At 38.3% G+C, this 118,830-nt stretch overlaps 4 protein-coding genes across 5 annotated transcripts; all 4 read right to left on the reverse strand.

Moving 5' to 3' along the window:
• Window positions 1-2,078: 2,078 nt before the first annotated feature.
• On the reverse strand, window positions 2,079-4,470 carry LOC129565459 (facilitated trehalose transporter Tret1-like). Its single transcript, XM_055440405.1, has 8 exons — window positions 4,144-4,470; window positions 3,851-4,002; window positions 3,693-3,773; window positions 3,299-3,622; window positions 3,079-3,238; window positions 2,765-2,979; window positions 2,394-2,594; window positions 2,079-2,329 (listed from the first exon to the last, which is right to left on the reverse strand). The coding sequence occupies exons 1-8, from the start codon at window positions 4,190-4,192 to the stop codon at window positions 2,111-2,113; spliced, it is 1,401 nt and encodes a 466-aa protein (XP_055296380.1). The 5' UTR covers window positions 4,193-4,470; the 3' UTR covers window positions 2,079-2,110.
• Window positions 4,471-5,378: 908 nt separating this feature from the next.
• Window positions 5,379-8,353, reverse strand: LOC129565460 (facilitated trehalose transporter Tret1-like). 2 transcript variants are annotated; one of them, XM_055440407.1, is made up of 8 exons: window positions 7,903-8,353; window positions 7,521-7,753; window positions 7,321-7,451; window positions 7,059-7,251; window positions 6,613-6,993; window positions 5,826-6,017; window positions 5,580-5,673; window positions 5,379-5,504 (listed from the first exon to the last, which is right to left on the reverse strand). In XM_055440407.1, exons 1-8 carry the CDS (start codon window positions 7,949-7,951, stop codon window positions 5,455-5,457), a joined length of 1,323 nt encoding a protein of 440 aa, XP_055296382.1. In that variant the 5' UTR covers window positions 7,952-8,353; the 3' UTR covers window positions 5,379-5,454. The 2 variants fall into 2 exon arrangements, with proteins under 2 accessions (XP_055296382.1, XP_055296381.1); XM_055440406.1 differs by having other exon boundaries at window positions 5,379-5,673; window positions 7,903-8,352.
• A 1,451-nt stretch (window positions 8,354-9,804) lies between these two features.
• LOC129565461 (facilitated trehalose transporter Tret1-like) lies at window positions 9,805-12,714 on the reverse strand. Its single transcript, XM_055440408.1, has 9 exons — window positions 12,486-12,714; window positions 12,267-12,406; window positions 12,118-12,210; window positions 11,898-12,028; window positions 11,639-11,831; window positions 11,352-11,511; window positions 11,043-11,257; window positions 10,572-10,763; window positions 9,805-10,513 (listed from the first exon to the last, which is right to left on the reverse strand). Exons 1-9 carry the CDS (start codon window positions 12,532-12,534, stop codon window positions 10,298-10,300), a joined length of 1,389 nt encoding a protein of 462 aa, XP_055296383.1. The 5' UTR covers window positions 12,535-12,714; the 3' UTR covers window positions 9,805-10,297.
• Window positions 12,715-13,607: 893 nt separating this feature from the next.
• On the reverse strand, window positions 13,608-105,787 carry LOC129565458 (protein dachsous). Its single transcript, XM_055440403.1, has 14 exons — window positions 103,782-105,787; window positions 91,879-93,950; window positions 28,040-28,220; window positions 26,408-26,884; window positions 25,541-26,196; window positions 24,861-25,362; window positions 24,167-24,669; window positions 22,777-23,887; window positions 21,831-22,220; window positions 21,278-21,650; window positions 20,036-21,165; window positions 19,649-19,957; window positions 19,244-19,544; window positions 13,608-19,060 (listed from the first exon to the last, which is right to left on the reverse strand). Exons 2-14 carry the CDS (start codon window positions 93,700-93,702, stop codon window positions 16,474-16,476), a joined length of 10,344 nt encoding a protein of 3,447 aa, XP_055296378.1. The 5' UTR covers window positions 93,703-93,950; window positions 103,782-105,787; the 3' UTR covers window positions 13,608-16,473.
• Between the last annotated feature and the right edge of the window lie 13,043 nt (window positions 105,788-118,830).

The following is a 118,830-nucleotide window of genomic DNA, read 5'->3' on the forward strand; positions in this document are numbered from 1 at the left end:
GCCGAAAAAGAGCGAACGCATAGCGTGAGCGATACGTACACCGCAGATACGAAGGGTATTTTTTCCTAGGGGAATATCACGCTTAAATTATTTCAAATATTTCTAATGTTGAGTCCAAGTGCTCATACTATAAATTTATATGACAGATAACATTTTGAAACGTTTTTATTCTGCATTTGGCTGGGGTGTTTGGTCAGATTCTTTAAATTTATGCCAAATTGATGCAAATAGAACAAAATGTACCCATGATTTCTTCATTTTTTCAGTTTGATAACAGTTTCAATTTTAAAGTAGACTATAAATTTATTGGGTATAATATAAAATTTTTTTTTGCTCTTTTCTGTGTTTTTTCGAAAAATTTCAGTCCTATGGAATGAGTTAGGACAAATAATGACGATTTGCATCAAAAACCTCATTGATTTCATCAATTTTTTTGATTTTTTTGAGTTTTTTCGGTGAAAATTGATTTTTCTGAAATTGTTTTTTTTTCGACTTTCCTTTATTTTTTTTGCAAAATTTCAATCGAAAGGAACATATTAGGGCCTAAAAAGAAGTTTTACATCAAATTTTTTCAATTTTTTCGACTTTTTGTAATTTTTTTGCAAAAATTTCGGGGTCCTATAATTTCGCAACTACTCGAAACAGAGCAATATTGCCTGAAGCAACTTATTAGTACTCCTCAAGTGCTTTGCATGTCAACTACTGAAAGTGCTAAAAGAGTTCTAAAAATGTACTAAAAAGTACTAAAATTTTCAAACCCTTTATATGGCTGTGGTAGACTCTGGGCGATGGATTACTGCACGAAATCATGTTAAACGTACAGTATTGGATCGTGATATACCCTACTGAGCGTTACCTAGCTATTATATTAATATTTGAATAGAAAACTTGTCCCTTATCTTCTATGAATTTCACAGTCCGACGAATGTTTTTTTTTCATTTGGTTCCAAGGCTGGACAAGTACCAAGCAAACTAAAATATATTTATCTCGGTATTTTAGAGCCAACCAGTATAACCAGAACTGACTTTTATCTTCAAGACTTTGAAAAATTTGATAAAATTCAAATGCCCGTCCGTCCGTCCTAAATTTTCAAACGGACGGACAAAAAATTGTGTCCGTCCTAAATTTGTAAAAAGACGGACGGACGGACAAACGAGTGTCCGTTTGACACCTTTATGCAAAGAACTGTTTGAATATCGGCGATAATTTGCACATTTTTTCGAAAATATTTCGCCACTCCAATATTCCTTCAATTCTGCTATCACAGCGAAACTTTAGATTTCACGATACCCTTATTTCAACTTGATTCGCTCGACTTTCCGATCCTAATAATCGTACATGCGCTTAATTTGAGCGCTTTTTGTTGATGATTTTGGTTAAGATGATCAAGTTAACATAGAGTTTAAATGATTTATGAGAAGATAAGATATGAAACGTACTTTGTATTCTTATTTCAATATTCATCTCGGATTCATCTACATACTTTTGCCATTTATACCAGACAAATGATATAAATTTACTAATATATTCAGTAATATTTGTCGAGACGGCAATTAGCATGTGATTTCATGTGAAATGAGCATTCACTACAATTAGACATAATGAGACTACACTTGGGATGAAATATGGTAATATCAAGTAACACTTTAATTTTCATCGTATTTGCCTATCTTCGCCATAATTTATAAGTTATAGTTTTTTTTAAATTTAAATAGACTCGGATAAGATCCTGGTTAGAGACACTTTAACATGATTCATATTTAAGTTATTGTATTCAGTAATTTTGACTTCCTAGTTACAATTTGTTCTTTGTCACCTTTGTTATGATTTATTGTGTTTATTTTTGTTTGTAAGCTTGATCATCAATTGGTTTACCTAGCTTATAATTAAAAGCTAAGTACAATTCGGTTTATTATAATTGGCCAAACCGAATTGTATTTAGCTATAGTCTTTTATAAATAGTATTTAGTAACTAACGGTAGACCTTTATTAGTTTTGACTTCATCAAGAAACCATTCGTGCCAGGTTCACCAATTTGTATTTAAATGAAAAGTTGACTCTTTGTATTTGTTTCGAGTGTAAAAAGGCAACTTTATTAATAATTTCACTTTATTTGCTCATAATTTTCATAATTTCTGCATAAGATTTTCCGCGAGTCTCCGGAAGGAAAACTATGCTAAAAACCAGGTGAATTATACATATAACACCAAACGTACTCAAACATAAGAATGGACCAAATTTTTCGAGAAAAATTGGAAATATTGATCCAAGCACGAAAAGAATGATCCAATACAGTGAAATGGCCAGTGCAAGGGATGTCTGCCGTATCTAAAAATCCGAAATCTTTTGTATGAATACACTGAACGAACGAAATTCCACACATTTCACATACCTTTTTCGGAAATATTTCAGTCATGACGATAAAGGGTATAGGAATCTGACCTATCCAGCTAAAGTAAGTGATACATGCAAAGCACATCGTTGGAACCCAAGAAATCCCTTGATATTCGGGTTGATTCATCCAAAGCAAACAATAGGTTGCATACAGGAATAAACTGATTATGGTTAATAATGATGAGCAAATCAGCAGCGTCTGTGATGAATACGAAATATATGCACTGAATATAATGATCACTGTTGGTGTTGGTAGAAGGTCAAATTCATTTTTAAGGTTTCGAGAGATAATATTGTTAGACTTTGAAACTTTGTCAAATGTTAAGTAAGTCAAGTTGAAATTAGAAGATATTTATTTAAGCTACATACTCTCCGATTGATTCTGTCGACCAAATTCAAGAAAGATAAATTTGCGGCTATTTGAGTCACGGAAATTAAAATTGAAGAGTCTTTTGGCGAGAGTGAGGAGCCAGTTTTGGAAAATATATCTGTCACATAGCTGAGAATCAAAATAGTGCCACTACAATAGCATAACGCTAGTCCAGTGAATGCAACGAAGAATGCTCTCTTTGCTTGCGTTGTTTCTATATTGAAGAAGAAGAATAATGATTTTTCAATCATTACATACAAAATACACTGATTGGATTGAAAAAAGTCATCCATAAAATTGCTGAAATAATTACGAAAATCTCGAAGGCACAATTTCGGTTCGGATTCAGTTTCATTGTTGGTCTTTTCCACATTTCCCTTTTCAATTTTTTCCTCTTTCTGTTTCTGTAGGAATTCACCGTGTTCTAGCGCTGCGATACTTCCTTTGTAAAACTTATGTGCTTCCATCGCTCGCTGAAAAAATAGAATAACATTTCAAAAGGATCGAAATGTTAAAAATTCTTTCAATTTTACCTTGTCTTTATTTCGAATAGTCCAATATTCGGGTGATTCCGGTAGGAAAAAGAGTATAATTATGGCAATAACCGGTGTTATCATTTGCACCTTCGCTTGGTCCATCCAACTTAAACAGTTGCCAAGGAAAAATGATACGATTATTCCGGTATTGCACAATGGATCTGTGAGTGAATTCAAAGCACCTCGCACCTTGTCATGCGAGATATCGCTGACCAAACTGGGTACACTAACTGATAAGACACCACCACCAAAGCCGCATAAAATTCGTGCAATATAGAGATAGTACACATTTTGTGCCCAAATTATAAGTAAAGCGCCAAGCTGGAATGAAAATTCACAATTATTCTTAGCTCGGTCCCATTTTTTCTCTCTCTGAATTCAGGTTTCTTACAATAAATGGCACGCCAAATATGTGGATTGATCTCTTAGCGCCAATTTTGTGAATTATCGGCAATGCTGCAAAATTACCGGCCTATTAAAACAAATTTATAATTTTTATATTAAAAAAAAACCATCCAATAAATGTATTATTAATAATTCATTTATTACCACCCCTCCCAGATTTACTGATGCCACCACCATGCTTGCCTCTTGCAACGTCAACGGACCCGATGGAAAGGTGCTGTTCTCACTTTGAAGCTCGATAAAGTTTATCGTGGCCCATCCGGATGCATTTCCAAATGAGAATGCCAATAAATTACCTTTTTCAAATGAATGCATGTTTTTTCGACGACCATTTTATTCCGTTTGGAATATTTTACCATCGAAACATGATATTTTAATAAAATTACTATTTTCTGAGGGTCGCAATATGATTGTTCAAAATTTTCATTTACACTTACAACTAACTATGGTGAGGAATTGTTTGAATATAGGGGATATTTTGCACATTTTTTTCCAAAATATTTCCCCAAAATTTTCCTTCAATTTTACTTTCACGGCGTAGCTATAGATCAACGATTTTCGCAACCTTTGATGCGGCCAAACTTCAAATGATAACAACAGTAGGCAGTGCGTATCTCGCACGCCTAATAAAGATTTTTTTTGTCAATGATTTTGCTTAGGATCTTAGAATTGCATAAAGTTTCCATGATTTTGCCAAAAAGATAAGATACGCTTCATACGTATCTGAACGGAATTTATTTTTATTATCCAAAATAAATGATGTTATTTAACGACATCATCTCTCTCGTCGAGATGACAATTGGAATTTAATTCAACAGGCATCTTTTTATCACACTTGTTTGCAATGATCTTACACCTGAAAAGTTGATCTAGAAACATCTGATTTTGTGCAAATCGAGAGTTAATTATGGTATCGTTGTGTTGATTGGTGGTATTTGAATTACAAAATCCATGGTAATTGTGGAATATTATTATTCAGCTTATTTCCTCGACTAATTTTAACATTTATTTTTGGATTTTCTATGACGTATTATCCTTATCAAGGATTTAATGCTTTGATCATATGACAGTTTATTTACAAAGAGCAATATGTTTGTTTCATGACCATCAAAAATGAATATTGCGTATTATACTTCAAATAATGGAGTGTATGCCTTTATGATTGTTAAGCTTATGCCATATGAACGGATTCACCAAGAGATGACGCGCCAATAGTTCCATCTGCATCGGACAACCAATCACACAATGTCAAAAACACAAAACGAGCGAATTCGTCGCCGCAGTGCTGAGACAGCAAATCATATCACCTCACACCATTTACTTACAGTCAACCCGCTCTCCGAACAACACACAAATCGTCCACCCGCTCTTCGAGCAACACACAAATCGTTTCCACTGTTACGCAGTGAGCGATACATTTTTTTTACATCGAATATTCATCGACCACACAACACACATTTATCGTCGGCTCCACTGTCCCGCAGTGAACGACATTCATCGATTCAGCAGAATTCAATCGCAGCAATTCATTTTCGATCGAATCATTTTTGTACTCAATTTTTTAATCATTCACTCAATATTCCAAATCAGTTCGTTAAGTACATTCAGAAACAATTGCACACAATTTTTTACGCATCCATTTTATTATATTTATTTTCATTTTCAATTTGAGAGAAATTCATTAAATTAAGTGTTAAAGAAAAGAAACAATCGGGTCTTGTTTTATGAACTCCAAATCTATAGTTGACCTACAACACCATAAGTTTCATAATTTCATCATAAGATTTCCCTCGAGTTTCTGGAATGAAGAATATGCCAAACAGAAGATTTACTACACATAAAGTGCCCAATGTTAGCATACAGTTGAACAGACCATATGTTTCTAAAAAGATCGGGAATATCATTCCAAGTATGAAAAATACAATCCAGAACAATGAAATGGCAAGTGCTAGACATGTATGCCGAATCTGGAAAAAAATAAATAAAATAATCCACATGAAAACAAGAAAATAATCATGAAACGATGCATGGTAGTAATAAGCGTGCTTTTCTCAGCTGTTTGTGACTGAAGAAAATAAATTATGTTTATATTTGATTTAGCTGACTCTGAGCACATTACCTTTTTCGGGAATATTTCAATGGTAATAATGAATGGAATGGGAATCAATCCCAACCAACTGAAAAGTACGATGCACGTAAATAAGGTTGTTGGCATCCAATCATAATTCGGTTGATTAATCCAAAACGAGCAATAGATTGCAAACAAGAAGAAACTGATGGTCGTCAGTATGGATGAACTAATCTGAAGGGTCTGCAAATAAAAATGTTATATAAATGTGAATGAGCGAGCTTATTTTGGTTTGAAGAGAAATCGAGGATTTTCAATTTCTTTTTGCTCAAACATTTGAGCCTTTTCATTCCCAAGAAAAAATTCACACTGAATTAACGTTGCGTTAACGCATATCTGACACTGTTCTCACACGGTTTTGAACGTCAAACCGTGTGGCTATAGTATAATAGAGTGTGAAGCCGTTTGACATCATTTTTGATTTTAAATAACCGTGTGGATGCAGTGTATGTTTGTTCGGATATCAAGAGTCGACACCAAAAATGGTTTCAAAATTCGCCATGATAACGCAACGGTCATACACTTCGGCGACATGGTTTCAAATGTAAAACAGTGTGGCGGACTTCCACACTGTCCAATACAAAAACATAAACTGCATCCACACGGTTAATGGACATCAAGAATGGTGTCAAACGACTTCACACTCTACTATACTATAGCCACACGGTTTGATGTTCAAAACCGTGTGAGAACAGTGTCAGATATGTATTAACGCAACGTCGATTCAGTGTGAATTTTTGCTTGGGATTGAATGCTACGTGGTAGCACTGCTACATACCCTTCGATTAACACGCTCTACGATGTAAAGGAATATACAGTTTGCAATAATTTGAACAACGGACACAAGAAGTGAAGAGTTTTTCGGTGATAACGAAGATCCGGTTTTAGTGAAAATATCGGTTACATAGCCAAGAATCAACATCGAACCGGTCAAGAAACTCAATATGAGTCCCACGAATGAGATAAAGTATGCTCTTTTTGCATGCGGTGTACAAAAATCTCGTAGACTTATTTTAGTATTTAATTCCATTTCCGTTTGATTTTCATCGTTGTCTGACATTCCTTTTTCAACTTTTTCATCCTTCAGTTTCTGGAGAAATTCAGCATGCTCTAGCGCTGCAGCACTTCCTTTGTAGAATTTATGCGCTTTAATCGCTCGCTGACATTTAGGTTTTACAAAAATACGATATAATGACATTGCGATTTCCATTTGTTTCTACCTACCTTATCTTTGTTCCGATTGGTTAAATATTCGGGTGACTCGGGAATGAGGAACATAATAATCATAAAAATTATGGGTGCTATTAATTGTGCCGTTACTTGATCTAACCAATTCAAATTGTTTCCAAGGAAAAACGAAATGATGATTCCTAAATTGTTCATCGGGTCATACAGTGAGTTCAAAGCACCTCGCATGCTAAAAACAAATGCATGCACCTGTTTATTTCACGTAGTTCAATGTCTTTCATTCTTATCTGATATTTACCTGTCGTGTGATATGTCCTGTATCAGTGTGGCGATGCCAACTGATACCCCACCGCCGACTAGCCCGCTCAACACTCGAGAGACATACACATAGTAAACATTTTGCGCCCAAATGATAAGCAATGCACTCAACTAGAAAGCAATTGTCACTGATATGAAAGTGCAACGTACAATATTCAACATTGTAAAAGAAAATCTTACGATTAATGGCACTCCGAATAAGTGAATCGTTCGTTTAATACCAAATATATTGTTCATGAGTAATGTTATCCAGTTGCCGAAGAATCCGCCGATATTGAGTAATGAGACGACTAGCGATGCTTCTTCTAGGCTCAACGGTCCCGTGGGAAATGTGCAATTCTCACTTTGAAGTTCATTGAAGTTGATTGTGGCCCATCCAGTGGCCATACCAAACGAAAATGTTAACAAATTGCCTAGTGAAATGCAATTTTGGTTCCGAGAGATTTTATTTCATTTTTGAAAAAAAAAAATTCTGTTATCATTACAAAGTGATGTGAAATTCAATAAATTTTTTTTTTAATCCGATTTGTTTTGTTATAATCAGTTTTTTTTTAAGACTTACAACAAAAAATTGTTAAGAACTGTTTGGAAACCGGTGAGATTTTGCACATTTTTTCGAACTACTTTACCATACGATTTGTCACTTTTGAATTAGATTTCACAATGTTCGCAATTCAACTCGATTAATTGTTATTCGTCGAATTACAAATGCTAACAACCGTACGCACGCCGGTTGTAGACGGTTTTTGTCGATGGATTTGGTTAAAGTAATAAAATTTGCATTGAGTTTCCAAAGATAAGATACGATTTAGGGTGTTTCACAATAAACGATCCAAAGACAATCTAAGCATCCATCATTTGCAATAAACCACTGTCATAAATCATCTAATAACACCAGTAAGTGCCCTTTTATTTACACTTCTAATGCGCCGTTGTTAAAATTTAATATAAAATTGGAAACAAATGTACTCATGGAACATGATACCAACTCAAAAATTGAAATTCAATTAAAAACTTTGTGCTTCTGTCACAGAAGTACTGTGGTACAAGTAATTGATGCGTTTAAAATTGTATATCAATACATTCTCTTTCATTTCGATGATAACAAATATATTTGTGTCGCTGAGAATAAAAATGGCAATACTGTGTTTGAACTGAAGCACAACACGAAACATGTGAATTTTGAATGAATTTTTATGTTTTTCGCAAAAATGATTTGAGACATAACGAAACGTTATCTTCAACAAAGTTATAGAATTGGTGGCCACTTTTTCATTAAACATACAGCGAATGCCATTCAAAAATCTATTATTTCCAAGTATCATTGGGATGTGTGGCATTCTCTATTTTCTGTGAGATTCTTCAAGTCGGGCGTCAATGTGCATAGTTTATAACGAAGTTCAGATTTCAAATCTGTTGACTATGGGACAATACAATGCGCCATGTGAAATTCGAAAATATTAAAAGTATTCCGATTTTTATTATCAACAACACATTTGTGTGGCTGGAAATAAAAGTGGAATTACAGGTACTTATTCCTAAAATATTACCGATAATCAAGGTCTCACTGTTGTATATTTGCTTTGAGATGGCGTAGGTGAGATTGAAAGCGATAATTTATTGTCTACTTCAACCAAGAGACTTTCATTGCGTTCATATCAAGGTTTAAATTAAAGTTTGAAGCAATAACAAGCTGCGACAGAACGGCAGAAAAGATGAGTTATTTTCATTCGCAAGCATACAATTGTTATTAAACAAGTTGAGTGAGTATTGTGACGAGCAGAACGAATCTCGACTTTGTATACGCCTAAGGGAGTACAAAACACGTCTTTTTTTAATAATAATATACGCTTTTTTCCTATTTCCTTTTATTTATATTTAATTTTGACAATTTTAAAATAAAACGTATGCTGATCAATTCAACAGTGTTGATTGAAATCGTCAATTACTGTGTTTCAAAAGAGACGCTCTCGAACGCTTATTTAAGTGCCATTCCATTGCAAAATCCATCAGAAAATTGTATAAGTCCGAGCACACGTGCGACTTTGACATTTTTTTGCCGCAAACCACAGACAGAAAAGGCCCTGTGTAATCAGTTTTATTTGTCGAGACAACGATTATCTTCAATTCTATTTATTACATTTCAATTCTTTCTATTTGTTTCCACGTGCAAGAGATTTGTTGCATTTCTACGTAGACCATTGCAGCAGTTACACTCTGTGACTGATTTTACAACAACCAAATACCCACGTTTCGTTCTATTTCGGAATACTGTAAATGGGAAATGAATGAGAAATCAAGGTGGAGCCATCAGTAGCGAATCTGTTGCTACACTTCTCCGTTTCTACGTAATGCAATTAAAAAGTTGAAGAAAAAACAAATTTCACGAAAAAAAAGAAAAAAATATAGAATACCATGAACGCAATAATGCGAATTGCTCACTCATAAAATAATCAAATTTCAATTTCAATATTTTTCATAAATTTGTATTCTTTATTACTATGACTAATCATATTTTCTAATGGCTTATTCTTGATTTGTTATTATTCTGTACATTTATATTTAACATAATAACCAACACATAATTGATGACAAATTTGATCAATTTAATAGCTATATTATTGTAGCTCTAGTATAAAAGTCATTCTTCCTATGTGAAATCGGTTAATTTTGGCTGAATCATGATTGTAAAATTCCTTATCATATCCAAAAATACTGCTGATTTGTTTTGTTTTCATTTTTTGTTTTTTGTCGTTCATTTTATGGACTTGAAAATTATTTTCGGATTGAATTGATCGCTCTTATCTGTCTACAATTGTCTTGATAAATCACTTGTAAAAATTATTTCTGCGAAGCTTATGATGAATTTGTACCGTGATAAGATCCGTCGACATTGCGTGCTTTTGATTTAACACAAGTAATAACATTTTATATCATGAGACACTGTAGACCTTTTTCTAACTCAACAGTTCCATAATTTCTTCGTACGATTTTCCGCGTGTTTCTGGAATGAAAAACATTCCAAACACTGCGTTTAGTGAGCACATCACAGCCAAAGCGATCATGCAACTGAATAGACCGAATTTTTCTAAAAGTATAGGAAATATCCAGGCGAGAACAAATAAAATGAGCCACATCGTCGAAGCAGCTAATGCAAGACATGTCTGGCGGATCTGGAATAAGAATTCCTTATTCAGTGAAGATTTGATGACAATTGTGTATTTTTCGTACCTTTTTTGGGAATATTTCAATGGTTATGATGTATGGTATGGGCAATAGACCCATGCAACTGATGAAAACGATACATGCAATACAAAACGGTGGCATCCATTCGTATTCCGGTTTTTTTATCCATAGGCAGCAATAAGCGGCCAATAAGAGAAAGCTGACAGTGGCCAGAATCGATGACCAAATATAAAGTGTCTACCAAGGATAGAAAATGAATGCATGTTATATTTTGAATCGAAGCACATTTGATCCGATGGAAATAAATTAAATATGTGTTGGCAAAAGCGGAAATTGAAAGCGTTGTACACCAAGAAAATCATTTGAAATTTTAGTTGTGTCACCATTTTGGCTTTGACTACAACAAAAATGTGATTCTCTTTTATATATGCATCAGATTCCAGCTCCACTTTTGTAAACACTAACGATAAAGTTTGTGATTTATTTCCAGCGATTGATTCTCTTGACTTAACAAACCCTTCGATTAACTCTTTCCACGAAATTTAATAGAACCAAGTTCGCACTTATTTGTATGATGGCAATGAAAAGCGACGAATTCTTCGCAGAAAATGATGAGCCAGTCTTAACGAATATATCTGTAACATAGCTGACGATCGTCATTGTGCCAGATAGAAATGACAGAGTAAATGCTGTGAATGCAATGAAGAATGCCTTTTTCGCTTGTGGAGTTACTGTGAAGGCAAAATAAAATAAGGATATGAAAAAGTGAAAAAAAAAATTCACATAAAGAGTATCGCAATGTCGACATAAGAACATAAAAATTACAAAAGTCTTGAAGCGTTAGTTTGGAATTTGTTTTGGACTCGTCGGTAACGTCATTTAATTTCCCATTTTCGAGTTCATCATCATTAGGTACTTGAATGAAATCGACTTTTTCCAATGCTGCAATACTTCCTTTGTAGAATTTACGCGATTTCATTGCACGCTGAATTGAAGAAAAATAGACGGTTTCTTAGCACAGAATCAGTTCAAACAGAATCAGTTGAATTTTCAAGTATTCAGCTGAGATAAATGAAACTGAGCCAGCGTTAACATATATGTAATTAGCCTACCTTTTCGTTGTTCCGATTCGACCAATATTCGGGTGATTCTGGCAGTAAAAACATAGCTAGCATAAAAATAAGTGGAATAATCAATTGAACTTTTGCCTGATCCAAGCAGCTCAAATAATTTCCGAGTGCAAATGAAATAATGATTCCTAGATTAAACGATGGGTCATACAATGAGTTGAGTGCACCACGGACCCTAAATCAAAATCAATCACGTTTTATTACGTTTAATTATTGTTGTCAATAAAAAGTGTTTAATTACCCATCGTATGAGATATCATTCACAAGCGTTGGAATGCCAACGATAATGGCTCCACTAACAAAGCCAGCGGCAAATCTCGACACATATAAATAGTACACGGATTTTGCATACAGGATAAGAAGTGTACTAACCTAAAAAAAAGAAGGCATTTGTGGAAATTTCGAGTAAATTTTCGATCGAACAATTAATTCAATTCTTCTTCAATGTGTCAGATTCTTACGATTAAGAGAGGGCCAAGCAAATGAAGTGTTCTTTTCACGCCAATTAATTGACTGATTGGTACAATGGCGAAATTGCCGAGAAAACCACCCACCTAGAAAACGATGTGAATTATATTGTATAATATATACATATTAAAGAGAAACTCACATTCAAGATTGATATAACCAATGAAGCCTCCTCCAAATTCAAAGGTCCCGTTGCAAATGTGCTGTTTTCACTTTGGAGCTCATTGTAGTTTATTGTGGCCCAGCCAGAGATGAGTCCAAACGAAAGTGTTAACAAATTGCCTATTTCAAAACAAATGTCACATGTTGATGACACAAAATCTGGTTGGTTTGCTGCATTTTATATTTGAATGGAACTTACAGCACAGAATCGCAATAAATTGCTTCAAAACCGGTGAAAATTTACACATTGTAGTTCTATTTATTGTATACGTGTTTTTTTTCTTCTCACAAAACCTCTTAAACTAATTCCACAACAAAACGGTGCTTTTTTATTTCACGTTGCTCAAAATGTGCCGTCATTCGGGCTTTGTTTGAGACGAACTTCAAACGTTCATTGATAAACGGTTCATGTGTATGTGGTTCAGTAAGCGAAATATTCGTTGATAAGTCCGCTGCGGCTGGGTTTTTCTCGATTTTTTTTTTAGATAAGATATGATAAGCAGAATACGTGAGAATCAAAGCATCTTTTATATATGTGATATACAATGTATTATAAAAGGATTTGCGTTCTCAAAATTAATGTTTGTAAATAACCCCGTCTTTTGTGCCGTGCAATATGTGATTATTCGATTTTGAACAAATTAATTCAGTGAAAAGTGCTCTGAATGAACTAAACTGATTTACTACTTGCATCGACTGTTTTGAAGCAACTACATAACTATTGAGCGCCAACCAGTGCAGTCTTGAAATATCTGGCAAATAGAGCACAGTGCAATGATCCGATTAAAAATTTATAGTCAAATTCAAGTAAACATGTGACAGTCCGATACCGATGATCTTCATTTCTAGTCAATTGACGCCGTACAGCGATAATTTGTGACTACGAAATTGGTTAAATTTTCAATTCTATGGGCGCTGCCATATTGAAAATTTACGTGCGATATGGTGCACGCACTCAATAGTTCCACTTATTTTAATAAGGAATCTCTATAGGTGGCGCTGCCACATCGTCATTGACATCGAGTCAAATATTGTCAAATATAACAACATTGTTTATTTTGGCTTTTATCGCAGAACTATTGACGCGATAGGCAATTAAAGTTGATTACAATAATCTTCTTCAAGTTATTAAAACAGACAGTATGCCCAGTGATTCTCTATGTAGATTGGAGTACTCAAACCTCCTCGACTCTTGAATACTCTTTATCTTTTGAATGGTTTTGGTTGATAAGAATTGCACAAGCTAGTTTACTGGAGCGTAATATTCCAGTTCGAATGAATAGGCCCACAAAAACAGCAAAATTTCAAAGAGTGTGCTACAGATGAAAGTTGAATGTCTTAGGAATGTTTTACTGACACTTGAGAATTCAAGAGAAAAAAAACAGACAACAGTTTTTTGGAACAGAACTATTTTTTATCTTTGAAAGAAAAAATCTCCAAATGATGACTAAAAAATCGCCGAGACAAATTGGCAGCGCACAGCGAGATAATGTACTTTTTTCATTGCATTTGATGAAATTATTTACTCTCTGAATGGGTCTGAGTGATATGTATTTGCATACCGAATTTATCTGGTTGAATTTTAGATTTACTGCAAGCATTAAATCATTGAAATCGGATAATTAAATGGAGTTTACTTTATCATTAAACGAAGTTGAATTGATACACACACACGACTATCATCACTTGTGTTGACGGCCAAAACCGGATTTTCAGAAACGCTAATCAGTTTTCAAAAGTTGAACTCAAAAAAAATAAGTTTGGCATCAAAAATTCGAAAAATGTAGAAAGAAAAAACACTTTCCTTACCCTCTCATGCATACAACCGCCTCTAGACGGGCAACATTTGAACGCCTGTAGAACGAAAACCGTACATCGGATCACATTGCTTTGAAGGGAATTTTTATTTGTCAATATTTTCTCTTTATTTTTGTCTTTGGCAATATATTTGTCTATGTAGTGTGATTCTAAAGTTATAAACAAAAATGTATGCAAAAACAAAAAAATTGACAAAATAAATTATTCGAACTCCAAATTAGACAAATTTTTGACACTTTTAAACAATGGATTTGATTGTTCTCTGATTTATGTCAATCGCATTTTCTGACTAAACCATGAGGATTCCATCGGATTATGAATATTTTATTAATTATATATGGCCAAAGATCAACCAAGTACCAGTACTCCGGAGCCCTGGGAAAAATTAATGCATTAGAGGTTTAAAATGCATACAGTTTTTGAGTAAGGCGATTTTGTTTGACTCGATCTGTCAAAATATGCATCAAATGAAATCAATTATTTTAATAAAATTTCAAATAAATGAGTTTTTTTAGTTTTTCTTTCTTTATAGCTATAAATATACTATAGTATTAAAATATAAATCAAAACCAATCATTTGACTATAATTTAAAGCCATAATTTGTAGCAGAACATTGCGAATTTTCGCAAAGATTCTTTTGAAAAAGTCTCTTTAGAAAAACTCTTTCGATTGAATCGATGGAGACTCTATCGAGCGGATGGGAAAATTCAAACCCTGTTTTGAACTATTCGTCGCTGAGAAGAAATCGAACAAAATATCATGGAGAAATTGCCATGCATTTCTTGCAAAATGTTGAGGTATTTGGAGAAGATCACACTAAATTTCATAGTTACTGGATGTACATTTTGTTTCTACTGTTTGATTGTGTTTATAGTTCTCCGTGGAAAAAGGTCTTGTACATCACTGGGACGGAAAAATGATGATCGATATGTCAACTGCGGGGCTGTTGAACGATTGTCAATAGTTTCAACTCAATCTGACATGGAGCGCGTTTTGCGTGTTCCAAAGCTGCCGAACAAAATGGGAGTCGCCGCCGGAAACGCTGAATACGAAACGCGGCTCACAGTAGAGCGGAAAAAACTGATATTTTTAGAATAAGGTAAGATGGTGGACTTAAGTTAGGAGTTTATGCCGAACTCTTGACCACACTGCACGGATTCGTAGCTGTGCTTGGGAAATAAAAGAAAAGTCTTCCGCAGTCAGCGATGATGTGGATATGGTTCCAGCACCGCCATCTAATCCCATTCCATCCGGTGTTATACAAAACGATGTTGTATCTTCATCATCTTCTTTACTTTCGAAAGTTCATGGCGATTCTGCCGATTAACCTCATGGATGTCAACAAAATTGTCTGCAAAATCCTGAGAAAGCCACTGAAAGAAAAAGTTTCCGAAATAAAACCACGTGCCTTTTTTATTTATTAAAAAGTTGCAAAATCTACTTTTATTAAAAATAGATGGCAACGGACTTGTTTTACTTTATTTGTACACATTTACACTTTTTTATACAATTTTCTCTTCGTTCTTTCTCCTTTTAAAAAATAAATGTAAAAAAATCGCTTAATTCTAATTGCATAAATTAATTTGTCATTAGATTTGCAGCTTCGATGAAGGAAATCTTTAATTTTATTAGAAGAAAAAAAATTGTCGCCTCAATGAAAATCAAGAAGAAACTGAAATTGTTTCAAGCGGAAATTTTCACTGATTGTTGTCGTCGCATATTGTTCCAATTGTTCTTAAACCTAATGGCAAATCTATGTTGTCTAGTTGTTTTGTTTTTCACTTTAATTATTGTAAAATGAAAAAATGCATGGATGAAGGTAAATGTTTCATTTGTTTTTCTTTTCTTTTCTATATTGTCATACTAATATTTACCAGTCTTATAGCGATAAATGTGATGGGTCTACGAATAAAATCTATTACGAGCTAAATTTTAATTTGTATATAAACTCGATTCTACTTCAATAATTCATTTTTCTACTGACTAAACATTGATTGTCTATTTACAATGACGGCACATTTGATTAAGTTGTATATTTCTTCATTTAAATAAATCACTATCGATTTTTTTGCCTATAAATTTTGCTCTCTCAATGCAAAGAGACGTAATTGGCCTCAATTCACCATTTGCTTTTAAATTGAATTCAGAAACTTGTCTATACAATAGATTTTGTTGTGTCACAGATTGCATTTTAAATTACTAATTACGGTAAACTTGTTATTTTTGTCACTCGCATTTCTTCTAAATTCCATCTTCCGTCGTTTTCGTTTAAAATTCATTTGTTTCATTTTGTTTGAATTTCTTTTATTTTCTATTGTTGGAAAATGTACAAGGCTCATGTATTTCATATGTACAAAACGAATGATCACTAGCATATTTTGCGATGCGATGTGGGTAGGTTGCTGACATGCGGTGAAATTGATGGTGACTGTGTTGCCAATGGTGACAGTGATGGTGAGAATGAGGGTGACATGGCGGATGATGTGCTAAAGCCAGCGATTGAATCATGGCTGATTGGTGATCTTGGTAAAAGGTACTGATTTACAGAGCCTGTGTGGCTGCTGTTGCCTCGTGTGGTAAGCACTGATCGTGGTGCGATGTGTGTGAGCAACGGCGGTGGAATGTGTTTCGGATGTTGTGTTGCTTTACTTTTACCGCTCGCTCCACTGTTCCCGCTGTGCAGTGACAACGTATCGTCTTTCAGTCTTGCAATCTCCGAGAAAACATGTGCTAATGGTTGATACTGAGGGCCCCAATCGAGTAAATAATCCCAATTGTAGCTGCCCGTGAGCTCTTCTTCACTGTGAACGATTGAGCTTAGCGAACCGTTCATTGATGGGCCTGGATTTCCAGCTACCACCGGATATCCGCTCATCATGTGATCAACGGCCGCATCAATGCTGCCTGCAGTCGTTGCGGCCTCATCCACACAACTCGCTCTATCACTGCCCACCGTAACATCGTTCAATTTCGCATAAATCAAATTCGTGATGTCATTGTGATGCGAATCTTCGTCGAACATGTGCAACGAATCGATTGGCAGTGTGTGATGTAAAATTGCATCTTTTGTGCTGCCTACACGTGACGATGTCGATGCTCCGGCAGTTAAATTATTATCTACAATACCTAATCGAGCCAAATACTCTTGTGTATTTTGTACTGAAACGTCTGATTGACGACCATTCTCCATGTGCATTCCATTATCTCGTTGCAATGGTCCTTCGTTGATCATTCGTATTTCCTCATCTTCACCATCATCTTCGGCTGAACCTCTTCCACTTGAACCGGATTGCTGTGATCCCGAAAGCTCGGATGTTGTCGCATTATTCGAACGCGAACTGTGCGAACACGGTGGAATCTCATCGTATTTCGGTGGCGCAAATGGTCCAGAGTTGTTGACACTGGCATTTGCTCGGATTGGAATTGTATCAAATGCCGATGGATCGACGTAGCTGTTCGTATTTCCAACCGTTTCAGAGCTCAAATTTGGCTTGATCACTTGTTTGTGTCGTCGATTTTTGAAGTGTAAGAACAAAAATACGGCACCAAATGAAATGCACACCAAAATCAATGAAATCAACAGCCCAAGTGCCCAATCAGCGATACCGCTGTCATTTGCACCGCCCGAATTAATCGTGCTTGCTTGATTCGTACTCAAATTGGATAGGGCATCCAATGCGATTTCAACAACAGTCATGTTTGTCAATGAACCTTGACGACCCGATGAAGCCGTTACAACCAAACTCATATCACGACCCGCTTCCAATGTAGCGGCCGCATTGTTCAGCTTGCGCTTGATCATAATGGCGCCGGTCGTTCGGTTGATCTTAAAGTATGGGTGTTGTGTTGTCAGTTGGTAAACAACCCGACCATCTGGCCCTTTGTCACGATCCGTTGCAAGAACACAACAAAATACGATATACCCAACTGGCAGTGTATCCAACTCTGGTGTAGCCAAACCAAATCGATATGTTCGTTCGGTGAACTGTGGACTGTATTCGTCTCGACTATCGATCATGATGTGAACTTTTACGTAGGCCGATTTACCACCAACATCGGTTGCCTTGATGGCAAATGTGTAACGATTCTTTTGTTCATAATCAAAGACCGCATTGGTGATGACGATTCCAGTGATTGGATCGATTTTGAACAGTTTCCATGCTTCATCAACATCCGATTGACCAATTGCCGATGCGGACTCAATCGAATAGTTTAGCTTGCCATATTTCCCTTTGTCCAAATCAACGGCACGAGCAGTGAACACACTCACGGCAATCGGTTCATTTTCAGCAACAAATTCCACATATTCTGAAACGGCAAAGTGTGGCTCATTGTCATTTTCATCGGTTAGCGTGATGTTGAATTGGCAAATGTTGCACAGAGCAACCACTCCGCTGTCACAGGCTCGAATTACCACACTGTAATTCGTATGGCCTTGATCGTAGTCCAATTTTTTGTTCACCAAAAGCACGCCACTAATCAAATCGATGCTGAACAATCCATCGTCATTGCCAGACGTGATGTCGTAGACAATCTCCGAATTTGGTGTATTTTCCAAGTCACCATCGGTTGCAATGATCTTTGCGATCGAATACTTTAGTGGAACCGCTTCGCTGACCACAACTTCGTAGTTCTCCGTTTGGAACACTGGTGCATTGTCGTTTGCATCCTCAATCGATACAAACACATTTATGATTGTTGTATTATCGTCCATTTGATTTGGAATTTCAGCGTCATTCAGCGCCAAACGTAAATTGTACGATTGAGTTGTCTCGCGATCCAGCTGCTTCACCAACACCAAAGCATTATTCGGCTGGATTATGTCGAAGGTATCATTGTCATTTCCAGATATGATTTGGTATACGGTATTTTGATTTGAGTCTAATTCGATTTGATCAGCACCTGTCAGCTTAAGCAAAACCGTTCCCAATTCGGCACTCTCCATGATTGTTGATCTGCGGAAAAAGATGAAATTGGTTAAAATTGAGCAAGAAAATGAAAAAATGAATTCCAATGAAGAAAGAACTATCCAAAAAAAAATCGATTCAATGAAAGAATAGTATTTGCACCCAAAGCTACGAAAATCCAAAGAAATTTGATAAAACCAACTATCAAAGAAAGAGATTAGAAATACTAACCGATATTGATTTTGAATGAAATGCGGTTTCACCAAATTGTTCGGAATGACCTTAATTCGAACGGCAGCCGTTGACTTGAGCATTGGAATGCCGGAATCAGTGGCCATTACAGAGAATTGTACATCGTTTGTTGATAGTTTATTAACTTGGCTTGCATTCGCCGAAATGATGCCAGTTGTTTCGCCAATGTAGAAGCCAGGCACTGGTTTCACCAAAGAGTATCGTTGACCGGCATTTTTCTCGCTATCCAAATCAGTTGCGTTCACTTTCATCACTTCAATTATTCCACTCGACGATTTTGCTGTAAAAATACGAAGGAAATTAGTGATGTTTTTTTTCCCGAGTCAAAAAATTGAATGTTTCTTCCACCAGATGGATTGTCATCTAAAAAAAGAAAATCCATACCTGAAATCGTTGTTTGATACATCAGTTGTGTGAATTCGGGTGCGTTATCATTTTCATCGGCAATGTGAATGGTAAGTGTTGATTGTGCCGTGTACTTTGTATCGGATGCGAGGATTTTCAATTGGTATTCCTGTCGCATTTCATAGTCTAATGGTCGTTTCAGCAAAACCTTACCACTAAAGCGATCGATGGCAAACAGAGCGAGTGCATCTTCGTCGGTGTGAACCTCATCGAATGAATAAGCCAATGATGGATAAGTATCAACATCGTTAGCCGATGCGATCGTTAGTACGGTACCAAGTTCAGTGCCTAAAAACAGAATGTACCCATTTCCCTAATTTATTAACCAATTCATTGGATTTCATTGTGTTTTCGTGCGACACTTACCTTCGCCAATATTGATGACGTTGTGCGGTGGAAATGTTGGTTGATTGTCGTTCACATCGATGATATGCACATGAATCGTTGCAGTGCCCGTCATTTGTGGTACTCCTTCATCGGTGGCAATCACTTTCAATCGATACATATCACGGATTTCTCTGTCAAGCACGATATTCGTTTTAACGGTGCCACTGAACGCGGGCTCAATGACAAAAGCATTATCATGATTCCCATCGACAATGTGATATAGTACACGTGAATTGGCTCCCTCATCGATGTCAAACGCTTTGACTTGCATCACAAATGTACCTTTGTTATTGCCTTCCCACACGCTCGCCTCGTACTGTCGCTGTGTAAATCGTGGCGCATTATCATTTTCATCTTGTAAATGAACCACAACCGTACAGTAGCCATAGAGAATGGGCGCTGTGTCGGTGTGTGCAACAACAACCAAATGAATACCGCGTTTATTACGATCTTCGTAATCGAGGCTCGCTGAATTTTCTACTTTGATTTCGCCGGTTTTTGCATCAATCTCGAATGCACCATTATCATTGCCACTTTCAATGCTATAAATTATCTTTTGACGTCGACCATCGCTTCGTACCGCATTCAATTGTACAACGGTATGACCGTGCGGTACATTTTCCATGAGCGACACTGGGTACAATTCATTTTGAAAGTGTAAACTTGGGTAATCCGATGCAACATCACCGACACGTAGCTCAATAAAACCGAATGTGCTTTGTGGTGGATTCCCTTTGTCTCGTGCAACAATTTTCAAATGAATCAAACGTCCATTGTCCTCGGAAAGGCTTTTTGTAGCCGTTAAAATGCCAGTGCTGGGATTCAGTCGAAATTTGTCATTCATTGAATCGCTAGCCAAACTGTATACAACTTCACCGTTTGCACCTTCGTCAATATCCGTTGCTGAAACCTGGATCAATTTTTGGCCGGGCTGCACAAATGTGGAAATCTGATTTTTGAATGGATACTTCTCAAATATTGGAGCATTATCATTGACGTCCTCAATCACAATTTGAACGGGAACACTTTGCTCGCGTGCATCATACAAACCACCGTCAGTGGCTACAACCATGAAATTAAATACACGCGTCTTTTCCCGATCCAAAGCACTATTCAAAACAATTTGGGAAGAGAACATTTTAATTTTCCATTCATTTGAAACGTTCAGTGAAGAATTTTCACTCTTTAAAGGTTAATTCAAATCAAAACAAAAAAACTTACCCTGTCGTTGTAATAACACCGCTGCGATTGTCCACACTAAACAGCCAATCCGTTTCGTTAGCCAATGAGTAGACGATTTGTGCATTCGATCCAATGTCGGCATCGGTAGCTTTGACTGTCAGTATTGGTGTACCGATGGCAACGTCTTCAGCCACCGTGACCGTGTACTTGGACAGTTCAAAGTGTGGATTGGAATCGTTTTGATCTTCAACAGCGATTGAAATATTGCATGTGCCTTGATATGTGATTGGTGAGCCACGATCTTGTGCGGTGATTTGCAGCAGATAACGTGCTTTCTGTTCTCGGTCCAACGGACCGGCTGTCAATTCACCCGTGTGCATGTCGATGCTGAATCTATTTCCGAAATTTCCACCTGAAAAACCAAAAGCGTCCAGTGTTTTTATTCATATATGGCAAAAGTATCAATTTCAATGCGATCCCAAACCGCAAATAAATGTGAATTGTAATTGATATTCGATTTATATTTATAGAGTTTTTTAATTGATATTCTTCTCGTGAACAAAAAAAAAGAAGTGTGGATTGATTGTATTACCTGTGATGGTATAAATGATGTCACCATTCAAGCCATCGTCTAAATCGGTTGCGACGACTGTGTGAATAATGGTGGCCTCATGATTTTCTGGCACAGCCAATGGATAGCAGGTACCCGTTCGGAATTCAGGAGCATGATCATTAACATCGTTGATTTTGATTACAAGTGTTGCCACATCAAACAGTGTCATTGCATTTCGATTTGTTTTCGAATAGCTAAAACTATTGCCAAATTCAGTGGCTGCCGCTTCGGTCACATAAATCGGGATCATGTAGACATCTTTTGATTCACGATCGATTGATCCACGAGTCGTAACAATGCCACGGCTCGAATCGACGGTAAACACATCGTCTCCCACACCAGCCGGTATCTCAAACAACAGACTTCGACCTAAATTGATTTTTTGTTGTTGTTCATTTCATTAAGAAAAATATAAAAAAAAAAACAATTTTATTAATTCATTTATTAATTTTATAACGAACGTTATCATCATGAAGCACTTTAAGTGCAATAAATCTACATTTGTATTTCCTTTCAATTACTATTATTCCAAATGACAATATACATAATATTTTATTTCGAATCACACACACACATGTTGATGTTGTTGCTGTTATTTTTCATTTCTTCTCAATTTAAACATGATTTTATGTTTATTATTGACTTGTTTTGCCAGTGAACGGAATACAGAAAACACATTACATGTCACCACGAAAAAGTATTGAATTACAATTTATTTGCAATCAAGTTTTTTTCTCGTCCGTGTTGATTTTTTTTGGTTTTCGTTCTGCAACGTTTCGTTCGTGTGTGTGTGTGTGTGTCTTTTTTGCGTTCGTTTAAAATAAAAAGCGAATGTTATGTTCACACCTTGGTGAATAATAATATTATAGAGATTGTTGAATAAAGTCTATAAATATATTGCCAATTGTAATGTGGTGAAACGTACCTGAATCAGTGTGATAAGATTTGGCGCTGACACGAGCAACGAATGTGCCGAATGGGATATTTTCCGAGATGTTGGCATAGTAAATGGGTTCACTGAATTTTGGTGGATTTGTTGTTAGGCCTTGTACAAAGATCTGAGCATTGATTTGGGTGCTGAGTGGAATGGGTGATCCATTGTCAGCGGCACTAATAACGAGATTATGTTTGCGACTGATTCCACTGCCCGTTGAAATGACTTCGTTTGATGCATTGGCCAGGAATGGTTTAAGAAGTTTTATGGTTCCCGTCATTGAATTCATTTCGAATTGACCTTCTTCGTTTCCGCTAATAATGCTATACGAAATGCGGCTGTTGTTATTCGAATCCTTGTCGATAGCAATAACTCGTGTGACCACATCACCGATGCTCAACGATTCACTGACATAAATCATTGCATTATCCGCATTGGGATACACAAAAACTGGACCATTGTCATTAGCATCAACAACCGAAATGCGTGCCGTAACCAATGAACTCAATCTTTCGCTCAAATTCGTCGATTGATCGGTTGCTTTAACTACCAGCAAATATTCGTTCAAGTCTTCGTAATCGATGGGCAACAGCTGTGTCAAGGTGCCAGTCAAAGGATCAACGCTGAATGTTTTTCGATTCCATGGCATTTGTTGGACGAGTTCATATTGAATATTACCATTTGGGCCGAGATCAAGGTCAGTTGCTGTAAAATTATACAGTGCCATGCCGATCGGTGAATTTTCCACCATTTTTATTTCAATGGGATCTTGTGGCCATTGCGGATAGTTGTCATTTTGATCGATGATTTCAATTTTTATATTGACTGCTGAACTTTGTGGATTATTTGTGGCGGTTGTGTCAAGAGCGCGCACTTCAAGCCGATATTCACTTTGTTGTTCGCGATCCAATTGGCGGGCAACAACCAGTGAACCAGTACTACGATCGATATCAAATGCATTCTCAATGACATCCGTCGAAATGGAATTGAGTGTGTACGTCACTTGAAGCACACGATTCGCAGCGATCATATTATCGGAGTCCGATCGATCGGTGCTGCCAATAAAACCAACAATGTAACCGATTGGCGCATCTTCACGAACCTGTTTCATTTTCAAAGCACCGAGAAAGAAATAGATAAAAAGAGGTTGGTATTTGTTAGTGTTTATTTTTTATTGTGTAATTTCTTCTTCTTATCCATTTCAATAATAACTATGTGTTTTTTTCCACTTATTCTGCCATCAAATGTGAATTGACGACTAAATGGAAAAGCCTCTTAAGTCGGATAGGAAAAAAGAAATAACGCGAGTCTTTATCTTTTAATCAGAATTGAGTATATTATGACTTTGAGTGTGTTTATTGAAGTAAACTGTTTAAATTACCTTGTAAATCAAACTGGAGCTGGTGAATGTTGGACGGTTGTCATTCAAATTGAGCACTTCGACGCGAAGTAAGCGCACCGTTTGTTTCGATGGTTTGCCGCCATCATTTGCCGCAATTGCCAATCGATAAATACTACGCTCTTCATGATCTAAGGCGACACGAGTTCGTATGATGCCCGTTGATGAATCGATCGAAAATAATCCGTAGCCGTCCGAATCACGTCCTTTTAATATTGAATACGTGATACTGGCATTATAGCCATTGTCGCGATCAATTGCACGAATGCGAACGACGTACGTGCCAGGTGGTTGCTCTTCCCGTACACTCACCACATCTTCTTGTGGATCAACTATTTCTGGGGCATTGTCATTTATATCATTGATATGGATGCGCACTTGAGCTCTCGAACTTCGAGACGGTGTTCCCTGATCACGAGCCTCCACGACGAAATCATACGACGCATGCTGTTCACGATCCAATGTTTCACGTGTAATTATTTCACCTGTTTTTTTTTTTCAAATTGAGAGGAATTGGGTTTAAATTTTCATTTATATGGATTTTCATATGATTTCTTTCTCGTGCGGTTGATCACAATAAAAAGAAAGGTTCAATTGGAAACAAAATTATTTGATTGTAACAAGTTCAGAAGAAAGGTCTTCGATTAAAGAATTACAGCCTAAGAATGGAACTCACCTGTATTTGGATTTACGTGAAAGCTTGAATTGTCCGGAATCAAATTGTACTTGAGTTCAGCATTTATTCCCAAATCAATATCGCTGGCCGAAACAACACCAACAACCGTATTGCGACGTGCATTTTCATCAACCGTAAATTCGTATGAGTCTTGCATAAACACCGGATCATTATCATTCGCATCCAGTACGTTCACAATTACGTGAGTTGTGGCCGATGCCGAAGGTGTGCCATTATCATTCACCACAACGGTTAAATCATAGTAATCGCATTTCTCGCGATCTAATTCACTGCGCAAATAAAGCCAACCATTGTTTGGGAACATGCCAAAAATGTCGGTAATATTTGCAGCCGCTTGCATATTTCCTTTCGACGTGTTGCTGCTCTTGGAACGTTGTTTAACGTCATGTCTTGGTTGGAACATTTGCGAACCGCTCACAATTCGATAGGTTAACCGTGCATTGTTACCGGTGTCTAAATCGGTTGCGGTTACTTGTAAAACCTTTGGGTATTTTCGGAAATGAAAATTGAAGAAAAAAAGAAACCAGTTTAACAATTTTGTTGAAAGAAAAACCACGAAAACTTAAGATAAAAAAAAATGCGCTTAGGTTATTTATGTATCATTTAAATTGAAATAAGCTAAAAAGATGTAAAAAAAAAGATAAGAAAAAGTGACCAACCTGTGCATTAATTTGTGTCGACTCAATAACACTGATTGAGTATTCGTTGCGCTCAAAAGCTGGACTGTTATCGTTTACATCTTGTACTTCAACTAAAATTGTCAAATTGGCCGTTAACGATGGCTCACCCAAATCGGATGCAGTGACGATCAAAGCGTGTCGTTGAGCCGTTTCATAATCTAAATGATGCAGCAACGTTAAATGACCGGTTTCTGCATCGATGCTAAATAGGTTTGGATTGCTTTTGCGATCGCCCGTTGACAGTGATGATGATAAGGAAATTGTATTTGTGGTGTGCATGTCATCAACATTTGTCAAACGATATCGAACCGTGCCACTCTTGCCCGAATCTTTATCATGAGCATTGGCTGCATAGAGTGGTGTGCCCAGTTCAACATTCTCCGGAATTGATATGCGAACCGTGCTCGATTCAAATTCGGGTGCATTATCATTGACGTCTTCAATGTAGATTGTCACTTGGGTGTGTGCATAATCGGGCCGATCACCACTTATCGCTTGGATATTTAGTAAAACCTGTGATTTCGTTTCATGATCCAATTTATTTGCAATTCGAATATTGCCAGACAATGAATCAATGCTAAAATATCCGTCCGGATCACCGCCATAGATTGAGTATTTTGTTATACTGCGACTTCCTATATTTCGGAATAGATTTTGATTTTAGACAGATTTTTGAAAGAAAAATTCATTTTTTTTTTCAAGCTTTAAACATTTTCTATCATTTTTTCAATAAAAAGATTGTTCAAAATGATATATTAGACAGACTTTAAATAGGTATTCAGAAAATGTGCTACTTCTGATTGATAAATGGATGAAAAAAAAACACAATTGTTTCAGAAAACCCACCTGAATCACTGCTGGTTGCTAAAATCGAGCCGACAACTGTGCCACGAGCCACATCTTCTTTCACCGAGTAAGTGTATCGTGTTTTCTCGAATATCGGAGGCCGATGCATCGAATCAATGACATTAATATAAACGACCGCATTTTGTGATGATCTCAAACCGCCTCCATCGCTGGCCGAAATGTTTAATTTATGATGGGGTTGTGTGCGGCTTGACAGCAAACTTGGTTTGCTAACAAAAATCTCTCCCGTCACACGATCAATGCGAAAAATGCTCGCCTCATTTCCACTAACGATGCGATATGTTACAGCGCCAAAGTGATCAGAATCTAAATCGGACGCCACCACTTGAACGATGGCCGATGAGCCGGTCGATGCTTCACGTAGCGATACATTGTATTCAGTTGGATAGAATATCGGTGCATTGTCATTAAAATCGGTTACTTGAATCTTAACAATGGCCGTCGTACTCAAACCACCTGCACGTTTCAGAGCAAAAAAGAGGAAAATATTAAGTAGAGAAATGCATATAAAAGAATTAGCTTATATTTGTAATCGCAGTGAGTGAGCGAGAGAGAGTGGGACAGAGATTGAGAAGTTAATCATTCGTTATTTATGTAGCTAAAGAAAATCAATTTATCTCTGTGATTACTGTAGCAAATAATGATAGGTTTACTGTTCGCTGTTGGTATGCCAACAACATCTACAATTCGAAGCCGTTTCAATGAAGCAAATTCATTATATTTCATCGGATGTGAAATGAGAAGCAAAACGAAAAAAAAGACGACATCACCACGAAACGAACTGAAAAATGCTATCAAACTATCGGGCTATGATCATCGGCAAGAAAACGATTTTCGTGCTCCTAATGTCAACCATCTCTCTCTCTGAGTCTCTCTCTCTCTCTCTGAGTCTCTCTCTCTCTCCCGAGTTAATAGATTTTCGCTGCTTTTTTGTGTACTTGGTTTATCAAATGCTGCACAATTGTTTAAAAGAAAGCAAACATCTTATTAAACGTCGTATCCGTATATATTTTGAATACGAAACGAATTGAATTGCCACGATTCCAATTGTCCGTTACAAAGTAAATCTTTTAACACGGATTGACCAGACATGGCATGGGATCGTAATTGTGGCGCGACAGAGAAATTTTTGACATGACTTCAAACCGGAGATAAGATTGAAAAAGTCAAGAATATGCTTTCGAATTTGGACGGTGATTTTGTTGCACGAAACAAAGTCGTTGTCAACGTTCATCATTTGGGAGCGGTTTTGCTGTCACCATCATCATTTTTTTAAACGGTCTTTTTGTAGGATTCATTTTATAGTGTTGACGCAGCTTGAGCCAACAACCTACTACTACGCACATTCCCCGCTAACATGCATAAAAGAATTATTCGTTGTTGTTTTCTTTTATGTCATTTTACCATAAATTTGTGTCCCAGGTCTAGGAACTAATAAAACAGTGTTATTGCCAACCGATTTGATTGGTCATATCTTGTACGCCACACGAAACAGGCCGCAGATGAACGGTTATGAATATTAGCATGGCCGAAACTCCATATATATATATATATATGTGTGTGTTCCACAGAAACTACACAGACAAATTGTTAAACAACGTTAAAAATTACCTTGATCGGTGGCTATTATCGGGAATTCATATGAGCTCCGCATTTCAAAGTCCAGCATACCACTAATACATATATCGCCGGTGGTGTGCTTCACTTCAAATTCCATCATCTTTTTGAAGCCATCACCAATCGTATAATTTACCATAGCATTCACACCGCAATCCGGATCGCTTGCCGATACCTGCGAAAAGAAAAAATGGGGAGAAAAAAGACGTTAAAATTGGACAACACATAAAACTAGATAAAATTTACAGTGATGATGGTTTTGACATTGCGCATTGAGCTGTGTGCTCAGCGCGCAACAAGTCAAACAGATCGAATTACAATAGGCACAAATTGATATGTACGTGTGCATGTGCGGACGAGTCACGGGGAGCTCCATTTTTTATGACACCAATTTGAATTGTGCGGTGAGTCACATGGATATTAAGCGATGATAAGAAAATGTTTTCTAAATTATGTAATAAAATGTCGATTTTCATTGAAAGCGGTTCAAGAGTCTTGTTGGTTTTTGGTTGATCAAAAACTTTGTTGCCGTAAGAAAAGAGTTTGCGGTTTGAACACACTGACTTTGGTAAGATATTTGCCTTTTTGAATATAATCTTCTTGTAATTTTTCATTCTGGTTACAGCTTTGATGTGATCCAAATGATCCAAACATATGTTTCTCAAGCCAAAAACCAAAAAAAAAAATTAGTGGTTGTAAAAGCAGCGAGAAAGGAGCGAATTACGGATTCTCATGGCCGATAACGAGTTCATTTAGTTGTGTTGCATTTGTTCGGATCTGTTCTGTTCTCTTTTTTTTCATCTCTCGCTCATCCAAAGTTGAGAGAGCGAGTGGCATTTATATGATGTATTTGCTGATTTATCGCGATTAATCCAGGACGTGTTCTACATTCAATTAAATGAATTTCCAGTGAATAGAGATATAATCCGGCTCATAGAGAATGAGCTAAAGCTTCTATCATTATCTTAAATTGGTTCTGGTGTATCTCTTGTGTGCAGCACTCAATCTCTCTCCTCGAAATAATTTCGTTCTGTGAATCGCCCCATTATACGACTATTTGCTTCTGAGCCGAGCAACTCTCTTTCAATGCACATCAGCCAACCATATTCTGCCAGCGAGCCACACAGTGCATGCAAAGAAGTTATAATGATGGTAAAATATCCGCCATTTTACAACATTAATTATAAGCTCAATTATTTCGCTGCCGACCAATCCAAAACGATTGCAGCGAGTTGTGCAGTGCATTCTGCATTTTTTTTTCGTTCGTTTTTTCCTCTTTTGCTTTGATATTAAATGTGATGTGTGTGCACTTGGCACAAAATGCCCTCGCAATGCAAGTGTATTTATTATAATTTTGCTAAATGCAGGTATTTCGCGGTAATACACATGTACAACACATGTACGGTTGGTGTGGCACGGTGCGCGAGCGGCATGTCTTGGTGCTGCTTCTGCTGTTGCGAAGAACGCTGGAAAATTGCCAAGTGCAACAATGATGACGTCTCGAATTCGCAAACATGCGATCCAACGAGACTTGATATCATTCCATCACTTTGATGGACTCGCTGGCATTCTGGTTGTTGGAATTAACCTTTTGTCTATTTTGATGATATTTTGTAGATAAAATAGTTTCTTTTTTTCTCTTTTAGATACATTTTATTTTATCGCAGGAGTCTCCGGATGGTGTAAGAAGAACGAACGAAAAAAAAATTGTCATATCAACAGCAAGAACAAAGACATACATCATATGAATCACACTCACACACAATTTTCACGTGAAATGAAATATAATGTGCGTGCACCATGATAAAGATACACAATAAAGTGACTAATAATTACTGCATGAAATGGATTACGATGTTGCAATGCGCAGTGCGCACACAGCCCGTGATACATACAAACACAATGCGAGGTAGAGAGTAGCAAGAAGAAAACGAACGAAATACCAAAGTAAAACGAGAGGAAAAAAGCGACAACGATGATGATGACGACGACGACAGAAGAAACACAAGAAATGAGCGAAAAGAGGCAAATCGACGAAGTGGAATAAAGCGAAGCGCTCAGCGATTTTATTTATCAACCAACCGAGAAAGGGAAGGTTGTGCCTGTCTTGATGGCAAGCACCAACCAACGTCAAGAATATTATCATATTATTATTATTTTTTCGGTGCTCTCTCTCTGTGTGTGTGTGCGTTTGCGCAGTTTTTTTTCTCTCTTCACATTCTGTGCGTTTTTTTTCGTGGATTGAATGCACTTTCTGACTTATGCATTGTGTATGCTGCGCTGGGCCTATACATGAAATGATCACATATATTGTTGTTGCTCTCACTGCACATCGCTTGATTTTGGGTGTGTGCGTGCATGTATGTGTGTGTGTATGTTTGTCGGCATTGGAGCCATCTGCACGGCTTTTTAATATCAAATGCATCATACACACTCGCACCAAATACACATAGAAATATTATATAATATCATGAGCAGTTGTTAGTTATATGCTCGTCATTAGTTTTATTATTATTATAAATCCCTTGATTAGACTCACTGATTAGGGCCATGCAGCGCATTTAAAAGGATCTCTCGGCGTGTTTGCTCTCAATGCGCCCATTAATAAATAGTTGATTTAAGGCTTTTTTTTCTTCTTTTTTTTCCTCAAGTTTCGTTTCATAAAACCAAAATTACGACTAATTCTCTCTCTTTTTGAATCAGCCTGAACATAAAATAAATTACTCGAGTTGGAAAATGATGGTTTTGCTCAGATCATTTCTCAGATTCAAATGTGTAGCCAGTGCTCGGGTTTTTTTTTTGTTCAGGTGAAACCGATATATTTTACATGTTGTGCGTTGTTTCGACCATATTTTTTTTTGCTCTCTCTAGAAAACAAAACGAAGTAAAATGGATGATCGAACAGAGATTGCATTACATATTCTAAACACCACGTTGAATTGTGCGCTATAAAAATTACGTGCACGTTTTTGATTGAGTATGCAAAATATTGTTAATAAGTTTAATTGAAAGTGCTGCCACTGTACTGTCGGCTTTGGGTATATGGGATCCGAAACGAGAGAGAGAGAGAGAGAAAAAAAAACGAGAAGCAAAAGATGAGAGGGGCCAAGCAACGAACAAACGTTCAATTGAGTATAGTCGATGACAGTCGATTTGCATTGCATGTTTTTAAACTATCGATGCTTTTGAGATAGCCACCACAGGATATATACAATATTCGTGAAATGTGATACTCCGTATACCTCATTGGGCCACAAAAACTACAACAACGACAACACATAGCACATAGAATCTATTTACGAATTCACAAGGTGTTTTTCTTCTTCAATATTCACAGCGCACGCGCATCAGCGATTCGAAGCCGAAGCTTGCGCATTCTGGCTGCTGCTGCTGGCAGCAAAGACAAGGTTTTGGTTCTCGGGCGTCACACAAATTCACATAATGTTTACTGACGACAACAGCAACAGCAACGACAACAACGACGACGATAAACTGTTAAACGATGTCACAATTTACCGAGAGAGAGGATAAAGCTCATTCTCTATTTCTTATGTTTTTTTTTCTTCTCCATCGTTGTCGTCTTCTTTTTCTTTTCATCCCGCAAATGATACACGAAACGCTGTGTGCGCTGAACGCAGTTTTGCCATTGTATGGTAATTTTGATACTTTTTCCTTTTTTTTCTGTTTGGCATTTTCCGTGTGTGTAACTTTCGAACAAAGATGCATTTTTCAATTTCAAACACACCAAAAAAAACACACAAACGAAGAGAAGCAGAAAAAAAAACCCGATCGTTGGATGATCGTCTTTAAAATCTCTTTTCGTCCATGTACCATGTACCATGATGCTGCTACCTTAAGTATTTTGTGTGCGCAAGGATACGTGAGATTACGAGAGGAAAAGGGAAGCCGGAGAAAAAAAAGAATGCATTTGGATGTTAATACGCATCGACTTCGGCTGTACATAAAATATTCGCCCGAACGATGGCTGTTGTTGCCAACAACAACAGCACTGTGGAAGAGAGGCAGCACACGAGAAGAAATTTTGTAACCTTCAATAAACAGCTCCTAAATAGCAATAGAAGTCAATTGCATTTACAGCAGCATAATAAGCTACCATTTACATATTTTGTGCACGCACATCGCAGATGTGGTCTCGTTGAATTTTGAACACATTTGTGTATGTGTGTTGCCTTCGATTGCGCTGGGGCCGACATCATGCGCCGAAGAAGTGTGCGAAGAGCTGAGTGAGGAAGAGCGGAGAGCCGGAGATCAAAGGCGAAATTTCATCTTTATTAGTGCACACACAAAAATCGTAATGCGCCTTATGCTGGTAATTACTAAGGGGGCTCAAATGCAAACAATTATGATGAGCTCTTGATTAATGCAATAAGATACTGTTTTCAATCTGTATATGTATGCCAAAAATCTGAATCGTTTCGTTTTATTGAACGGAAATGGATCATCTCGTGCATAGAATGCATTTTACTGTGTATCGCAACGGTTGCTTTTTATTTCGTTATCTCTATCGTTCTGGAAAAATGCTAATAAAAATGCTCATTGTTTTGAAAAAAGAGATTGCGCGCGCGAATCATCATTAACGTTTATATTATGTGGATGAGAATAGAAAAAAAACGTTCGAAATTGTTTTCGTTTCTCTGATCAACTTCTATTCTTCGCCTCTATTCAATACGGATCCGAATGTCTTTTCTTCTTCATTTATTTTTTCCATTTTATTTTTGTGTGTGAGGGAAATTCTTTGTTTCTATGCCTAGGCAATTTTTTTTTCTGTGCCGCGCAAGCGATTCTCGTTCTCTCCCCTTAACAATAAAATCGATGAAATAGCTTGATGGTTTAATTAACTTTGCGTTGTTATATTCTATTCCCTGGATTCGATCCACGGGAAAGTGACGAGCACCCAAGCTCTCGCTCAGCTCAGCCTGGCAAAAGCGGTAGACAGAGAAAGACACACATACACAATCCACACAATCGATCCCAATCCACGTACAACATATTCACGTATTCGCGGAATGTGTATGGAATCATTTAATGCGCGCATATCGTGGCCATGGTTATGGCGAGGCTTAGGAAGAGAGAATCATATGAGAAAATACTTAAAATTTTTAACGGCCATCGTAATTACGTACAATGCAAGTAATCAAGCGAGAACCATGCCACCATTCGAATAGAGAGAGAGAGAGAGAGAGAGAGAGAGAGAGAGAGAGATAGAGCGAAAAATATATAAAACGAAACATTTTCGAACTTTATAATGAATTTCTTTCATGTGCGCCTGGGTGAGTGTGTGTGTGTTATTTTATCAGACTCTCGTTGAATTCATTTCGAATCAGGCGCGTTCTCTTTGACTTTATGAGAGTTGAAATGGCCGCTCTCATAGTATACCCAAACGAAATCCAAACTATTTAGCTATTCGCGCGCGATTATCATCGGGGCCGTTTTTGGATGGAAAGATTTGTGAATGCCGGCATTGTATCATCTAAATCGCAGCCAAACGAGCGAAAACTATTCAAAGGCTCCGACAAAATGAAATGGAAATAAAAACTAAATTGAATTGTGTGGCGAAGAAGATGTGGAAAGAAAGACCCGGCTGGAAATAAGTGAAAATTAAATTTCAAACCGTTCAACAAATGGATTCGCATTCGGAAGTGCAACTCACAACAATGCCAGCTCAGATTCAGTCGATTTGTAGTTGTTTTCTTTTCTCTGACTTCTTCTTCTTCTTCTCCTTGATAAAAAGCAATTCATTACCATCATTTAAAATTTAAAATAGTCATTTAAAACAAAAAGAGCGTTTGATATATTCGGTTTTGCGAACGACATATGCAGCGCTGGCGAGAGAATATGCATTTCGAATGAAGTGATTGTCGTGAGCTTATTTGCTTTTTCTGCCATGTCTTCTATTTCGTTTTCTCTCTCTCTCTCTCTCTCTCGTGTGTCGACGATATTTTCCTTTGATCTGTGTGTGATCTTTATTCATTTGTATTCTTTTTTTCGGATTTTTTTCCCTTCCTGTTGTTGTTGTCGCATTGACGATGTCGTTGCAACGTTTATTTGTTCATCAAAACGGTTTATCTCGTTTTGGTGCATTCGGATTTGCCGTGTTGTCTCTCATCGCAATACCAACTGCAACTCACCGCAGATGCGATAAATCGATCTTCAAGAACTTGAAAGGTCATCGCAACAGACTTCCATTTGCTGCACTCAACGTTTCTTCTTTTTTTTTCGTTAGGTTTTTTTTAATTGAGAAAATAGAAACAAATAATTTTAATTAAGCTGAAGACATATTTGAAACGAAGAGAAAAAGAAAAAAAACAGCAAGCAGCAAGCAAACGGCTGCGATTTATTGAAGAAAGGAAAGCAGATAACTACATTTGGTTTAATGAAATCAACAAGACAACAATCAATGTGGATTGAGCTTGAGGAGCAAAGCCAAATACGAAACAAATAAAAAGAAACATCCATTTCCGAACCTTGGATTTCTCTTCTTGGTGATGGAGAGCGAGTGAGTGAAAGAGACGGAAATCAACGGGTTGGCACGAAGAAAAACAAGCGTTTTGTTACAAGTTCTTCGGATTAGCAGCAGCAACCGTAACAATACATTTTCAGCACCATAATCTTTCATTCGATTGAAACAAGCGAATGGATTTAATGAAATCGTTTTCGCTAACATTAATGTTCACACTGACGACTTTTGCAATTTATGCGATTTTCACGGTCCATTATCGACACACTCATGCATTCACTTTGGCGTTCCACACTGCCACCGTCTCTCTCTCTCTCTCTCCCGTCATTTTGGCTCCTGCTCCAACCTCTCTCGATCTAACTTCATTCACTTCACATTTAATTATTTTCGTTGGAAAATTTTTAGATTACAGATAATGAACGTACAGCGAATCGATGTTATGGCTGCGATTTCGTTGCGACTCATTAAAATCAAGCGGGGATCAAGAGGTGAAAGCAAAGTTCAGTGCAAATGTTATCCTTCTTCCCAAAAGACGATACATGTACGACGTGGCGCACGCCCAAAAGAATGAACTACTTTCCTCGAAAATATTTAAATAGCCAAGCGAATCAAGCGCATAGAATGAGAACGAAGCTTCAAATAGAGTGAACGAATGGAGCCTACAACACACACACACACGAAAATTTCGCTTGAAGAAAGATGAAAGCCATTTCAACCAGCGGTGCCCAAATAAAGCCAATTTATCTTCGGAAACCTAGAAATCCATCGTTTCCGAATGCCTACAAATCGTTTGCCGCCGTAGACGTCGATCCATTGATGGAATCGATGGTAAAATTTATGGTGCAAAAATCATTGGGTATATTCATAATGGCGATCGAAATATAGTGATAGCCACGTACATAAATCAATCGCTTCAAGTTGTTAACCCAATTCAGACAGAAAAAAAATATGCACTGCAGCCTTGATGCAAGAGAGAGCGGGAGAGAGGGAGCAAATGTAAGTCAAAGAAATGGCTTTTAAGCATGTCACCGGCATCAAACTATGCAAAATAGAGTGTTCATCTCATTCGCATCCATTGAAAATGCGATGGAAAATAAATATATTCTACGCATCAAATGATGCGAACAAAACAAAAACTGCCAATGTGCCGAAGAAAAATCGACCAAATCAATTTGAATGCTGCAGTTTTTCCGAGTAAAATGCAAATGTGATGGACCAAAATGTAACGCATACATTCAATCATTGTGTGCTGGTCGGCTGTGATTTTGTAGTAGAATGAACAGCAAATTCAGTGGAAAACACATTCACAACTTCGCGTCGGAAATGGGTAACACACAATGTGTGTGCCGTATTTTTTTTTTTTCATTTTGTTGCAGTCGCTCCCTTCGGTTCAAATCATTTAAAAACTTCTTAATGCGATAGCGCTTGATTTGGTCTCGCTCATTTTCTGATACAAATAATAAATTATATGCCATTTACGTTGATATTTAAACAAGATAAATGGATGACAATCATGGATTTTTTTTCGCTGCATTTTTATTCGGTTTCTGCGCTGGTGCTGCTTGCATTTGCTCATTTTGAAAACGATTTCAATTCAACTATTCAGCTACTGCGTGTGCTTGGGCCACATTTCTTTTTCGCTTCGGATGCTTTACATATATAGTTTTTTTTTCTCTCTCCGTCTCTCGTCGTTGCTTGTCGTTTCCAGCTTCATTCTTTCATTGTTTGAGATCACAGAGTTTTAGTTTTTTTCCCTTCATTTTTGTTTTGCTTGGCCGTTGTCGTTTTTCTCGGGCTGCCATTCGATTGTATTCACCAACGATCTACTTGTCACTTAAACTCAGAACTTGGCTGTGACTTGTTTTCCATTCCATGCAAACCGACCAAACCGAACGAACGGGAGCGAAACAGAGAGCGGTTGAGTTAATCGGTTGTTTATTTGTTCAAAATAAAGGAAAGAATAATCGAAAAACAGAGAAAAAAAGAGCGGAGCGTTTTGTTTGCAAGGTCCGGGGTTGCATTGTTGTGTCATCATTATTTTTGTTTTGGAAATAATGTCTAAATGTCCAATTCAATTATTTGATTCTCAGGCTTTTCATGTTGCGAAAGAGCCGCGCTCGCTCTCTTCTCGCGTTGGTTATATTCAAGTGCGACGACGACTGAAAGGAAAACCGAGACCAGCCCAGATGAGGTATTGGTGATGGCGATTTTCTGAATCGGCCATAAACAAACACATCTCATCATGGCCCTTTTTTTGCATCGCTCTCTTTTGCTCCATCTCCCACCAGTCAGCCAGTTTGCAAAATGCGTTTAATTTTTATTATTCGAATTGAATAAACAAACTGAGACATTCAAATAAATATTCATCGCGCAGTCATTCTTATCGTACGACTCTGAGTCGCGTGATGTACGCAAATGAACATACACAAAAAAAACACACAAAAAACACACAAGAATACCGAAATATGTACATTTTCTCTCGGTCTGTGTGTGTGTGTGTGTGTGATAAATAAAGGAGCATTTTCAATGCATTGTGTGATTGGGATGTTGAGCTAATTTGAATAATTCGTTACATTTGCACAGCCAAAACAAACTACAAAACAAAGCCATCGAAAGTGTTCGTTTCGCAGAATATTGCACTTTGGAACTTTTGACATCGTCTTAGGAATCAACGCACTGCATATTCATCGTGCGCAATGGAGTTGAAAAGTCGCATACTGATCGGTAAGCGTTTCTTGGGAAACACAGAGAAAGAATGAAAACTATAGGGAATGAGGAGAAAATAGGAAGAGAATGAAAGAAAAGGAAAAGAACATCCAAAAAAGACCGAAAATCTAAAAAAGAAGAAGCGAAGTTCATGTACGAAGACGAGAGGTAATTTTCTTCTCTGCATTTTGGGTGTCCTGAGCCCTGAAAATCCGCATTAAATCGAGTGCACCGTCGATTTCGCGAGTCATTCATTGAACTCACAATGGCTGTTTTTTTTCTTTTCTTCTCGGTTGCATGAGAAGTGAGAACAACATTTCAGCTCTAATCAAAAGTGACTCTTGATGTAATCTTTCGTCTTGCTGTGAAGCGTTCAAAGTTTAACCAACTAATGAACCGTGCGATGATCAACGGATGCGAACGAGAGCGCGCTCACTCAATCATTTGGTCGCTTTGCATCTCTCTCTCAATCGCTCTCTCTCTCTCTCGGAGCTGTGGAGAGAATGCGCGTGCAATTTGATATTACGCACACACCCGACAATGTATCGTCCGGGATGATTTAAATATGTATAAATTCATTTGTATTTGAGAATTGTCGACATTAATAGTTGTCGATGGGTAATTGCAAAACCAAAAACCTAAAAATAACAGACAGACACACCGAGAACCAAACACAACAATTGTATCGAATTGTTGAATGTGAACAAGCATCGGGAATGCAATATGTTTGTGAATCAGTTGCTAATAAATAAGCGACATAACAGCAACAACAAGCAGCATCATCAGCAGCAACATTGGCAGCAAAAAAGAACAAAATAATAGTAATAATTCGATCGATGAAAGAATGTGTGTGCTGTGGCAAGGCAAAAGGACGACAACGAGCGAAAACTATATATACAAGAAAACACTTGGTATGTTTATAATACAAGAAGAAAAACAGGAGATTACGATAAGCCACAACATGCTAAATAGTCTTAATGACACCGTCGCGCACACGGTCGAGTGAAGAGAGCAAAAAAAAGTGCTGCAGCAGCAGCAACAGCAGAATGGAGTTGGATGTATCTGTTATCTATGCTTGGTATCGAATGCAAAGATCCATTGCTTTAGACCCACAAATCGAAATCCCATTTTGAATATAGCTACAATATGCGCGCAAAAGCAGCCAGCAAAATGATGATGATGATGATCTGCACGTAGTCGTTTACATTTAAAACAAATACGTTTTCGCGGTGGTTGTTGAATTGCAATTGTTACCATTTGTTTCGAAATGCATTTAATGGCGTAAATCGTCCTCGCCCTGCAAGCAGTAACACACAGAGAGAGAACGAGATACATGATAGACTCACAACTATCCTGCACCGTCGACGATTTTGCTCACTTGTTGTGCGCACAATGTGTGTGTGCTTCATGTTGTTTTGCCGTGTGTGTTTTTTTTTCTCTTCATTGCGTCTACAATTCGCTGCGGTCGAACGCAGATCGGCCACATTTATACATATTTTATTCGATATTCAAAAACCACAAATAAATCATAATACTTCATTTTGATTTCAACAAGTATCGATTCGAATTATGCAAAGGATTAAATATATTTACAACTGGAAATGGACTGGAATGTCTACATAGCAACAGGGCAACAGGGCAACAGCAACAATCATGTTGTTTATTTATTGTTGGTTGATGCTTTCAATGTTTGCGGTTTTGCACATTCTAGACAAGTGCGCGCGAGAAAGAGTCAATTGATGGAAACACGTCTACGCGGAAAAGTTCATGTTGCGGTGTAAATTTTTATTATTTACCTTTTTATCGATTGTTGTCAATCATTTTTTTTTTCGTTTCATCTTCTTCTTCGTCAAGTTGTACAAACAAATTTCAATTGGATAATGCAAATGGTATGGTGCATAAATTAGGATTACCACAGCTCGAAATGGCAACAAACAATCAAATGAATATTTTCAGCAAACACACATGATTATACCGATTGGGGGCCAAGTAGAAAGTTCAATGTTGTTTGTGGCGGGAATAATTGTACGCGCGTTGTACGGTGTTCGTTTGGAATTTTGATGGATTGTCGATTTCTTAAATGGTTTTTTGAGTGAAAAGCATTAAGCAAACATCAATTAAGGAAATTGCATGTGCTAGTGTTGTCCAGTTAACAATGACAGCGATGGGCACATCGAATCGAGACGAGCAAATCTAGAGACAGACGGAGAATGATTCAAAGTCGGTTGGTGATGCTGCGGCTACGGCCGCTTGTGCTGTTGCTGCTGTCCACATCATTTATTCCGTCCATTCGTTTGGCAAATCATCGAAATGAGTAATGTTTTTTTTCTGCTGCTCTATTCACTTTATGCTTCACATTTGATGGGCCGTGTGATGACTAAATCAAATTCGCGCTCACGCACAAGTAGCTATGCCACGGAAGAACCAACCGAATCATTTTACGTGCGCTCCAGAAGGAATTCCCATGGATTTGAGTTACTTTTAAAGAGAATTGCCGAGTTGCTGTGCGTAACAAATTGAGAAAATGCATTGCTGAGTCGAGGCAAATAAGAGCAGGCAAATGGACGGAGTGAGCCGATCGGATGGGGGCAAACGTGTGAGTTAGCCGAGCGAGAGAAGGAGACAGACACCGGTGAGATGACTGCTGCCATTGTTTGGCAATGATTCACGGTGACCACTGATGTATGCCTACTGTGTGCACGTAAGAGCTCAACTCAACAAGCGCAAATTTATGAATATCACCATGCATATTAATTGGCGAAATCTCCCGCTAAGATCAAAAGCGCGCACCAAAACGGCAAAACGCATTTTTACCGCTTGCCTCGCTTCTTAATACTCGTTGATTTCCATTGCAATATTTTTGCTGCGCCGTCGTGTGTCTCTTTCGTCTTTAATTGTAATCGATGTTGAATTATTGAGACGTCAAGAATGCTTAAAGCTGCAATGAACGAATTACAATTATAATAGGATTAAAATGCAGTGCAAGTGTTTTAAAGAGCTTTCTGCCGCACACAACTATGCGCAATATTCTTTCACTCTCTCTCTCTCTGGGTGTTTGTGTGTTTGTTTGTTTCTCTCTAGCAGTCGGATGGTTTACCGGGGCGATTTATTGTAAATTTTGACGTTGAATTCCCCTTTCTCTTTGGGCCTACTTCCGATTGTTGTCCGAGATTTTCGATAATTCAAAGTACGTGAAGAAATTTTCATGCTGATCGCTCATAATTATCTCAGCTCACACACACTTAACCATTCACGGCAATCACTCAAAAAATCATTAATAACCACGAGAGAGTGAGAGAGTGAAACGAACAGCAAAAAAAAAGCATTATCCATTGCTGTAATGATATGTAATTTGCTGGATGCTTTATTCAACAACATCGACAACAAAAAATTAAGATGAAATGATTCACAGAATCGTTTTGGTGTTCTCAATCTCGGCCCCAAGCCAAGCACATCCATCCATTTCCGTTCCGCGTATGCGCGTCGCAAACGGCAACAAAAAACAGTGCTTCTATCGAATGCAAAATATGCAATTAGAAATTCCAGATGTTCAAGATCACATCGACCATTGCGAATGTGATATGAATGTCGACGAACGATCGGCGATTTGTTGATTTTTTTTGAAAAGTTTTATGAATCGGCCTCCATTCCTTTTTTTCGGTTGATTTTTGATCGATTGGTACTTTGCATTGAGCATCATCATATCAGGCGTATGCTAGGCCGCACATCCCAAGCTAACAATTACCTAAAGAGCTGCATGAAAAAAAACCACACAAACAAATGATAGCATATGAATCGAACATTTTCATGAAGGATGCCGTTTTACTGAATCATTTAATTCCTTTTGGATTTTTATTTCATCTTCTGGCTCATGTGTTTATACTTTTTTTTTGTCTGTGTTCATTTTTTTTTCTCCTCAGCTCTCCCGCAAAAATGGCTTTTTTTCTGTTGTATTCTGCTTCATTGTGATTACACTGTGTTGAAGAAAGATTACGTTTTTTTACGGTAGCTATATAAGCAGAAGGCAGCTCCCATATGCAAAGCAGTAATATCAACCTTTTCCTTAGTGATTCGTTCAATTGTATTTCTGCCATCGCTTAATGCATCGCGTTCGATGGGCCCAAAATGAAGGCAACCGAAGCAACAAAAAAAGAGCGAAAGGCAGAGAGAGAGAGAGTACGAGTGAAAAAAATCGAATTATAAGTTGTTTAAGACAGAACAAAAGATGGAATAGAAGAAAATGGGAAAAACGGCAGGCAAGCAGGATGGGCAAATAAGTAAAGCCGTCAAGTGAGAAAAAATTGCAATGGTCGTACATAAATAAATTTCAAATCGATAAGACAAACCATTCGTTCGGCTTCCACCAAATGCACAATGCTCGATTTGTAGAACATTTTTCTGCTCGCATTTTATTCTCTCTCTGTCTCTCCCTCGTTTTTTTTTCTCTTGCCGTTTAGCATATAATTTTTCCACGGGTACATACATACATTTGTGTGAGTGTGAGAGAGGAAAATAAATATATGCTTTTTTTATCGCATTTTGTAATCTATATCTTGAGTTTTGTAGCGTTAAACATGTGTGTAAATAATATGATATGAGCCAGCCAAACCGAAAAAAAGGCGCGGAGCGCATGCATTGCCGGCCGGATCATCATCTGTATGGTAATAATCAGAGGGGGAAAATTCACACATTCAAGTGCAATATAAAAAAGAGGGCATCCACCATTATATTGAGGTGGTGAAATAATAATGTTAAAGAATTGGCATTTAATGAAAAGCCATGCAATTCGTTTGAATTGTGCATTGGGCATAGAAGAATAAGAAGAAGATCAGTCGAGAGTTAATCGCCTTCAATAAATAAATAAACGTTTCTCTTTGATGATACGCGCCCGATGCAGAATAAAAACACACACTGAACATCGTTCGGAGAGAGTTGTTTTTTCTCTGTTGCTGCTGTCTTCTTGTTGTGCGAGCTCTTCCTTGTAAATCGAAGAAACATCAATGGAAAAAAAACAAGCAGGAGAGAATGAGCGAAAAAAATGACGGCGACGACGACGATGGCAACGAGCTGAGTATAAAATGGCTGAGCTGTTGCTGCCTAATACCAATCGATATTTATCGGTATGAAGGTTATAATTGATCTTTGAGTGAGTGAACGAACGTGTTTGTGTGTATTTATTATTGGTGATGTAGCTGATTCTAGATTATATTTGTTTCTCTCTCTCCCTCTCTCCGTCGCTCTTTTTCAATCTGTGCGCTGTCTCTGTTTTGGTTTTGGCCGATTGTAATTTTGTTTCCATTTCATCTCATACGCAATATACACGGGTCGTGAGTTTTTCTTGCATTCACGCTCTACACACATTTTCAGTGCAACTTGTTGCTGCCTCTGCCGTTGCTGCTGCCATCAATTCTGTTTTTCGCTCATGTTATAGTTATTGACGAATAAATGAAAACGGAGCAAAAAGGTTTGTGCTCACACTGTCTCTCGCTCTTGTTCGCAAAACAAAAACAAAATGCTCTCTCATTCGCTTCGATCGATCTCTCGCGCAAAGGCAACGGAAAACAAAATATGAAAATGATGAATGTTCGATGATAAAATGTGCTATTTAAAGAGATTGTTAAAATTAATTTAAACAAAGAGTTTTTTAAATGAAGAGACGAGAGAAGTGACTCCAAAGCACCGAGCCGTTTGTATGTGTGTGCATTGCGCGTTCGACAAGCATCCGGCAAAACACGGAATGGAAAACCCGTTGAATGTGAAATTATTATTAAGCAGAAGAAAAGAAAAACACAACAGCATCGAAGCCAACGAGAAACGATGAAATTGCGATCGGATTTTAATCGGCCAAAACACTTTGGTAAATATGTGGTTTGAATGTACAACGTTGATATGAAAACGATTTGCTCAAGATGCCAATAATTCTATATACCCGCACGCGTATCTTGTGTCTCCTTTTGGCCAACGTGCACGAGGGAGAGAGAGAGAGAGAGAGAGAGACCGTGAAGAGAGATGATTTTTAGTTTTGCAGTTTGTGTTAAAGGAAATTAAAAAATATAATTGTAGCATTAGCTTCGAAATGATCGCAGCATACGTGCGCCGATTTTTTCTCTTGCCATGTCATGCGAGAGAGATCTTTTACTCTTCGAGGCTGAGGCTTTCTTCGGCACTCATGGACGCTCGCGCGCGTTTCAAATAGCGATCATTTATCCTGCTTTCTTTCACGGTTCGGCCATTGTTATGTGCGATGCCATGGATTCGATCTATTGACTTTGGCTCATCTATTTTCATTGAACTCAACATCGACGGCGAAAAAAAAACGGTGCACGCGGAATGCATTAGCCAAGAAGACATGCGATTGATTGCAATGAGAATGAGTTCAACTAATAAAACCGTTAGCTTGTAACAAATGAAACGAACACACACACACACAAAAATATATACCAAAAACACACCGATCGGCACACTTTGCGGCTTTGAAAATAAAATCCCGTGGTGAATGTTTCTCAACGTAAATTACATCACACAAAAACATCGATGCGAACCACTTTTATACCATTCTCTCTACGTTTTGTTGAGCTCGTAGTCGGTTCCCCCTCATTTCGGCGCGTTTTTTCTTTATAAAAACGAAATCAAATCGAGAAAAAACAATCAAAAACCCACGACAAATCCATCGTGGAAATGGAATATCAAATGCGGCAAACACAAGGTCATAAAGCATGTCTTGTAATTCCATGTGAATCAATCGATATACAGGTTGAGCGGAGTTAAACCGAACTAAGCTGAACTGAATCGAGTTGATCTAAGCCGATCTTCTCAAGACTTGAACTTCGGCCAAACAACGAATGATGACGATCACTCACTGATCATTGAAAAGCGATAAATGTTTTAATACATGTCTTTTAAAACGAAAATCAATCCGTTCCGTCCAATTAATTATACGATAGTTTCATTTTCATTTGTGCATGTTTGCCTGTCATTGCCGGCCCCGATTTCGAATCGAAGAATTCACGCAAAATCAGTTTGAAAGAGTTCACGACTTTATTGTATGTATGTTTGTTTATATTTGAATTTCCATGCATCGATTTCGCAATTCTCCTGCTGAAATGCGATGATGTATCATACTTCCAGCTGGTTCGTTGTACAAATTTCATGACAGTCCAATCGCAAAACATTCAAAGATCATTTGCACGGTGATAAAAGAAAGACATTTTCGAAGTTGTTGAATCTCATGCGCACACTCATATTCGATACCAAACAGAATTCTCTCTCATGCACAACAAATAGACCTTGTTCCGTACCATTTTTTTTCTTCTGTTCATCGCTTTGCTTCGATCTAAGTAAATGAACGAAATGAAGAAAAAAAAACGAGAGAGAGACGAATAGGGAAAAGCGCCTATGCATTTAGTGGGCTTGCAAATATATATAGCGACGAACTCATAATGTGTACATTAACGACATACACACAAAGTAATCAATAAAATATCATAATTTATGATCATATAAAATTGCAAATAACAATCTTAACGCAATTTAAAATGCACTTGTATATTTGAAGCGAACGCGTATTTCGACCACGTTCAAATAGATTTTATCGGTGTTTTTTTTCGGTTGCTGCTGAGGTCTCAGTGCACCACTGCCTCTGTCTCTCTAATTCACTCGCGATTCTTCCTCTGTTTCTCTAACTCACTTGATTCCTACGTCTCTCTCTCGATTCGACTGTGCTTGCATGCTGCGGTGTGAGTGCGTGCGCGCAAACAAAAAGCATATATGGAAATTTTGTGTGTGCGCGCGAATATGAATTCGAAATAGCGGGCAAATTATGTTTAATTTTCAAGAATATAATGGATCGAATGTACGTGCGTTATTAAAACGTAGTACACACACACCGGTGTGTGAGCGCGAGCGCGAGCGATCGCTCCAAACGACGATCACACAGTCGACGATGTGAAACATGTGCAACAAGAGCGCGCAATTCTTAATGTTACTTGATCCCAACGCGAAAATCATTTTAATTTAAATAGAAAAGAAGAAAAAAAAATTAAACGATCAGCAACAGCAGCAGCAGCAGCAAAACGGCTTACTCTCTCATCGCCCCGTTTTGTAAATAGCGCAACAACATGTTAGCGGTAAAATGAAATGGCATTTTATTTTAAATTGCGAATGCAATTGCATACACAAACAGACACAGCCGAGACAAACAAAACAGGAATCGAAACGAATCGATAATTGATTCGGAAGGTATTTTGACTATAACTTTATGGATTTTTAATGAAATAATATAAACGTAATGAAACCTTATTTTTTTTATATGGTAAATATTACGAGTGAGTTGCTGTTGTTTACTCTCTCATTGCGATCTATCAACTGTGATGATCGAATCGATTGGGTAATACGCATTGGATAATGGTAAAGCTAACATTGTGCACACAAAGTGATTGGATTTCGATACACCGAAGAAATATCACGTTTCTCAAAGAAATATCGACGACGTTTCGTTTTTTTTCCGCTTCTTCTACAGATAAAATAACTATCGTAGGCTCAAATCGAATCGGCATGAATGGAACGACATCGATGACGACGGTGCAATTGCATCATAAAAACCGAAACGCTTTATCGAAACCAATCAATGGCTATTGATATTTGCAATAATTCATCAATTCACAATTCGGCCCAATCTCGGCAAAACAAACGACAAAACCAGATCATGTGCGCACACGGTGCGCGCTCAAACTCTCTGTGCTAAGATACATTTGGTCGATAACCTGTTTTCTAAAGTTTTTCCATTAGCCATATTTTAGTGAAATCAAATTAAACACGAAAAATGCACTCAACCCGTCAAAAAAGCATACACAAACGACGACGACGACGTTGTCGACGAGGTGCACTTTAAAGTTTCGATTCGTGGGGCCGACTAACCGACCGACCGATACACACCGAGCGACAGTGATTAAGCAATAAAGCGGTGATTAGTGATGAATGTAAAGCATCAATGAATATATGTTTGATTGGAAGTCACTGCTGCTACCAATGCTGATCGATCGGTTTTTCTCTTTCATTTGTCAACGATTAAAACGTCAATAAAAATACCAAACTTGCTCGATCGATCGCGGAAAAAAAATGATGTAATAAATCGGGCTTAAAAATTAGGCGATTGAAATCTAAAACAAGTCCAAGTCAGACGACCGCACATGGAAATCGTCGCATAAATGGTTGTTGAACACACCAAATAAGTCACTCATGCGGCACAAAATAATGCAATTGACCAAATACGCAGCGTGTGTGTGTATAGCTATCGGCAATGCCACCGCGTTGCACTCGATAAGCATTGGCAGAAGCATGCAACCAGAAGATAATACATAACTGGATTCACAAATTAATTAATTAATTGCTGAAAATTTTTTCTCTTTTGCTTTTCCACCCTTTTTCCATTCATATACACACAGTCGAACGAACGGATTGGAATTCGCACAGACCACAGAGCGCATAGATTCAAAATGGATTTTTCTAAATCAAACTGAATGTCAGATGCTCAATGACCTAAAATCGGATCACCACGGAAAAAAGAGAGAGAGAGAGAAATACAACTAATCGAAAATGGTAGAAAATTATGAGAAACAACCAAGAGAGTCTAGTGGAATGCATGTCTGTATGTTGTTGTTGTTTTTTTTATAAAGTGTACCGTTTTGCGTTGGGCGTCATATTCTGTGTCCATTTTCCACTTTTGAACGCGAACGCGCATAATAACAACAACTGCAACAGCAACAACAACGGCAGCAGCACCAGCGTCGTGTACCAACAAATAAACCTGTATCGGCAAAATCAGTAATTAATTTTGGCATGCTATCGAATATTCTATCGATTAATTAAGAACTGAAGGTATGCACGGATTCAAACGGAGCACACCGATCTCCACGCACATTACAAATACATCCAAATCACTGTCAGTCTTATTCAAATACACAGCATAGAACCCGGCGTGTTGGATGCTGCTCTTGCTGCTGCTGCTGCTGTGGCTTTTTTTGAAATAACGATAAATAACGTGGTTGTTAAACTGTAATTCGCACAGATCTCATCGCTCAAAATGTTGACGGTTCGATCGGTCGGTGTTCAGCTGTTGTGTGGCTGTCTGGCGAAAAATACACTTTTATTAGGTGCTTTTTTCTCTATCTACCACATTCAATCTGAATTCTCTCTTGCTGCGCACTCTGCCGCACTTTGGCCACGGAAAGTACACATTCCATTTATAAATTATCAAAATAATTATTTTAAGTAAATGAAAAGTCCTCTTTCTTTTTTTTCTCTCGCCATTTTCCGTCTCATTTTAGCCCTTCTCTCTCTCTCTCTCTCTCTCTCTCTCTCTCTCTCTCTCTCTCCAAAGCTCTCCTATCCCTCTTTCAGAAAAAGTCAGAGAAGAAGAAAATTCCATACCGTGCTCGACCAACGACCAGCTTGCTGCTGGTAAGCAGAAAGAAAAAAACCCAATTTGTTGCGGCGATCGATTATATTATTTTAATTTAATCTGCAATAAATAAATCACATAGATACTTAAAATACAATTTCAATTTGAATTACAGTGTCGGTTTACAATCGCCAGAGATCAAGTATATACCCTTGAAAATTAGCAGACCGTCTAGCTTTTGAAATTGGAAAAATTTGTTCGAGTCCTTTTTAGGAGCTCGTCGCGTGTGTTTTTTTTTCTTCTTTCGCTTTTTGAGCCGTCGTATTTTTTTTATGACTTAACCTTTTAGCTGCACAGAAAATTGAACAGAAAATGAAAAAAAAAGACGAAAATAAACCAACAGCAATACATAATTTACGCATTTATTACACATATTCACAATCGCAATCGGGTCGTCTACTCTTTCTCTCTTGCCCATTGTCTCAATGTTATAATCCACCGAAAAAACGGTGTGTGTGTTTTTTTTGTCTTTAACAGTTTTTTTTTCTGTTGCTCTCTCGTGTATTGCCTCCGTTTTTTCTCAGATAAACTTTCAAAAACAATTATTCCAACTACCAAACGAATTTAATCTGTGAGTATGCGCAATGTGCAACGCGCGGGTCATAAAACATAATTTCTCTGTTCGTTTTTCAACTCCGCCTTCGGAGTAACGTATTTTGCAGCGCTGAACGAAGAGATCGTAATAATAAAGCGAAATGAGTATGTGCGAGAGTTGTTGGCCTGTCGATCGATCGTTTGGTTGGCTTCGATTCGATCGAGACAACCATTCGAATGGTATGCAGATTGTATATGATGTGTGTGTGCCCCATCCCAAGGTCTGGAAGCTTTACATAAGCATTTGGCTCCTGCTAAATTTATTCTATGTGCGCCGGTTTATACAAAGGGATAATTACCATGCATCCAATCGATCGATTGCCCTCTCTCACTCTCGATCGCCCTTTTTCATTCGCGAGCGAATCACAATTGGCCAAAGAAATATTGCTGAAATTGGTCCGAAGAATGGCCATCGAAATGACTTCGATTTTTTGTTGTGTGAAGAATCTTGGAAATTTCGACATCAACTTGAACGAAATTTTTTTTTTTTTTCATATTCGACTCAAGTCGAAAAAAGCATATTTGAATCGACTTGAAAATGAAAAAAACTCACAATGATAACAATTCGAAGAGATGCCACAACACAACAAAGAGAAAAAAAAACTTGGTCGGTATAAAAACGTTGATTGCAATTTTGCTATTGCTCGATGGTATTCCAGGTAATTGCGTACTTTGCACAAATGATTTAAACGATTTGAACTAGGAATTCGCTGAAATTGATGTGTACCTTTTGTCCGTCGTTTCGTTTGCAAAGTTAATAACAGCATACACACACATATTCATATACACAGAAGATCGGCAATAAAAAAAACCGAATCCAGCGGTTGCATGTTCACATCATAGCATCCTGACGCTATTTTTGCACCAGAAAAAAAAGAGCGTTTCTCTCGTGAAATTGCCACCAAAAACCGCAATTGAGTTTTAGCCATCATTTTGAAATCGACTCGTTGTGCATTTTTTTGTTGCTGTAAACCATACCACCATTTTAAGATAAAATCCGCTTTCGAGAAAGATACATTTTTTCGGGCTACTTTTTTTTATTTTCTTAAGAAAAATCCTCCGCGCCTTATGCTGCTACCTCAACGCATACACACACTCGCCATATGTGTTATCGCTGCTCCTTTGTCCCGCATTCACTCACATACACCGCCAATTTAGATGTATAAATTGCACAAATGCTTTATGTGACATGTTATATGAATATTACCGGCAATTTTAATAAATTATTTTTAGGCAATAAATGTGTATTGAACTCGGTCGACGAGCACAAAAAGCGGGAAATATGGTCTTTGTTTGTGGTTTCGATGCTGTTTTTTTAATGCTTTCGTTCGTTCGTTCGGTTTGGGTCGGTTAGTTGGCAAGAGACGCGTTTGCCGGGCTGAAATTCTTATCTGTTCTTTTGTATTTTAGCACATTCGTTCTGCATTTCGGTGTAAAAAGAAATGTTGAAAGGAGCAGCAAGCATGGAAAATCGGTTGATATTCGGTGTGAGTGTCAGTGAGAGTGAGAGAGAGGCCGAGTGAGTCGTGATTATCGATCGTGGTGTGGATTTTTCTGTCTGACTCTGAAATCCGAGTCTCACAGCACAGTTATAACGATACAAAGATAATAGAGAGTGATTTTTTGTTCGCTGGTACTTTTGTTGTTGTTGCTGTGTGTTTTCTTTATTTATTTTTTTGCAAAGTAAAATTTATTATATATGAAGAATTTTGGAATTGCGAATCCGTTATTGTTTGTCGTTTTTACTGTTGCTGTTTGTGGTTAGTCTTGTGTCGAATGAAACAACAACACAATTACCGGGTTTCGGCGTTGTCAAATTGTGATTCGTTGTGTTGCTCATTTTAAAGGCCATGTCGAATAATACGATTGATTTATTTTCATCTTTATTTCCAGCAGCAGCAACGGCAGCAACAGCCAGTCAGAAAGAGGAAATGAACATTTAACGTGCGAGATTTTAATTAAATTTTTTGATGCAACTTCAACAGGCGTAAAACGGTTGGCCTTCATTTGCCAATTTATCGCACTTATACTCAACCAGCACACCGCATAATATATTCTATCTCTCTATGGCCGCAGTGTTCTGCAAGCTGCGCTCGCGTACACACTCCGAGAACCATTTAAAATGACAAATGAACGCTTTATCTGATGGTCGATTCTAATTGAAAAAATCATCTAAATGTATTGACTAGCTAATTCACATCACGATAATGTGTTTATATTCGATCAATTTTCAGCGACTCGGTCATTTTTCCTGTGCGCGCACGTTCGCACTAGGTTGTGCTAAGCGCATTCGCGCGATTTAATCGATCTCGATCGAGAGAGATGTGGCTGCGCGGCGTAAATGCTTTCTTTTTATTGCCATTTTCAAGTACATCGATGACTATTCCTACTTGAAAGTTCTACGTTTGTGCTGCGTCTGTTTTTTTTTTTTTTTTTTTAATTCGTTCTAAACTATAAGTTATCCGTGTTCACGCCCAATATATTAATTGCTTGGTCACGTTTGGTGAATACTGACATCTTTTTTGCCCTCCACTCCGCGCTCCGTCATATTCTCCGTTCGACTCGATTTGGTTCTTTGTGGCTCTTGTTTTTATTATTATTTCGTCGTTTTTTCCAGCGTTTTTCTAATAAATGCATTTCAGTCGCTTGAATATTCCGCTCTTTTTTTTCTCTTCATCTCAAAGTTATTGTACTTTTGAAATTGCTTTCAATTCCATTTCTGCTCAGCACACAATGTTCGAAACGACAGCGGCAGTGGCAGCAACGACGACGGCGGCCATGGTCATTTCGCCATCGTTCAAAATATTCAATGTTTAATAAATCAAATAAAAAAACTTTTCAATTACAAAAACGATAATGGAAAAAGAAAGGAGCGCAAGAGCGCAATTGGTTGTGGTGCGGTCGTTTTTCTCTCTCTCTCTCTCTCTCTCTCTCTCTCTCTCTCTCGCTTCAGTTCCACATCGTTCAACGTTTTTAAATCGCTCGACTTGAGCTCACTCTCAGTGAATAACGCTTACAGCAATGATGTATCACCACGCTGAGTTTACTGTGCGCTGGGTTTTTTTTCCGGTTCGTTTGCCGGCGTTTGCCGGAATTTTCGGTTTCAATTTACAACCAACTTCATATATTTTCAATTTGGCACGGCCACTGAACGAAAACAATTGACCAAAATTCTGAGTTCGTAAGTCTCACCCCGAAATAAAAGAACAAAAATGAAAATCGACTGAGAGAAAAAGCAACGAAAACGAAAAAGAATAAAATCGACTGGAAAAAAGGAAGAAAAATTGGCTGGCTCGCTTTTGTTCACACCATCCATTTTGATTGGAATGTGTGTAATATGTAAATTAAATTTAAACGTCCAGCCTTGATGCTATGATTGAGCATTGAAAATCGGCAACGAGTCAGTCAGTAGTCATAAAATTGTGTGCAACGAATTGATTTCAGGACATTATTACCCAGCCATTCAAAATGAATGAAAAAAAAGAAGAAAAGAATGGAAAGGAGAGAAAAAAAAAACCGGAGCAGTGGCCAAGAGAATGAAATCAATGCAAGAAGCACTATTTGGTTAGAGAATACAAATGAATTGCTTATTTGAAAACACACCGTGCTGTATTGAAATCTCTGCGCTTTGAAGAGAAAAAAAATTATTCTTCTATTCAGTTTTCGGTGTGTGTTATTTTGTTTATAGTTGTGTTTGGTTTGTTCCTTTTCAACCGTTGGCAAGCGGTGGCTTTTGTGTGCGCATTGCATTTTCAAGTCGCTGCCTTTTTTCTCTCACTCTTTTGGATTCGTTTTTTTCTCCGTGTGTGTAAATAAATCAACGGGTTTTCTTAAATGTTAAATATTAAACAAAATAAAAAGAAGAAGCATCATTAAAATGACCAATGCGCGGGCATTCGGATGGCGAGCAAAGCAAGCAAAAGAGCCTCCTGCAATAGCCACTGTTTCACCGAAATTCTCGCATCGTCGTCATCGTCGTCTTATTAGTTTTACATGTTCTTTTTGTTTGGGAGGTATTTACCTTTTATTTTTGTTTTGAGAGCGAATGAGCGAGAGGGAAACAAACGCACAAAGAAACGACGAAATATGAATCGATCGCGTTTTGTTTTAGTTTTCCTATTTTATGGGTTCTCTTTTCTCGCTTCACGTTCCGTATATTTGGACAACCGAAAAAGTAAACAATAAAAACGCACACATTGACGGCTAAAGGACAAGTGCTCAATAGAGGCAATCAAACAAAAAGAAAGAGTTCTTGCTTAAGATTTTGTTCCGATTTTTTTTTTCATCTTCTTCATTCTTTTCAATTTTCGTCTGTGGCTGTTCTCTTTGTTTATTTATTTATTGTTCACTTTTTATTGCACTTATGAGTTATGTGTGCATTATAACCCATCGGAAGGTTAATTAGATTAGAGGAGTGCCCGAGTGATCTCATCGTCGGCGGCGGCAGCTTAATTTAGGCTACGAACGAATTTCTTGACTTGCTAATAGGTTCGTTCCGATTGTATGCACTTCAACAATGATTTCGTTCTCAGGCAATCATCAACTCTGGCAAATGGATTATTAGATATCGTCAGACAGTGTAAAAAACACGTTCAAAAAGGCTTGCTAGTCAACAAATTATACAACAAAATTACCTCTTGAACCGAAAAAAATGCAATCGATTCGGGGTTTGTATCACGCCGGAAAAGAACAAAAAAAAGTAAAAACATACAGAAACCAAGCGAACGGCGAACGGTGTAAAGGAATTTTAATGCAATGTAAATATTTGATGAGAACAAGACAACGACGGCGCAAAGGCCAATAGAGAAATCGATTCGAAGAAATTCGTCGGGAATTTCGATGCAACCGATGTGATAATGGTTTAATGGCATAATCGAACATAAGCAAATAAAGTTTAATTTTTTTCGGTTCGAATTTAATTCGATTGCTGGCGATGTGTGATCGTACCAAAGTGAAAACATGTACAGACAACAACAAAAATCGCGTCAATGAATTGACACTATGACTTCTGTGCCGATTTTTTGTGCTGAAGAAATTAAACCATCGACATTATTGCCACACACACACACACACACACACACATACATTTAATCGATTTATTGAGTGTTTGTTCAGCCAGAGACAAAGAACTCCGTAATGAACAAGCGTTGAAAATGTACAAAAATGGCAGCAGAAGTTACACAAACACATTGAATGTGGTAAAAAGCATTATGCCTGTGCTGCTTTAAATAAAATTTATAATTGTTGTGGAATAAAAACTTCAACACCAACCGTTCTACAGTGAACGAGAGAGGGAAAACGCCAACGCGCACAATTTTATTTGACGTTGTCTCTCTAATGGTCTTCTGCACGAATCGGTTCGTCGTCGTTCTCTAGATACATATACGTACACCGGTATAAGTATATACCGGTCGACGACGACGACGATGATGAAAAAAAAAAAACAACACAAATCAAACAATCTGAACAGTAAGAGAGAAGTGAACAAGCACTTTGACGATGTGACTTTTCGTTTTATTCACGTATTGGAATTTCAGTGTGAATCGCATTTAAAAATGATGTTGGTGACGGGCAAAGCGGTAGCTGGCAGCCGCGCATATAAGAATCGTCGTCGTCGTTGTTGTTGTCATCGAATGCAGTGCACAAAACGATACCTGTTTTAACTGCAATGCCAAGCATTTTCGGATCGAGAATAGAGAAAACGGTTCGATTGAAACGTACCAAATGCAACGACGCTCACTCGCTCCCGTTCTCTGGCCGTGGATTCGGACGACTTTTAGTGAGTGTGCGCGCGCGCTCGACCAAACGGTGTGATATAAAATTCGACGTGTCTAACGAAGAACACACAATTCATCATTGGAATGCTTTTTTCGTCGCCTCGTTGAAATTGACTGCGCGGATATAAATCTTAGTACGTTGTTGTTTCGTTCGTTGCTGTGCATTTTCGATTGGAATGCGAACATTGTTACATTTTTCTGGCCAAAATGTACATACACACAGAACCGAGCAGTTCGCTACATATATGCAACACACTCGATTGCAACAATCTTGCAGCAATTTTCATTTTATGTCACCTTCGTGACGTCCGTATCATTTTTTATGCCAAGCCGAAACTCATCAGCCAACATTGGAATGAATGTTTAAATGTTTAAAGGGATTCGTTGCTGATTTCTAAGTGCTTAAAAATTTTAAGGTGGCTTTTTTTCGTGCCTTGAATCTATCTCTCTCTCTCTCTCTCTCTCTCTCTCTTTATTTGCCTCTGTCTCTTTTCTCGTCCACGCTCCCCCTCTCGCTTACTCTGTCCACCTCAGTCGAAGCATCGATTCTGCCTCATGACTCGAGCGTTAAATCATTGTCTCATGTAAATCAAGCCATAAAAAAGAAATTTCAGTCAGTTGATACTTGTTTGGAGGAAAGTCAACGATGACCTCGAAGGTGATTGCGAAGCCGAAGAAATTTCCATTGCTGTTGCGCGGCCCATATGATTCAATTTACGTGCCACAGACATACACCGAACAACGGAACATTACCGAAAAGGATCATCGTTCAAACATATCATGAGCATGTCAATTTGAAATGTGATAAATGCATTGTCCCTAATCTTATTACCAATGTGCGAAAAGAGCCGGAGCAGCGCAAAGCGAATGCAATGGAAGCAAGAAAAAAACAGCAAACGCAGCAACACGATCATAATAAATGATCATAAGCCGAAAATATTTAGCGAGTATCATTTGCATGTGAATCTGTTCATTTTTTATTGCCGCTGCAAATACACAACGGCACACCAATATATCCAATCAAATGTGCAGAAAACGAAAGATATATTTTATTTCACTTATTTTTCCTCGAGAAAGATGTGTTTTTTTTTTCGTCTTTCGTTCGCCGGTGAATTATTACATTTCAATAAACTCTATCACTTTTGTGAAAATGAGTTCAAGACATTGCACAGACAACGGATTTTTTTTTTCGTTAAAAAGTGCGTATTGCTTATGCATTTTGTTGAGAGAACAGAGAGAAGAAAAAAACGAAGGAGAAAGATGAAGATGGGAAAAAATGCATCCTGAATCAGCAACTCAAATGCGATGTGTGCTGCAAAGCAAGGGAATTTTTTTTGGGCGAACGGGAAAAAACGAAACGCAATCATAAATAATGTGAGTGTGCGAATGGAATTGCTGACTTTTTTCTGTGCTTTTTTTTTCTCTTTCTTCGGCTGTTCTCGATCGGTTCTTTTGCTTGTGCGCGCGCACACTTCGCATTTTTTTCCGTCTCTTCATTTCTCCCCTCGCTGCAGAGCTAAATCGTCGAGAAATCTTCGCTATATATTTTCGGATTTTAAACATTGCAATTAAATATTATAATTTATATTTATTGATACGGACTTGCACGATACACATTAGTGTGAAATTTTATTTTTATGGAATGCATGGCGAAACGAGCAAAACAAAACGAAGTCAGCCCAACGACGAGCCGAAATAAGATGAGCGTGGAAAAAGAAAAATGGTATGTGTTAATCGTGCAGAAAGTGTGGTGAGAATTTGGACTGATGAAAACATTGAAATGGACTTGTTTCAACTATTTTAATCCGTTTTCGTGCTCCATTCAACAGATTAAGCGAAGAAAAGAAAAAACTTGGAAAAAACAAGTGTAAAATGTTTCAATTACAATGTATTCAGTGTGTGATGCGTTGAGATTTATGCTAATTTTGAAAAGATTTTTCTTTTCGGCGATGATTCGAAGTAATGTCATGGCTATAAGAGAGCATTGGATCGAGACCACCCTATGATTAAAGCCAAACTACCGTTTCCACATTCCGACTCATCATCATCGTGTATTGTCTTTAGAGATGCTTTTTTGCCATTAATTTGGTTATAATATCGTTTGGTTTCGGGCTGGATGTCATCATTTCTATATAAAGAGTAAGACGATTGACGTTATTTTCATTTCTCTTTTGTTTTTAATCACTTTTTAGTCGTTGATAAGACCTAAGACAGCGGTGCAAAAGAGAGAAGGGGAGAGAGAGTGTGTGGCAGAGTGAGATCCATTGATGATTATTGGTAATCAAAAAATTTCAAAGTTTCCAACAGCCAACCAGTTGAACCGACGAAGAAAAAAAAACGAGCAACCGAGCCAAAAGCGAAGAAAACGATGGCCTTAATCGTAATGGAAAATTATAATGCCTTTTTAATATGCACAAAATATGTTAATTCCGTGTTGTGCTCATCGACGGCGGCGGTGGTGGTGATTGTTTTAATGGTGTACGCGCGATGTGTGTGTGCATGCTGTGTCACACTCTTTGCAAGGTGTGTGCTTTTTTTTCTCCTTCCAGCGAACGCACACATCGGGACTTTGCCAAAACTATTGCGGTACCTGTTTTTTATCTTTCTCTTCGTCGTTTTGTTCTTTTTCTTTTTTTTTTATAGATCAAATCTTAATTTCTGCGGTTGTGCCCAGCGCGCTGGTCTTTTTTTATAATTCTAATTAAAAACATTCCATGCATGGTCATTCACAGAAATTCTTAGAAATTGTCGCCCGTTTGTGTGTGATTTTATTGTGCGATGCAAAGCGAAACTGATTTTCAACGGATTTCAAAATGACGCAGCGCTCGCGTGTGTGTGTGAGTGTATGCGAGAGTGAGTGTGAAAACAGATCGTCATTTTTGATTGATGTATTGGTTGTTGTTGCTGCTGCTGCTGTTGGTGCTGATCGATTCATGGTTCCAATTGGTTCGATTATCAGATGGTTACCACGTTTAATGAGATTTTGTAGTGAGAGGCTCGTGTACATAACCCGAAGCAGTGAAAGAAGCATATTGACCGGAGCAAATGAGAAAGACCAAAGCGACAGATGGAGGGAGAGCGGAAAAAAGCGAGCGTGTGATTACCGCTTGAGGATCATCGTCATTCGCATCATTGCATTTCAATTATCATTATCATCATAATTGAAATCTTGTGTTATGGCTGTGCGGTGTGTATGTGTGTAGCTAATGATCGAGGCATGGTTCATAGTCCTTCAATTTCATGAAGCCAGGATACAAATTAAAGTCGATGCAAGTATATGTGTTCCATGTGTATGTGTATATATATATATATCAAAAACACACCATACGAACTGATATAAACCAATTACATTCCTCAATGGAGAATACAGCAACAGCCGAGCAAAATATTGCATCGCATCAGCAACGAACAACATAATAATACACCTGAATAATCAACTATGACTACAACATATATGTATAATGCGCATGTATCGGCGGTCCGAACAAAATGCGCGAACACGAGTAACTTCGGTAGTTTTTCGAGCTTCATTTTGTGGATTGTATGCGCTCTTGCTGCGCCGTGTGTGAGTCGCTTTTGTTTCACGATTATGTTTTTTTTTTCATTCCATCGTATTTATCAGATGCGTTTCATCAATGTGGTTTTTGTATATACATCATAAAGTCGGTGGAATAATTGGATGTGGACTGGATATGCATACGTCATAACGCATTTTGTTGATGGCCAGGCGGTGTGTGTGAGTTTAGCTTTATTTTTGCTTTGCTTCGCTTGCGCACAGGTAAATCTCTTAATTTCAAAAACGATCTTTTTTCTGCCTGTATTTTTTTCCTGCTGCACTTATTCAAGTTTAATTTCTGATTTGGCTTAGATAATAAGTCAACGGTATGCATTATCGGTCAACGGAACTTTCATTGGCATTGAAATTAGCCACTTTCTAAATGAATGCGACTATTTCTGGTTTTCTTCGCCTTCTAAATAACATCGTTCAATCAACGACCCATTGTATTTTATCAAGAATCGAAAATCGATTGATATGATTTCAAGTGGGCATCATATTTATTTACACAACAACAACAACAAGCGACAGCGATGTTTTGCAATGGCGATACTATATAAAAAACAGTTTATGCGCGCACATCACCTAAATCGAATCACTCACGACAGAGTTTCGATTGGTGCAGGGTGTGCTGAACGGAGAGACAGACAAACAACGAACGGTGGTGCCACAGTGTATGATCATCATCATAATAATCGCTGGCATTTTTATAATGTGTTCTTAATCAGGCAAACTGCATGTACGTGTGCATAAATGCGCATGTAGTTCTTAAACTACTCTGTTCCTCTATCTCCCTTGCGAGATGCTCTCTGCCTTACTCCTGCATACGGAGTCCCAATCGAGTAAGTCAGTTTTTTTTATGGGAGAGAGAATTTTTTTTCCATTACTACTGCACTTCTCCTTCTTCTTCTTCGGTTTTCCCTTACTTTTGGCTTGCACTTTTTTTAAGGTTTTCCGTTCATTTGATTTCGTTTTTTTTTCTCGTTATAATTCTGAAGTGAATTTCTTGGCCTCTCTTTCATTTTTCGCCATTGTTTTCGTTGCGCTCATCGATTTGTATCTCTGACTTTGGCCATGTGTGTGTGTGATTGTGTCTGTGAAAGAGGGAGACCGAATGATGTTTTGTGATATCCCCTGCACTTTTTTTTTATTTCTATTTCGCCAGAATATGGTGGTTTTATTGTATGTACTCGGCGCGACTCTGAACAAGTGAAGCTTATATAAACATAATTACGATACCTGAAATTATTAACCGAAAAAACGGAGAAAAAAATATGATTGGAACAACACAAAAACGACGACGACGATCATGAACACGAACGAACCACGATGAAATGAACTTTGATGTCGTATAGTTGATTTGATGGAAATGATGGCGATTCTCTGGTGTGTTGTGCTCTGATGATGTGTTTTTGTTTCTCTCCCTCTCTCTCTCTCTCTCTCTTTCTCTCTCTCTCTACGATGATGATGAAGACGACGACAAGAGAGTAGCGAACAAATACGTATATAACGATAATGATCGGTGGATGGTGAAACAAGACACTATTTCCATATATACATATAACTAGATGTAGAAGGTAATTTTGAAGTTCAAATTAGTAATAAAAGATGAATGGATGCGTTGTGTGTTGTGTGCTCTTTTTTTCAGTTTATTGCCCATTTCCTTGCTCTTCGTGTGCCCGTTTATTGTTTGGCTGTTCATTTTTTTTGCCGTATTCTCTTCCTTTCCGTCATAAAGTTGCTCGCTTTTTTTTCGCTAGCCAGGATCCAGAACACAATAATCTCGGAAATCACAATAACAACGACGATGACGACGTGAGTGGAAAAAAAATTCATTAAAGAAAAATCGACGGGAAGACAAATTATGCGCTGATTCTGAAACTATCTCGCAGCGGAATAACAATTGTAAAACAATTGAAACTGCTAATAGTTTGTTTTTCTCGTCTGCTATTCGGTCTGCTTTTTTCATTCGTTTGATTTCATTATCTTGAAAATTTATTTCTTTTGCTTGGCTCTTGCAAGATTTTCATTTGCTGATTTTGTGGAACTGAATTTCACATGCGATGCTGATTCACCACTGCATTTTGTGTTTTTTTTTCTTCATTCGCTTCAGAATGACCAGACGCGATCTAACCTCCCATAAAACATAGCTATGCATATTTAATTACATATGCAGGGCCTTCAAAACGTGCATAAAAACGAAAAACGGTCAAGAGAGATAACAAGCAAGAGCAGAGAGCGATGGAATGAATATAAAAAAAAATGAACCGATTCGGAAAATAACGTACAAAATGTGTATCAATTCGCTCATATTAACATATTTCAATATTTTTTGGGGCCCCAACAATCACCAGATAGGTTTTTGAACGAATTAAATGCAAGTTATTTTGTGTGTGTGTGTGTGTGTGTTTGATTTTTTTTTTCGTTGGTTTCGCGCGCGCGCGATCTTGTTGTTGTTCCTTCATCATTTTTTCCGCCGTTTTTATGAAGCTTCGCCCTTTTCTCGTCTGCCGGTCGACCATCCTTTTTCTTAAATCAATACCGACAAACGTATAAAAATGGAATGAAAGCCAAATAAACAAAAGAAATACACACGGGCACAACAACAACAACAACAACAACAGCGACGAAAACGAAGCAAAAACAAAAACCAAAACGAGAAACAAAACAAAAATTGTATATATATATATTGAGAGCGAAAAATATACGTTGATATAAACTCGACTATCTTATACGTAATATCTTTGAACAGTTAAACAACAGAACTGAGCGGAGAGAAAAAATTGGATTATAAGGAACGAATTGTAAAAATGCGACGAAAAATTCAAAATCCAACATTTCAAATGGCATATCCACAGTGTGCAAGAGCGACAAAGATGCAGGTAATAAGAAGAGGAAAAAAAGTATAACAGAAACCGAAAAAGAAAAAAAAAATTGGTGAAAAGAACTACGAGAGAAAAACGGGCAGCAGCAGCAACAGCAGTAGACAGGAAAAAAGGTGAGTATCATTACATGTACCATGCGCAGAAGATGACGACAGCCACAACTGCGAAACTAACGTAACATCATTTTTTTTTCGTTCGTTCGTTTCCAATGTGCTTTTTTTTCTTTCTCTCGTTGGTTATTCGGTTTTTGGTTTTGTTCTGTGTTGCATTTTTACAATCATACAATTTATTGCTGGTGTGTTTTTTTTTCTTTGTCCATACATAAGTTCATATATATAAAATGATATACCCCGAGACCTCGAAAAATCGCGCACAAGCGCGTGAGCGCAGCATAAGTTTATTGCATTTCAAATGGCCAAAAAATATTTTTCGTTTCGATCGAAATCGACGAAGTTTTCTGGTCATTTGAGTGTGTTTTCGATTCGAGGCTCGAACGCGGCCGCTGCTGCTGCTTTTTTGCTTCTTTCATTTACCTTTTTCGGGTTTTGGTGTCCGTTTGTTCGCGAGATCTCTCTGTGTGTATGTGTTTGTGTTTTTTTCCCAATTCGTTTGCTCGTTCTCTTCATTTGATTCGTTCTGTCTTTCAGTTCATATTATACATATGTATTACGATTATTATTATTTTTGCTTTTCTTTTCGGTTGGACATCCGAAATTATTACTTTCAACTTGAATTGTATCGCTGCCACATCAGCGTAAACATAATTTTTGGCCTAAAACGCCACACATTTTCGGCTGATTTTTATTATATGATATATATTTGGTTTTCGGTTTGGTATACATGTTGTGTGCCATTCTCATTCGCCGATCTCAATTCGGTTCGGTGTTGTTATTGGGATTGTTCGGGCGAAAATTGGTTTGGCGTGAGAGATCGCGACTGATAGACGCGACGAACGAACAAAATGCATGTTGTTAATGGGAAATGGTTCTACGTGGAATGAAATCTCTAATTCTAAGACGATGTTCAGTGATAAAATGTGTTCATACTTTATTCCTGGCCGTTTTCTCGTCGGGTGTAAAACGCAAATCAGTGGCTTGGCCTTGCAACATTGTTCGATTTTTCAGGCGGTGCAAAAACAAATTGATGCAAAAATGCAATTTTCACTAATGCGTTGAATGAATGGAAAGGATTGGGTAATCAAACCGAATGAGCGACTGTGCGCGAGCGAGAGTGAGAAATAATCGAGTGCAAGAGTGAGTACGACAGAGAAAGAGTTAGAGCGACAAACAGCGAAAGAGGTAAGGAATCGAGTGCGACACTTGAGACAACGGCGTGTATTAAATGTGCGCAAGTGAACCAAAGTATTGGGTGTTGGAAAGACGACGTCGTCCAAATAGGATTCATGCGATAATGTCGCGTATTACATTCTTCTCTTCTTCATTCAATTTCATTTAAAGGAATTCTTTTAATGCGATATGCTATTTGTTGTGTGCTTTTTTCTCTCTCTCTCTGCCGTTCGTTCGGTTTATGTTTCATTTGTTCGGTGTGTGTCGTTTGGTTGCTTCTTCGTTTCGTTTTTTTTTCCTTAATTTTCTTTTCATTCTTTCGTGTCGATTTGCTGTGAATTTTTCAATTCTCCTTTTGAATTGGCTCTCGGTTGCATTATGTAAGTGTTACGCGGCGGTTAGGGTGTTGTTTAGCTATTTATGCTTAAGAGAATGGCATTCAAAACAGCAGCCCAAACGAAATGGAAGGAGACAAAGCAAGAAAAAAAAAGAGAAATTGCACAGGCAGAACGACACAAAAGCCAAAACCAATTCGATATATCCAACAACAATAAACAAACGACACCAATACCAAATAAGTAAAATAACTCTTATTTCTCTACTGTTCGCTGCTGCAGCAGTGGTGTGCTTGCAATTGTGTGTACAATTTGAATGCATCCGTGCATTTATTCGGATTTCAATTCAACATTTGGCAGGCTTCGCTTTTCGGAAACAGTACAATTTATTAGCGACATGTCGCCTCTCTTTAAAACTTCAGTCATTCGATTCGACAAACGGCCACGAAAGAAATAATCTCGCACGGTCTCTTTCGCACTCGCGGCCGGCTGAAGAGATACAAAACGAATAACTTGAAGATCGTCGGAGAGAGAGAGAGAGAGAGAGAGAGAGAGAGAGAGAGAGAGAGAGAAAACACCAAAACGAGAGAGGTAATAAAAGTTTTCACATTGCATTTGCGGGCACAAAGAGCGCGAGTGAAGTAGTCGAATGAACGTGTGCGCGCGTGCGCGTGTGCAAGCGCGCACATTCGCCCGCCAACCCAAATATACAAACGAATTTGCAGTTCTTTTTCTCTGTGTGTCGTTTGTTCTTTCATTTCCCATTTTGTTGTGTGTTGGATTTGGTGCTTTTTTTTCTTCATTCATTTTGTATTTTTATTTTAATTTTCGTTAAATTCCGAATACTGAATTGCGACACACGGAGAGAGAGGGAGCGCGCACACGAGTGAAAATCTGCAGAAGAAAGAAAGAGAAAAAGAGCAGCATACACCGAACGAAAATAAGCAATTCAAGAAGGCGACCATTTGTACCGCGATGTGCACATATTTCTATATATGCAATGCATATTTCATTTCGGCATCCATAGTATTTTGCATACTATTGTGCTGTTGAATTATTCTCCTTTTTTAATAAATATACGACGGCATGGAGAAGGAAGACGAAAAAAAAAGCACCAGCACAACGACACAGAAAAAAAAATAAACCAAACTAAACGGGAACACAAAACCGACGACTCAGTCGTCCAGAATGCCTCTATACTTCTAGTGATTGCTTCGGTTCTTTTCTTTTTTTTTCCGTCGTCGTCGTCGTCGTCGTCGTCGTTGTTTGATTCTTTCATTATTTCTGCAAATTTTCTGTCTGTGTGACGATTCTGACTGTTGAGTGCTGCTCTTCGCTTTCAGCCTTGCGCTCTCTCTCCCTCGCTCTGTGGCTGTGCATGCGAATTTCATTATGTGTTCGAGTATTATGTTCGGTTTATTAGCAAATATCACAATTTACGATGCTACAATCCATACATATGTATATATGGTGCCCCGTTTGTTCACTCGCTCTCTCTCTCTCACTCACCCGCTCGCTCGCTCGCTCATTCCAACTCAAGCACACGTAACTATGGACTAATATAAATGATGTATAAACAAGATTTATGTATTTTCCATTTGATCGAAGAATAAAATACAGGCAAAAACAACAACGTCAACAATCGCAAACGAAAAAGAATAAATAAGTTTAAGAAGAAGTACCGAGGAAAAAAAAATGTCACAGCAATATATGTGCATTCGGAAACTTTCTCAGTGCAATGGCAATGCGCTGCTGCTGTTGTCGTCGTCGCTATGAGAAGAGAGCTTGAATGCAATATCCGCCAACAGCAGCAGCCGCAGCCGAGTAAATTGAAGTGCGATTCGGTAAGCAGTTAGTATATTTAATACAGTGCTTTGTGTATGCCTATCGTTTCCAAATTAGTTGAGAAAATTCTTTTTATATTTTTATACATCGAATTTTATACGCACATTATATTTTTAACCGGGCTGTTGTGTATGCGGCTGGATGCTGTTTTGTCTTGCTGTTTTCTGTGTTTGTGCACAGTTCGCCAGTGCCTTTGAAGGCTTCTCAAATTTTTAGCTTAGCCGAATATTACGCACTTCCTCTCTCCCTCACTCATTCACTCACTCTCTTGATCTGTCACTTGGCCGTGCAGCGTGCATTCAATTGGGCGCAACGCATGTGCACAATCATCAGCAAGTAAGTGAGCAGAAAAAACAAAGGCAAGGTAAAAATCAGTGTGCCTGTCATGTCACATTACAAAACTGAAAAATTAGTTTGATCTTTACCTACGATACATATATACGTAATGCTCAAGCGAAACATTTTCGTTTTTCGTATTGTTTCAGGTTTGATATGTGAGAGCGCGTGTGCGCGTATGCGCTCACGCACTGGACGCTCAGTGCACTCTCTCTCGGCTATGTGTATGTACGCTTTTTGGGAATAAATTTTTCGCCCGAACAAAAGACCTCTTTTCATGCCGCATCTCTTGCTCTCGCATCCACTCTTTCAACCGATGCTATCCCCCATTGCTGCGCTCGTCTCACTGGCACGATTAAAGTCGGCTCATCAAAAACCAACCTTAGATGAACCAAAACGAATGAACGACCGATTTCGTAATTGTGCATGCGCTGTGTTGTGTGTTTTTTCCCTCTCTGTTGCCGTTGTTGTTGTTTTTTTTTCGTTCATTCGGTAGATTTCATATCGTTGTCGATTTGTGTCCAAATCGAGAATACACTGGCACTCGTTGATGGTCTACCATTTCTCAATACTTTGCTGCTTTGCTCGGTACTAATGGGATCACTTTATTTTATGCCACAAACGCAAATAGTCGCTTTAGCCGGAACGGTTCCCAATCAAAAACACCAACTCGCCGTCGTTCACTTGGCTCTTTTCTCTGTGTGTTTTTTTCTCCTCTTTTTTGCGTTGCAAGAGGGAACAAAATTGTCGCGGTGTAATAAATGAGAGAGAAACAACAACGGCATTAAGTATCGAAAATATTAATTAAATGTAATGCGATATTTTTCTACGTTAATAAACCAATTTGTCTCTCTTTCCCTCGTTTGTGTGTTTTTTCGCTCGTTCTTTTGTCGTTCACGAAGTAAGTAAGAGCACATAGCGAATTGCGCACACTGACTCATTCTCTCCGTATGTGCAAATTGTGCATGTTTTGTGAATTGTGCGCGCATTATACATTGTATCGGGACATCGTTATCGATGCACTCGATATATGGACGTGGTTGCGCGCGCACGCGCGCACGTTGGACACCGAAAAAAATGGTCGCAGAGAGAGAGAGAGAGAGATCGAGATGAATACGGGCGGAATATAAAGCAGGCAAATATGCAGTCACACGTTTGACACGATTATAAATATGAATAGGAGAACGGGTAAAAAAGAATGCCGAAAAAAGCGACCAGCAAACAAATTTATTCAATTTGATAGATTGCTGTGTGATGCGTGTGTATACGAACGAGAGATAGAGAGAGAGTGCCAAGTGTGGAGAGATTGCTCGGGCGAAAAAAAATGAAACTGTGCAATGCATTTTTGGTCCGATGAATGATCAAAAAAATGAGCATTATTTATTAAAACAAAAGGGAAAAAGGCTCGAAATTGACACATGATACCCGATGAATGCACCGACAATGAGAGAAACACTGAGAGCACCGTTCAACCGAACGAGACACTGGAACAAACGAAAAAAATGGCCGTCACTTGACATGAACTTAATCATGAGGCCCGAACCGAAAAATCACTGGCTCCAATAAGCCAAGTTTTAATCACACACACACACTCAATTCAAGCCGCATTCGATTCATGCAAACCATGGGCGACACAAAATCCATGCGACGATCATTTGCGGTAATTTTTTTTTTTTAGAAAATCGATGGATCTAGAAGGGTTCGTCGGTTTTGTTGAAATCGTTCGTTATTCGAAAAGATTTGTTGCTCAAAAACAGCGACGGTTACTGAAGAAGAGCCAAAAAAAAATGTTTCAACCGCTGTTGAATTTATTTGGCGTGCATTTTTTTCTTCGGTCAAGCTATTGTCCGTGGCACTGTCATTTGGTAACGATGTTCTTTTCGGGTTTTTGAATATATGCAAATATTTGATGTACATTCGTTTGTTCATTCGAATAAATTGCCCGCGAGATCATTTGTTTGGTTGAATTGAAAAAAAAAGAAAGAATCTGTCGGACCCACGAAAATTTGGCCAGAAAAAAAAGAGCAGAACGAATAACAAATAAATGTAAATATGCGCAACGAGTAACGAAAATGTGCGCGCTCACGCGCTCTTCATTGCATTTCTGATGCACACGTAAGGCGAATAATGGTGATGTGTGAAGGCTTTTCGGTTAGACGTTATTTTTTTTCTTCTTCTTTGGATAATCTTGGCCGGTACTTCAGTTACATTTTTTCATTCGGTTATTCGTCAGTTCGTTCTCCCTCTTTCTCTCGCTCACTCGCCTCGCTTTTATTGTTATTATTGTTTAATGCGTTTCTCGCATACAAAATACAAATCATCGTTCATCACATTTTCGCTCAACACATAGCGGCAGCTAAATGTTTTATTTCTGGTGACTCGTTTTTTTCATTTCTTCGGTGTTTGTCTCTTTGCTCTTTCTCTCTCTCTCTGTGTGTGTTGTTAGCTGTATTCCATCAAACAATCATACGGAGAATATTCGGCTGATTTTCCGTCTTCTTCACATTTTGATTTGGTTTTTTTTTCTCGTTCTGTTCATTCTCTTGGACTGCGTTTTTTTTCTGCTCGGACTTTTTCCATGTACACGCTTATTCTTGTCAACGATATACTCAAATTGTCAAGGCATGAACTGGCTACAACAAAATCGTCTACACGTCCGCAAAAACATAAATTCACCACAAGTCCGATATAATGATGTATGGATTCCCATAAGCAGCACCGACACACCATCATCACCGAGAGAAGCACATCTGAGTCGTTGAACTTTTTCATCGATTTTATTCATCACATGCAGGGTAACTATTCGCGACCGAGCCGAAAACGAAAAATTGTGTGTGTGTGCCGCGCTCAAATCCAAAAGGATATATACAAACCCGATGAATAATCATCAAGTCAACATCAGTGACAACAAAACAAAGAATGGCGATGAATTTAAATTCAATTTAGCTTAAAGTTGCGTGCTGCACAAATGGCCCCCAACAACAATAACGAAAAACACAAAAAAAACAACAGCACAAAAAAGTAACTCAATTCTTCAGTACCATGAAAAATGGAATGCAACCAAAAGCTGAGCGCAAATGCGCACGCGCGCGCCAATAAAATGGATGGCATCGTTATGAACGAAAAAAAAAACATGAATATAAGATGGAAAAAAAGTGCACACACAGGAATAAACATATATATAAATAGAAACCAGATTACACAATGTGCACAGGTAATTCTTCATTTTCATGATTTTTTTTTTTTCTTTCTTTCACTTCGTTCGATTTGTTGTTTTTTTTCCTCATTCTCGAAATAAAACATTGTCCTGTTATATGCACATTTCTGGAACTGACGGATATCGTCGTCGTTGTTAATTGAGCTCAGAACATTTCGAGCCAATAAAATAAAAATTGACATTAAATATGTGAATAGATAATAACGTATGAATTATGTGCTCAATGTGTGTTGATTTGCCAGCCGCGTTCTCTGTGTTTCGTCGTCGTTGTTGTTGTTGTTTTTTTTCGTCGTTGGTTGTTATCCACAATCTCACCAACTCTCACACACGTTATTCCATCGACGAACGGTATGCGCGTAAATTGAAAGAATGGATGGATGTGATACGACAACGACGAAAAAAAACACACACACAACAAACGTAGAATGAGAAGTCAGCAGGCAGAAATGAGAAGAAGATTTTGAGCCATTGGAAACGGCATACCAACTCTGATTCCGAAGAATGTCAGTTTCAACACCGGTAACAACAATTAGTGTATAGTAAAAGTGGGCGGAATTTACAGATTTGAAACGACCAAGAGAAAGAATGAATACGAACGAAGCGAAAAAAAAACAACGAACTCAGACACACACACACAAACAAACACACACACGCAGTACATACGTACACTGCTCACTTTTTTTATCATCGTCGATGTCTTCTTCTTTTTCTTCATTTAAATTTATGAGCATGTTTATGCATTTCATGGAAATTCTTCGAGCATACTGATCTTGGCGTTCGCTTCTCTCCATCTCCCTCTCTCTTGCTTGCTCGCAAGCCCGAGCTAGAGCGCGTAATGGGCTCTTTTCTTTTTCTCGTTTTGTATAACATTTGAATCAAAAGAATGAACAGAGATGTTTTGTTTGGCCAGACTTGGTTTTACTGGTTGTGCGCTCGATGCTGTTGCTACTTTTTTTTTCTCTCTTCACAAACCAGCGTTACTTTTTTTATCATCAGTCGCTTCTCGGATGCCTAATGTAACAAACGATATTCATTTGAGTTGGCTGCTCGTTACGGAACGTACAATGTATGCGCGAAGCACAATGGAAACAATTGGAACTGAATACCAGCAGTCAAAGTACTCTTTCTCTTTGGGCTGCTGATAGAAGCCGCACTTTTCGTTTGCTATGTTTGTGCTCACGCCCGACTCTATGTTTTGTCAAAACATATACGTGGTTCAATTTATTTCGACTGATAGGCAATCATTTCAGCACATGTTCTTGCCGTACTGGTCGCAGTGTTTCGTCGCCTCGTTGGTGCTTATGGGCTGGCTATGCGGACAACAGCAGCAGCCGCCAAAACAAAATTGTCGAGCCTTAAATCATCGGCAAATATCATTTTTTTTTCGTGTCATGCCTACAAATACTTGTGACGCGCTGTCAATAAATATAATTACTGATATTCCATTAATGACCTGTAATCACATTAACTGAAACTTGTTTCGCCCCGGAGACAGATTGCTTATGAGCGAAAATGATGGAAAAATAGCTTTTTTCACAGTGCCTTGACGGTTTTTTTTATCTTGCAACATCGACGGTCGATGATCGGAATAAAAGTGCAGAAGGCGAAAGCAACGTACGTAACAATACTTTGTGGTTTCTAATCTACAAATATTATATTTTGTTCAAGTTGTTTTTATTTTTCTTTCTTTCTTTCTCTCTCTCTCTCACGCGCGCTCTCGCTCACTCTATTCGATTCTAAGGTTTTTCATGCATGCAGCGGATCGATTACTTCCTTATGGTTTATTTAGTTTGCTTCATTCCGTGAAAGTTATTTGTATTTTGTTGAACAAAACACAAAGTAGCGGCAAAAGTGATTTTCTATTAATTAAGTTTAAATGTTAAAGGCATGTAAAAGCTAATCATTATCGTGTTCTTTCGTTTTGGGCGTTGCACAAGAGACATGGCTGCTTCCATTCCACTTGAGACTGACTGGCTCAAGAAGCAAGAGAGCGCGCGCTCGCTCGAGTGCGATGCTCATACACAGATTGCCGATTGTTTGTTGCGCTAACGAATGAAATCCAATTTTCATTTTGGACACCAGCCGGGGTGAGAGACACTGCTCACCGCGCATTTCACACATGCATCATTGCAATTGCGAAATCGTCAAGCCATAAATTTGCGAAATATGAAAAGGAAAAAGAAAAACAAATATATAATTTCTAAAGTGTGTGTTGTTTTAATAGGCAAAAATTGCACTTTGGAACCATACACACACGCCGGCAGATAGAAGAAAAAGAAGTATAAATTATCGATACGGCCAAAATGCATCCAATTCCCTCGTCGTGGTATTTGGAATATTTAAATTTATACATTTGAAAGTTTTCCAATAAAGCAACAACGACAACGGCACCACCGCCGAGAGAACGAGATAGGAGTCGCATGATTTGATTGTTGGATCACGCTTCGCATCGGAATGCCAGTAGTGTAAAAAGTGAGAATGACATACGAAAAATTTGTACATTGAACTATCAGTTCAAATAGTTGTTTTTTTTTCACTTCTAATACTCACACAGTTCGATTTGGCAGCGCAGCACAGTGCGGCACTGCAGTCAAAAAGCACTTGATGTTTGTATCACGTATGAAGTCAGAGCGCGCCGGCATCGAACAAACAACCAACCGAGAAACGGTACAATAGTTTAAAAACTAATAGTTAATAAATTAACATTTTGGATTTCATTTGTTGTGCATATCGATCGTTTGCATCTTGTGACTCGTGCAATTGCATTACCGAGAGAAGGAGAAAAAAATGAACAGCCACGGCGAATGTGTTGTTGAGTGCTCAGAGTTTTATGTTTTTGGTTTTTTATTTTCGGTTTCTGCGTCAGGTAAACGAATCTTAACAGCCAAAAAAGGTGGTGAAACTTTGCCACAACCGTGCACTCGATACAAGTTTATAAGTCAAATATAGTCTCGCGCGCGTTCGAAATGAACTGCGAATTTTCGAATCCGGCCAAACTGCATGGTTCGATTCATGTTTCGCGAGTGTGAATGGGCAAAATGCATGTGTGACTCTTGAAAATTTATTTGTTATAAAGTGTTTTGTTTGAACGTTTGTATAAGCAAGCCCATTGCACAAATGCCCTTTTACACATTTTTTTCTCTTCTGAAGAAAAAAAGCAATTTTTAATTTGTTTTATTTTGCTTTAATCACCAATTCACATGATATTGAATTACATTCGTTGAATGCGTTGCGGTTGTTTGTTTGCAATAGCACATACTAGTAAGTGGAGAGAAAAAACTCCTCGCGCCGAAAAACAAAACCCAAACGATTTGGCCAATTCGAAACGCAAATAATGTTATGCACAACACCCGTTAAAAATCTATACATATTTTCAATTCGTTTTTATGCAGCAGAAATTGAAATGTGCGCGCGACCGAACGAATGCTCACATTCGCACTCTCACAGCCGCACAGAGACAAAGGAACAAAGCACCTCTCATCTCATCTAAGCATGCATAAATTTTACGAGCGCACTGAAAATGAATCTAAGCTCTTACAATCAACCGAAAAAAACCGCGCCGCCACGCGCGCGCGCTCACTCTATGCATGTGTGTGAACTAATCGAATATTGAGGTTTCTCCGTATACACACCGAAACCAAAGTCGCATAGAGTGCAGTTGCGTTGCCTCAATTCGTCTAAATGCTAAACATACGTGAAAGAAAATGGAATGGAATTCGTGACACATGCTTTTTTTCGGTTGCGTTCTGCTTTTTTCCCTACTCTCTGCCTTGCTTAGTCACTCGGCTATGCTATGGTTGGTGCCGTTGTTGTTGTTGTTGTTTTTTTTCCGCTCGGCACTCGCGTGTGCTTGCGCATTTTCATCACATTTCAAACATTTTTCCATTAAAAAAGAGCACCGAATCGCGGCTGCTTTTTTTTCCTTCTTGCAAGCCCTGCCTAAGACTTTTCTCACTCTGTGTGCGCTTTTTTGTGTCTCTCTCGCTCGCTCGGTTCGGTATGCCGTTGTTATTCATTTTCCGTCTTAAATGTTAAATGAAATTAATCGACGGAATTGTGGATACACGATCGCTGTAAGATACAAAGACATCATGAACCTACTTTCTTTCCACGGCGGCGTTAATCTATTTTCATGTACCCGATCCGAATAAGAGAGAGAGAGAGAACGAGATTCCATAAGCCATTTCGACCAAATCTACCAATATACATATTCACAGTGAAAGATCGAAATAATCTATTCACTTCTATTGCGCGAATGAGGCGCGCTCATCGCGCGCTTATGTCGATTAAGTGATCCACGCGGTCTTGCAAACAACCAAATTCTAAGGCTAGTTTTTATTTCGTTGTCTGTTTATTATTACACCGATTTATACTTTCTGACATGGACAAACACAACACAGCATACAAGCATTATTACTACAGAATTATTACAATTCGATTGTCGAGTACAAATGATGTACGCCTTTCTCGTCGGCATTCAGTGTCGAGTAATTTTGCTGTGAGCTTTCTTCGCGCATTCTCAATCAATTCGAATGCAATTAATGCCACGAAAAATGCCTCCCGAACCTCATTTCTAATTACTCGGAATGTCAAACAATAAAATTTATTTTATCGATTCCCATTCCATCGCTCGCTCGCTCGCTCGCTCGCTTGCGCGTTTTCATATATTTATTAATGCGCGGCTTACGCAACACACAATCAAATACTAAAATAAACCACCAGAAAAACAACCGAGAGCAAATCGCAACACATTTTAACTTCAATTGATGGCTTTTGTGTGCTATGTGCTTTGGCTAGCAAATAATATGAGAGTATCGAATGAATTCAAGTTAAATAAAAATGTTTGCAGGTATTTAATGGCTAGCGAAGCTCGTTCAGATCAGGCAGAAATTTCCGATTAAGATTTATGCCCGAAAATCAAACGGTTTTTTCCTTCGATTCGAACCAACACAAGATCTATTATTAACATTTCATTCGTGAAATTTATGGCCAATCGATTTGTTTACCCAGTTTGACAATTTCGGTGCTGGGCTATTTCATCCGAGCCATTTTATGTCAATTTGCATCGTGATGACGACAACGATTTTTAGGCCAAGACTAGGCCATTGACAAACAAATACCCAAGCGATTCTCTTTTTTTCTCGTTTTAATTCGATTTATTTTGTTTCATTTCGATTCGAAGTCAAAACTTTTTTCGATCAAATGTGAAGAGAACGATAGAAAAAAAGCACAATGGAATCATTCGTAGATATTAAATTATATGTGAATGGATTAATCGGATATTTTTCTATATGAAACTATAAATAATCTAGAAGAAGCGAAATAAAAAAAATATGCAGAGAGAGAGAGAGAGAGAGAGAGAGAGAAAACTCCACTCCAAAGTCTTGTGTGTGACCGTACCTTAATTTGAGATATGCGACAACCAATAAATTATTTCATGAAATCCAAATGAGAATGGAAGTCGTTATAAGATCGATTTTCGGTTTCGATGCTTTTTTGCCTTCTTCTTCTTCACTGAAACACACAAATGTTCCGATAGAGACAATAAGAATCGATTTAGCTTACTTCATTTCACAAAGAGATAAGAGCACATAAGTACGACCGGAATAGCGTATATTTCAAAAAAGCTTTCTTAATGACCCACAAGCACCACATATATATTCATTCATTTGAGTCGGGTTTATTTTTTTATGAAGGAAAAAGTACAAGCCGATGACACAACCGAAAATTTTATGGTACTCAAGAATTGTGTTGTGTTGTGTGTGTTTTTTATTGTCACTTTGGTTTTTTTTTGTCCGTTCCCGTTCCTGTAATCTCGAGTCAAAAATTAATTTGGCAATCGATATAAAAAAAACAGATGGGGGGAAAATAAGTGAGCGATAAAAAAAAATTAATCACGATTTTAACACGAAAAAGTGTTTTCGAACGATAGCGTGTGTATGCGCGCGCGAGAGCGAACTGTTTGCGGCTCAGTGGTGGAATTGAGAAAAGGCAGCCACGAACAGGAAATAATGTTCGTGCCTTTTTCGCCTGCAGATAAGCCAAAGTGAATCGAGCGTGCGCGTGTGCGCGCGACAGACGTGATATTCTAGCAGCTCTCTTTCACTCGGCGAAGAAAAAGAGAGTAAGCTCTCTCTCTCTCTCTCTCCGTAAGCACGCTCATCTTTTGTGAGTTTGTTCGAACTGTATGTTATTATTCATAAATTAAATTCGGCATACGGCGCAAGCAGCCAATAAATTATATGACGAAAACTAACCAATATCGTCGAAAAGCCTTCCAATAACCAGGCAGCAGCAGCACAGCAACACAAAAAAAGTGCCGAGCTGAACCACGACGATGACGACACATACACACAAATATTTTGATTAGTGCAAAATTGAAATGAAATAATTGCCTTTAATAAAATTACGGCAATAAATGTCATAATGAATCATCGCACTTCGCATGCGATTTTATGATATATGATGAAAGTTCAAGATGCTGTGTGTTCGTGCGTTCATTATTCTTTTTTTCTTCGTAGCGGTGAGGCGAATTCTGTCTTTTTTTTCTCGTTTGCCTGCCCGTTTCAAATGGTTGTTGTGTATGCGTTGTTTTTTCTTCGAAATTTCCTTTTAGTTTGTCTTTCGGATGGATTCCTCCTCTTTAAACAGTTGAATCATTTGATTGTTCTTTTTGGCCGAAACATGGTTGGTTCGTTGATGTGTATGTGTTTTTATTTTTCGTGGGCAATTGTTGTGCGGATGAACGCACATGCGCTCGCGCGCCTATCAACACAAAAGAACACAATGACGAATCAAAAAACGAGAAAAAAATACATCTAGAGATGCACAAACGCTAAAAACAAAACTCCAGTGTGCCCCTCATAATAAAGTGGAAAACATGAATCGGTTTTGTGTAATTACAATTTACCGTTTTATTGTTTCGTAACCGAGTAAAATGTGGATTTTTCTGTATCGATTTTGCATTTGATCGCAACGAAGTGAGCGAGAGAAGGCAAAACCAACATCCCGAGCCATCGAAAAACAAAAAATAATCGAACAGTACATGGAGAGAGGGAGAGAGAAACATACAGCAATAGAAATCCAAGCAAATATGTTCCTAATCGAGAGAAGAAATGATGATAAATACAAACGACGACAGATGCCTTTACCGGTCGACCACAAGACGAACAGAAGAATGCATTTCGAACGAGAAACGAAGAAAATGTAGGCATATTTTTCTGAATTTGTATGGCACCGTGCGCGCGTGCGCTCGCTCGCTCAAAACCCGCAACAACCGAGCCAGTCAGCCAATCGACATTGCAACAAGCAGAAGCAACAAAACCCAATCAATTTAAATTTTCATGTGCAGCATTCGCATTTCGCATCGATGCTGCTGCTGCTGCACTGTTCTGTATTTTCCTACTTCTTCTTCTTTCCTCTTCGCTGTTCATAATACGATTCTCTCTGGTTTCGTTTGGTTTGTCGTTTTTCCACTTCTTGGTCTCGGTGCGCAATTACATTTTGTGCAAAGTGATCATAGTTCATCGAGTTGAAATGCAGCCGATTTGCCGTTTGTTGTCTCTGTCACACTCACAGCGATAGAGAGAGGCACGCAGAGACACAGACACACTCTCCCAACCATTGGCACAAATGGCAAAACAGTATCATTTTAATATTCGCATGCATTTGCTGACTTCGACATTATGAACGTATTTATTCCATTAACTGCATGAATACCATTTTCATATAGCTGTTTATTCGATCTTTTTTGTGTGCGCGTGCGCGCCCTAGCGAACCAAGCTCATTCGCTTACTCACTCACTTTACCATCTCTTCATTCGTTAGTTTCATTGTTGCTCGGGCGCGAGCGTTTGTTCTCTCTTTTTCTCTGGCTGTGTGTGTGTGTATGCCTGTGCATATATTCGCCTTGGTGTCCATGTTATATTGGCGGCTGTGACTATGTTCGCTACTTTTACAATTTCCAGGCACCAGAGAGAGAAAAGTTTGCTCTCCCGACACAAACAAGCATTCGGCACGCCATTTATGGAATAACAAGTTTCATTCAACAGAGAAAACACACATTCTGCGCGCGCACACACACACACACAGAGAGAGAGAGAGAGAGAGAGAGAGAGAGAGAGAGACCTAAAACCTAATCGAAACAACACCGAATGGCATTGTGTGCGAGACGAGATGGTCGTCGCTGAATGAACAGAAAAAAAACATGGGCAGCCATGGGAAAAACATTTCATTTGAAATGTGGCCAAATTTTTTTTTAAATTTTCCATCCAGCGGTGAAAAATGGAAGAAAAAAAAACGTAAATTAATCTTCATAGTAATTATCCTTGGATCATCGTAGCAACACAGCTGCAGTTATATAATTGCAGAAAAAAGCGTCTGTAGCCAATTTTAATTGAATGGTTTGTTTTCAAATTATTTTGAAGGCCCATCTCTTGTGCATGCATTTGTTGGCCGAAGAGAGCGATTGCTGTGTATTTTTCGAATGTTTGACGGTTTCGACTGTTTTGTGTATAGTATCGAGAGATACCGTAAGAAATTGCAATGCGCGGTGCGACTACCAACGCGCCAATGATGTGTGCTAGAGCTAGAGATGGTGAGTAATATTGTCTGGTACACACAATGTGACCACATCATGTGATCCTAAATGGATACGTTTGCATTTGCACAAATAAAATAATGCCCAAGTCTAATGGAACGATATGTAGATTTTTGCATTTTCGTTTCTTTTTTTTCTCCTTTTTTCTCGTCGTTCAAGAGCCAAATACACATTTGCGGTTACACACTGAAAGCATGCCAAACATTTTGAAATTGGATTTGCGAATCGAAGACACACGCTTCGGTATACGAGATGAATCGAAACAACAGCAAACCGAGTGAAAGAGATGGCCCAGCCGTAAATGCAAGAGAGAAAACTATTATGCAGCGACGAGAGAATTGGCGACATTATTTTCGCTTCAATCACTTGTGTGTACACAACGGCATTACCTGCATATTTTTCCGTTCGTCATGTACCATTTTTTTTTTCGTTTGTCTTCTGTTGTTCTTTTCATTCATCTCTCTCGGTGTGTATGTCTCTCGTCGTGGTCGTCGTCGTCGTCGTCGTCGATCAGTGCGCGTCATGGGCTTGTTTAACGTTCAGATGTATGGCTGTGATTCTATGCATTGTTGCAACTACTTATCGGGAAAATTTACTGAAAATGTTTATTTACTCAAATTTCAATAAATTGACTGAATCATTTGCATAGCTGTTCGTCATCCATTTTGAAAGCTGTTCGTCATCCAAAGACTCACATTTGATGGTTTTTTTTTCACTTCTCTTCTTGTTGCGCTGAGATTCTTCACATTGAATTTGAAGATGCAAGTTTTCTTTTTTCGTTTCGGTTGGTTTGGTCTTTTTTTTTGCTGATTGTGTCTAGATGATGCTCTCACACGGCTGGGGCCAATTTCAAACCATTGTGACCAATTTTCATTCGTGTAGCCCACTTTGACATTTTGGCTTCTTTAATGAAATGACACATTCGCGCCCGTACACGCTATATGAGCGCTCGAAATAACACCGCAAGACAAACAGAGGAAAATAAATGAAACAGAAGAAAAATTTAACTGCAGCAGCGAAAAACATCAACAACCACGTAACACGAAATACAAGTGAGAAAACATGGACACATGCAATGTCTGTTTAGATATAGGTTTTTTAAAATTTATTTTATCGTCATTGCATGACTTGCGCGTTTGCCACATCAAGAGAGCATGAACTGCCACGAAATATCGTTCTTCGCTTCAGTTGTGCTTTAAAATTCACGGCATAGACTGAACGGCTCATGACATTCGACTTCACAAATCCTTGAATAGGTGGTATGGAGCAAACGAAAAAAAATTTGTGATACATATTTCTCCTCCAGTTTTGCTTATTCAAATCACAATGTCAATGGCAATGTGCCCATTGTACACACGAAATGTCTCTCTCTCTCTCCCTCTCTTTCATCGCTTGATACCATTCCATAATAGGTAAAAGGAATTCCTTCATAATTACAATTAATTGGAATGGCTGCAAAAAAAGGATGACTGCCGCAGTAAAAGGGAACAGAAACAAATCGTAGAAATAAATCTCTGTTTCCAATTCCGGCCATTCGTACGCGTTCGGCTGCTTGGTTTTTTTCTGCTGCGTTCGTCAAGCACACAGAAGCACCAATCGATGAGCTAATCACCGAACATACGAGAAAAAAAAATGAACGAAGTAGGAGAAGAAGGCGCGAGCGCACTACACACATTCTTATTAGATCCTATTTGACATTGTTGTGTGGAATTAAGATGATTTAGAGATTGTGTCAGCAGACTCATAAATTTTTCGAATGTGTGTTCAATGTGTTGCGTGTTGCGCAGGCTACAGCCAATTGGCGATGCGCTGCGAAGATCATTTTTTTCGTGAACTGCGTCGTCTCGATTCGTTTTTTTTCACTTTTTTTTCTCTCTCTCTCTCTCTCTCTCTCTCTCTCACTCTCTCTCTGTCCAGTTCTCATTACCTGTCCCTCTGTTCATATTTTCGTGTGTAATCCTGCTTTATGCAATATTTATCATTTATCCGAACAAATATACATTATAATAAAACGAGCAGCGGGGTGCTAACACGAATAATATGAAAATGAGTGCTTGCCAATAATTTGCACGTTGAAAATGACCAACCGAGAGAGAGAGAGATATGATGCAAATAAAATATATAAATATGCGAAAATGCACACCGAGTGAGATGCTCACATCCCGATCCGACCAAATCGACACTCATTGCATTTGAGCAGTTCAGATACATACATGCGCGCGCTCTTTCTCGTCCCAAGAAGACACACCAAACAAATAAATAAATATGTGTGAATGCAAATCCGTTTATGTGTAAATAATTATCGATGTGTACGGAACGATATAATGATACGGATGAAATTGTGCAACACATTTGTTAGAATTAAAATTCGAATTCGTGGTGCTGGTCGGAACGAACGAGCGAGCATTCGATTGCAAGTAAAGAATAGCGCAATAATACGATGCTCTACTGTTTTTCATGCACATTCATTTAGCACAATCAAATGGATTGGCCAGCCAGCCGTGTCTTTCATTGCTCAAGCAATTTCGAATAGATAGTTTTTCGCTTCTCATTTATCTCTCTTTTTTTCTGTGCTGAGTTGAGAATAAAGAAGAAGGGCGATGTTCACATTTCCAAATTACTCAACATTTTTTATGGGCAACTTAATCGATCGTTTCGTCGAAATTGCCATTTAAACAGAAACTTTCAAGCTTCGCAAACCATTTTTTCTTTCTTGTTGTTTTTTTTTTGCACCATCACAACATCGATGACGACAACGACGGTGAATACGACTAGATAGCATTTGCAACGAACAACCATCATATAATTATTGTTATCATTAGGATCATTAGGGAATTAAAATATAATAAAAAATAGCAAATTATTAACGACGTCTATAATGAGGATTTATTTTTACGACCCAAGCACTTACCAGTAATCAACAAAAGCATTAACATTGAAATTATGCAGAAGAGTGCACGATCGAAAATAAAGGGAAAAACTCCACCGATTCGACGGCACACTTGAAATATGCATACGACCATAAAATATTTACTTACAACAATAATGATCACTGATTGATCGTAATGCCAATTTAATTGATTGCTACAAATCCGCATTCAGAGCGCAAGCAAATGAGCTTCTTGTTTTTACCCATGGAAAAACATGGAGGAACGATGTTTATGGGCAAAAAATTGCACAAAGCATATCGCATTGTGGAACTAAATCGAAAATTTGTTCGCTTTGAACGATAAGAAATATCTAGGAAGAAAGATTTTTTTTTTATCACGGTCTGTGTGATTTACAGCGGATGACGGTGAGTGTAAGTGACCATTACGCTCACACGCTCGAAAAAAAAAACGTCATTGACTGCGAAACTTATTCAACAAGGAAAAAAACGAAGATGAAAGTTTGATTAAATGGTCAATCGATCGGATGGCGGTGATTGAAAATGGAATGCGCGCGCTTGAGAGAGAGAGAGAGAGAGAGAGTAAAAGTGTTTGGGAAAAATGCAGGCGCTTCGTGGATTCGCTATTAAACGATTATATATATATTTTGTGTGTTCGTAGCACAGACCGATATACACACATTTCGAAAAACGAAAGGAAAAGTTGATGTGTCTGTCGAAGCGCGCACATAATGCGCGTGTGCTTTTTTTTCGCTCGTAATTCGTTCACGATGCATATTGCCCGCGGCAATACTTTACATGTCTGCATCTGCTTATTAGAGGAACGCACTCTAATCTGATTGAATCATAAAGAGCTAATATTAAATTTATCTCAACATCAACATTTCATTTTTTGTTATCGTTGTGCTTGGATGCCCTCGACGTGTTGGTGCTGCTGTCGTTGTGTCGTCGTCGACGCCGCTGCTGCTGCTGCTGTTATTTTTTCTCGCGCAATATTTTTTTTCTCTTCCTTTGCGCGCAATGGTCATTGATTTACAGTTTGCAAAGTATGCCAAAGTGATTGGTGAATAAAGAAAAGAGGGCGATACGTTTTGTTTTCAATCATATCATAAGTCATTAGAGTTGCGGTTGTATAATAAAAAAAAGAGTCATAGAGGGAAGATAAATTATTCGATGAGACGAAATGTTGATGATGAGTTGTTGGTGTGTACGTGCGTGTGTGGGTTATTTCATTTCGTTCTTCTGTTTCGTTTCATTGTCAAGTGTTCTGTGTTGTTGTTTTTTCTCCATCGTCGTGGTCGTCGCACATAAATGTGAATATCGTTTGTTGAGTGAATGGATCTCAAAAATCGATCACCACCACGTTGTTGAAGCGCGCTCGCGCTTTTTTACTTTTTGCTGTGTTGTGTGTTTCGTTCCGTTCTGTTTCTCGATCGTAAATTCATTACCCACAATATTGATTTGCATATCGAAAATGTGTTGCACGAGCTACTTGTTGATGATACGATGCAAACATTTCATTAAATTTGATCATAAGGCGATCAAATATTCGCCTATTAATATTATACATACAAAATGTGCGGCTAAAGTGAGATTACGGTAGCAATTTTATGGTTTAAATTTAAGTGGCAGATTGGGGACGAAAAAAAATTGACTACAAAAAAAGATTTCAACATTCCACCGCCTGTTTTTTCTTCCTCTTCCAACTCTCTCTCTCTCTCTCTCTCTCTCTCTCTCTCTCTCTATCTCGCAACGGGTAATTTGTTCTGAGTGAGCTATAGACTGGCATTAAACCAACAGTAAGTAGAAAAAAAACCGCTGCGTGCATTAGAAAAGGAGCTTCAACAAGCTGGTTCAAAGAATGTTGGTGGCACTCTTCGGAGAGAAGAAAAAACAAGCAACAACTCAGAAACACGTCAAACGTGCCACGCCATGCCCATGCGCGATAGCCGTTCTGCATTCTAAATAACAATAATAAATGCAATAATTTCAATAATCAGCACATACTGAGCTCGAAAATGATGAACGTCAAACATCCTCGAATGCGAATCAATACGCGCGAAACGCACTCGCACGCGCACGTGAAACCAAGACGAATTGTTGTTATTATTATTAATAGCATTTTGAGGTTGATCGAAAGCACCGTTATGATCTTCGGTTTTGCTTCAGACACGCGCATCTCTCGAGCACAATCGACGAAAAAAAAAATCAACACAACAACCGTATATTCTCTATATTTAAGCGGCACACTCACGCTCTGATGACGGCCACAATGCAATGCACATGGTAAATCGAGAAGGAAATACTGCAAAATTCGTATGATCGCGATCAAGTGAACGAGCGCGCGCGAGAGAGAGAGAGAGACAGAGTGTTAGATCGCGTTTATCCGTTGATTTTTGTTTTTCTCTCGCTGTGTAGTATTTTTATTCATTATCGAATATGTTTCTTGCGGCCAAGTGCGTGCGTATCCGAAACCGAAATATTTTTCGTTTTGTACGAAATAACACTATGTCTTGGTATGGATCATCATCATATGCACACACACACACACTCTATATTTAATGCATTTTCAAGGTGCATGGAGTGCGATTTAAAGTGAAAAATTTAAAACGGCAGTGCCGATGAGGCGATGCCAACACACCGCAAAGATAACAACAAACAGCAGAGAGCAGTAGTAACACACAGCGATCAAACGACGGAAAATGAGCAAACGATCGAACGAATGAATAAAAAACAACACATCGCATCAACTTTAAAAAATATGGAATAAGAATTGCACCTACGGCCATGCTACTGCATTTTACAACCAGATAGGCTTGATGTGTGCACACACCGAATATAGTACGCTTAATTGTATGTATCTGTGCGCGAGCTTTGGCGTTGCATATTTAATTTTTCTCGTTGTTGTTGCTGCTTTTTTTGGTCTTTCATTCGATTCGTTTGTGTCCTGATGTGTTGTCGAAGCGCTGCTGCTCGTGTGGCTCTGAGCCGTTTGCTGATGGTCGTCGGTGTGTGTGTTTTTTTCGGTGGTTCATCACATTGTGTTTGCATCATTTGTGGCACCCGTAGCCCAAGCTCAATGTCAGCCGATTGGCGGAATCATCGTTTTGTCGTTATTGTTTCTTATCATAGTCTTCGGGGCCAATGATTGGTGTGCAACGTGCGAGGCGCATGTATGTGTGTGTGTGTGTGTGTGTGTGTGTGTGTCGATTTTGGTTATCAACAAAAATAAATTAATTAAATCCGACGCGAATCCATGTAACTCGGCATTGTTCCACATGCCATGGCTTGCTGATATGATCCAGCCAAGCACTTGATTTATTACTAATTGAAACATAAGCTTTTGCCTCTCTTTCTACCATTTTCTCCCTGCTCAGTGAACGCTCGCACTTCCCCCTGTTTCGATTGTGCACCTCTTTTAACGTGTCGCCGTCGTTCAATGCGAAATTATTTGCATGAATCAGTTTCGGAAGTTTTCTTCGCTCTCTGGCATTGTGCACACATTCTTCTTCGTTTATTTCCATTTCGATGCATGAATTAGCGGTGTGCTTGCGCCAGTGCGAAAAAGCGTTCAGCTAATTCAACGACATGTCTGTCTTTCTCTCTCTCTCTCGTTCTTTTCGAAACTCGGCCATATTTTATCGGCTGCCCGGTTGAATGACATGTAATCTTTAACGTCGCATTTATCAAAGGCAAAACAGTTGTATTTTATTTTTATCTTAAACGCTCGTAACGTCAAACGAATTCCTTCATTGTGATTGCTTGATTATGAAAGCGATGTGTTCGTGCTGTGGTTGTGGTTGTGTGTATGTGCGAGAGAAAGAGTGAGTGTTTGCGTTTTTTACGTTCTTTCGGTTTGTGTTTTTTTTTTTGTTGTTGTGGATTGCAAACCGGCTGTGCATCAATTTGAATGTGCTACTGGACATTGTGCGTCGATGAACAGTTTTTTTTTTCGTTCTGTTCATTCCTCTTCTCTCCATTGCTGGCTGAAAAGCGTTTTCCGTCCGGCAAATTGCGTGCTCACACAAAATATTCAACAGCCTGAACTAGTTTGTGTGAGAATGCACACAGCGAGCGAGGTAGATAGAGTTCGAACGAGATAGGGTGAGACAGATAGTGAGGACACCAAGAGCCGAAAGGTCGTGTGTAACCAAAGATTTCACAAAGCTATTGAATTCCCTTACGAATGAGCGATCGCTATGTGAATAAAAACCGAAAAGCATTCCAGATTCGCGGCATGATAAACATTGTCAATGCACCTTTTTTTTACTGCTGCTGCTGTTGTTGCATCGATTCTATCGATAGATTTCTTTTCGTTTTTTTGTTGTTGTTGTTTACTTTTGTTTTTCAAATAGGCGCAATGAGCATGTAGAATTTCTCTGTGTCTCGTGTGGTGCGCTTTTCTCCAATTCATTGCAACAAAAGAGGAGCCTGTGTGTACATATATTTATACGCATAAATAAATACGACATTCCAACTACATTTCAGCCTTGTACCTTGTAAACGAATGAACAAGTTATAAAACAGTGCATAGAAGAAAGAAGCGAACGAGAGAAAAAAAACACATAGCAAAATCACGCACTAACGAAATTTAAAAAAAAAAGATTCAGTGCGCGCGCACACTGGATTTGTGTTAAAAATGTTTAATTGCGAGAACATCTTGGGTTTTGGATTTGTCTGGTCGGCGAAAAATGCCACTGTGTGTATGGTCCATGGCATCGTCGTCGCATGTAATGTGTACGCATTTGTTTCGGAATATATCGGTTGGCCGAATGAACGAGTAGATGAAAATAAAAAACACGGCGGCTCTGCCACCTTAATTTGGTATGGATGCAACTCACATTTGGTGTGAGAAAGAACGAGAGCCAGAGTGAGCGAGAGAGAGAGAGAGAGAGAGAGAGAGAAATGCGTACAGCAAATAAATATAAATGTGCATTGGAAGGAAATCTGGCAACATATATTTTATCTGACAACATGAAATATGGCAATAGCCCACAGCATTCGACCGATAGCCAAAGACAAACATAGGCATAAAAGGTAAGCCAAAGAATCACATACGTATGCATTCATACACATATGTATGCGCGAGCATACACACAAAAAGAGCGACTCTCCTAAGAGAGCGCGGTCGAGAACGAGAGAGAGAAAGAAAATTAATACTACACCAGCACATGGGCTGATGACGCGCTCACACTCTCGCAAGAACGAAATACTCACAACTCTCAAATTATGTAGTGAAAAGAAGAGAAAAGCATAAGTTGTTGCCACAGCAGCACCACCACCACCACCACTGATCGAAGAGCGAACAGCACGCGGCTACAGAATTATACGAATAATAGTAATAATTTTTCTGTATTATGAGCGAAAAGAATAGAAAGAGCAATGAATGTGAATACGGAAAAATGTGAAAAAATATTTCTTGCTGCTGTTGCCTTTTCTCTTCACTCGAAACGCTTCAGAAGTACGAAAAATATGTATTATTGAGAGGCATTTGAGTGGTTTGCTCTTCTATTTCGAATTGATTGCATACGTGATGAGCGCGTCCGTGTGTTTGTTTGTTTGGTTGGTTCAGCCATCGATCGCACTCACCGTGTGTACGTATGTATACGTGTTTGTGTTGGTCAAATGTGCGCGCGTTGCTTACAATCATCGATGTTTTTAATGAAATTTTTTCTTTTCCATTCCTGTTCTCGTATCGGTTTGTTCATTTTGTGTGTTCGCTATCATCGTTCGTTCTCGACTCTCTCTGTCTCTCAACAAGACTGTAAACAAACGTTGGTGTATTGAATCGGCTGTGCTGTGCGATGCACTGCACTGCACTGCACTGTGAGGTAAGCTCGCGCAATGCTCTCTTTGACGACTGACGTTCTTCATCGTCGTCGTAGTCGTCCCTGTTCTTGTTGTTGTTGTTGCTGCTGCTGTCGATGGGATAATGTTTGTGCTTCGTCTGGTCACAAGTGTGAGTGTGGAATTCCATTTCATTTTACAATGTTTTAAAACACACATATCGGCTGTGTTGTTGTTTTTTTAAATGGTGGAACATTGTCGTCATCGACGTCGTCGTCGTCGTCGTCGTCATTTTGCGCGTGGTGTGTATATATGTATCCACACAAAACCCGTGTATGCTCATACCTTATACGAGACTATTATTTAAATTGCGCTCTTCTTCATAATATTAATTGGTGTAATTCTTTTCTGATAAAAATGCTACACAAGAGCACCAACAGACAGAAGAGCGAAAAATCAAACTGTATCTCTCTTTTCTGATCGTTTGTTTGATCGTTCGTTCTCATTCACCCAAGTCTTACAAACGTTGTGCTGTGGCTCATTTCTGTGCGCTTGCTGTGGTGAAAAGAAGCTTGGGCTTTGTTTTTCGGTCTTTATGTCGAAGCCAACAATAATAGCAACATCATCAGCATAAACATACCTTTAAATATACGCGTCGACGTCTTCGATGTTCTTGTTGTTGTTGCTTCTTCGTGTTTTTTTTCGTTCGTTCGTTCGTTCGCTCTCTGCTCTCTTCTGTTTTCATTTTTCACTTTGATTAGCATACCTCAGCCGAGCAAAGAGTGTGCTAAGTCTGTTTTTGTTCCCTTCTTTTGCTGTTCCAAATGGCATATGAAGGAACGACGACCAAGAAAGAAAAGGTAAACTGGTTCTATATTATTACTCACTCACACACATGCGATGTGAGATGTGCGCGCGCGCTCGCGTTGCGCTACGATCATCACATGCACGCGAAAAATACACCGAATGCCATCTTATTCTTCACCGGAGTTGTTGCTGTTGTTGTTGCTGAAAGTAATCAACCTGGTGTTAAAGGTGTTTTCATTTCTCGATCGAATTTTTCTGTTTTCGCCTGTGTGTGACTTTTTAGTCTGCTTCCCCAAAATGCCCAAGCGCTCACACACAAATCGAAAACCAACGTCGAGTCGATGTTGGAATCAAGAGAGCGAAAGAGCTGGCATACCGATTGTCGATTGCGTTCGTCGTCATCTTCTTCATCGTCATCGTTGTCGTCGCCGTTGTTGTGCATTATCAACCGACTCACAAAATTGCCTTTCTTGAAGTGCTACGAAAGCGAGCAAGAGTGTGAGAGACGAAAAATTTGACTTTTATATTTACAATTTTATTATAATAATGCTTTAGCGTTATTATTTTCGTTGTTATTGTTGTTGTTCCTTTGTGGAACGATTCACTCGATATTACATTTTACATTCTTTTATGTCGTTCACTCATTCGCCCGTTCTTCTGCTCCACGTACGTTCCATTCGTATGGTCGTTTTCATCATCATCATCATCATTTCACTGTGCTGAGTGTCTCTGTGTGTGAAGCACATCTCACAAGTCATTCCGAAGTTCTTACATTCTTGAGATTGTTATTTAACACAGGAAAAAGCGTGTACGATTCACAGAATAGCAACAACAACAACAAACCCATCGACCGTAAGAATTGAGAAGAAGACGTCTCTTCAACACTGTCGAATTTATGCCATTTAATTGATGATTTAGAATTTTGGATGGTATTTTTACGCTTTAAAAACTAGACATTTCCAGGTTGTGCATGTGTCTCTAGCAAGAGATGAAGAGGTTGAACGCGCGAGCACATGCGCACAACAGAAATAGAACACACTTCGATGGAATTCTAATTTGCAGCGGTCGCAACATACATAAAATTTTGCTAATGGTTTTAAGTGTGTGCCCGTGCATATATGCTCTACTCAGCTCAGCTCGGTTCAGTTCACAGATGTGAATGCGATCGCGAGCGCGCGCATACACGAGGTGCAATCATAATACTAATAATTTACAACCACAATGCTAAATTTATGTGTAAAATGTTTTCATTTTGATTTATCGCAAATTGAATTTTGGTGCTATAAAAAGCCGCGCAACAATGTTGCTTAGTAGTATGTGAGTGAAAGAAAAAACTACCGAAAAAAGAAACGAGCACAGATTTTTTTTCTTTCTGCTTCATCTGTGTAATGATAGCTTGGAACGGGTTTCAAACAGCAATGGTCGTTTATATGGATGCCCAATGCCTATTGAATAAGATGAATCTGTTTGGCTAATTTTTAGAAAATAAAATTTTTTAATTGAATTTTTCAAATAGTTGAGCGTTCAGTTCGAACGTTTGTTTTGTGGTTTGAAAATGAGGCGGCATGCGCGAGAGCGCAAAACGTTTGTACTCGTTGTGTGTGTGTGTGTCTCCCTCTCATTCTCGTCTAATGTCGAGTATTTCCTTTTTGCAATGGCATTTAAATGGCATGGATGTGCGTGCATTTTGTTATGAATATAATCAAGAATTTACTCAAAGCGCAATGCATAATATAAATTGATCTCGGGCCGATCTCAGGTCCGTGCGCGCTGCTCTCGCTCACATTCGCGCGAGTGTTCTTGAATTCCACAGTAATGAAAGAGGCTGTATAGTAAGAAAGGAAAGCACTATGCAGGCACATCAATCGCATGTACAAGCCATTCTCTCTCTTTCTCTGTGGTATAGACAATTGTGTGTTGTGTTGGGCATAGGCCGAGAGAATCCATTAAAACGCGTTCTTCGGTTCTCGGTGTGCCTTTTTTCTCTCTTTTATTTTTTTTTATTCATATTCATTCGTTTCTATCTATTGAGTTCGTGGTCGTTTTGGGTTTTCATTTGTGCTTCATTTGCTTGCGCTGGCATTGGAGTTTTTCTCCGTGTGTTTGCTGTGTTGCACTGTGCTGCGTTGTTGTTATTGTTGCTCATTTCCCTCAGTCAGTCCGATAACAATTTGTGACGGTACATTTTTTTCTCTCTCTTTCGCTCCACACTCATCCATTTGGCGTTGAGTGCGAGTGTATGAGTGTGTTATTCTTTTTCTTTTTTTATCTCTAGTTCTATTCCTTCTTCTTTTTTCATTAATTTCGAATTGATGGTATACACTTTTAATAGTTGTAAAGCCTTTTTTGCTCTGTTCTATTCTGTCGACAGGCCATTTGAAATCTCGTACAGACAAAGACAAAGAGACGGGTTAAAAGCAATAAACACTCTGATTCTCTACATATTTTTTGATTCATCAATATCGCCGTATACAACATACACACACACACAGCGCGAGACCGAACATATCATCATGTAACCTTTGTTTCCACCAACAATCTCTCACAATGTGAACTAATATGGCAATCGTCTCCCTCTTTATATCAATTGGTGGGAGAGACAGACATTCATTTCAAATCAGAAGAAGAAAGAATGAAAACGAATGAAAGAAATCCTCTAGAAATCTGGCGTTCTCTGACACTTTTTAATAGACTTGAATTGAAACGATGAAGTTTTTGTGGATTTTTTCTGGTTCATAATTTCTACTTTGTGTCAAAGGCTTTGTGCTGCGCTTGACTTTTGCCACGGCTGTAACACAAATAACAGATAGATAAATCCTTTATGCATTGCATAATGCATACATAATCCAATGAATGAAAATTAAAGAGTGGAAAAATGCCACGGCGATCGAAAAATAAATGAATAGAAAAGATATTCGAATCGAAAGAGAAAAAGAAAAAACAACGATTTTACGCTGGAAGAAAATCCAATAATGAGCATATTTCACTCATAAAGGAAACAATTTCCAGATGAAATTATCTTAAGCCATTCAATTCGAATCACCATCATCATCATCATTTAAAATTAAAATTATCAACCTCTTCTAACACGATTCGAGGCCATTCATTGCGATATTGGTGCGGCAGCTGGAACAGCCCATCCGGAATATACGAAAAAGGATTTCACACCTTTTTCCCCCATATCTTGTCGCGGCACACAATGTGTACCGCCCAGAGATAAGACGTTTAAGATGAAATTATCGTTATTTTGAACTTAGATACAATGACGGTGACGACAACGGATTGGGATTTACACGACGTATCAAACCGAAAATATGCGGCTGTGTGATCATCATCTCTCGAACGAAACCATATCATTTCCATGTTAATTAAATAATTTCTTTTTTTTCGTCTGTGTGTTGTTTGTTCGTGATGATTTTTCGAATGAATTAAGAGAATAAATAGCTTTGAATCGTTCTTCTCTTGCGAGCTCGGTAGAATGGAATACCACAGAAACAAAAAATGTCGTATAATAAACTCATTAAGAGATTTTGACTCACTCAACGACCGTTGATTTGTGCACAGCGCGCACCGAACGCAATCAGAAAAATGCCTTTGTGTATGACACAACTTATCAAGCCTCCGATGACCACTCACAACACCAAAAGAATCCAACGCAAACACACACACACACATAAAGAACGATACAAAAATAAATTTATTTTAAAACAAAAATATATGTAAATTTCGGCTTGAAAATTTATAGCAACTTTTCAACGTAATTTACTTAATGTCAGATACGAGCTTTGATGTTGGCCTGACTTTGTTTTGTCAGTTTTCGATCTCTCTCGCTCTGTGTGCTTGTGTGAGAGATCAAATCGAATAAAATCAAGAAAGACGATTGCAATACATATTAAGGCCGCAGCATCGAGCGCTGTCCGTTAAATGCTCTAAAAAAAGTCGTGGGGAGCTTGATTTTATCGCTTGCAAATTGATTTCATTTAAAAATGATAGCATAATTCAAATGATTGTTCTTTTTAACTAATTCAATTTCGAATTTTGTACGGAATTAAATGATGTGATTTGAACGAAGAGCTGGTGCAACAATGTGTCGCTTAAATATTCGCTTCGAAACGAATGAAAAATTTCCGAGAAGATTACAAACGTATTACCCACGATTTTTCCCAAATATAAAAAAATAGTGTATGTGTGTACCGCGTCCGCTGCTGATCGAAGCCGCAGCCTGCGAAGATGCGTTCAATGATCGCAAACAACTTCATTAGCACCAAAGTCACAAAACATGTCTCTCGATCTATTGCTGCTGCTCGTATTTCTTTTTCAAACGATTTAAATTTCAAATACTGTAAATTAACAAAACGAATCAACGTGAACGACGCTATCGAAGCCGATCACCGGCCAAGGAAATGAACATGAGAAAAAAGAGAGACGATGGACGAAAGCAAGAGAGATGAACAGAGAGTAGAAGAAAAAAGAACGAACATCCGATCATGGAAATAGCGACAAAGATGATTTCGACAACGGTAAAAATTAAGTAATCAAAAATCGAAAAATTTTAATCTTTCATCGATCTGGTGTATATATGTCTTAAACTAGAATCTTTTTTTCCGCTTCTTCTTCTTCTTCTTCGTTCGATGATTATAATTGTAGTCGCCTACTTTATTTGGACCGCGCGAACCGAAGTGAACAAAGTTTCCATTTGGAAAAAGAAAAAAAAAGACACACAACTCTAATTTTAAATCGACACTTAAAACCTTTATTTTTATTGGTTTTTGTGAAATTTTTCCTCTCTGTTTCTTACTCAACTTCTTATACGAATCGGAATCTAATTTTTGTTTTTGCTGTGGCTGTAGCTGTTGTTGTTGTTGTTATCGTTTATGCTGTTTTGAGAGACAGTTTTAAATTCACGAAGATGTATATACAATTTTGAAGAATCGCTTTCATTAATTTAGAGTTCAAACTAATGTAGAATCGAAAATGGAATGGCAAGTCGTTTGGCAAAGTCTCTCACGTCGTATTTGCACGAGAAGATAGACAAATGGTTTCAAAATTAAGAATACAATCTAATTCCCGTGTGTATTCAACGCTGGCGAGCGGGAGATCGAGCGAGACAGAGAGATATGTAAATCAAATTAAAATCATAATATGATCACCGTGAAATGTTATTGCCTCATTGGACCGATTCTATCCATCTCATTCTATCCTTCGTTTGTTCTTTTTCCCTAGCATTGTTTGTTTTTCGATTGTGTCTTGGGCCAAACAAATGGTTTTGCCGAGATATCCATTTGCACCAGTTGAATATTATGGACATGGAAATAAGAGGAACAAGATGCAAATTGAAAAGCAACACAGAAGAAAAAAGACCGAATTGAACGTGATTCATCTCTCGTTGTCGCTTATTTTTTTTGCTCGTTCTTTTGCTCTTCTATTATGATATAATGGATGCCAGCCGATATGTTCGTTGACCGTTTCAGCAGAAACTCATGTAAATATGTATCTCTGTCGAACCGTCTTTTCTCCAAATCACACACACAGAATGAACAAAAAAAAGAGCAGCACCAGCAAATCGCAACAACAATAACAACTCGCGGATAGAGCATTTGAACGATGTACACAAACGAAGAAATTATTTTGCCTTTTTTTTTGTTTCGCGATTTTTTCTCGGTTGCCGTAGATTTTCAATGAAAGATTGCAAACGGTTTGCTACCAGAAATCGCGTTGTGTGATCGTTTGTGTCGTGTCGTGATATACAATTCGTTTTTTCTACATGAACAGCAGAAAAAAATGTTATCGTATTCCCGACAAAACGAAATCAACGAAACAGATGAATGACTCTAAATTCTTGACTTTTGTTTCGATTTCCTTTGGCCATTTGCGTTCTTTCTTCTCCGTGTGTGTTGTATGCTGTTTTCGTTTCTCTCGTTGTATTCATATCTATTTCCTTCTGGCTGTGACACCACGACGAGCAAATGATGCGAATCCATCGCAAGAATTGTTTTTCTCTTGCTGCTGCTGCGCTCGTGGTGAAATAGAAAATACCGTAATTCATGCACGACATTAACTAATAATGGCAAACAATAAATCTCGCAAACAAAGTATTTTTCCAAATGGATAAATACGAAAATCTGCCTAGACAATTGATCCGGAGCTGTTAATAGTAATTTTTGTTTTGTTCCCGACTCCTTTGCTTTGCGTCGTGTGTTTCCATTTCGCATGGAAAACTGTGCTATATAGTAAAATAATGAATGTTTTTTTCGAAAGCAATTAAATGGTTTTGACTTACCTTTAAAATACATTTGCCCTTTGGATCATTCTCGCTAACCGTGGCATTGTAGAAGCTTTGATCGAAGATCGGTTCATTGTCATTGACATCGTGGATTTGGATGAAAACCGTTGCAGTCGATGACATTGGCGGTACACCATTGTCTCGTGCCTGCACAATCAACTGTGGCACCGGCTCCGTTTCGCAATCGATGTGCGTTCGTGTGGTGATCAATCCGGTGTTTTGATCGATTTGAAACCAATCCGAATGCGTATTCGGTGTATCCAATATGGAGTACGTAATCACCGAATTGTTGCCTTCATCACGATCAATTGCGGCCACTTGTAGAACTGATGTGCCCGGATCGGCTACCTCCATCACATTCGCATGGTAAATTTCCTTTTCAAATTCGGGCGCATTGTCGTTGCAATCGGTTACTTTCAGATAAATGGTTTTGGATGCGTGCAACGGTGGATTGCCCTGATCGGTAGCCACGATGCTCAGCGTGTAATTTGGCTGCACTTCACGATCCAGCGGCAACGAAATAATTACCAAATAAATTATACTATCGCGTGTGGTTAAACCAAAATGTCCATCACCCCCAATCAGTGAAACGTTCACATTGGAGTATTCGGTTTTTGAATCGGGATCGTTTACCGAAATGCGTGCCACAAATTCGCCCGGCTGTGCATCTTCCGATATTTTCGGTGTTGCATCGTCACTCAGGAAAATTACATTGATTATTGGCTGATTATCGTTGACATTCGTTACCGAAATGGACACGAACGCCGTCGTTTCCAACGGTTGCTCACCATGATCACGGGCCACCACAACCAATTCATGCAGCTCTTTTGTTTCAAAATCCAATGGCTTATTCACCGAAATGATGCCGGTTTTGCCATCAATTTGAAACATTTGCTCACGATCACTTTGTCGACGATTTATTGAGAATTCAATTAAACCATTGTGGCCAGCATCAATGTCACTGGCATACACCTGAAGCACTTTTGTACCGATCGTTGCATTCTCCGGCACCGATGCAAAGTATCGGCTTTGATTGAATATCGGTGTATTATCGTTAACGTCTTGTATCGATATATTCACGGACATTTGACCGCGTAACGGTGGATTACCACCGTCAATCGCTTCAATCACTAAACTATAAAATGGTGTGGTTTCTCTATCTAAAAATCCATTGATTTGTAAGTCCAAATATAAAACACCGTCACGTTCACGGTGTGACGACAGCCGAAACGCATTGTTCACATTGCCCGACACAATATTATAACGTTGCGTATTGTATCGCCCTAAATCTAAGTCACGTGCCGGATTTAGTGTACGCTTTACATCGCGCGGTGTATTCTCCGGAAATTCAATATTCATCGATGGCGATGGAAATATAGGCGCATTATCATTTTCGTCCAGTACACGAATTAACACTTTAATATTGTCGCCGCTAATCGGAATGGCGACAAATGAATAGGATGCCCGTGTTTCACGATCCAATAGCACTTTTGTTCTTATTTCACCGGTCGTATGATCAATGGATAGATCCGGTTCGACGGCACTACCTTGCACCGGAACGATTAAATACGGTGGGCCACTATCAACACCGTGCAAAAACTCGCCAATATAACCGATTTGATAACCAATTGGTACGCCTTCTGACACTTCTAATTCGCATACATGTTCGGCCATTGTTTGGCTGACCGACGACGCAATGCACATTAGCATTGACCACCACAACAGCCAAACTAGTCGCCTCATCCCAATGAGACACAACATTTTTGTCGTCGTCGTCGTCGTTGTTGCCGTTGTCGTGGTTTGTTTCGTGGATGCTGCCATAATTTATCTTTCACCTACGTGTACGCATACAGCAGCAACTCACCGCTTTTTATCATCACCGATTAAAATTATGTAAATGAACCATTGCGCGTTATAGCTGCCTCAGATTATACTATGTTCTGTTTCAATGACCCCTGTGTCGATGCTTTATGATTTATTTCGAATGGGTTTCGCTCGCACACACTATATCGCTTACTCTTCGGTACTCTCGCTCGTTTTTGTCCACTTGCTGTCGCAGCGTTCACTCTCTGGAAAAGGAAATTAACAGATAAAGAGTGAATAAAATATTGGAAATAAAAACTAGTAAAGATAGAAGCATCGATCGAGAATTTAAATTGGAAAAGAGAAAAAACAAAAGCTAAAACACAGAAAAGAAATATCATTTGGTTTATCATTTGCGCGCTGTGTGTGATTGGGTTTGAGTTACATGCAAATTGGTTTCGTAGAAAAATACCAGTTGGAAAAGCCACAACTTTTTTCTTTTTCCAAAGACATTTTTTTTCTTTACTTCCCTCAATCGAGTTCAATCGGATGCATTTTTTTTCTTCATTTTTTTCCTTCATTTTTTTCTGCATTTTGAACTGAAAAGAAAATCCATTCATTGTCAATAAGAGAGTTTTGCCCGTGATAATTACATTTGCAATTTGTGGCATCGACTGTGACTGCGACGTTTTTTCACTGGAAGTGAAATGCAACCGAATCGAAGCGAAGTGAGACAAGTTATTTGCCTCCCATTGACAGTAATGTTTCGAAAGTTTTGTGCAATCGGTGCAAATGAACTGTGTACCGCTTGTGTGTATGTGTCTCTCTGGAGATTTTTTTTTAAATTTTACGCTTTTCGATCGCGATGTCGGCTTTTAGCCTTTGGAATTAATATTTTAATTACCCTCAATTGAACAATGCGAACAATAATGGGCATTTCAAGACGATGCCAACGAAGACAGAAACAACACATAAAACGTATGAAAAGAAAACTAGTTTGGTGCGTTGTGGCGATGCAAACACACGCGATGACAAATATAAAAATCTTATTTGTTTGTTGGCTGGCTGGCGGTCTGGCTGGCTGTTTCCACATGTATGAAAATTGCTTACATTGTGGCTAATTAGGAGATAAATTTTATATTTATGACTGTCGATGCATCGACATGTATTTTGATGATGGTCAACGCACAGACAGATGAATTCAGCGCACAATAATGGGATTTATGAAATGAACAATGAAAAGTTTTTATTTTTTTTCTCTGTATCTAGAAAATGTTTATGATTTTCGGACGCTTGATGCCATCGGACGGATGAACGACCAGAAATGGATGAAAGCAATAAGTTACGACAAGTATTTTTTTATGCGTTCGTTTTTCGAGTGAGAGAGAGAGAGAGAAAAGTGGAAAAATAGGGAAGTTTTTTTTTCAACAAAAATTATTGTTGTGCGTGATGTTCATAAAAATCCCATGGCTACAATTGAAATGCTAAGTATGCGCGTCAACTTGCATCACTTGATTTTTCTTCATTGGTGTCGTTGTTGTTTTTTTTCTCCAATTCGCCGCGCCATTTTTTTTTATGCCTAGGCAATAAAACGTCTTGATAGAATACTATGTTAAACCGAAACAAATATTGTCTTTGTAACTACTCGCTTCTTTCTAGGAATAGAACAGAGAAAAAAAATGAAGAGTTATACCGCGATAAGAGCATAACATTGAAACTCTTTAACAGTCGCGGCGTGGAGACTGAAAATAAAAAAAGAAACGAACAACGACATGAAGCCAAACGACACGCCGTATAATTCAATGCACTGTTAAAGGTAACATTGTTAACGAGCGACAAGAAGATTAAAGCCCGAGTGGAAAGTGCGCAGTGAAAGACCGAAAGGAAATGCACAACAGTGACACAAACACAAACATACGTGAAAAAAATCAAATCTATATCTCTCTCTTCACCAGAGAGTATATTTTCATAGGCCATCTCTTTGAATTTGACAAAGAGTTGTGTGTGTGCTGCGCGATGAAGAGCATAGCGCTGAAGTTGTGTTAGCGCGCTCTTTTTTATATCATCGTTTTATCGTTATCATCTAATTCATAAATTTATTGGCTGTTGTAGTAAGAAAAGATGGTTTTGCTTGTTGTTGTTTGTGTTCTGTTTCGTCGTCTCCCTCTCGTTCTCTCTCGCTCACTTGCAATGATTATTATTTGCCTATGTTTTGTGAGTCTATTTTTTTTTGGTTCTTTTTCTATTTGAGTAAGTGCGCGCGCACGGTGTGTACTGAAGTCGAAATGCACACGCCGATTATTAAACATTTTTCGTATCTCTCCGTGACTTTGTGTCGTTCGGTGTAATAAATCAAGCGCACTGAGCAACATGATATTCGACTCTCGGGCACACCGAAAACTCGTCCATACGAACAAGTCATACAAACGATAGATTATGTCGCCTTTTTTCCATTTCGTTCTCTTTCCCTCAGTTCGTGGTGTCTTTTTTTCCTTCGTCTTCTCCTTTTCGAAAGGCGAACCTGAAAATGGCACTCGAACACACCATTTACTCAGTCGCTCGTTCGTTTGCTCAGTGTGCGCCTGGGTGACAGTCAAGAGAAAAATATAAAATCGCCAGAAAAATCATCTACTATGTTTTTCGTCATCATACATATACGGCGCATATATGCGAAGCAATTGGAATGTGCAGTGCCACACAAATTCATAATCTCTTCACCCTGTGGCTTTACCATTTCGATGGGCATAAACCCATTCATTTCATCTCTATTGGTGTTGGCAATTTTTTTGTATGTCATTTTTTTTTGTTCGCTCTGTGGCGGCTGCGTCGCATATTCGCTCACTGCCGGCATTTGTAGCAGTTAATTTTCACGCTATTTGTACGATTCGCTGCAGCGTGTTCACCAAATCATAGCATATCTCTCTGCTTTCTCTCTCTCTCTCTCTCTCTCTCTCTCTCTCTCTCTCTCTCTTGTTGTGACTCGCTTGGTCTATTGAAATTCTTATCCGTCTTTTTGCATAATCAATTATATTGCTGAATGCGCCCATTGCACACTCACCTTCGTCTATGTGTCTTTTGCACCGCCACATTTTCCATGTATCAAATTAATTATTATTTAAATATGCCTCGTCGAGCTGAATGTGCATGCGCATTGCGCTGCATACAATGAAATCATCATTAGGCTAATAGTTGATTAGTTTGCCAAATGACGGTTTCTTTCTTTCTGCCCCAGCAATTCGATTCCCAATTCGATTCGACCATTTTTCCGTGGTGCGCTCGCGCACACCAAATCATTTCTTTTCTCGTACGTGTGAGATAGAAACGTGTAAAATTCAAGTGAAAGTTGTTTGACCAAATAGCTGAACAACACAAAAAATTCGCATCGTTTGCCATGGCTATATTTCATTTTAAGATAAATTGTGGCTTGCAATTACTACTGCAGCGAACGAGTGAACCAACCAGGCAGCCAGGCTGGCTCGAGTCAAAAGAGAGATGTTTTCTTGTGGCTTTTTGCACTTTTTCCCTGTTGATGCCGATGCTAGTAAATCGCGCAATTTTGCATATCGGATTTTTCGTTTGTGTTTTTTTTTTTCGTCTTCTTTATTAAACATTTTTTTCTCCTTTTGACTTTATCAAATTAATCATTGTGTACAATGTTTTACTCATTTCTATGCACTCCAAGTATTATATCAAGAATGATCAAAACAGAAAAAAGAGTTGCAAATATGGCCATATTGCGTACCATTCAATGGCGAACGCAAAATTTGCATGCGCGAGAGAGATTGTGAGCGAAAAATGGCAAAAGGAACAAAAATTATGTCATTTTAAGGTAAAATAATGAACAAAGATAGTAAAAACATTGGAAAAACATAGGCGAACAACGCAATATAAATATGCTATGTGTACGAGAGAGGATTTGGTTGGATTGTGTTGCATTGCGCATTGGCAATTGCGTTTTGGGTGCGGAAATTGTAATTCGGAAAAGATTTATGATTGCATAGAAAAAGCGAAAGGAAGATCACTTCACCAGTGCACTTTTGAAATGCACAAGCACAAGCACAAGCACCCAAGCACACAAACGGGCTGCACACAAAGTAATGCGTTTGCTCGGAGTGTTTGCATATGATGACGATGAAGTCAGCGCGCGAGCCTGCGATGGTGTTTATAATAGCTGTTCGCTGTTTGACGGATATGCCTACACGGTATTCGTATGTGGTCGACCGGGTAGAAAAAATGCCATCGGCACAAAATCAATTTCAAATGCATCGGCAACAACAACAACAACGACGATGACGATGATGTTGCTCACCTCACCCAATAGCATGAAAAGTAAAATCGGTTCGACCGTGCCCCAGCGATCTCGTGGAAAATAAAAAATTTAGCACGCAATTGCACGTGAAATTCCATAAATTGACGTTGCTTATAATATATTCGTGCTGTCATTTGTATTTCAATATATCTAGCTAGTTTTTCCTTCTTCTTCTTCTTCTTCTGCTCGAGCCGTTATGATGCTTGGTCTTGGTTCTTTTGCACTGACAAAGTTATGAGCGTATAACGGCGTGCGATGAGAAACAAATATTTATGTTCAAGTACGCGAGAGATAGAGCTGGGCAGAGTAAGCGATATTTACATGCCATGGAACAAGAACAAATTTCGTAAGATGACGGATATTATTACGGTTAGTTTACGCTTATGGGTGCTAATGTAATAATTTCTTGCTCTTTTCATTATGATGCTTTGTGTTCTGGATATTCAGACAGCAGAGAGACGCAGCACAAGATTCGCTGTCTCAAAAACCACGAAGATTTTTTTCTTCATTTCTCTAGAAAAATGATTCGGATTTTTGTCTATCTCCAGCCGTTTTTTGGCCGAAATATCGTTGTTTCTCTGTTCAAAAAAATCATAATCACACGTTCCCATTAAGTCTTACAAATCATATCTTCATTACGGTGTGTATTGTTGTTCGATGTTACAGAAATGTTGGTCGACTAATAATCATGGTTAATTTGGCCTTGCAACGGTCATTTTCTTCTATAAAAATTCATACGTGTCGTTTCTCATGCGTTGAATAAAAAAACATGTAGTTTCTCTCCGGCCATTCCATTGAATAGTCCAAACAATTTATAATCTAAATTATCCCCCGAAAACGGTTGCTCCCAAAAAACTGAACTCATAACAATTATTTTTTATATGAAAAATGCCTTATGTTTGGCAAATTAAGACTTGTCCAAAGGTTCCCACGTCCGATGAAAGAAAAAACGAAATATTTTCACATCAATTTATTTATAGAAGAATATTCTGAAATGCACAGAGAAAAAGAGAGGAAAAAAGCGGCATACGTGTTATTCGATATAAAAAAACATGATTATTATTATTCGAGAGTGTTCAATAGGAGGGCAAACATGTGCGGTATGCTCATGTAGCATGAAGAGAGTGAGCAGGTTTCGCTCAATGAATACCAAGTAATTGAGCGAGCAAGCAAGCAAGTGTATGTGTGTTTAGGCATGCATTAGAATATCCGAACAAGGAAATGCGAACAAAACAAATAAACAACAGAAATTGATGTGCAATGAGGTCTTCTGGATTTCATCGGCTGCATCTCTCTGTGAGTGAGCCAATGGCAGACGCTTTAATTGATTGCAAAACTTTTAATTTGTTCGTTAATTGAGGTGAACAATATGAGTAGATTGTCGGCGGTGTAAACTGAAACTCTGAATTCTTTCGCACTTTTGCGCACTTTCACGCTTAACCAGGCGAAACGTTTCACACGCCACGCATTGTGCACATTTCAGTTCGTCTATTCTTTTTGATCATTATTTCAAATGGAACCTCGACTCAATTATCGCTCCGAATCGAATTTATAGTGAGCAAAAAGGAAAGAAATTACACTGAAACTAAGATCATTATCCTAAGGAATTGACGATAAAAACGAGTGCCAGCTTGTGTATGGATGGCGTCGTCTTCGTCGGCGGCGGCAGTGATGATGATGTGTGAGTCATTATTCAAATGCACGTATCCAACGATTTATTGTCATTCGTTTCCTTCCTTTTCCCTTATAATTAAAGGGTAACCTGTGATTTAGCGTGGGCCGACAAACACACACACCACACCAAAGAGAAGAGAAAAGTGTATATAAATGCGGATTCTTGCCGAGCAAGCAGAAAATCAACACACCGCTGACTGATAGATGCCACCAATTTTATTGTGTGTTATAAACGAAAAAAAAGCACACACCACAACTGCGAGAACTTTCAACGAATCTGTAAGATTTGTTGTACATCGAAATGTAATCGTGTCGAAAAGTTGCGCGCGCACATACACACAGAGAGAGAGGAAAAGGAATACAAAAGACATAAGAACCAACGAAATGAAGGAAAAAAATAGGATGATAGTATGTAATGATACGTAATTATTTTTGACTGTTTTCTAAATTAGCGAAGTAAGAAAAGCCCATTTCCTGTATCACCCGATGGTTTCTGTTGTCGCACTCACTGTTGGGTTTCAGCATTATTAGAGGCCGCTTACTATTCAAAAAAAAAGAATCCGAAAAAAATAACGAAAAAGAAAAGAACTCGAAAGAGCGGGCGAGCTGGCGAGCGAGAGAGAAATGGACAAAAGAAACGAAAATAAGAACAAATGAACACGGGCCGAGCGGCAAATATGAAAACAAAGGAAACAAATGATTTTATAATGGGATTCTCTTTCATTCTATCGTGTGTACGAATCATTGAGAACCGAAACTAAGATTATAAGAATCTCTCTCTCTCTCTCTCTCTCTCGCACCGACCGCAAAATACACACAAAAATAGAGAAAACGGAACGAAGCACGGTGCTAAAGAGGAACGCCAAAACCGACGAATAAACCAAAAAAAATGATTGTCGATATGAAATGCGAGCGAATGGAATGAGTGAATCCAAAGCGAAATAAAAAAAAACATTTCAAATTTATAGGATTGTCAGCAGTTTTGTATGACACCTGCGGTTCCATTCCGCTCATTGTACATTCAGCATTGAGTAAGAGAGGAAAAAAAAACACAAAATTATTGCCATCATTCGGCATTTTAAATGCCGTATTTATTTATCCATCGATGTTTACCCTTAATGTGGTGCGCCAAAGTGCTAGCGCTGAGCCTATTTTAACTTGTCGATCAAAACAAAATCTAATTTTCTTTTAATTCATAGCCACAAGAGAACAAAAGGAGCATCTGTTTTTATCGAAAAATTACATCAAACACACTCGATTTCGTTTTTGGTCTTGACTGAAAAGGAAATGAGAGAGAGAGAGAGAAAAAAAAATGACGACGAAAAAAACCGCACATTTATGGAACGAGTTACATCTCGTCGGTTCATAAATCGTGACGCGAAAAATGCGCCGAATTTCGAAATGCAACGCTTGTGTGTGTGTTTGTTTTTTTAAGGTATCGAACCCAAAATTCCAAAAAAAAAACAAAACATTGATTCCTCGCCTACGTCTGTTGCTTATTATATTTTATCTATCTTGAGAACAAGCGAACGAGACGCTGGAAAACAAAAGCGATTAAGAAAAAGTACAGAAACAACAGAACCAAATCAAATCTCCTCACCACTCTAATTACACATATTAAAATGGTTTATATGTACATTCCACAAATGCACAATTTATGCGCGCGCTCGTTCATACAATTTCAAATGAACGTATAACTACATAATGCGCTTTACCTTTTGCATATACACATATACGTACAGCACACACAATTCCATGCATAATAACATATCGAACTGTTGGCATCGATCAGATCGAAGCTGGCTGGTTGGCTGGCTGGCTGAAAGCCAAACAACACTTATATTAAAGCATAAGGTGTGGTATTTTGTCTTGCTCATTGTAACTTTTTTGTCTTCCACTTATTTTCATTTCGAATCCGGCCGCTGCGCCGAATGAAATGCTGTTTTGCTTTTTTTTCTTTCTTATTTCTCTCTCGCGAACAAACACTCGGTTGTTTTTTTCTTCAGTTTTGCTATGTTTTCAATGGGTGATGTTTGTTGTTTTTTTAAATGCTGTTGTTCTTTTTTCTTCTCTCGCTTCATTCATCTCCACGAACTTAAAGAGAGAAAAAAAACGATTTAATTCATTGTTATTTGTTTTAGCTTGTAACCATTTTTCACCAAGTGGATTAATGTTTGCATTTCGTCGCTTTTGTTTTCAGTTGATCAGCAGATCGCGATGTTCAATCAAGCACCAAAATTTGGTCTCTGTCTCTCCCTCTCTCCCTCTCGGTCGGAACTATGGTGTGGCATTATGAGCAAGATTCGATTATGAATGAGTGATGATGAGAAAATAAAACCAACAAATCCCAAGCCCAAGTTCGGAAATAAGCAGCTAGTAGGAGAGAAATTATAGTGATTTTTGTGCCATATCATGATGAACATGGAAGTGTTTTTCTTTTCTCGATTGTTTTCATATATGAATTGCTTTGTTTTTGACGTTGATATGAAAAATGCGCACACATTTGACAGCATTGTTATGCGGTATGGCTGGGGTTGATGAGAGCGTTATGCTGAAAAATTACAAGCTCTTACTCGAAAAAAAAATACCTTTTTGCCGTTGACGAGACGAAAGAGTTTAGATAATTTGGGTTTATAAACTAAGATCATATTTCTTTGGTCGGCTTTCTCTCTCATTTCAACTAACAGCCGCCGACTCTCATTTCAACTTAACTGTGGCACACAGACTCGTGAAGTCTATGATGAATGCCACATAAATAAGCATTGTCATTTGATCACAATTAAATCAACAGAAAATGCAATTAAAACACACATATTTGTACAACTTTCACAAATAATGCATCAATTCTACAGTGAATCGGTTGGTTGGCTGGTTTGCTTGCTCATTGTTTGAACTATTGCCGAAACGAATAGAAAGTACTGAGCGAGAGGGAGCAAGAGAGACAGAGAAATATTAAATCAATATTTACCATTAATCATTTCATAAGATGCGAACGAAATGCGTCTTTATCGGTGTAATAAATTTCGAAGGAACCAACAACATCCCAAGTGAGGGAGAGCGAGCTCATTTCCAACAAGAGAATAATTCCTAATCAAAAAAGCGAAGTAGTATGTTTTTTCCGCTGTTTCAAGACTGATCGTCATCATTTTTTCTACCTGACCTGCACGCATTTCAAAATAACCGAACGATATTGTGAAAGAACCAAACACATTTCGAACTCCCAAAAACTTCGATTTCGAGTGAAAATAAAAAACAAGAGAGAAATAAACGGCCGTAAAAAATGAGGGAAGAAAAATGCTGACAGAATAAATAATTTGTGTGGTTCATAGTTTTCAATGTTGAAATTAAAACGCTTCGATTTGGATTTTTGTTCTACGCTCGTTCAATGGCTTTTTTGTTTTTTTTTTCCTCTTTCGTTTGAGATTTATTTCTTATTTCTACAGCGCGTAGAGAGAGAGAGAGAAAAAAAGAAAAGAGAAAAAAATACACAAATCTCGCTCGGTGAAATGCATTGAAAGGAGAATGGAAGGCTCGGCTCGGCAGGTAGGTGACCCATGTGATGATACAATGAAATGCATATTCTTTTCTTGTCGACGTTTTTCGTCGTTTTTTTCTGGTTTCTCGCCAGCCTTTTTCCAATTCAGCTCACTCTCCTGTTCAATATATATATTTCGAGTTGTTTTTTCTCTTCATTTTATTATTTTGTCTATTTCTATCTCGGCCGATCCCGATCCCGATCGCATTGTTATTCTGATTGTAACCTCGACCTAGCCATATAAATATTCGTTGTAATTTTTCATGCGCTGAAGACAGAACTGGGAAAAATTAAGCGCATCGAAAATGAAATCGAATGGATTTCGGAGTAAATTCGAATATTATGGTCATTGTGTTTGGAGAAGAAAAACGCTTGGTTCTGGCTATTTTTTGTTTTGTTTAGGAAGGGATATCTAATTGAAATTTTATGTCGAAACATTGGAAGAATTTTATGTATTTCTCAGCTTTTTTTGTCAGTTTATAGATCTAATAATCCAATCACAATCACAAACGCATAAAATATTTTCTGAAAACAGTTTTGAGAATCGAGTGAAAAAGAAAAAAATAACCGGAAAAGTACCTTGTTCGCCGTTAGTAAGTGGCCGTCATCCGTTGGATCGTTGATGTCTTTCGATTGATCGTTCGTTCAAAGAGATTTAAATGGCGCCTGCAATATCGTTTCGATCCTTAATCTGTCTTCTTTCTTCTGTTTTTATTTTTTTGCAAGGCACTTAAAATTTCCCGGTTTTGTTTTGTATGTGTGCGTATCCAAATGCAATATGTTATGGTTTTTGTTGTCATTCAATCGTACAAAAGATTTAGGTGCAAGCACTTAAACGAACAACCATTTCTTGCGAGTCACGTTTGTATCATTGGAATCTCTTTGTCTCGATATGAAAATAATTTTTTTTTTCCGTTGACTCGCTTCACAATTCTCACAAATGCACTGATTATTCTCTCTTTTTTGCCGATCGTTTTTTTTTCGAAGACCATTCACTTTTTTTCCTCTTCGTACACTCCGAAATAAACCACAAAATTGATTTGTTCACCGAGACACGTTTAAATTTTCGTCGGCCCAAGATATTTATCGATGGATGCAATTTTTAAGTCAAACGAACAGCAAAAACAACAATCAAAAAAACTAGAATTCACGATATGTAGACAATTTAATTCGCAAAACAAGAATACAACGCGTGTGCACTTTTTGATCATGTAAATGCTAACTAATCGCACCGTATACACATTAACAATAACACACAAATTTTTGTTCTGTTTTTTTTTTTTCTTTGCGCTTCGGTTTTCTCGATCACACTCGCTCGTTTGTTATCTATCTCTTGCTTGCGCTCGATGCCGATTCGACTTCACCTTAAAAATAGCGATATTAAGCGATGTTAGCACACTGAAATTGGCGGAAAAAAGGCGCACAGAAACTGAAATGATCTGTTGCACACAATATTTTTTCCCTCTTCTTTTCCTTTCGGTACACACGTTGCTATTGCGCGCGGGCTCTATGCTGAAAATGTTTTCTTACATAGATTTTTAAATAGCGTATTTACGTTGTGTGTACCTTTTTTTCTGCTTTATTATTATTATTCCTCGATATGCACAGACACAGAGCGAGAAAGAACACACAACAGTTCGTCGATCTCTTCAAGTAACTCGGCTGTTACTTGTTGTTGTTGTCGGTTGGGTATCTGTCTTGTTCGCGTTTTGGAGCTCAGCTCTCTTGCGCTGCCTTTGACTGAGCTGGCTGGCTGGATGGCTGGTTGGTTAGTTGGCTTGTTTGTTGCCGTTTATCTGCTTCTTTCTCTCGCTCAATGCAACAATCTCCGTGTGTGCAGAGTTTTGTTGTTGTGGTTGCTGGTTTGTTTTTGTTGCCCCGTGTGTGTTTTTTTTCTGTGTGTGTACAATAGTTAACGGATCATTGCAGTCGTTCGATGCAGTTTAATTGCGAAATTATTGGCTAAATTATCCAGTATCGTTGTTCTTATTTAAAATAAAATTTAACTTTATTTCTTCTCACTATGGGGTCAAAAGAGTTGATAAAAGCCAAGCCAAGCCAAGCCAACACAATACACACACACAGAAAGCAATTACAATAATTTTCGAAATTAAAATTCCAGCAGGAAAAATCCACAACTTTGTTTTTTCCCTTCAATATCTTCTTTGCCCGCACAATAACCATCTACACTTAGTTTGTTTTGAAGGTTTAACCTGGGATCGTTTTAGACTTTTGTAATGAATCGTCTTTTTTTATCAATGTTTTATTGCCTTTTCGTTTGCTTTGGCTTGAATGCACTTGACAAACACTTTCACAAAACAAACGAATTTCGTTGTGATAAAACGCAAACTCTGGATTTCACTTCAAACTTTGGATTCAACATCAAACAATGTCTTTTTCCATATTCACATAACGTTGATTTTGATTGATTCAAATCAAATGTGATTATTTCAATCCAATTTGCACAAAAATATAATCCAATTGTTGGTATTTTTTCTCCTCGCTACGAGTACTATTGCGATTTTACAAATTTGAATATCGTTTCACTTACGATGCGAATCAAACGAATCGCATGTCTGTCCGTACCTCTTTCTTTAGCCTGAGCCTACGATCAACTGAAGACTCACCATTCCACAACACACAAACCAAGCATGCAACAAGAAAATTCCGTACGGCAAGAGAGCAAAAAACCCGAAAAAGAAGAAGGAAACGAAAGACACTGCGCTACACGTATGGTAAGACAGTTGGAGAAAAGAATATAAAGGTGAGCGTGTGTTGTGCGCCTGCTTCTCAATATTATTCCATTATATCAATCTATATCGATGTATGGTTGAATGTTGTCCGTTGCTCTGTTTGTTGCTATTGTTGTGGCCATACGTCGATCTCTTTTTCACTGCACGAGCAAACGGTGTCGTCGGTGTGTGTATGTGTGAGTATATGCAGCCGCGCGCGTGTATGTTACCTTTTACGAATGTGAGCGTACGTCAACGGCAGCAATCGCTGCTCAAGAATGGTAAGATGCTCAAGAATAAATGCGAAAGAGATGGGAACAACGGTTTGTTTTTGTTTTGTGCATGCGGCGCAAAGCATTCACAATGCTATGCCACACAATACACACAATCATTCACTTGTACCTGGGCTTCGATCGACAAGTTGTTAATTGCATGAGCGTACGTTTGATGTGTGTGTGTGTGCGAGGCGGCGGCAGTCTGCTTGTACCAAGCGTTCCTTCGTTCGATGCTTTGCGCAACACAAACCAAATTAACAGGCTGACTTTGGCGGCTTTAGCCGCTGCTGTTGTTGCCAGCGCGCGTGCGCGCTCGCGCCTCTCGCAATTTTCTATTCTGACAAGTCAGAGTTCTGTTCTTCGGTCTCTGTGGTGTGTTTTGTTGTGTGGCTTTTGCCGTGTGGAATTCTTATTTGATGCCTTGATTTCCAGTTTTTCGTCGGTTGCACGATGCACAATGTATATGCTGGAGCCTGTGATACAAACCGAGAAACGAATCGAATACAGATCTCATATAGGAAGAGAAAGAGAAAAAAACACTCAACACGAAAATGTATTCGCAAGCACCAAAGCCATCATCATCATCCACAAAAACCATGGCTGTCATTCTCTTCTCATCGTTGCAATTGTTGCAACTTCGACATTCGGTTCTTTTTTTTACGCTCGCACTGTTCTCTTTGCTCTCTCCCTCTTTCTCTCCTCCGGTTCTTTTCCTTATGGAATGAACGAAAAATGTACGTGTCCATTTTGATTCCATTCCACATACACACCTGACTTTTGCGAATCGTCATCACCGTTCCGAAAATATTGCGAATTGGCCATTGCAATGCCGAATGCCACGGGAGAATAATTTCGGGTATGATTTCCGAAGAAATTCAATAAGTAAAATTGGACGCAAGCTGCTTGCTCAGGCAATAAAATAGGTGATTTGAAACCGTCGCCCTTGGCGATATGCAAGCCGAAAAATCCTTGGCACAGCCAACAATAAGCAGCAACAACGAATGCAAAGAGAGGTAGAATGAAAGAGCGAAAGAAAAGCATGCCGAATTTACTGTAACACAGTTCGATCAGTCAATATGTATATATGCACACACGATTGCGATAGCCGCTGCATCGATTTTGTGGCTTTTTTTTCAGCCGTCTATCGGCCGCAAAACCATCCGCAAAACCATCCGAAAAACCAATTGCAAAAACAAGGCAAAAAGAGAAGAGAAGAAAATTTAAAATGACGCGAAGTGAATTTTATCCATCTCTCATTTAAAATCGTGTGCATGTGTGTATGTGTTGCGCTGGCTGCATCAGCAACAGCGACGGCGGCGGCGGCGGCCGAAAGCGTATTTATCGCTGAAGTAGCACGAAAACAGGTTTGTTGATTTAGATTTCTGTTTGCCGTTTTTTACCTCTTTCATTCTCTCCTTCTCTGTCTGTCTCGTTGGGTATCGTATCGTGTGCTATTCTTGTTATTGCCATGCCATGTGTGTGTGCCTGTGCGCTCACTCGATCGCTGGCTGCTCTCCGTACAAACACACTTACGGGCTACTCATTCGAATTGGCTGTGTTCGGTGTGTTTTTGTCTTTTCTTTTCTCTTACGGAATATTTAAACAAACACACACTGTGGAAATGACAAATCTGATGCGCTGAACAAAAGAGCGAGAGACAAAAATCGTCGTCCGAAGAGAATAGCACACCGAACGAAGCAGCATCACCAAGACAATTTTTGTGAATATATTTGTGGTGTGTGCGCGCGCGCGCACAATCAACACGACGACACATACGGTGGAATGGCAAGCGAATAGCGAGAGAAATTGCTTTTCGATGATGTTGATGAAGTAAGAAAAAAAAGGCAACACAACAGACGAATGGAAAAAACAGAAATACAAGAAGCGAAGAAAGACAGAAGGATGGTAGGAGAGGAGAAACGACACGAAAAAAAATTGGTCTTTAAATTTGGTTCCATTGTGCGCATGTTAAGCTTCTTGTCAATAGATGATGATGTTGATTGCTCAGTGATATCTTTAAATACTCAAATTAACAGATGCTATCGCCATGGCATTGACGGTTAAGTGGACTACGGTTCGTTTGACCATTTCACATCGATGATTTCCAATTAAGAAAAAGAGAGAAAGAAAAAACGCGGGCACACACAAACAACACGGCATACAGTCCATTGCAGCCCGGCGAGAGTACGCATGGCTACAGGCGTTAGACGAAAGAGACTTTGCTGATAGCCTATCATGATGATGCGCTTATCTCATGGCATTTTATTTGAAACCACAATTAATTCCCATTTTATGACTATTCGCTTGATAAGAGCTCGATGAGCATCTTCGCTATTTTTATTTCTCAGTTTCCCAGGCTTTTCGATTGATATTGGCCACAATTTCGAAGTGATGAAATGGAATTCTTTGATGTGTGACCGGGATGGCACCAAATCACGCAAACTTTTTGGCAGGTGATTTATATTAATGGTTTTTTGGCATGCCAAAAAAACAAACACCCGCGAACACACCATTGACATGACTTTTGTATTGAATTCAGTAAATGGCTCTTGAAAATTTGGATTAGTCTAGCGAAAGTTCTACTTTGTGGAATGTTTATTGAAAAGCGCTCGAGGAGTGTTGCTCTTGGCCTATGGTCATCACCAGTGCTCCAATGCATTGCTTGCTCTTTTTTCTCTTCGTCTTTTGTTCGCCGTTGTCTTTTTAAGTAGCACTTGGCATTTGAATGTGTCAGGATAAGTTTCTGTCTTTCTCGTTGATCGTTTCATTTAAGTGGAAATAGTCTCATTGTTGGCCGGTCGGCGGGTCGATTGCGTGTGTTTGTACATTTAAATATATATATATATATATATTGAATTTAACATTCATTTGATCAAGTGTTCTGCTTTCCTTCTGTGTTGGCTGGGTTGTGCTTTGTTTTCTTTTGCATGCCGATCGGCCATGAGTAGCGTTTGTGTCGACAATTCTGAAATAATTTGCTTTTCCCAAGCGCAAGACAATGAAAACCATAAATAAATCAGTTTCAGCCGTTTTTCAATTGATTAAAGGAATGAACAGAAGAGGAAAAAACACAGACACACATACACTAGGCAGAGTGAGCGGTCGGTGTGCGCGCGCGAGCGCTCGAGAAAAACAAAACGATTGTTATTCGCATTGAAAATTACTGTCGATTTTAAGCACTCCATTGAATTGTCATTTTGTTTTGTTGTTTGCATTTGTCCACGGTTTTGGTTTTGTTTTTCTGCTTATTTCCCCCTTTTCCGTTCCGCCTTGGTGTGTTGTATATATTTTCTCAAATTGGCTAAATACTCTGTGAGCGCGCACGATGTGTGTGCCTCACTCTACTCCACTCCGACGATGGTACATTATTATCTCTTATTCAAAATTCGGTGCAGAATTCACGATTGACGATCATTTTAATCACAGCCAGAGACAAACAAACAAACGGAAAAAAAACGAGATGAAAAAAACTCTACGAAAAATAAAACGACCATTAATGAAAGCAAAAAAAGAGAACCAAATCAAAGCAAAGCGACCAAGTGAAATCCATGCAACGAAGAAAAAGCAAAAAAAAAACAAAGAATAAAAAAAACTTGGAACAAAGTCACCACACATCACACACTCGGTTCGGTTCATATTGAAGATAGAATGATTTAAATCTTTCATATATATTTAGATTAAGCGGAATGGACACGCGGAGACGAGAACAATTGTAGCAAATTTTCGCGTAAAAAGGAACGAAAAACGGGCGACGAATCAACAGAGAGAGAGAGGAAAAAACACCACGTCGTGGTCGTTGTCGTCATCGTCGTTGTCAGAATAAACACAGAAAAATCGATGTGCCCGAAGAACAAAAGCCATTCTTGGTTGATTTTTCTTCTGCTGCTGCTGCTGCTTCTTCTTCTTCTTCTTGACTCGCTCATATTGCATGCTACGCGCAAATATCGCGAATCGAGCAAAATGACATTGAACGAGAGACGAAACAAAGAGAACACATCAAAGAGTAAATTGTGGCAAAAAGAAATCAAACAAACAAGCACGAATCAAGCCAAAACTTTGAACGAAAAACGAGAAAAAAAACACACACACACAATTCAAGAAAATCAGAAAAAAAGAAAAAAAACAAACAGACACCAGAACAACAACGGACCGAACAGCGCGACGAAGACAAGAGAAATACAATCGTGCATTCAGGTTAAAACTGTTGCATTTCAAATCAAATTGCCATCATGGTCCTTCAAATCTCGGTTGTCTCATCTGAAAGATGTAGATTATGTACGTGCACACCGAAAAAGAAGCAACAACAAGAGCAGCAAAACACACCAACGACTCCACAATATATGCGTTTGTTCCAGAGAGGGAACGGGATAGAGTGCGGAACACTCCTCTTGACGATCGACTCGAATGCAGTCGATTCGCTTGGAATGTGCTGCGCGAAAGGAAGAGTGCTCCTTTAAAATGGCAATCGCGAAAAAGATGTGATTGCCTGTGAGATGTGTTCTGTGTGTGCGCGTGCGCGCCGTTTTGCGCACAACAGATTTTTATTTCTTTGTTGCTCATTTTTCCCGAGCAATGAAATGCCGAGAAAAAGAGAGAAAGAGAAAGAATTGACCGGTGATACATTTTATAGAGACGAGAACGCGAAATTTGTGCCTGCATTCACGAACGACACGAAACAAGCGATGCGAAAATAAAACCGAAAATTTCAATGAAAAATTTTCGGTAATTTTTTTTTCCGTTGTTCCTGTGCGTTTTGTTTTTTTTTTCATTAGTTTTTTGTGTTTTTTTCTTCTTATTTTGAGATGGAGATGCACACGTAACAAAGATTTCTGATAGAGGAACAGTAAGCGAGGGTGTAAGAGAGCGAGCGAGAGAGAAATATAGGGTAAAGAGTGCTTTGAAAGCGAAGGAGAGAATAAACAATGTTCTTTCTTGAGAAAGAAAGCAGGAAAGCTTAAGAAGCCGAAAAAACGCACCTAAGACATTTGATTATGGCTGAATGCTTGCATCGAATTGATTGCATTGACGCAACAACGATAACGATAATTATAATTGATCGCAGATTATTAATGGTCCCTAAAAATTGTTTTTGTTTTTGCATGCATTGAAATTAGTAGCCTGAATTTGGCGAGCCAGAGCAAGAGTCGGATCGAGAATGAGTCGAAAAACCCCGCCAGATGTTAGACTAGGATGTTAATTTGCCTGATGCACCTTCCATTCCCTCCGTAGGTACCGTAAACCTGGGTGTGTGTGTCGCACTCTTTTCGTCTCACGAGCTCCCAATGATATCTTTGTTCCAATCTTCACGAATATCTAATGGTTTCACATCAATTGAATAGGAATGGCTATCAATCAGTCCGTGGCAGATATATATATGCATTTTTTCTTATGCAGCACGAATTTCCAAATGAATGCGAATACGAATGGAATAAAAAAGCATACAAATCAAAGAGTACTGGTGTTCGTTTTTCATTTCTTTCGTGTTTCATTCGCAAATATTTCTGTTTTTCCACTTCTTTTTCTTATCATTTTTGTTGTGTCTTTCACACTACACGACGACGACAACGACGACGACGACAATGAAAGAAAAAAATATAAACGAACGAAGCCGAGCACTTTGTCTTCACACACAGATGAGATGGAATAAAACCGAATGGGCCGAATACGTGTGTTTTACTGCGAAAGCTCCAAAAAAAAGACTCGAGCGCACACACACAATTGGCAAAGGCAATTTCAAGAGATCATTGGCAAAATTTTAGCTAAACACACGGAGCATCATCACAGGCCCTTTTCACAAGCATTGCCATCGAAAGCGCACACCAACCGCACACAGGCGAAAATCCAAATCCAAGGAATTCAGAGAATCAAACACTTATTTTTTCCCTCTTCTTGTTGTTGTTGCCATCGTCTTCGATCAGAGAACACGGCAGAAAGAGGGAGAGAGAGAGAGAGAAGCAGAAGGAAGAAACAAAAAATTAACAACAACATTGCAAAAGAAAGGAAAACCAGAACGCATCAAAGGCATTGGCTGTCGACAACGTTACAATAGCATCATTATTGCGTTCAGAGTGAGAATGATCTCTGCTTAAATAATACCCATTCGAACTGGAATCACACACCAAACCGAACATAAACGCAAATGCAACGACATACAGAGAGAGAGAGAGAGCGAACCGTCGAAAAAATAGCCATCCAAGTGATAGAAGAGATGCGATTGTGGCTGCCTCACAACATACACGAGATGATGGCACGCAGTCAAACCAAAATCGAATCAGGAGAGACATAAAATTAAAGAGAGAGAGAAAAAAGAACAGCAGCAACAGCAAACAGAAAAACAAGAAGAGAACTGTGCAAAGCAACACAACACATAAAATAAAACACAAAACGAATCAACACACATGTGTGCATTCGTCGTCGCCTGATATATACGTGTGCAGAGGATTGCGCAAGCGGATTGCCTGGCACATTGGAAAAAGGAGAGACAGAGCAATTAACATACATACATGAAAATATTTTTCGCGAGAGCTCTAATTAAATGTGAACATTTTTTGTCGCCTGTTAATCAATTTTGCAATTACAGAAAATTTGGCTGTGGGTTTTTCATTCGTTTCGGTTCCATTTGGACCTTTCGGACAATCGGCACAATTCGGCAATAGATGCGGTGTGGCATGCCATTTGCCTTAGTAGGGTCGACAGTAGTAGGTAGTCGCTTTTAGGTTCAACATAAGCAGCATTTGTTCGTTTTTGCATTGTAGACGAGTTGATTGGCTAAATAAAGGAAAGCAATCGGCAAAACAAAATGAACTTTGAATTTCGAAAGACTGAAATCCTTGAAAATCATTCATTTGAATCGCTTTGGAGGCTCCGATGTGGAAAAGCACCGATCATTTGGAATTTTTTATTTATTATGATCAACCAAATCGTTTTATGTAAATATGTAAAAGTAGAAAAAAAAATGATGAAAAAGTGCGGGAGAACCGTCAGAAAGGTACAAAACACGGATTGAATTGGTTAAATGCGGTAAAAAAATAGCCAAAAGCAAAATAAAGACAACTCATCATCATTCCCTCTTCAAATGTTTCCGATAACTTCAACAAGTCGATTGTTTTTAAAAATTCATATCAAGTCAAAACTCGACGATAACTTCATGTGTATAACGAACGATAAGAAGCGGAATGTCAATGCGATTTGACGGAGACGCCGGCCTGAAACTGTCTAGTTAGATTTGACAAAAATTAAGTTCAACCGAAAGCTTCTTTGAGCTTGCGTAAGCGGCACTGCTCAATGAGCAGTGCTCATTGTATCGCTTATACTATGAGCTGAGAGCATATTAGCGACAATGAATAGAGAGAATGTTCTCTCATGTCGTTATTCCAATGGAATTCGTATCGTATTACTACGATTCCAGTTATGAAAGCAAACTGATCTTAGACAATTTTCAAAAAATGTCATTGCCGCGATTGTAGAAAACCATGAATGAAAGTTATTACAACGTACTAGCGTCATTTGAAATCCAACCAACATTAAATCGATCAAGATTTATTTAAAATAAAATCATACGCAAATTTTACTTTAAAGTGTAAAATTCAACTGGTTTTGCATCAGAAAAATATTCGAACAGAAATATTCCGATTCAGAATGAAAAAAACTGATCGTTAATTCGAATGAAAGTGTGTATACAATTAAATTATAGTTCGAAAATCACTAACATTTGTTTACTAACAAAACAAATTAACCTTTGCCATGGAATTTCCTTGTCCATGAGCTGTTTTCATCCTATTTATGCCACCAATAACCGAATGCCGACAAAGACGGATGGATCTAGACCAATAAAATTGCCTTGCGTATTTCCACGTTTCGCAACAAATCGGTTGATTCAATAAATTTCGATCACACTATCGATCGCTTTTTGCGCAGAGTCAGGGCCTGTCCCAGATAGGGCGCAAGTGGTGCGCTGCACCACGGCGCTAGGGCGCCGAAGGCGCGCGAGTGCTGAAATTTGTGCAAACTGGCGCTCAATTGCTTAAATTTTTCAAAAAAGAAAAATTCAGGCGTCGAGAGCGCCGAATGCACCAAAAGCATTTGATCAGCTTATATATATATTGAAGTGCCACTTGTATTTAAAGCACTTTTTACCAATTTAAAAATATTAAACAATAAGATTTCAGTATTTATTCAACCGACTACAAAATATATTCAGTTATTTTGAGCACCCTTTTCCATGTAATTCTCAGTAAACATGTGTATTCAAGCGCTATATTTTTGGAATGACAAAATTTTTTTGTAGTTTGCTCGCAGTAATGTATAATGTTTTCAATAAATCTAAAATGCAAATTTTCATTACTACATAAGACAAATTTCGTTGGATTTTATTCGTGCCTTTCGAAATACACGAAACACCATGAAGTTCATAATATGAACGATACACACAATAGCGTACAGAACTTTTCTAACAAGAAGTTACTCGTTTTGAGACGATTTTGAGTCTATTTCATTTCATCCTAAGAAAAGAGCGCCCTGGCAATTTTGCACCAGGGCGCAAAGAGCGCACGGACAGGCTCTGCGCAGAGTAACGATGCACATGCCGACCTAGAACATATTACATTGTGTGAAGTAGGCAAAAATGTGTGATATTTTTTTTGCCCTCATCGATTCTCTAATCGGAATTAATTACATTTTGATAAGGAATGAAGAGCAAAATACGACATTTAAACGGGATGGGGAAAATAAAAGTTGACAAGATAAGAAAATCACGCCTAAAAACGGTAATCATTAGCTTAATGTGACAAATGATTTTACGTCATTTTTAAATGATATATAGCAATTTGATAACGGAAAATATCATTGGATATCAGAACGATAACGTCGTGAAACGTGAGCTAACTCGTTTTAGTAATTGTTTGTTGATAACGGGTGTTAAGTAGATACGTTTATTGGCGTTTTGAGGTGTATAGTTTTAGGAACGTGTCTGTTCAATCGAATTGTGAAGAAAAAAATTGTTTTTTTCTCCATTCAATCTTTAGTCTGAAGATTTTAGAATGAGTCGTCAAAAAAATACAACCATTCCAGTGATTGCCCACGTTAAAAACACGCACTTCGAAGAAATGGTAGAAGAAAAAACCCACGAAATGAGGCCAAAAAATTGAAATCGCCTGTTCAAGCTCTATTTGCTATCATTTGTTTGCTATTTTTTACGATTGCAAAATAGGGTTCCTCAATTAAAATAACGCTCATGCAAAAAAACACAGATCAATTTTTTTTCGCTGTAAATAAAGTGTATGGCGTGTCAGTCAACCGATCTTTGATGAAGAATGATGGCATGTTGTAAAAACCAATGGTTTTTTAATTGTTTTATGGTCAGTAGCAATATCCAAAATTTCCTTGTAATTGGGCGCTCTCTCTCTCGCTCTCTTTCGCACAGTTTACAAATGGGAACGCATGCGAAAAAGAAAACACCAAACCAGTAATATCTCGTTTGTTGCCTTGGGTTCAGCATCCTTTTCCAGCAAAAACATCACAACCAGCTTATTTAGCAAAAATATACACACATATGTTTTGCGCAACCATTTCGCGGAATTGTCGAGAACAACAAATTGAGAAAATGGCAGTTTGATTTGGTTTTTATCATCTCGAACAGAACGAAAAAAAATTTTTTGCGTCAATTGACTTGCGAACGCAAATTTTGTCCGCTTCATTAGTTTGCATACAAAACAGAGTGAAGAGTGAGAAAAAAGAACAGTGTATTAATTTGATACAATTGGAGCGGCCGTTTTTGAGACGCTTTTTCGTCTATACTCTTCGTCTCATTTACAACCAATTTTTTCGTTTACACTGAATCAAGCTGAGGACATTCGTTAATGGCTGGCGGAATAATAATTGCGAAATTTGTTTTAAACTTAAATAAATGGAGATTATCAAAACCAAGTCACTTGTGCTCCATTGATTGGGCGTGTGAATGGCGTGGTCTAATTACAACCAAACATATTATAAGCATTGATGACTTCATTTGATGTAAAGTCAATAAAATATGGAGCAAAAAATACTTTTTGCAGCAATTGTTAATCGGTTTCAGTAGAGAGAGGAAGAATTGCTAGCATGAAATCGTCAACAGTGGAAGAATTGCGAGAATGATAGAGGAAGACACAGTGCGCTCTTCACACATGTGTCTATTATGTTATGCCCGTTGTCAAGGCATGTAATGCGCCCAATTATACAACAACCAAGTCAGCCGTCGTCGTCGTCGTCGTCGTTCTATTGTTTTATTGTGTCTACGGTCTCGATTTAACTGTCGAAATTAAATTGTTGTTGATTGTTTGCGTATAAATAAAATGAACACTAAAACATAATATGAGACGCGTTTCTCAAATTCGGTGATTCAATTTCTCTCTTTCTCTCTCTCATTAGAAAAAAAAATGAGAATGCGGCACAAGTTCAGGACAATTAATTAATTTCTTGAATGAAAATAACACCAAAAATAGACCAATTTTGTATGTTTGAACTTTATTAGACAATTATTTATCTTGCACAATCACGAATATGACATTTTAAACACAGTTCTAATATCATTTCGTTAGATTGAATGGAGACATTATGGTTACTTTGTTTGACGATGCCAACGATATTTGTCGATGACAATGATTTTATTCGACGTCTCTTTCGATCATTTTCATTCTTCTCAAACACTCTAAATGCAAAAGAATGTATTGAATGTAAGCAAACAAATATGTGAGTGACGTCGATTTATGACATTTTATCACTTCCCTTCATAGATATGTCGAATCTAATCGTGATTGTTTATGGCGCTTTGGCAAGATAAAGATTTGTATTATTCATTCATTGAATTATAATTCATGTCTATGGACATTGAATCAATACGATACGGAACAGTACCTTTTTTCATCATTTTTTTTAAATCGTAAATGATAAGGGATGGAAATTGCATCAATTTTCGTCTTTTAATTTCTTTTCTTCATATTTTCATATTCTTTTCTCTTTCTTCTCTTTTTTCCTCTATCTTTTCACTTTTCGCGCTCTCACTTACTCGACACACTCGCAAAGAGTGGCACATTAATTGGTATTGCATAAACGCTATTCGTTACATCCAATCATTGGCGAGATCGTGATCGCATGGTTCAAGTGGCTAACAATTGTTCGATTTTGTGAAGAAAGGAAATTTCCAATGTTTTAATAGCGTCTGTGCTCCATTTTTTTTCAGTTCGAAACATATGCGAGAGTGTCGGCATTGAAAAATGATGACCGACATTTTCAGTCAATATACAAATGTCATAGATTGTTTTTTTTTTAGTTATATCGTCACAAGTTCAGCAAACACGTGCTATCCGGTTTAACGGTCACTTTGAAATAGACACAAACCGACGCACTCAAACTCGACCTCTTACTTAACGAAAGCAACAAACTCATCTAACTTTTCATCGATCGAAAAATTGAAAGCAATGCAGTAACGATAAACAAAACCAGACCCTAAATGCACATTGCACTCTCGACTTTGTTTAACGATCACTTTTTATTTTTAATAATGAAACAATTTCTCGAGCTGATTCCAACGAAATGCATGGAAATTGAATCGGTTCAATCACCAAACCATTCAACAACGACAAAGAGAAATTCGCTGATAAACTTCAAATCGTCATACGATTGAGATCGTTGACTGAACAAAAAACCAGCCTGCCAAGTGCCACTTAGCCAGAGTGCCGCTCGTTTGGTGTGTGGCCAAATGGCAAATATTCCAGAATGCTAAGTACGCGCAGCTGGGAAACATATTTAAATTCATCAATTAGTCATTTTTATCCGTTTTGAGAAACAAATTTCTTGCTATAGAACGGGTTTCAAGTGGTTGGAATTGGCTTCTAATAGGCATTAGTATTCATAAAAAAAATTTGCAAATTATTCGAAAACAATAAAAAAAAAAACGAAATATCAAAAATATAAAATTTCTGTTAAAAATGGTAATATCGAAGCAAATATTTTTTTACGACATTTGTATTTGAAAAGAGAGAGAAGGAGAGAAAAAATTTCAAAACACCCGCTGCCAAAAATAAAGATAGCGAAAGTGTCACGTGAATCGCTTCACAACATTGACAACAATCCAAACTTGAGATTGGTCGGTTCATATGTAATGAGCTGAAATAAACATAGTGTCAGGCTCGTCGCCCATCGACATTTGAAGCAAAAACTAAAGAACCGTGTCCCGTTTTGTATGGAACTTGGGCCATTTTGTATAGAGATGTGACGTATACTATCTTAAAGGGCACAGTGCGTAGATCAATTATATATAGGTACCCAACCCCTAAATCGAAGGGAAAGGGGTTAAAAAGGGGGTTATATGGATAACCTCCAAAATGAAGGCATCACTTTCGAGGGCCATGGCTCCCTAACTAAGGGAGGTAGGGCAACACTCCTTGGGTCAAAATTGAAGTACTCGAGATTACCTATCCAACGATATACATAACATCCACATTCGTTCATATTAAAGTAAAAGTACCGTTACATGAAAAAACGTTAATTTTTTGGGTGAAAAAGTCATATTATACCCATTTTCTGGGGCTGGGGCAGGGGCTATCACTTGGGTATGTTCAACAAAGTTGTACAGCGTTCCAAGGG

Source organism: Sitodiplosis mosellana, unplaced genomic scaffold (genome assembly GCF_009176505.1).
Source record: "Sitodiplosis mosellana isolate CC-2019 unplaced genomic scaffold, AAFC_SMos_1.0 Smas_scaffold_2, whole genome shotgun sequence".
Classification (NCBI taxonomy): domain Eukaryota; kingdom Metazoa; phylum Arthropoda; class Insecta; order Diptera; family Cecidomyiidae; genus Sitodiplosis; species Sitodiplosis mosellana.

What these genes read in the sequence shown, in the direction of transcription:
- LOC129565460 (XM_055440406.1), bottom strand. Translation starts at nt 7,951, where the DNA reads ATGTGCAAAATCTCACCGGTTTCCAAACAGTTCTTAACAATTTTTTGT. An exon ending in TATTCGGAGTGCCATTAATC is followed by an intron (nt 7,452 to 7,520) that starts GTAAGATTTTCT and finishes ATTGCTTTCTAG; the next exon opens with TTGAGTGCATTGCTTATCAT. An exon ending in CAGGACATATCACACGACAG is followed by an intron (nt 7,252 to 7,320) that starts GTAAATATCAGA and finishes ATTTGTTTTTAG; the next exon opens with CATGCGAGGTGCTTTGAACT.
- LOC129565461 (XM_055440408.1), bottom strand. Translation starts at nt 12,534, where the DNA reads ATGTGTAAATTTTCACCGGTTTTGAAGCAATTTATTGCGATTCTGTGC. An exon ending in TGCTTGGCCCTCTCTTAATC is followed by an intron (nt 12,029 to 12,117) that starts GTAAGAATCTGA and finishes TCTTTTTTTTAG; the next exon opens with GTTAGTACACTTCTTATCCT. An exon ending in AATGATATCTCATACGATGG is followed by an intron (nt 11,832 to 11,897) that starts GTAATTAAACAC and finishes ATTTTGATTTAG; the next exon opens with GGTCCGTGGTGCACTCAACT.
- LOC129565459 (XM_055440405.1), bottom strand. Translation starts at nt 4,192, where the DNA reads ATGTGCAAAATATCCCCTATATTCAAACAATTCCTCACCATAGTTAGT. An exon ending in TATTTGGCGTGCCATTTATT is followed by an intron (nt 3,623 to 3,692) that starts GTAAGAAACCTG and finishes TTTTCATTCCAG; the next exon opens with CTTGGCGCTTTACTTATAAT. An exon ending in CTATTCGAAATAAAGACAAG is followed by an intron (nt 3,239 to 3,298) that starts GTAAAATTGAAA and finishes CTATTTTTTCAG; the next exon opens with CGAGCGATGGAAGCACATAA.
- LOC129565458 (XM_055440403.1), bottom strand. Translation starts at nt 93,702, where the DNA reads ATGGCAGCATCCACGAAACAAACCACGACAACGGCAACAACGACGACG. An exon ending in GCTCCAGTTTGATTTACAAG is followed by an intron (nt 23,888 to 24,166) that starts GTAATTTAAACA and finishes AAAATGAAACAG; the next exon opens with GTTCGTGAAGATGCGCCAAT. An exon ending in CGTCATCAATATTGGCGAAG is followed by an intron (nt 19,958 to 20,035) that starts GTAAGTGTCGCA and finishes TTCTGTTTTTAG; the next exon opens with GCACTGAACTTGGTACCGTA.